Source organism: Mauremys mutica, chromosome 2, assembly GCF_020497125.1.
Source record: "Mauremys mutica isolate MM-2020 ecotype Southern chromosome 2, ASM2049712v1, whole genome shotgun sequence".
NCBI lineage: Eukaryota > Metazoa > Chordata > Testudines > Geoemydidae > Mauremys > Mauremys mutica.
Window position 1 is genome coordinate 282,684,993 of NC_059073.1, and position 144,179 is coordinate 282,829,171.

At 43.1% G+C, this 144,179-nt stretch overlaps 1 protein-coding gene across 2 annotated transcripts; it reads right to left on the reverse strand.

The window, feature by feature from the left end:
• Window positions 1-720: 720 nt before the first annotated feature.
• LOC123363539 (sodium channel protein type 5 subunit alpha-like) lies at window positions 721-95,401 on the reverse strand. Of its 2 annotated transcripts, XM_045004640.1 has the most exons (27): window positions 95,159-95,401; window positions 92,986-93,104; window positions 90,551-90,667; window positions 88,550-88,678; window positions 85,564-85,655; window positions 84,406-84,627; window positions 81,278-81,341; window positions 79,742-79,883; window positions 68,533-68,730; window positions 67,402-67,581; window positions 66,399-66,800; window positions 64,777-64,906; window positions 60,948-61,186; window positions 60,396-60,587; window positions 58,857-59,210; window positions 50,224-50,664; window positions 47,822-47,959; window positions 45,248-45,371; window positions 32,593-32,747; window positions 29,740-29,913; window positions 29,091-29,213; window positions 12,274-12,552; window positions 11,472-11,529; window positions 8,509-8,646; window positions 7,745-7,845; window positions 5,075-5,345; window positions 721-2,559 (listed from the first exon to the last, which is right to left on the reverse strand). In XM_045004640.1, the coding sequence occupies exons 1-27, from the start codon at window positions 95,399-95,401 to the stop codon at window positions 1,343-1,345; spliced, it is 6,042 nt and encodes a 2,013-aa protein (XP_044860575.1). In that variant the 3' UTR covers window positions 721-1,342. The 2 variants fall into 2 exon arrangements, with proteins under 2 accessions (XP_044860575.1, XP_044860576.1); XM_045004641.1 differs by lacking the exon at window positions 11,472-11,529 and having other exon boundaries at window positions 8,509-8,650; window positions 47,822-47,962.
• Between the last annotated feature and the right edge of the window lie 48,778 nt (window positions 95,402-144,179).

Genomic DNA, 144,179 nt, shown 5'->3' on the forward strand with positions numbered 1-144,179 from the left:
AAAGAGAGAGTAAGGGTATGTCTACACTGCAATCAGAGGTGACTTGCATGTGGTCACATGGGAAGTCTGTAGCCAAGCAAGAAACTGAACCCAGATCAGAGTCCTAGTCTAGTGCTTCAGCCATAAGGCCAAGCTTCCTCTCAGTCTGAAATAACTGTGGTGAAGAAAGAAAAGCTGTGTCTCCCGTGGACCAGCCACCCTTGATAATCGCATAAATCTTGCAACTTTTAAAAAACCTTATCTTGAAAACTGACCTGCATATAAAAATGAGTGATATTTAAACAAATGGAGGGGAAATAAGGGGCTTGGCAATGTTGTGGCTATGACTACCTGAAAATATGACCCAAAGGAAGACAAATCAGCCACTGAAAAATGAAATGGTTCATACTGAGAGTTTGAACACACACACATATATATATATATCCAACAAGTATTTACATGCATGGGAAAAAAGACTGAACCCAGGTCCAGGAGTAAAGGCCTTTGTGGGATTTTTGTGAGAGCATGATGCCACAAGAGTAGTAAAGACCTTAAGAAAGAAAACATGGTGAACATAACAAGGCCAATGCCATAACTACAAAGGGAAAAGATTCAGGTTTGTTTAAAAACAAAAGAAAGTTCTTACTCAGTTCATTACTGTTTCTGGAATGTTAAATGTTACATTTATTATTTCATTATACTGCAGTAACATGACTACAATAGTATATACACCATGGCTATTCTGTTTAAATTCATCGTATTGGAGGAGTTCCAGTACACTATGTCATATCAATGAGTCATGCAATGATTATGCTTGTGATATGTGAAACACAGGACTGAACAGATTGTGAGCCATAAATCTACCGGGTTTATAATCAAAATGTTAATTAGGAATGAAGTAAGGCTACATTTCAACCCCCTCCCTACTTCCAAAAAACCCAAACTTAAACTGATATTTATTTCTAGACACCACTAAACTTATCTTCCTTGAACTTGCTCCCCAACAAAGCAAACCAATCTAAAGAAGTAAATGTCTGATTAGCAGAAGTAAGTGGAATACAGCTCTATCAACACTATGTCTGGGCCACAGTAACCACATACTAAGGATTCTGCCTTAACTTGGTACTGCCACTGATATAACAGCTGTAACCATACACAGATTCTTCCTGTTCATATATAAATATAAACATTAAGCAAAGTTGAATGTAGCAGGGTCAAAATACCTTACCAACTTTTGCAGTTAAGGGTAAAACCACCACTGTTTCTTTTGCAACTAATGTTTAATAAGAAGGCTGCTTCAATTGCTGTATATTTACATCATTACATGCTGGGAACAATATTTTAAAGCATTCTTAACAAAAATTTAAACAATTGATTCCTTTTCTCTCTCTGCAGATAGTGGACAATTGGTAGGTTCAACACTTTGCGGAGAGTCTGCCATCTTCACCTCAAGGTGCTCATTAGCGGTGCCAGTGACACTGTCATAGGATGGAGGGAAAGATGTTGAGGACACAGTTTCTGACTTGTCTAAATTTCTACCATAATTTTCATTCACCATGAATGCAATGAGGCCTTCTCTCTCTGGAGCATCTTCAAGGATATCACCATCACAGGTTCTATGACGGTATAAAAAAGAGGCCTGCTTCATGGAACGTTGCATCAAATGACTCCTGTAAACCCTCTGGATAATAATGGCAGAAACTTCCTCTTGTTTGTGTCTGATTGTGGTTGCGATTGGTTCATAAGAAAGCTTGGATGGATTGGCAGCCATAAACTTTTCCTCCATATGTACTTTTAGAGTATCCATGTCCCCAGATTCTCCTAGCACCCGTTTAGTGAAAGCAAACAAAATATCCAAACAGTGGATCCTATCTCCACTGACCAAGGGAAGATCCATTGCCATGAGCTCAATTTTGTTTGGTTTGGCTACACGTAAAGGTTCTGCCAGAGCATCTGCAAAGTCTGAAAGTGCCGAATACCTAATAAACTGAGTTGCCTCAGGATCAAATTTCTCCCAGACTTCATAAAACATATCAAAGTCATCTTCACCTAGAGGATCTGTACTTTCCTCAGTGGCAACATTGAAGTTCTCTAAAATAACAGCTATATACATGTTTACAACAATGAGAAATGATATAATGATGTAACTTACAAAGAAAATAATACCCACAGCAGGTTTACCACATTCTCCCATGTTTGGCTCACAAAACGGAGGTCCAGTGTTTAAAATAGGATTGAGAAGACCATCCCAGCCAGCAGATGTTGTGATTTGGAAGAGACAGAGCATGCTGTTAGCAAAGGTTTGGAAGTTGAACATGTCATCAATCCCACTCTCCCACTTAACATAAGCAAAGTTAGCCATGCCAAAAATGGCGTAAATAAACATGACCAGAAAAAGTAAGAGGCCAATGTTGAACAGAGCAGGAAGGGACATCATTAAGGCAAAAAGGAGAGTTCTAATTCCTTTGGCAGCTCGGACAAGTCTTAGTATTCGTCCAATTCGAGCCAAGCGAATGACTCTGAAGAGTGTAGGTGAGAAAAAATTTTCAAATACGTTAACAATGCCAGAGAGCATAGTGCCTAAAAACAGAAATGAATAATCAGTTAGAATTCCTAATTTTTGTTAATTATTAACTGAAAGACATAATAGTATCAGTAAAAATGTACTAGCACTGATGGATCTTGATTCTGAAAGGAAAAGGTACACATTTTTAAAAAGTTAAATGGCTTATCTGTAAAAGTTTTGAGATTAAAACAATAACAGACCCTGATGGACAATATTTTTCAAACACTGGAGTACTATGTATGTTGTACCCCTAAAATCTGTATATGAACTATTGTACATGGAAAACATACAAGTAGGTGTTTTATGTGCAGCATTTTGCAAAACCACTGGTACATGTATATTTTTTGTAGGGGCAGGTTATGTAAGTGTATTTTAACATTTGGCTCTAAATGTTGAAAAAACAAAGCTCATAAAAAAACCAAAACATGACACCAGAGTCATAGGCATTCAGTGCTTAGATACTGTGGTGATGAGGGCCAAAGAAACCAGACAGAGAAAAAGAGATAAACAACAGTGTAATCCATGCTAACAATGAGGCTTTTGGTCCCTTTCTAGTGGCATGACCACACATAGAGGTTTATTAGTCTGTTACTCTAAGCTAATGGACAAGGGTTATTTGCATTAAAAGTAGAGTCTATCCGTTTAGATCCAGGGGCCCAAGTTTCAGTCACTGCAGATGACCAGTCCAGAGGTGGTGTTACACAAGGAAAGACTAAATTCATTCAGGGCTTCCTAAAGTGTCCCATTGTAGCTTCAACTAGACTCATATGACAAAAGAAAAAATGGTAATTGACCAGCTGATGTCTGGAAAAGGCTTGATGTAAACATCTATACTCTCCCCCCCCACCCCGCCATAATGCAAAAGGGTTTTCTTTCTCTTGCTCTCCCTTTAGGTCTATTTATTTTTGCTATTTTCTTGGAATTCCTGGTGGAAAGGTGCACTATAGAGAAATACTTCTCTTTTAAGGGAGATTTTTTCTTAAATCTCTAATCTCTAATCACTTCTTTACTCCCCATTTTTCACCACTGTCACCAAAGTGGAATCAGGAAGAGGTTTGGATACATTTCTCTCAATACTCGTACTGCCACATTAAATGGGGCTAATTATGTGGAGAGCAGATATTTTCCTTCCCCATATACCTTCTGCTATCACTTTTGCCTGTATTTGCTTTACAAATAGTTAAATTAGCAGAACAGAAATTTTATTCCAGCTCTTCACTCAATTTCTGCATTAAACTCCCTTCAAACTAAACTCAACATATTTGGGCCTGATTCTCCTCTCTGTTACTCTAGTACAGTGATGGGCAACCTGTGGCCCGCGGAGTGCATGCAGCCCGTCAGGGTAAGCCACTGGCAGGCCACCAGACCATTTGTTTACACTTGCACAGCTGCCCGCAGATCCCATTGGCCAGGAACGGCGAACCACAGCCACTGGGAGCTGCAGACGGCCCTGCAAGTGTAAACAAATGGTCTGGCGGCTCGCCAGCGGCTTACCCTGATGGGCCATGTGCACTCCGCGGGCCGCAGGCTGCCCACCACTGCTCTAGTATGAATCCATTGACTTCAGTTGAATGACTCCTGATTTCGACCAGTGTGAGAGGAGAATCAAGATAATTTTAGTCTAAATTAGACTGTCAAATAAAATGATACACTTATAACAATATACTATAGGCATGAAGACAAAAATCAATGAGTTTGATGATGACATGAGGATTTTTCCATATAGAAAGATTGCTCTAAAAAGAGAAATTGTCAAAGATAATGTGCTTGTCCACAAGAACTGTTGGAAAATTGTATGACATCTACAAATATTTGGATTTTGAATATTCCCATATGGTTATTCAGGATTTATCAATTAAAGTTGCTATATTTTAATTTCAATTTTTGAAGCTGAGTCTCCTTTACAATGCGAATGTATTGTATATGCTTTAAAAATTGGCAAAATATTTCTTCATGAACCAAAATTATTACAGCTCATGATATCATATAATAAAAGATTATATAATCACTGAAGTCTGAAAAACAATAATCTGAATTTTAGTAAAAGTTAAAATGTTTCACATATAAAATAACCCCTAATTAACACAGAAAATTATTAACTTTATCATCTGAACTCTTTTATCGGTGTTATGAGACCAAAGTATAATACTTATTATAACCTGGTGCATTACATTTACAACTTTTCAAACAGTAAGAGAAAGAACACTATCAGAGATTGTATACAATATATCCTTCCACTATAAAAAGTAGTTCCTTTTAAAAGATAAGATAAAACAACAGGAAAAGTTTATAAATTCCTGTTCTGTGCTACTTTGAATATATTTGTTGGTATTTATTCTTCTGACCTTTCTTTCTTTCTCTTTTTAAAAAAAACAATCTATTTTGACTACTTTCCCCAACACTTTGTTTCTAACATCCTGGGTCCCATTTCGGCAACAGTTTGTGGCCAAGTAGTCAATTGCAACTCACTTTCTTTTGTGAAAACTAAATTTGGGATAGTGAAGAAAATGTCTGTGTATTTTTACCTACCAACAATGGACACGATGACAACACTTAAATCAAAAATGTTCCAGCCATTGGTGAAGTAGTAGTGTCTTAGGGCCAATAATTTCATGATGCATTCTACAGTAAAGATGGCAACAAAGAGTAGGTTGATTTTGTTAAGAATGTCAGTCTTCTCTGAACTTTGACCATCAGTTTCTATCATCATAGTGATCATGTTAAGGCAGATGAGAATCATGATGATAATATCAAAGGCTTGGTTTGTTACGATGTCAAATAAAAACCCTTGGTATTTGTTCTGTAGGATTAAAAAAAGAGTATTTAGTATTCATTATGAGAATGTAGGCATGCATAGAATAATAGAAATGTAGGGCCGGAAGAGACCTCAAGAAGTCATCTAGTCCATCCCCCTGCATTGAGGCAGGACCAAGTATACCTAGACCATCCCTGACAGGTGTTTGTCTAACCTGTTATTAAAAATCTCCAATGACGGGGAGTCCACAACCTCCCTTGGTAACATATTCCAAAACTTAACTAGACTGATAGTTAGAAAGTTTTTTCTAATATTGCACCTAAATCTCCCTTGCTTCATATTAAGTTGTTTATTTCTTGTCTGCCTACTATGGACATTGAGAACATTTGATCACAGTCCTGTTTATAACAACCCTTAACATATTTGAAAACTGTTATCAGGTCCCACCTCACTCTTCTTTTCTCAAGACTAAACATGCCCAGTTTTTTTAACCTTTCCCCATAGGTCAGTTATCGAAACCTTTAATCATTTTTGTTGCTCTCCTCCAGACACCAGTTTGTCCACATCTTTCTTAAAGTATGGCATCCAAACTTGGACACAACACTTCAGCTGAGGTCTCACGAGTGCCAAGCAAAGCAAAACAATATAACCCAAATATTATCCTTTTTCACAAACAGCATTGCACGATTGGTTCAGGTTCAATTTGTGATCCATTGTCATCCCCAGACCCTTTTCTGCACTTCTACTGCCTAGCCAGTTATTCCCCATTTTGTATTTGTGCATTTCATTTTTCTTTCCTAAGTGTAGTACTTTGCACTTTTACTTACTGAATTTCACTGTGTTGATTTCAGAACAATTGTCTAATTTATTAAGGTACAGTGAAACCTCGCTATAACGCAATGCTTAGGGTCCAAAAACTTCCATCGCGCTAAATGTGGGGTCGCGGTATAGCAGGGTTTCAACCCAGTCAGTTTGTCAGTGGTCCCCAATGTGGTGCATTGATGTGCACCGCCTAGTGCCCCTACTGCTTAGTGCCCAGCAGGGGAGAGGAGCCACGGCCCTGCGCCTGCCGGGGGCAGAGAACTCCGGGGCTGCGGGCGCCGGCGCTCTCTGTCTCCAGCAGGTGCAGGGCCACAGCTTCTCTCCGGCTTCAAGAGGAGCCGCGGCTCCCCGCCTGCCGGGGCAGAGAACTCCGGGGCTGCGGGCGCTGGTGCTCTCTGTCCCCAGCAGGCGAGGGGCCGTGGCTTCTCTCCAGCTTCTCCGGGGCTGCAAGCGCCGGTGCTCTCTGTCTCTGGCAGGCCAGAGAGAAGCTGCGGCCCCTCGCCTGCCAGGGACAGAGAGCACCAGCACCCGCAGCCCCGGATTTCTCTGTCCCTGGCAGGCAGGGAGCCGCGGATCCTCTTGAAGCCGGAGAGAAGCTGTGGCCCCGTGCCTGCTGGGGACAGAGAGCACCGGCACCCGCAGCCCCAGAGTTCTCTGTCCCTGGCAGGCACGGGGCTGCAGCTTCTCTCCCCTGCCATGGTGTTGGGGACCACTGGTACAGTACTGTATTATGCCTTAAAGGGGAGCCAACCTATGATTGCATGCTTGCAAAGTACTTGCAATCCTACCCAGATTGTTATCATCTGCAAATTTTATAAGTGCTCTCCACTCCATTATCCAAGTCATTAATGAAAATGTTGAATAGTGCCAGACACAGGACAGGTCCTTCTGAGATCCCACCAGATACGTCCATCCAATTTGACAGTGAACCATTGATAAGCACTCCTAGGGCATAGTTTTTCAACCAGTTTTGCACCCACTTTATAGTAATTCCATCTAGACCACATTTAGGGTGACCACACAGCAAATATGAAAAATTGGGACAGAGGGTTGGGGGGGTAATAGGAGCCTTTATAAGAAAAAGACCCAAAAATCGGGACTGTCCTTATAAAATAGGACATCTGGTCACCCTAACCACATTTCCCAAGTTTGCTTATTAGAACGTCATGTGGGACTGTATCAAAAGCCTTACTAAAATCAAGAAATTAAATCTACTATTTCCCCGGGCTCCCCAATCATCCCTAGCAACCATGTAAAATAAATATATATACTCACTAGTGGACAGCTCGAATCTTTATATATTACAATGTTATTTAATTTCATAATAGGTAGATTATATATTTATATATCAGAGTATACAAATCCTGAAGGATAATCAATTTGACGATAAATATACAAAACAATATTTCTGCATTGACCTTCATAAACATTTAGTCTGCATAATCTTTATAATCAATGACAATTTCTTGGTGCAGAGTTAAGACTATGAACACTGTACACTAATGGAAATAAACAGGTATATTTTTTATATATAGTCATTTTTTTCAGTGGATTAAGTGAATTTTACTATGGATTTTCACTGATTAGAGATATTTTAGTTGGAAGAACTCAGGTGGTCTCACCAATGGCCTTGGGATAGGTTTTTGGGGTTTCTTGGATCCCAGTTTTTTCATTGCATTATAATATTTTCTCTGTTCTTCTGTCATAAAGATGTCTTGTCCACCTAAGTATATGGAGAGAATGCTACTGTTATTTTTAATGAGAAAGAAACATTACTGTCGTGCAAGCATCTAAATTATTGGAATCCAACATTTCTTTCTTTTTCTATCCTTTCATCTCATGCTAACCCTTCTCCTAATACCTTATTAGGCCCAAGACAGTGCAGCAAGTTAACAAGATCTCCCAGAGCAGCAGTTCTGTGGTGACAATCTAGTGGCTCAAAAAGCAGGAAAATGATTAGGTTGCTAAGAGCTCAGGCATCTGAGGGAAGGAGCATCTTTCTCCCTGCCCCTCCAACTCATCTTGCTGCTTCCTCCATCTAAGGCCCACTGCCCAATCCAAGAGCTGCTTTCAGACCCTGTCCCACAGTGCACAGCTCCAGGGCAGGGGAAGTAGCATTCATGGAACCATGTAGCTGGCTTCATAGACTCTTATGAACAGCGCAGGCCCAAGAGCCAAGAGTTACATGGCTAGGATATAGGAGAATGGTATGGAGAAAGGGAAGCACTTCACTTGTAATGCTGTCTCAATTAAATTCAGTAATGATGCTGCTCCATGTAATAAATGTATATAGATATTTCAGAGCTTCAGTGTACTGCTGGCATGCTCTAGTTTGAAGATAACACATAAGGAATATATCAGGGGCCTGGGAACATATCCAATGTACTTATCTTTTTCTTTTGTTGGTTAAAATTGTCAATAATAACACCGACAAAGAGATTCAGTGTGAAGAAAGATCCAAAGATGATGAAAACCACAAAATAGAGGTACATGTATAGACAATGTTCCTTCTTTGGCTGTTTGTCTTTCTGCAAAAATGATAACCAAGATGAAAAATGACTGAAAACAATATGCCTCTGTTCCTAGAATGAGTTCCAAATTGGTGCTTCGATCCCCCTGTGCAGAGTTCATTGCAGGATATCAAATTTACTATATCACTACAAATCATGAAAAAAGTTTTCTAGTTAAAAACTTCTAGTTGTCAACAATAAGTACTCCTGACAGAATTCTGCGCCCTTGCAGGAGAACAGAATTCATATGGCCTGCATATTTCTGTGCAGAAAAATGCAAAAGAAAGAAAGAAAAATGAAAACCATAAAATAGAGGTACATTTTTATATTATCATCCTTTTGTGGCTGCAATTCTTTCTGCAAAAATGAAAAGCAAGATGAAAATTGACTGAGAATAGTATGGCCCTGGTCCTGGTCCTGGAATGAGTTCTGTATAGGTGCAGGGGTCCTCCCACACAGAGATCCTTGCAGGATATCAAACTTGCTTTATCACTAGCAATGTAGAAAAAAACTGTCTGTAATGCAAAAGAATAAGGGATTATCTACCCAGTGAGTTAGTACTCAGCAAGCCAGGGTGGGAATCTACAGTGCACCTGCTTGCTGTAGCTAAACCACCCACTGGGACTTTCACTCTGCTGTAGCAGTGAACACATGGTGAACTTTACGCAGTAAGCTGCTGCACTCTAGTTTCACACCCTGGCTTGCTGTGCACTAACTCACTATAGACAAGCCATAGGTCTTGCATTTCTGTGGTGGTGGGGGAGAAAGGGAAACGGAGACTAAATTTGTAGTGTGATTAAAGTTAAATCCAAGGACACCACAGACAATGTGGATGACAATTTAACAAGGAATAATGTTTTGCCTAGAATTTGATTATCCTTCCTGATAAGCTGAAAATACCTTCTGAAAATAATATGCCAAATTCTCTGTTGGTATGTTTCCATTGAAGTAAATGGGTAGAGAATTTGGCCCAAGGTCTAGTATAACTATTTGTTGTTTTGATTTCCTTTGCAAGCTTTTTTAAGATTGTTCTGTGCAGAACAGATTCCTGTAATTGGCATTGATATTGATTAAATTTATGCTCAGAAACCAATAGGGCAAAATCTCCCATTCCACTAATTGAAGACTAAGAAATTAAAAGATTGAATTTAGGTTTTTTCGCACTTCAGTATTCACACAAGGACACAAGATAATGTTTCTCTTTTTATGCATTTGTTTAATATATTATTCATCATAACTAAATATATGCCTGAATCAACTTTCACTGAGGTCAATGGAGTCATTACTGAGTACAGTGAGAGTTGAATTAGACTTTCTCAGCATGATTTTCAAAGGTGTCAAACAATCAACAGTTATCACAGAGGTCAGTGAGATCTGTTGAGTACTCAATACGTGAAAATCAGGCCATTTAATGAGGAGCCTAACTTCAGGTTCCCCTGCTTTTGAAAATCTTGGCCTAGATGTTTTCGTACACACAAATGACACAATGTGGAATAAGCAAAAGAGTATTTCTCATTAACCGCCTGTGTCAATATGATGAAAATCTTGATGTGTACTATCTGGCCAATTGATATGTATTCTATAATCCATTTTGAAAGTATATTAAGTTAACTGCAAATTGACTTAGAGAGGACTAATGTTTGCGTACATGTATCCCACACCTAAACTCCCTCCCGCATCCCCACCCCCTGATCTAGCCCGGAGCCCCCTCTCATACCCTGAACACGTCATTTCTGACCCTACCCCATAGCCTGCACCCCCCAGCCCATAGCCTATACCCCTCCCACACATCAACCCCCTGCCCCAGCCCAGAGCCCCCTCCCACACTCTAAGCCCCTTGCCCCCCCCAAGCCCAGAGCCCCCTCCTGCACCCTAAACCCCTCATACCTGGCTTAATCTCAGAGCCTGCACCCCAGCCAGAGCCTGCACCTCAACCACCTACCCCAGCCCAGTGAAAATGAGTGATTAAGGGAGGGTGGGGGAGAGCAAGCGACAGAGGGAGGGGGGATAGAGTGAGTGGGAGGCATGGCAGGTGCGTGACCTTGGGGGAAGGGTGGGCAAAGATGTTTGCTTTTCTGCAAATAGAAATTTGGCAACCCTACCCCAAGTACCAGAATTCCAGTCACTTCTGACTGACTTCTGCTATGTATCTCAAAATGTGCAGCAAGAGAAGGCCCAGAATGTATAGAGCCCAGCAGTAAAGCAAAGCACCATTGGATACCCACTCAGAATGCTGATCACTTACTCCACAGAAAGTCCCAGCTGTTTACACACACAGATACATATTGAATCAGAAAGCAGTTTACAAGCTGTATGCCATCAATGTGTACTATCTAATATGCACCACTTATTGCCCAAAAATTCATTGTGCATGAACTGCCCTCCCACTCTCTGTGTACATGAGACTTCTGTGTTCAGATAGCATCTAACACAAAATAGAGCCTTGATTCTGATTCAGGCTCTGGATGTTACAGAAATATAAATATTAAATAAAATAATATTTGACAATTTATTTTAAATGGTTGTCATCCACTTTAGTTCAACTCTGAATTGCTCCTAGTTATTTTGTAGGCTTTGAATTTGACAGAAAGCAGCTTCCCTCTAAAACATTCACTGTAGCAATTAACTGTAATTATGGTATTGCAAGTCATTTGCATGTAAAATGTGCATATCAGGTGCTGGAAATAAAGATCAGGGAGTCTTATAAGTGGACAATACCAAGAAAGCAATGAACAGAAAAGACTTATAACATTGTATCACTTAAAACAAACAAGTATGAAAATTATCAAACACAAAACTGGAGAGATGGTCACCAGGGAGAATATTTAATTTTTGTGACCTACCCCTCGTGCATCTACTGCTGCATACATAATGTCCATCCAACCTTTAAATGTCGCCTAGAATAAAAGACAAATCATTAAAATCATATTCAACTTTCAGGGACAGATGTTTTAGCCTGTTTACAACATCTTTGTGCCACTGAGTTGGTGCAAAGGGGCTGCAGTCTGTCCATAAATGCCCAGTAGATTTACTTCTGGTTTGGGGAGATCTCCCTGATGACATGTCTGTGACACAGATGGGCCCTAGGCCTCTGCACCCCACCATCTTCTTGCATAGAGGGTAAGTCAGGAGAGGGAGGATGCAGATTGCAGGTATTTTCTGCCATAGCAGTCCTCCACTTGTGTATGCCCCATTAAGGACCTTAATTCAGTGGCAGACTAAAGCTGCCTGACAACAGGTTTAAATTGTGTTGGGGCAGGTGTTGATCCCAAGATTCAGGGAATTGGAACTAACCCACTAATGCTGTCTTCCCCATTCCCATTTCTGGCAGAGAGAGAGTTTTGCCTTGAGTTTCATGAAATTAAAACAAACATACCATATTCCCAGGAGCTGCAAATCAGAGTAACATATGTTCAAATGGTTACATCATCAGTTTGTAGATCACTCCAAGGCCCTACATATCTGTACACTAGAGTAAGAGGCCCCACATGGCCTAACCGTATTGCCAGTCTGAACAAGGGCTGGAGGGGGAGAGAAGACCCTGCCGGGCCTCTATTACCCATCTTGCACAAAGGTGGGTGAGAAATCAGCACCATGACACCACCCCATCGTGCCAACCAGCAAAAGAAAACAGAACTTACCACCTGAAGAAGAGCCAGATAACCAGAACCAACGTTATCAAAGTTGACTTTAACATTTGTCCAATATATTTTTTGTGTGTCATTATAGTCTGTGCAATTCTGTTTGTTCTTTATATTTGCATTTAATTTTGAATTTTCTTCAGTGAAATTAACGCATTTTCCAAATTTTCCTGCAAATAAGTTCACTCCCATGATACTAAAAATGAGCCAGAAAATGAGGCAGACAAGCAGAACGTTCATGATGGAAGGGATGGCACCTATCAATGCATTTACAACCACCTTAAAAGTGAAATGAAAGAAAAGCGTACAGTTATTATAGGCATTATAATAGGTATTATAGACACGAGCATGGCCCTAAATAGCTATTCACTACATTCAACTGTTTTGAAAAACTAAGTAGTCCCTTGTATGCAATGTTTTATTCATTACGGTCCCAGGATATTGAAGAGACAAGGTAATATGTGTTATTGGACAAGATAATATAAAGTAATATATTTTATTGAACCAACTTCTGTTGGTGAGAGAGACAAGCTTTTGGGCCAATACAGAGCTCTTCTTCAGGTCTGGGAAACCTACTCAGAATGTCACAGCTAAATACAAGGTGTAACAGAGTGTTTAGCATAAGTAATTAACATATATTTCAATGGACCATTCAAGGTGAAGTGATCCATTAACATCCCTCCAGCAACAGGTGACAAAGGAAGGTGGGGGGAAGCAGCTAGGGTGGGAGTTCTTAGTGGGTTATAGATTGTTGTAATAAGCGTAAATCCAGTGTCTCTAGTCAGTCCATGATTATAAATGTCTAAAAAAGTTATGAATTTAAGCTCCCAGGTCTCTCTTTTTAAAGTGTTGTGCAGATTTCCTTTGAGGATGAGGACTGATAGATCAGAAATAAAGTGATCACTTTGTGAGAAGTGTTCACCCACAGGTGATGCAGTGTTTTTGTCTTTTATCATTTTCCTGTATGAGTTCATTCGAGAGTGTAGTAATTGTCTGGTATTACCCACACAGTGGCACTCCCACTGCCCAGGTCTTGGCCATCGGTTTGGGGGGGCTCTGCATTTTAATTTAATTTTAAATTAAGCTTCTTAAACATTTTAAAAACCTTATTTACTTTGCATACAACAATAGTTTAGTTATATATTATAGACTTATAGAAAGAGACCTTCTAAAAATGTTAAAATGTATTACTGGCATGCGAAACCTTAAATTAGAGTGAATAAATGAAGACTTGGCACACCACTCCTGAAAGGTTGCCTACTTCTGGGCTAGGTGCTTCCAGGCATAATCTCTACTAATGATCTCAAGAGTCAATAAATGCAAAACCGTCACGTCCTGATTAGGACATGGAACTTCTGCTCATTGCTGGTCCCAATTTTAATCTCCAGTAAAGGGCAGCCATGGACTTCAGAGTGGAATCCTGTACCCCAAACAAGAAAGATATGGGTGATATTTACCTTCACACAGGTCACAGCCAACAGGGTGAGCTGGCTTCCCATAGGTGACATTTTGCAAGAGAGGGGTCATGCAGGCCACTGGGTGTTACACCCAAGAAATATCTAAAGATAAAATGGGAGGCTGGACTTCTTTGGGAGGAGTCGGGGGAGCATCAAACTGACTACAGGTGTAGTATGAAACTTACGCTATATTCAGGTGAGCAACATTTAAGATTCATAATAAATTCTAAACCCAGGCAAGTTTTTCTTATATTTGTTTCTTTACAGGTTTCAGACACCTTTCATCACATCAGGAAAAATGGAAAGAAACCGCAAATATTGTACTATTCAAGTTTGCACTTTCTGGGGTTAAATGCTCCAATTACATGGGGAGGAAGAATTTTTAAGTTCTATACAGCTTCTGTAGAAACTATGGAATTTCCCAGACAAAATCTTTAAGATTGTGTTAAAGTTGTAAATAAATATTTTAATTCAAAACAACATTTTTAGAACAGGGTGATTATAAAAACAGGGATAAAATATATAGTTAAGATTCTACAATCTTAATTCTACCCTTATATCCCCACCCAGAAACCTTCTTACATCTACTTGTCCTACTTCATATAATTTCCAGTATGGGCTACAAAGCACCATAAACCAACCAACCGTTAACCACAAGTAGCTACAGTCTAATTGTCGATCACTTTTCAATTCACTTCCTCTTTATACATCAGGGAAATATAACCTAGATGGAGTTATTATAAGATGGGGGCATAACTGGTTGGAACACTGTTCCCAGAGAGAAGTTATCAGAGGTTTGCAGTCAAGCTGGAAGGACATATCAAGTGAGGTCCCTCAGGGATCAGTTCTGGATCCGGTTCAGTTCAATATTTTAATGAATTATTTAGATAATGTCATAGAGAGTACACAAAGTTTGCAGACAAAACCAAGCTGGGAGGGGTTGCAAATGCTTTGGAGGATAGGATTAAAATTCAAAATGATCTGGACAACCTGGAAAAATGATCTGAAGTAAATAGGATGAAATTCGATAAGGACAAATGTGAAGTACTCCACATAGGGAAAAAAAACCAATCAGTTGCACATATACAAAATGGGAAAAGACTGCCTAGGGAGGAGTAATGCAAAAAGAGATCTGGGAGTCATAATGGGTTACGATTGTAATACTGTTGCAAAAAAAAGCAAACATCATTCTGGGATGTATTAGCAAGAGTATTGTAAACAAGACACAAGAAGTAATTCTTCCACTCTACTCTGCACAGATTAGGCCTCAATTCTGGTTACCACATTTCAGGAAAGATGTGGACAAATTGGAGAAATTCCAGACAAGAGCAACAAAAATGATTAAAGGTCTAGAAAACATGACCTATGAGGGAAGATTGAAACACTGGGTTTGTTTAGTCTAGAGAAGTCGTCTAAGGGGGGACATAATAGTTTTCAAGAGGGAAAAAAATTGTTCTCCGTAATCTCTGAGGATAGGACAAGAAGGCTATAGGCTTAAATTGCAGCAAGGTGGCATAGGTTGGACATTAGGAAAAGCTTCCTAACTGTCAGAGTGGTTAAGCACTGGAATAAATTGCCTAGGGAGGCTGTGGAATCTCCATCATTGGAGATTTTTAAGAGCAAGTCAGACACCTGTCAGGGATAGTCTAGGTAATGCTTGGTCCTGCCTTGAGTGCAGGGGACTGGACTAGAAGACCTCTTGAGGTCTCTTCCAGACCTATGATTTTATGATCAAAGACAGCAACATCTTACTTCATATTCTCCATAGATAGTTCAGATAGAGAAAAATTGATATGAGGGATGGTCAACTATCATCAATAGAGTACAAGGATATTACATCTGATTTGTAATATACAGAGAGTACAGCTTACTATATAGACCTTACTTGCCATATAGAGGCACAAGACCCCCTTGTGGACAGATACTATCTTTATTGCAGGCCTGCACAACTTGTAAAACGGTGAGGGCCATATTACTCCAAAGAAAACAGCTGAGGGCCGAATCCCACCCCCCCAGCGCCACTGAAACACCCCCCCCCCAGGCCCCTGAAACACAACCCGCCCCAGCGCTGCCCGCACCGCGGAAACAAACCCTCCTTCCCCAGCACCACCCTGCCGAAACAGCTGTGGGCCGAAAAGGAAGGTTTGGGGTGGGGGTGGAGGTGGAGTGATACTTTATTAAGAATTTTTCAATTAAAGCAAATTATTTTAATTTTTTTTATGAATCATGGAAAAATGAAAAACACCTGTTCCGTTGAAAGAAAACATTTGTCCTTTTCATAATTACCTTGCAAATTTAATGAGAGATATTACTTCTCTTTTTGGTAACAAGCTTGTCGTATTCAGGGGTCATATTTGAAGTGGATATTTTCATAATGTCTTCCAAATGGTCGTCAGTCAGAGAAGAACGTTGCTTGTTTTTATTCATGGTCATGATGGAAAATGTTTGTTCACATATGTAAGTGCTTCCAAAAATGCTGAACGTTTTCAGTGCATCTTCGATAAGATTCTTGTATTTTTCATCATCCAGACTTTTGTAAAAATGCCACAGGCTGCTTCCTCTGTGCTTATTTCGGTAAACTGCTGAACACTGAAGTTCACTAACCTCCAACTGCAAATCAAGTGGCACTTCCTCTGGATCCACAGAAAAGGGATTTTCAGTCAGCTTCAACTGGATGTCTTCTTCTCAGGGCCGGCTCCAGGCACCAGCATTCCAAGAAGGTGCTTGGGGCAGCAATCTACAAGAGGCGGCAGTCCCAGTGTTTTTGCCCCCAAGCAGCGCACTGAATTGCTGCCGCAGACAGCGGGGGCAGTCCATGTGCCGCTAGGGCGGCACGCACATCTCCGCAGCAGTGGCAATTCGGCAGCAGCTTCTATGTTTAGCTTTCAGCAGTGGCACAGCTTCTATCTTCCGGCTGAAGACAGAAACTGCTGCCGAATTGCTGCCACCATGGAAACGCGCGTGCCACCCTAACGGCATGTGGACTGCGACCGCCATCCATGGCGGCAATTCGGCGCTGCTTGGGGCATGGTAGATGAACTGTTTTCAGGGACACCTAATATTGTATACACCATTCCCAAAGAAGTTGCACTTCTTGACATAAGAGTTTTTACCTTGTTTCCCTTGTCCATTTATGTTTCTTTGACAGGGTAATAAGGAATGAATTACCAATGAATGAGGAGAGAAGCTGTACAACAGAATGAGAAATGTATTACCTCATAACTTTCTGTTAGCAGCTTCTCCCCAAATTCAACCTAAATTCTGTTAAATAACCAGAATATAAATTGAAATGATAGGGGGAAGCAGTAGATGTTGTATATCTTGACTTCAGTAAGGCTTTTGATACAATCTCACATGACCTTCTCATAAACAAACTAGGGAAATACAACCTAGATAGAGCTATTATAAGGTGGGTGCATGACTGGTTGGAAAACCATTCCCAGAGAGTAATCATCAGTAGTTCACAGTCAAGCTGGAAGCGCATATTGAAGACGTGCCACCGGAATCAGTTCTGGGTCTAGTTCTGTTCAATATCTTCATCAATTATTTAGATAAAGGCATAGAGAGTACACTTATAAAGTTTGTGGACATTGCTAAGTTGGGAGGGGTTGCAAGAATTTTGGAGGATAGGATTAAAATTCAAAATGATCTGGACAACCTGGAGAAATGGAATGAAGAAAATAGAATGAAATTCAATAAGGATAAATGGAAAGTACTCCACTTAGGGAGGAACAATCAGTTGAACACAGACAAAATGGGAAATGACTGCTTAGGAAGGAGTACTGCAGAAAGTGATCTAGGAGTCACAGTGGATCATAAGCCAAATATGAGTCAACTATGTAATACTGTTGCAAGAAAAGCAAACAGTCTGGGATATATTAGTAGGAGTGTTGTAAGCAAGGCACAAAAAAGTATTTCTTCTACTATACTCCATGCTGATTAGGCCTCTACTGGAGTATTGTATCCAATTCTGGTGGCAACATTTCAGGAAAGATGTGGACAAATTGGAGAAAGTCCACAGAAGAGCAACAAAAATGATTGAAGGGCTAGAAAACATGACCTACAAGGGAAGATTGAAAACACTGGGTTTGTTTAGTCTGGAGAAGAGAAGATTGAGGGGGTACATAATAATAGTTTTCACATATACAAAAGGTTTTTACAAGGAGGGAGAAAGATAGTTCTCACTGACCTCTGAGGATACGACAAGAGGCAATGAGCTTAAATTGCAGCAAGGGTGGTTTAGGTTGAATATGAGGAAAAACTTCCTGTCAGCTTGTTTAAGCACTAGAATAAATTGCCCATGGAGGCTATGGAATCACCATCATTGGAGATTTTTAAGAGCAGGTTAGACAAACACCTGTCAGGGATGGTCTAGATAATACTTAGTCATGCTATGAATGCAGGGGACTGGACTAGATGACCTCTCTAGGTCCTGTCCAGTCCTATGATTCTATTCAATGAAAAAAAATGGTGGCGGTATTGTTGATGACTTAAACAACCTTGTCCTGGTCAGATCAAGACAAGACAAGAGGAATTTCTCACAGTTCTAACATGTTTATATGTAGAAGAGACTCTTTCTGAGACCATAATGCTTGAGTCTGATGATGTAGGAAGGTCACACCTCAACCTAGTTTGGCGGCATCCATTATCCTCATTAAAGTTGGTTGAAGAGATACAAATGGAAGGCCCTTGCAAACCTCAGAAGGGTTTAACCATTAACAAAGGGACATCAGAACTCAATGGGGAACTCTGACTATCATATCTATGGTTTGTGTAAAAATCCACAAGTCTAGAAGGAAAGGTTACTCACCCAGTGCAGCAACTGTAGTTCTTCAAGATGTGTGTTCCTATGGGTTCTCCACTTCAGGTGTGCAAGAGTCCCATACACCTTCAACTGGAGATTTTCATTAGCAGTTTCGATTGAACCTACTCTTATGCGCTACACATCTTTGTGGCCCATGCCAAGGTTATACAGAGCTGCACAGATGTTCCTTCTCTACCACAAAGTCCCACCAAGAAAACTTCAAAGCAGAGGGGAAGGAGGGCAGATAGTGGGGCACCAAGTAGGGATACACTTCTTGAAGAACTACAGTTACTGCACAGGGAGGGTTCCTTCTTCTTCGAGTAATATCTCTATGTGTGCTCTGCTTCAGGTAATTTCTGAGCAGTATCCCCAGGAAGAGGCAGTTTTGGAATAAAGTCTAGTACAGATGAAAGAATTGGGCTGCCCACTACCACATCGGATCTAGAGGCATGATATAGTGTTTGGAGAAAGTATGTACTGAAGATCACATAGTGGCCTTGCAAATTTCAAGTGCTAGAACATTCTTAAGTAAGGCCCTAGATGTTGATTGTGACCTAGTAGTGTGGACCAGAACCCAAGCAGTAGACTAGGCACTGGCAACCTCATAGCAAGTGACGATATATCCCCAAATCCACTTTGATAGTATTTGAGTAGAAACAGTGAAACCCTTAGATCTGTCTTCAGAGGAGACAAATAGTCTAGGACAGTGACTCGACTTTCCAGACTACTGTATCCCTTCCAGGAGTCTGATTTGTCTTGTACCCCCAAGTTTCACCTCAGTTAAAAACTACTTGCGTACATACTCAGACATAAAATACAAAAGTGACACAGCACACTATTACTGAAAAATTGCTTACGTTCTAATTTTTACAATATAATTACAAAATAAATCAGCATATAAATATTGTATTTACATTTCAGTGTATAGTATATAGAGTAATACAAACAAGTCATTGTTTGTATGAAATTTTAGTTTGTACTGACTTTGCTAGTGCTTTTTATGTAGCCTATTGTAAAACTTGGCAAATATCTAGATGAATAGATCTCTGGAAGACCTCTGAGTATCCCAGGGGCACTTGCACCTTTGGTTAAAAACTACTGGTCTAGGAGAATTCTGAAATAATTTGGTACTATGAAGATAGAAAGCCAGTGCTCTTCTGACATCTAAAGTATGAAAAGAAGCTTCCTGACCTGAGTTATGTGGTTTTTGGGGGAAAATGGTAAATGTATGGTCTAGTTCAGGGGTTTTCAAACTGGGGGTTGGGACCCCTCAGGGGGTCACAAGGTTATTACATGGGGGGTCATGAGCTGTCAATCTCCACCTCAAACCCCGCTTTGCCTCCAGCATTTATAATGGTGTTAAATGTATTAAAAAATGTTTTTAATTTATAAGGGGGGGGTCACACACAGAGGCTTGCTATGTGAAAGGGGTCACCAGAAAAAAGTTTGAGAGCCACTGGTGTAGTTCATATTAAACTCAGATAAGAACATAAGAGCAGCCATACTGGGTCAGACCAAAGTTCCACCTATCCCAATATCCTGTCTTCTGACATGGCTAATGCCAGGTGCTTCAGAGGGAATGAACAGAACAGGTAATCAAATGATCCATCCCCTGTTGTTCATTCCCAGATGGTACTTTAGGAAAGAATTTGGGATGTGGACATAGAGAAATGTTATCCTTGAAGAATATTATAAAGAGAGCATCTGCCATTAAGACCCCATTTTCCCCAATTCTTCATGACAATGGCTATTTAAAAGGCCATCTTCATAGATAGGTATAGGAATTAACAGGTCACCATAGGTTCAAAAGGAGGCCCTGTGAGACCTCTGAGAACTAGTTTAAGACCCAGACTGGAGCAGGGGTTTTGAGGGAAGAGATTCCTCAGTCCTTTAATGAACCTTACACTTGTGGTGTGAGAGAATACCGAGAACCCTTCCACTAGAGAATGGAAGACTGACATTGCAGCTAGATGAATCTTAAGCAAATTACTTGTTAAGCCTGTTTTCTTTCTTCAGTTGTAGCAGGCAATCCAGGATAAGTGAAAGTGAGGAAGATTCAGGTGCAATTTGCTATATTCACACCATCAGCTATATCTGTTCCACTTCTGAAGTACTATGGGTAGGTTCTTTCCTGCTGTACCTCTACTGAGGTGGTAGACTCTATACCCATGAACCACTGAGGAACCATGGCCCGAGATGGAGAATCTTTAGGTTGAGATGAAGCACTTATCCCACATCTTGAGAGAGAAGATGAGAGAAGCATGGTGATTGATCACTGGACAAGGAAACAGTCAAACCAGGTAAGGCTACCATGCTTGTCTCAGTCACGTAGGGATTATCCTGATTACCTTATCCTTGTCCTGCCTTATTTTTTTCATCACTTTTAGAATCAGACATGTTGGGGGAAAATGTGTAACACAGGCCCTTTGTCCAAGGAAGGAGAAAGTCATTTCCCAAAGACTGAAGGCCTAGGCCCTTCCTCGAGCAGAACAGACAACACTTCCTGTTTGTGGCTGAGATGAAGAGATCCACCTCCAGATGTCCCCACATTCAAAATATGTCATCTAGGATCCAAGGGTGCAACTCCTATTCGTGGTCCTGGGAGAAGTGTCTGTTAAGAACATCAGCTGTGGAGTTTTGTATTCCAGAAATGTACATTGCCGAAATGTGAATATGATTAAGTTATGGAATTGGTGCATAGCCTAATTGCTTCAACACACAGACAGGGGATCTCATGCCACCCTGTCAATTGATATAAAACATGCAGGCTACTTTATTTGTCAAGATCTTGATTGATTTCCCTCTGATAAGAGGAAGAAAGAAGAGACAGATATTTCTGACTGCCCTTAGTTCCAGCAGGTGGTTGTGGAGACTGGTCTCCTGAGGTGATCATCTGCCCTGGACTGTATGAACATTGAGATGTTTCCCTCCTGGATTTGAGTTGCAATGCATCTGTCATTATGGTGACCATCAGCATTGACCGAAGAAAGGCAATGCCAACCCCAACATTGTGGTGATCCTTCCACTGGTCTAGGGCGTCTTTTATCTGGCATGGAAAAAAAACTTGTTTGGCTAAGTTGTGTCTGTGTGGTGAATACACTGTCCTGAGCCACCCCTTAAAGCAGGAAAGGTCTAATCTTGCATGATATGTGATGAAAATGCAAGCCACCATATGACCCAGGGAGCTGCAAACAGAACCTCACTGAGGACTGAAGGCTCACTTGAATAGTCTTGATGAGGTTTCTTAAGGTTATGGGAAGATAGGTCCTGGCAGTCAGGGAATCCAAAGATGCCCCAACTAAGTGTATTTTCTGAATAAGAGTCAACACAGACTACCTGACATTGGGCTGGAAGCCTAACTTCAGGAACAGTGAGAAAGCCCTCTGGGAGGCCAATAGCTCTTCCCCAAACAGCCTTGAACAGCCAGTTGCTGAGGTATGGCAGAACCACAATTGCCTCTTGATGAGGGTGAGCAGCCACCATCTCCAGAACCTTTGAGAACACTCTGGTAGCTGAGGAGAGACCAAAAGGAAGTATATGATATTGGAAGTGATCCTGACATATCACAAAATGCAAGTATTGTCTGTGAGCTGGGTGTATGGAAACGTGTCTTGTAAGTCAAGGACTGAAAATCAATCCCCTCGGTCTAATGAAGGAATTATTGCTGCCAGAGCCACTGTCCTGAATTTTTGGCACTGCACAAGTTTGTTTAGGAGTCTTAGATCCAAAATCAGTATCGACCCTCCATTTTTATTTGGTCAGGGGAAGAAACTTGAGTAGAAACCCTTCCCTCTGTGTACAGCTGGGACAGGCTCTATTACTCCTAAGCAAAGGAGGTAGTTTATGTCCAGTCTTAGTATGAGCTCATGAGAAGGGTTCCTAAAGAGGGAGGGAGAAAATGATGGAAAGGAGGGGGGTATGTGACAATCTCCAAAACTCATTTGCGATAATTCACTCACATGTGTTTCAGAATGGGGAGATGGGAAAATGGTTGTAGCTGGCAGGCTAAAGAATGGGGAGGCTTCAAACCCTCTGATGAGAGATAGGCAGGTGAGGAAGAAGGAGATCCAACCAAACTTGCCTCAGAAGCTGAAGAAAACTTTGAGGAGTCTTCATTAAGTGAATTTCAGAACCTAAAGTTAGAAGTTCAATAGACAGTATTTATGATTCACCCATATACAGTACCAATAATGGATTTTCAGTGTAAGCTACTAGAGGTGATTTTGGATGATCAGATACAACTAAATCTGATGGTATGGTGATGGTATGGCTGAAATAACTGGTACCGAAGCTGGAGCTGTAGAACCTATCAGCACCAGTATGTGCAATATTAAAGAGAAAAGAGACCTGGAGGCAGCATCCTTGACCTTAAATGGCACCTGGGCACTTGGTACTGAATCCATGAGCCCTGATGGAGCACATACAGTAGATGGTAGCATAACATTCAGAGGTGGTACTGAAGCCCAAAACGATCAGAAGATTCTCTTTAACAGTTCTGAGCTCTTAGTCATATGATTCAGGGCTTCTAAGCGCACTTTTCTATGCTTTGAAGTCCCTTTTGAAGCTTAAAGTGATCTTGCCTCCTTTTTCCTTGAAGGACCAGGAGAATGAAAAAGACGGTTACTCACCTTTGTAACTGTTGTTCTTCGAGATGTGTTGCTCATATCCATTCCAATTAGGTGTGCGCGCGCCGCGTGCATGTTCGTTGGAAGATTTTTACCATAGCAACACTCAGTGGGTCGGCTGGGCACTCCCTGGAGTGGTGCCGCTATGGTGCCGGATATATACCCCTGCCGACCCATCCGCCCCTCAGTTCCTTCTTGCCGGCTACTCCGACAGTGGGGAAGGAGGGCGGGTTTGGAATCGATATGAGCAACACATCTTGAAGAACAGTTACAAAGGTGAGTAACCGTCTTTTCTTCTTCGAGTGCTTGCTCATATCGATTCCAATTAGGTGATTCCCAAGCCTTACCTAGGCGGTGGGGTCGGAGTGAGACATCGCGGAATGTAAGACCGCTGAGCCAAAGACGGCATCGTCTCTAGACTGTTGGACCAATGTGTAATGTGATGCAAAGGTGTGGATGGAAGACCAAGTAGCCGCACGACAAATTTCCTGGATGGGAACATGGGCCAGGAAGGCGGCAGAGGAGGCTTGAGCCCGAGTAGAATGGGCGGTGAGATGTCCAGCCGGAACATGCGCCAAGTCATAGCATGCCCGGATACAGGATGTCACCCAAGAAGAAATTCATTGGGAGGAGACAGGCATGCCCTTCATTCGGTCTGCGACCGCTACAAACAGCTGAGGTGAACGCCGGAAGGGTTTGGTTCTCTCAATATAAAAGGTGAGAGTCCAAGATAGTGGGGATAGATACATGACCCGGGAGGAATCCACGCTGAGTGCACCAATAGGAGAAGCGCTTCCACTTGGCAAGATATGTCGTTCGTGTGGAAGGTTTCCTACTTCCCAATAGCACTTGTTGTACAGCATCGGAACAACGCAACTCCGATTGGCTTAACCAGAGAGCAGCCATGCTGTCAGATGAAGGGACTGCAGGTCCGGGTGGTGAAGCCTGCTGAAGTCCTGAGATATGAGGTCTGGGTAGAGTGGCAAGGGGATGGGATCCGTCATGGAGAGGTCGAGCAACAGGGTGTACCAATGCTGCCTTGGCCACACTGGAGCGATCAGGATTAGGTGGGTTCTGTCCGTGCGGAGCTTGAGAAGGACTCTGTGGACGAGTGGAAACGGAGGGAAGGCATAAAATAGGTGCCCGTTCCACGGAATTAGGAATGCGTCTGAGAGGGAGCCCGGAGAGCGACCCCACAGGAAGCAGAACACCTGGCATTTCCTGTTCTCTCGGGAGGCGAAGAGGTCTATGTGGGGAAACCCCCACTTCCAGAAGACAGAATGGAGAACATCCGGACGGATGGACCACTCGTGAGACAGGAAGGATCTGCTCAGTTGATCTGCCAGAGTGTTCCGGACTCCTGGGAGAAAGGACGCTACCAGGTCCATTGAGTGGGCTATGCAAAAGTTCCATAGTTGAATCGCCTCCTGACACAGTGGGGAGGATTGTGTCCCTCCCTGCTTGTTTATATAATACATGGCCGTTGTGTTGTCTGTGAAGACTGAGATACAACGACCCTGCAGCTGGCTCTGGAACGCCTGACACGCCAGGCGGACTGCTCTCAGTTCTCGGACATTTATGTGCAACGCCAACTCTCGAGATGACCAGAGGCCTTGAGTGCGAAGGTGCCCCAGATGAGCACCCCATCCGAGGGATGACGCATCCGTTGTCAGGGATGCGGAGGGCTGTGGTGGATGGAACGGCAGGCATGCACACACCAGGGACTGTGTCCGCCACCAGTCGAGGGAGGCTAGGATGTTCGATGGGATGGTGAGTATCATGTCCCTGGCATCCCTGCCTGGGCAGTAGGTCGAGGCGAGCCAAGTTTGAAGGGGACGCATGCGCAGTCTGGCGTGCCTTGTCACGAATGTGCATGCTGCCAAATGGCCGAGGAGGCGGAGGCAAGTGCGGACCGAGGTTGTCGGGAAGCTTTGAAGCATTTCTATGAGTGATACGATTGCCTGAAAACGAGGCAAAGGCAAACTGGCTGTTGCAAGAGTGGAGTCTAGCGTGGCCCCGATGAACTCTATTCTTTGCGTAGGCACTAGAGTGGATTTCTCCAGATTGATCATCAGGCCTAGACGCATGAATAGGTCCTTGATGATGTGCACGTGTCTGGTGACTTGTGCCTCGGAGGTCCCTCGAATAAGCCAGTCGTCGAGGTATGGGAAAACATGTATTCGACGACGATGGAGGGAGGCTGCGACTACAGCCATGCACTTCATGAAAACCCGCGGGGCCGTGGAGAGGCCAAAGGGGAGGACTGTGAACTGAAAGTCTGTGTGGAGGGTAAACTGCAATGTGGAAATACGCGTCCTTCATATCGAGAGCGGCGTACCAATCTCCTGGATCCAGGGAAGGGATGATAGTCCCCAGGGATACCATGTGGAACTTGAACTTTTTCATGAACTTGTTCAGTCCTCGCAGGTCCAGGATAGGCCAAAGGCCACCTTTTGCCTTGGGGATTAGGAAATATCGGGAATAAAACCCCTTGCCCCTTGATTGCTCCGGTACCTCCTCTATAGCTCCAATCGCACGGAGCCTGAGTACCTCTTGTAAGAGGAGTTGCTCGTGAGAGGGGTCCCTGAAGAGGGACGAGGAGGGGGGTTGGGAGGGAGGGGTTGAAATAAACTGCAGGTGGTATCCAGACTCCACCGTGTGAAGGACCCAACGATCTGAGGTTAGTTGGGGCCACGCAGGGAGGAAGGAGGAAAGGCGGTTGTAGAAATGAAAGGGATCCGGGGAGGCAATTGGTACACTGCTCTCGGGCGCACCCTCAAAAGTTTGATTTGGGTCCCGAAGATGGCTTGGTGGAACCAGTATTGTTACCCCCTTGAGGTCCAGACTGGCGTCTGCGGTTAGTATGACCTCGTCGTCTGGCAAAGTCCTGCCTTGGCCTAGGCAGGGGGTAAGGGCACTGAGGTTGGGAGCGGAAGGACCTTCTTTGAGTCTGTGGCATATGCATTCCCAAGCGAACACATGATTACGCGATTGTCTTTCAGACTGTAGCCTGGGGTCTGTCTTTTGTGAAAATAGGCCCTGGCCATCAAATGGTAGGTCTTGGATCGTGTACTGAAGTTCAGGTGGCAGGCCTAACACCTGAAGCCACGAAATACGTCGCATGGCGATGCCAGAGGCAACTGTCCTAGCTGCCAAATCGGTGGCGTCTAGCGAGGCCTGCAGCGAGGTTCGCGCTACCTTCTTGCCTTCCTCCAACAATGCTGAAAATTCTTGTCGGGAGTCCTGTGGAAGCAGTTCTGAAAACTTCCCTACTGACTCCCAGGTATTGTAATTATACCTGCTCAGCAGGGCCTGCTGGTTCGCTACCCTGAGTTGGAGGCCTCCCATGGAATAGATCTTTCATCCCAACAGATCCATTCGTCTGGCCTCCTTTGATTTTGGGGCAGCGGCCTGTTGGCTGTGGCGTTCCCGTTCATTAACGGACTGTACAACTAATGAACAGGGAGGGGGGTGTACATATAAGTACTCATACCCCTTGGAGGGCACCATGTACTTGCGTTCGACCCCTCTGGCTGTCGGCGGGATGGACGCCGGAGATTGCCAGATAGTATCTGCCCTAGCCTAGATCGAACGAATGAAGGGTAGGGCCACTCGGGTGGGTGTCTCCGACGATAATATATCTATCACCGGGTCCTCCACCTCTGGGACCTCCTCTACTGGCAAGTTGATATTCTGGGCGACCCGCCGGAGGAGGTCCTGATGTGACCTGACGTCAAAGGGAGGTGGTCCCGATGATGATGTCCCCGCTACCGCCTCGTCTGGGGAAGAGGAGGAAGAAAATCCTGGGACGAGTGGGTCCTGAAGAGGCTCCTGGTCCTGGGGGACATCGGGAGCTGGGGGAGCCTGGATGTCTGGTGCAGGGGCTGTAGCTTCCTCCGTACCAGCTGGGGGAGGCCTGCTGACTGTTGCTTCTGGCACGCGGTGTTCTGAAGCAACGGAACGCGATGTCACAACAGGTTCACCTTCGGCCTGGTGATATGCCCAAGGCATCCAAAAGGGCCACTGTTGTGGTCCATGGTCCAGGCTGTGGGCTCTTTGGGTGGCTCTGCTGTGATTATCAGATAACAGGGCACGATAAGCTCAACCGCGGCGCGTGCCGGGGAGCTGATGGGCACCGGACTCGATGGCTCTTGCGAGACCAGAATCAACGGTGCAGCAGGTGTCAGTGCCGCAGCAGTTGACGGTGCCGGGCGGTCCGACTTCGATGCACGCTCCGACTGCATCGCAGGTGTGGGGGCCGCAGGAGCCTTGCGCTTCTTGACACGTGGGGAGAGTGAATGGTGCCGGGCAGGAGTTTGGGCTGGTGATGGCTGATGTCGAGGAGCCTTCACGGTGCCAGTGCGCTCCGGTGCGGAAGAGGCACTCGTCCCCGGTGCCGTGGCCGGTGCTGAAGATGGAGGAGTGAGAGCTGCCTCCATCAGGAGCTGCTTGAGGCGAATGTCTCGCTCCTTTTTCATCCGGGGTTTGAACGCCTTGCAAATGCGGCACTTGTCTGCGAGGTGGGATTCGCCCAAGCACCTGAGACAGGAGTTGTGAGGATCTCCTGTGGGCATCGGCCTATGACAGGTCGAGCACGGTTTAAAGCCCAGCGAACTGGGCATGGGCCCTGGTACCGGGTGAGGGGAAGGGGCTAAGCCCCGATCCCTCTTAACTATGTACACTAACTACTACTAAAACTAATAAAACTCAACTAGAAATATAAAATATTGAACTATATACACAATAACTATGAAAAAACGAGCGAATAGCTAGGGAGGTGGAGGTCAGCGAAGCCGCACTCCACTGTTCCAATGACTGACACGGGCGGTAAGAAGGAACTGAGGGGCGGATGGGTCGGCAGGGGTATATATCCGGCGCCATAGCTGCGCCACTCCAGGGGGCGCCCAGCCGACCCACCGAGTGTAACTATGGTAAAAATCTTCCGATGAACGTGCACGCGGCGCGTGCACACCTAATTGGAATCAATATGAGCAAGCACTCGAAGAAGAATCTGTGGCTCTTTTCAGCCAAAGATCTAACAAACACAGGAGCACAGCCAAAGATCTTCTAACAACCACAGGAGCACTTCTTGTTGAGGGAATACTAGAGACAAACCGGTCTGAATGACCAGGATCAGAATCAGGACTCCTGGATCTGCCCAGGAGATACATCCTGAGTTTAATATCCCAGGTAATTTGAAACCACTGGCTGAAAGAACAGCAGATTGCACATTTACTAGGAATATACCACTTATCTAGACAGTAAAAACACTTTTCATGTGGCTGGTAGAGTATGAATGGCATGTTTTGAAACTGGGAGATTTAGGAGCCAACATAGCTGCTTATCACCCAGTACCAATACCTAACTAAATGTTAAAACTAAAACAGTAACAAAAGACCTACTTTAAAGCTAACTGACAAAAAAAATCTTTACAAAAGACTGAGCTACCCAAGTTTAAAACATAGATAAGTGTGCTTAAATTTTCCAATATGGTTAAAAAGTTATAAAATGCTCTATTGACAAACATTTCTAATGTACAACTGGTATTTTAATGATCAGCACATGAGGAACAACGATGTAGGCAAAAGAAAAGTCCCAGATTGTAGTAGAGTTCCTGTTAAAAGGAGTACAAAAAGTGAGAGAATAGAGTGAAAAATTGTCAAAAGGGATGATTTTAAAACTTTTATTATTCTCTGTATCAACCCATTTTTCACCAATCCACCACAAAAAATTTAAATTGTACTCATTTCATTTGGTGCCATTTCAATAAGACTTTTACAAAATAGGTAGTTAAAGCTCCTGTTAAAACTGAATTCTTAAATGTAACCTTAACTATGGTGCTGTGCAACATAATGAAAACAAAACCATATAAAATATTGTCACTTTACATCCTTGATATTCACACTAGATGGTTGCTTTATTTACTCTTACCCTCATCCCTTCAAACCGTGACAATGCTCTTAATGGTCTCAAAGCTCGGAGAGTCCTAAGGGATTTCATGGCTTCCATTTCGGAACTTCCAAGTGAGTTAGCTATGAGGGTTACTAAAGAGACCTGAATGAAGACACAAAGTAAAAGTCCAAAATATTAGTGAAATCTTACTATATATTCCTCCTCCTCTTCTTTTGTTTTAACTCTTGCTTAAAACAAAAAAATCTTACCAATGGAAGTGTGAATAAATACCCTGTATAGCACAAGTAGAAATGCATCTTAAATGGACACTGACAATTAAAAAATAATGGGTGAAATCTTGGTCCCATTGAAGTTAATAGTAAAATACCCATTCTCTTTCATGGTACCAAGATTTCACCCAATACATTTTAACAAAACAAATGTATTTATCTGAGTTATTAATGCAACCTGAGATTATTAAATATGGAGGAATTTTGGGTCCAAAATTTTAAACAGACTAATGATTTTCATTGCCCAAATTCAGACAACTTGAAGAGTCCTGATTTTCAGATGATAGGTACTCAGCACTTTCTGAAAATCAGTTCCCCTTCAAGGTACATCCAAAAAAGAAGAGTGAACATTTTGTTGCTGTATCCAGTTCACAGAATTGTTCAAATGCAATACTTACATTTACAATTAGGAAATCAAGCCAACACCAGGCATTGGTGAAGTACTTCCTGAAGCCATAAGCCAGCCATTTCAGAAACATTTCGAAGACAAAGATATAAGTGAAGACTTTATCAAGAAATTCCAGCATGGTTTTAATGTTTTTTCTTTTTTGAAGATTAATATCTTCAAATGCCTGGAATAATAAACATTAAAATATTCCACTGAATCTCTGTAGAGTGGGATTATATTGAATGTGCTGAGATGAGAGAGGTATGCACTTTTCATTATGAAACCCCAAACCACATGAAACTTGGAGGCTCATCCTGCAAACAGTTACAAATCAGCTTAACTTTACACATTTGAATAGTCCCAATGAAGGTGATCATTACAGCTGGCTGAAAATACAGAATTTGTTTTCCATGGTTTTGGAAAAGTTTTCTTGTTTCACAGAATGGAATCCAGAAAAAGTCTGATTTGAGAAAATGCCAAAATGCTTTGTTTAGACATTTTTTGCTCCAGAACAGCAAATGTCCTATTGTTCATGTTTATTCATATTTTCACTGCATCATTCAGGGATGGAGGTGAGAAGCATAAGATGGGGAGGGTGAATGGAGGAGAGAAGGGATCCCCTCAGCATTCTCAAATTATGCCAGTTAAGTTATGTAAGAAATGTAATTTGAATCAACATAGCTTAGATCAATTTACAGTATTGTGTACACCGCGCTATATCGATGGGAGATGCTCTCCCATCAATATAGCTTCAGCCTTTTGGGGAGGTGTAGTACTGAAATCGACAGGAGAGTGCTCCTGCATCAATTTATCACGTCTTCATCAGACCAGCAAAATTGATGGCCGCTGCATCAGTCACAGCAACACTGATGTAACTCATAGTGAAGACAACCCTATAGACTCAGTCAACTACAGACCTAGATGACTATCACAGAGTTTCATTACAAGCCTAGAAATTTCCTGGATACAATCTGTGAAACAAAGAGTCAAATTCCAAGGTGACTCTAAGAAAATGTAATCCTAGAGGGAAACTAAGTTAGTTAAACCTACTTAAGGCCCCTCAATATGTAAGTTACACAAACTTCGACTCACACTAAACTCATTCAGACTTGCACCAATTTACCAACTTGTAGATTACACTTGCCCACACACATATGCACATCACTTCTGTCCCAAGGAATTTTATTTTTGGTGGATTCTAGGGAAAGAATATATTTCCAGATAAGCACAAAATTCTGCAGTGTTGTTGTAGCCATGTTGGCCTCAGGATATTAGAGACATAAGATGAATGAGGTAATATCTTTTATTGGACCAACTTATGTTGGTGATAGAGACTGTCACAGAGTCAGGTCTATCCCCCGCTCCCCCCCCACAGCCTGTCACCAGTTTCCTGGGAGTGCCTTTTGTGTGCCAGGCCCCAAGAACCTACACAGTTCCACAGAGACAGGCCCATGGTCTCTAAGACTGGGTCTTTGGCACCAGCATCCCGTGTTTCTCTCCATTGATCCCGGCAGTGAATCCAGCCAAACCAGAGTCCTGTGGGAGGCTTGTACTGTGCCCCTTCAGGACACAATGCTTTCAGTGAGTATTTACAGTGACACAGGTAGCCTTTTCAAAACAAGGTAACCATTTATTAGTCACCTGGCTACAGAATCTGAAAATCCTTATCTGAACACAGAGAGGTAGAAAGAAGTTAAGCCATAGTCCATCCTGGCCAAGCCTTGATGAGCCAGCCAGGTTGTGATGGACTCCATCTCTGGCTCTCTCCCCTCTGTCCTGCAGATCTGAGCTCCTGAGTCCCTCCAAAAAGCCCCCTTCTACCAGTCACCTGACACATCATTCTCCAGCTCAGCTCACAAGTCCAGCCTCCTGGGGTTTCCTTCTGTTAGATATGATTGTTCAGTCACTGGGGCATCTTTGTGTCTTGCTGGATCCTCTGTTGATTTGGGTCAGTTTGGGCCAGTTTTTTTAATGACTGTATTCATTCCTCCACAGACAGCAAGGGGACACACACACACACATCCTGCATTGTTCCAGGAGCAGTGTTAACCCTTTTGGACCCACTTGGAACATAAGAATGGCCATACTGGGTCAGACCTAAGTTTCAAATAGCCCAGTATCCTGTCTTCCCACAGTGGCCAATGCCAGGTGCCCCGAGGGAATGAACAGAACAGGTAATCATCAAGTGATTCATCCCCCGTTCGTATTTCTTCACACAATGCACAGTCAACCTGTGGAACTCCTTGCCAGAGGATGTTGTGAAGGCCAAGACAATAACAGGGTTAAAAAAAGAACTAGATAAGTTCATGGAGGATAGATCCATCAACAGCTATTAGCTAAGATGGACAGGGATGGTGTCCCTAGCCTTCATTTGCCAGAAGCTGAGAATGGGCGACAGGGGATGGATCACTTGTTGATTACCTGTTCTGTTCATTCCCTCTGGGGCACCTGGCATTGGCCACTGTCAGAAGACAGGATACTGGGCTAGATGGACCTTTAGTCTGACCCACTATGGCTGCTCTTATGCTCTTATGTTTGATTTTAATGAAGCACCTAAAAATGATAATCTATGCATTTGAAATAGCTGCCACAGAAAAGCCACAGCAAAACCAATAGACAAGCTGAATGGAAATCATCTGTCGTATGACTTACAGTACTTTACAGTCATTATAAAAAAGAAGTTACCCCTATGCTAAATATTTTTTCCATCTCCCAACCAGTCTGAAACTTCTATCAACCAGTCTGAAAATACACCTTTCTGCCCTAAGCAAAAAAGTCATATCTTGGATATTAAATTAAAGCTATGTAACACCTCTGCATACAATTATAATTCAACCTGAGATGAGATTAAGTAAACATTTACCAGGGCACCGCTGCTCAGCAGGATCATGAATATGATAAAGCTTTCAAACCAGCTATGTTCAACAACTTTGTAGCAGGTTTTCCTCAGGTTCCACCATGTTTTGCCTGGAAACTTTGTGTTATTCACCACACAGCAAGGGAAATGTCGAACACAGCCTGAAAGAGGGACACATGTTACATGAGTACCCAGGGCAGCCATGGAAATTTCTGGGTTCAGGGGAAAGTCTTTAGTCCCTCAAAAACTTGTCTGTCTCCTGTTTCCTCTTTCTCAGTTCTTTATTATTTGAAAGCAAACTACAAAATTATTTTTAAGTGATTAGGAATATCTTGCACCCATTAGTGAGCTATCTTCCAGCTCACTGGAAATTGGTAAGAACACTGGGGGTGCGCTCGGAATGCTGATGGCTGGGTTTACAGAACAAAGGCAAAACAACAGGATGGACCTCATGGCATTGGAGATTTACCAGCTCTCTCAATGCCATGGCTAGCATTGAGAGATGGAAGAGCAGCACAACAAGCACAAGGAGTCATTGTATCTTAGAAATTAGAGATGAAGATAATCTGTAGAGTCATCTAGTCCATCCCCCTTGGGACTGCAGGATTGTTCTCCACCTTGTCATTTCTAGTCATTTATCCATTCTATGTTCAAATGTACAAACTGACTGGGTTTCTACTACATAATGTGTATGAATAGTCAAGTGTCTAGTTGATCTTACAATTTAGGAAAATGTAGGTTGAATATCAGGAAAAGTTTCCTTTCAATCTCAGCACATCACTCTGTAGCGGCAAGGACTCACCAGTGCGGCACCTCCTTTGGGTCATCCTGGGAATTAGCTCTTGTCCAGCCCAGAGCACTCTCTAAAGACTGGGCCCCACCCATGTCCCTCCCAGACCCCGGTGCCCCTTTCCTCAGGATTCTGCCCCAGAAGTACCCCCACTCTGGGTCTCCCCTCCCTGGGTAACCCCCAACCCTCTAAACCCACCTTGCCTCAGTGGCTACTGCCAGTCATCATCCAACCCCCTTTCCCTGGGGCAGACTACAGTCTGTAATGGCCACTCATCATCAGCAAGGGGGTAGGACCTGCTGCCTTTGTCTATCATCAGGCTGCCCCTCTGCAGCCCCAGTACTTTCATAGGCCTTCAACAAGGCCTGAAGCCTGGGGGTTTACCAGGCTAGAGCTCCCCAGCACCCTATGCCCTTCCCCAGCACTGCTCCGCCTCAGGTATCTTACTCCCAGGTAGCCAGCCCTTCCCACTCCCGGGCTAGAGTGAGATGCCCCTGTCTCCTGGTCCCACAGCCAGGGCTGGCTCCAGGCACCAGAAGAGCAAGCTAGTGCTTGGGGCAGCAGATTCTAAGGGGCAGCATTCCATCCAATCCTAGGGCGGCACGGCCACCTTTTTTTTTGTTGTTGTTCACTGCTCTGGCCACCCTGTAGGGGGCGGTGGTGCGGAGGAGGGGAGCGCCCTGCTGGGAGCTGGCTGAGCGCTCCGTCTGCCCCAGCCAGTGCCAGGTCCGAGCAAGCCCGGCAGCCCGTGTCCTTCCCTCCCCGCCGACCGGAGCGGCGCAGAGCCCTCCCAGCAGGCAGCACAGCGGGAGGGGCTGACTGGTAAGCACTCTGCCTGAAGGAAGCCCTGGCTGCTCCCCTTCTCTCTCTCCCCCGCGCTCCCTCCCTCCTCCCCTCCCCCCCCCCGCTTGCAGGGGCGCGCACTCCACTGCCTGGGATACCTCTGCTGCTCTAGCCACCCTGCAGGTTTTGGGTTTTTTTTTTCACCGCTCCAGCCACCCTGCAGGTTTGGTTTTTTCTTGGTTTTTTTTTTTTTTTTTTTTGCTTGGGGCGGCAAAATGCCAGAGCCTGCCCTGCCCACAGCCCTTTCATCCAGGTCAGCTGTGGCCTGATTGAGCTAGCCAAATCTGTGGCTGCTTCCCCAATCAGCCTAGCTTGGCTGCTTTTAACCCCTATTCTGCAGGAGTGGGGCAGCTGCCCCACTACACACTCATAAACTTTTTAGTACTTATTTAATTATAGCTGGGGCAGGTAGAACTGCCTATGACTAAGGTTGCCTGACACTTCCCATTATAAAACCGCATTTTCAGTTCCCTTATAACTTTGCCAAACTTTAACCATTTGGGTGGAAATTTTCCTTGCTGGGTGTCTGTCACAAGCCTGTGTAACCTTAATTTGGCCCTTTGTGCATATGGACTATGATACAGTCATTAATTACACGATCACATACTTTTTTTTCCCCACTGGACCCCGGTCTCATTCTGTGCATAAGGATGGACCTGCTCTGGGAATGAATAAGGGTTGTGGTAATGAAGAAAAGTGTAATCTATAGGATCCTTGCCTCATTTATTCCAAAAGCCAAATGTTGTATAATGCATGAGGCAGTGGACTGCAAGAAGAGAAAGGATGGCCTCATGGTTAAGGCAGATGAACCATGCCTTGGGAATTCGACTATACCTCTGTCTCTGCCACTGACTTCTTATGTGGTGCTAGTCAAGCCACTTAAACTTTTCACAGGAGGTCACTAAATATATGCTCCTCATTCTCTGGGTGCCTAATTAAAGACCTTGAGGGGGTCTCATGAGCAGAAGTGCTGAGCACACACAGTCAGTAACTGAAATTAATGTGATCTGTGCTTTGATCATAGGAAGTGCTATATAATGTGAAATACTCTGAAAAATCAGGTCTTAGGTGTTTCAAATTGGGCACCCAAAATTCGTGGATATTTTTTAACTTAATCTCCCTGAGTCTCAGTTTCCCATCTGTAAAATGGGGAAAATACCATCCCCTCACCATAGAGAGGTGTTGTGGGGACACATTAACTACTGTTTGTGAAGCACTCATGTACTATAGTGATAAGCAACAGAGAAACGCCCATGAGGAATTTAATAATGCTGTCTTCATTTTGTACACTAATGCGAGGAGCCTAGGTAACAAAATGGAGGAACTAGAGATACTGGTGCAGGAAGTGAAACCAGATATTATAGGGATAACAGAAACATGGTGAAATAGTAGTCATGACTGGAGTACAGGTATTGAAGGCTATGTGTTGTTTAGAAAAGACAGAAATAAAGGCAAAGGTGGTGGAGTAGCATTGTATATCAATGATGAGGTTAACTGTAAAGAAATAAGAAGTGATGGAATGGATGAGAGAGCCTATCTGGGCAAAAATCACATTGGGAAAGAAAGCTACTAGAGCCTCCCCTGAGATAGTGCTTGGGGTGTGCTATAGACCACCAGGATCTGATTTGGATATGGATAGAGACTTCTTTAATGTTTTTAATGAAGTAAACACTAATGGGAATTGTGTGATCATGGGAGACTTTAAAACTTCCCAGATATAGACTGGAGGACAAATGTTAGTAATAATAATAGGGCTCAGATTTTTCTGGATGTGATAGCTGATGGATTTCTTCACCAAGTAGTTGAAGAACTAACAAGAGGGGATGCCATTTTAGATTTGGTTTTGGTGAGTAGTGAGGACCTCATAGAAGAAATAGTTGTAGGGGATAACCTTGGTTCGAGTGATCATGAGCTAATTCAGTTCAAACTAGATGGAAGGATAAACAAAAATAGATCTGGGACTAGGGTCTTGATTTCAAAAGGGCTAACTTTAAAGAATTAAGGAAATTATTTAGGGAAGTGAATTGGACTGAAGAACTTGTGGATCTAAAGGTGGAGGAGGCCTGGAAATACTTCAAGCCAAAGTTGCAGAAACTATCAGAAGCCTTCATCCCAAGAAAGGGGAAAAAATCATAGGCAGGAGTTGTAGACCAAGCTGGATAGCAAGCATCTCAGAGAGGTGATTAAGAAAAAGCAGAAAGCCTACAAGGAGTGGAAGATGGGAGGGATTAGCAAGGAAAGCTACCTTATTGAGGTCAGGATATGTAGGGATAAAGTGAGAAAGGCCAAAAGCCATGTAGAGTTGGACCTTGCAAAGGGAATTAAAACTAATAGTAAAAGGTTCTATAGCCATATAAATAAGAAGAAAACAAAGAAAGAAGTGGGACGGCTAAACACTGAGGATGGAGTAGAGGTTAAGGATAATCTAGGCATGGCCCAATATCTAAACAAATACTTTGCCTCAGTTTTTAATAAGGCTAATGAGGAGCTTAGAGATAATGGTAGGGTGACAAATGGGAATGAGGATATGGAGGTACATATTACTACATCCAAGGTAGAAGCCAAACTCGAACAGCTTAATGGGACAAAATCGGAGGGTCAAGATAATCTTCATCCAAGAATATTAAAGGAACTGGTACGTGAAATTGCAAGCCCATTAGCAAGAATTTTTAATGAATCAGTAAACTCAGGGGTTGTACCCTATGACTGGAGAATTGCTACTATAGTTCCTATTTTTAAGAAAGGGAAAAAAGGTGATCCGAGTAACTATAGACCTGTAAGTTTGACATCTGTAGTATGCAAGGTCTTGGAAAAATTTTTGAAGGAGAAAGTAGTTAAGGACATTGAGGTCAATGATAATTGGGACAAAATACAACATGGCTTTACAAAAGATAGATTGTGCCAAACCAACCTGATCTCCTTCTTTGAGACAGTAACAGATTTTTTTAGACAAAGGAAATGCAGTGGATCTAATTTACCTCGATTTCAGTAAGGCATTTGATACAGTTCCACGTGGGGACTTATTAGTGAAATTGGAAAAGATGGGGATCAATATGAAAACTGAAAGGTGGATAAGGAACTGGTTAAAGGGGAGACTACAATGGGTCATACTGAAAGGTGAAATGTCAGGCTGGAAGGAGGTTACTAGCGGAATTCCTCAGGGATCGGTTTTGGGACCAATCTTATTTAATCTTTTTATTACTGACCTTGGCACAAAAAGTGGGAATGTGTTAATAAAGTTTGCGGATGACACAAAGCTGGGAGGTATTGCTCACACAGAGAAGGACCGGGATATCATACAGGAAGATCTGGATGACCTTGTAAACTGGAGTAAATTTCTAAATTTAATAGTGAAAAGTGCAAGGTCATGCATTTAGGGATTAATAACAAGAATTTTGGTTATAAATTGGGGACGCATCAGTTGGAAGTAACAGAGGAGGAGAAGGACCTCGGAGTATTGGTTGATCACAGAATGACTATGAGTCGCCAATGTGATATGGCCATTAAAAAAGCTAATGCGGTTTTAGGATGCATCAGGCGAGGTATTTCCAGTAAAGATAAGGAGGTGTTAGTACCATTATACAAGGCACTGGTGACACCTCATCTGGAATATTGTGTGCAGTTCTGGTCTCCCATGTTTAAGAAGGATGAATTCAAACTGGAACAAGTACAGAGAAGGGCTACTAGGATGATTTGAGGAATGGAAAAACCTGTCTTATGAAAGGATACTCAAAGAGCTTGGCTTGTTTAGCCTAATTAAAAGAAGGCTGAGGGGAGATATGATTGCTCTTTATAAATATATCAGAGGGATAAATATCAGGGAGGGAGAGGAATTATTTAAGCTTAGTACCAATGTGGACACAAGAACAAACGGATATAAACTGGACGCTAGGAAGTTTAGACTTGAAATTAGACAAAGGTTTCTAACCATTAGAGGAGTGAAGTTCTGCAACAGCCTTCCAAGGGGAGTAGTGGGGACAAAAGACATATCTGGCTTCAGAATTAAGCTTGATAAATTTATGGAGGGGATACTATGATGGGATAACCTAATTTTGGCAATTAATTTGTCAATTGATCTTTGATTATTAGCAGGTAAATATGCCCAATGATCTGTGATGTGATGTTAGATGGGGTCAGATCTGAGTTACTACAGAGAATTCTTTCCTAGGTGCTGGCTGGTGAGTCTTGCCCACATGCTCAGGGTTTAACTGATCGCCATATTTGGGGTCAGGAAGGAATTTTCCTCCAGGGCAGATTGGCAGAGGCCCTGGAGGTTTTTCATCTTCCTCTGCAACATGGGGCACGGGTCACTTGCTGAAGGATTCTCTGCACTGTGAAGTCTTTAAACCACGATTTGAGGACTTCAGTAACTCAGATATAGGTTAGGGGTTTGTTACATGAGTGGGTGGATGAGATTCTGTGGCCTGCATTGTGCAGGAGGTCAGACTAGATGATCATAATGGTCCCTTCTGACCTTAAAGTCTATGAGTCTATGAGATTTTGAATAGTGTACAATATATAAGGCATGGGACCACATATTGATCAACAAAGAGAAAACAAAATATTGAATAGCTGCTTATCAAGCGAGAATCATCCATTCTGTGCACTGAAGGAGGCAGGGGAGTTATAGAAAAAATAGTATGTGATCATGCAATTAAAGAATGTATCATAATGCATATACAGAAAGAGGCCAAGTTAAGGTTGCACAGATAACTTTAGCTCTGGCATGTCCTAACTTTTGAGTGCTTCACTTTGAAACTTTAATATTGTTATTTTAACATAGTTTTGTGTTTATATATGCATGTTATATAATAATTACAAAGTCCTTGGTGTGCATGTCATGGATATCTGTGTATAGCCTTAAGGAAGTCCTTTGCTTCCTTATTGTTTACAAACTTCAAATACTTTCAGATGATTACCACATATCTACATCTAGTGCATAGGAAGAGGGTAGTATACTTTTAAATAGTTTGAGAGTCCTGTAGTGGTATTCACTGTGTTTTATGTTTTGAGGAGCCACCAGGACTAAGCAGAGCAGGGATATGTGTAGCTAGATCTTACACATTTATAAATATTTAATAAATGTGGTTATTTGGGACTGAACTGCCAGTGCAGTTTCTTCTTATTATTTTTGTTGTGTAAATAGCAAAATACATACCACCACGTTATTTCAATGTATTAATAAACATTCTTTAAAATCTTGTCTCATAAACTCATCCCTACAGACCTTTAACCATGTTTGGTTTTCTCCTCTGAATTCTGTCCAGTTTGTCAACAACAAATGAAAGCAGTGTTCTAAGAATAGTCTCATCATAAAGAAAGGGACCATTACTTTCCCTGATCTATAACAAGTTACAGCTCATATATAGTCCAGAAGTGCATTACACACTGTGCTTGATACAGGGTCTTAGACAAAGCCCACTGAAAACAATTGGAGTCTTTCTACTGGCTTTAAAGGTTTTGGATCACACTCACATTGCATTACAAGTTATATGCAATTTTTTGTCCAATACCTTACTTTATTCTCTTTTGAAATGACTGCTTCCAAAGTTATCTTTATTTTGGATTATTTTTGCCCAAATATCTCAGCTTGTATTTTCTAAGATGAATTTCATTGTATTACTTGCCCCTGTGTTTTAAATCTCCTTTTTATTATTTCTTTGTCAGCACTGGTGTTTGCAACACTTCCCAGTTTAGTGACACATACAAATTTAATTAACATGGTGTTTTTCCTCATTTCAAAATCTTTAGTGAAGGTGTTAAATAGCACCAGACCCAAAGCTGATCTCTTCAATATCCCCCATTTATGAATTGTCCACAAGCAGCTTCCAGTTTTCGTAAATGTATTTGCTATTCAAAACTACTAGCTGAATCACTTAAGAGCAATAATTATTGGTCTACAGATTGTTTGTGATCAGGCTGTTGTGAGTATTCATTATTCAAAATTCAAACTGTATTGGCTTCATAAGGCCCTGGTTAAATGAATGCAAGTATTTCAAGTATCAGAGGGGTAGCCGTGTTAGTCTGGTTCTGTAGACGTAGCAAAGAATCCTGTGGCACCTTATAGACTAACAGACTTTTGCAGCATGAGCTTGCGTGGGTGAATACCCACTTCTTCGGATGCAAGCAGTGGAAATTTCCAGGGGCAGGTGTATATATAAGCAAGCAAGAAGCAAGCTAGAGATAACGAGGTTAGATCAATCAGGGAGGATGAGGCCCTGTTCCAGCAGTTGAGGTGTGAAAACCAAGGGAGGAGAAACTGGTTCTGTAATTGGCAAGCCATTCACAATCTTTGTTTAGTCCTGAGCTGATGGTGTTAAATTTGCAGATGAACTGGAGCTCAGCAGTTTCTCTTTGAAGTCTGGTCCTAAAGTTTTTTTGCTGTAGGATGGCCACCTTAAGATCTGCTATTGTGTGGCCAGGGAGGTTGAAGTGTTCTCCTACAGGTTTTTGTATATTGCCATTCCTAATGTCTGATTTGTGTCCATTTATCCTTTTCCTTAGAGACTGTCCAGTTTGGCCGATGTACATAGCAGAGGGGCATTGCTGGCATATGATGGCGTATATTACATTGGTGGACGTGCAGGTGAATGAACCGGTGATGGTGTGGCTGATCTGGTTAGGTCCTGTGATGGTGTTGCTGGTGTAATTATGTGGGCAGAGTTGGCATCGAGGTTTGTTGCATGGGTTGGTTCCTGAGCTAGAGTTACTATGGTGCGGTGTGCAGTTGCTGGTGAGAATATGCTTCAGGTTGGCAGGTTGTCTGTGGGCGAGGACTGGCCTGCCACCCAAGGCCTGTGAAAGTGTGGGATCATTGTCCAGGATGGGTTGTAGATCCCTGATGATGCGTTGGAGGGGTTTGAGCTGGGGACTGTATGTGATGGCCCGTGGAGTCCTGTTGGTTTTTTTCTTGGGTTTGTCTTGCAGTAGGAGGCTGCAAGTATTTCAAACATTCGCTGTATCTGGTATAATTACTTACATTTATGAGTTCAATGTTTTATTTCTGCCAACATTTTCTAATATTCACTTAAAGGTCATTATTTCAACAAACATTCCTGTCATTAAACTGATCTTCTACAGGCCAGCCAGCCTCACCTCAGTCCCTGGAAAAATCATGGAGCAGGTTCACAAGGAATCAATTCTGAAGCACTTAGAGGAGAGGAAAGTGATCAGGAACAGTCACCATGGATTCACCAAGGGCAAGTCATGCCTGACTAATCTAATTGCCTTCTATGAGGAGATAACTGGCTCTGTGGATGAGGGGAAACAGTGGACATGTTATCCCTTGACTTTAGCAAAGCTTTTGCTATGGTCTCCCACAGTATTCTTGCCAGCAAGTTAAAGTAGTATGGGCTGGATGAATGGACTATAAGGTGGATAGAAAGCTGTCTAGATCATCGAGCTCAATGTGTAGTGATCAATGGCTCCATGTCTAATTGGCAGCCAGTATCAAGTGGGGTGCCAAGGGTCGGTCCTGGGGCTGGTTTTGTTAAATATCTTCATTATTGATCTGGAGGATGGCGTACACTCTCAGCAAGTTTGCAGATGATACTAAACTGGGAGGAGTGGTAGATATGCTGGAGGGTAGGGGATAGGATGTAGAGGGACCTAGACAAATTAAAGGATTGGGCCAAAAGAAATCTGATGAGGTTCAACAAGGATGAGTGCAGAGTCCTGCAATTAGGACAGAAGAATCCTATGCACTGCTACAGACTAGGGACCGAGTAGCTAGGCAGCAATTCTGCAGAAAAGGATCTAGAGGTTATAGTGGATGAGAAGCTGGACATAAGTCAACAGTGTGCCCTTGTTGCCAAGAAGGCTAACAGAATTTTGGGCTGTATAAGTAGGAACATTGCCAGAAGATTGAGGGATGTAATCATTCCCCTCTATTCAGCACTGGTGAGGCCTCTTCTGGAGTATTGTGTCCAGTTTTGGGCCCCACACTATAAGAAGGATGTGGAAAAATTGGAAAGAGTCCAGCAGAGGACAACAAAAATGATTAGAGGGCTTGAGCACATGATTTATGAGGAGAGGCTGAGGGAACGGGCGAAATTAGTGTGCAGAAGAGAAGAATGAGGGGGGATTTGATAGCTGCTTTCAACTATCTGAAAGGGGGTTCTAAAGAGGTTGGATCTAGACTATTCTCAGTGGTAGCAGATGACAGAACAAGGAGTAATGGTCTCAAGTTGCAGTGGGGGAGATTTAGGTTGGATATTAGGAAAAACTTTTTCACTAGTAGGGTGGCGAAGCACTGGAATGGGTTACCTAGGGAGGTGGTGGAATCTCCTTCCTTAGAGGTTTTTAAGGTCAGGCTTGACAAAGCCCTGGTTGGGACGATTTAGTTGGGGATTGGTCCTGCTTTGAGCAGGGGGTTGGACTAGATGACGTCCTGAGGTCCCTTCCAACCCTGATATTCTGTGGTTTGATGATTCTATGATGATTCTAGGATAATTGCTACAAAATGAAACAATAGCGTGTATAAAATAGATAAGTAAAACAGTTCTTAGTTTGACTCTAGCCCTCTTCCTGACAACCTTGTTGTGCTGCTTTGGCCCCAATCCTGCAAACACCTTCATACATGCTTAACTGTAAGAAGGTAAGCAGGTTTCAAGAGAGCTACTACCCTGCATCAAATTAAACTCATTCATAAGTGCTTAGGGTCTTAGATGGTAACCTTTGCAATGCAAGATCTACATCTGCCTTGCATGTCCATAGTATCTAGCATATTGTTGGCATGACCAGAATACAAATCAATAATGAATAATCAAAATATTCATTGGATTTTTGTGTGTGGAATTTACTAGCTATTAAGTTGATCAGTTAACTGCTTATGATCCTTCAACAAGTTTTTAATCCATGTGATCTCATATCCTGTGGCATTGAAATTAATATTCCAAGTAAGATTTCATGTCTACTATATCAATTCCTTAGGAATTCCTTGTAATAACATTATTGATGATGGATTGCTGTGGATTTATGTAATTCCACTGGAATTTAGCAATGATATTTATAGCATGAACTAATTCAACAGAAGCTGTATCCCCTGTATCTAATCAATTTCAGCTTGAAAACCAGATCCTTAGGTCCAGCCAAGTTACTCTCAGCACAGGACCGGAGATGAACAAAAAAAGGTAGCTATCCTGGTGGTAGTCAGGGCCAGTTCTACCTTGATGTAAATTAGAGAGCTTTCTAATTTGTTCTAATCTGCAGGTTGCTTTAATCTATGCCACCAGCAATGTCCTCCAAGGAGCTGTTCTGCTGGCTGGAGATTACTGGAGTGCAGAGCATTCCTCCTACCCCTGATACTTATGCCAGGTGATGGGGGCAGCATGAGGTGGTGCAGAGCTGGCTATGTCACTGCTGCAGGAGACAGGGTTCCTCTAATCTGGAGAAATCCCCAGCTTCTCTGTTAGAGATCGACATAAAGGGACCTGACCAGGTCAAAGATCTGTACATACATTTGCAATTCATAGCCAAACAGGACACATCAATTCCCATTTAAAGCAGCATTGGGGAGTAGGAACATTTCCACATATATCAGACTAACACATCAAACTATTGACTTTGTCTAAATATTGTATTCTCTTTCTTGTTTTCAGTTATTCCAGTGTAAAATTTTCCCTTCAACAGTTTCTTCAACCCTCATATATCATGGATCTTTCACACACAACCTCATCTCCCTTGCACATTCTGCAGCCAGTGTCTCCATTACAGCTATTTCAACTATATTACAATTAATATATTAATTTAAAGACTAAAATACAAGCATGACACCATAATGGTTATCTGCTTCACTTGTATCTACTTCAGGGCTAGTTTATGGAGTCTTTGTTAAAAGCCACAGTAATTTAGTACTAGCAGATACAATGAACCTGCCTCATTCTGAATTTTTGGTCAAAACTCAGAAATGGAAGAGTCGGGTAATCAGAAGTAACTGGTAAAGAAATATAGATGGGTTGCAGGGGGAGAGGCTGGGTGGAATGATAGAAAGGGCCCTGAACAGTGAAGGTAAGGAAAAGTGTGGAGAAGTAGATGGCAGGAGAGATTATGGTAAGGAGGGGCTGTGGGAATCTAGAGGGTTGTTATAATGAGAGAGGTAGCAGGAATGGGGAGCAGGACAGAATCAGGAGAGAGATAGCTGGGGCAGTGAGGAACAGAGAGGAAGAGGCAGTCAGGCAGGGTTTGTAAGTGAAGGAAGAAGCTGGATGGCAGATGCAGAGCTGCCACAGATAACTGACCTCACAAGGTGGATGGGTACAAGAGAGAAAGGGAAAACGTATAAGAAGTGTGGCCGGTTGAACACTAGACTCAAACTGAAACAGCTAACGGCTGGTGGAGGGGCAGAAAGGAGGACCCTTTGTGTCTTGTGAGCCAGCTGGTAGGAGGAAAGAGCATGTCAGCTGATGGGAGTAGCATTGTGGGAAAGGAATCTGAATACTGTCCAGCTTTCTAAAATCAGTTCGTTCTCCAGGAACATTGGTCTTTTATAATCATAAGGAATCATAACCCAGGTGGAAATTAATCTAACTGTGAATTGACCCTGATGACATGTTTTACCCTGTTACTTCTATTACAGACAGTTCAGGGAGACTACTGTTTGCTCTGAGAAATAACTGATATGAAGTAGGCGTTTGGATGACATGTTAATGAATTTAATTTTTTCTCTGGTGAAAACCACAGTATTCTTAGTTTTGACTAGAAGGAGACAGCTGTGAAAATTAAAATAAGCATTGAGTACAAAAATTGGCATGAAGTAAACTTGTAAAGCTGTGCAGCAATTTAAATTGCATTTCTGGACTTACCATCCTACAGAAATTCAGCTGAATACTAACAAGTTCTCTCCACCTGTTTCATGTGTGTTTGACTATTACAGAGATCTATGGATGAAAAGTTCTATGCAACTACTCAGTAATTATGTTATTACTAAATACTCGCACGTAGACAAAGTGCCAACATTAACTAGGAGAACAGGCTACTTTGGATTGTTTGTCTCACTTCCTAGTCATAGTGAAATTAGCAGATCCTTACCTTCTGGAAAACAGTTATCAGGTTCTTTTAAGTCTTCAGCCAGTTCAGGGATCTGTTTCAGAAGCTCCTCAGGATTTGTCAGATCCACTGTGCTGCCTTCAGAACAGCTGATGTCATCCAGGTGCTATGCAAGAGAAGACAATGTATCATTTTTTGTTTAAAGTAGTCACTGTGCTTTAAAATAAACTGAATGCTCTTCTTTCTACATTCTGTTGCATACCAGAAGCAACTACAACAGTACACTGTCATCATCAGGAGGGTGCTCTCTGCTGGTTGGGAAGGAAACTGCAGCCCTCGGCTCATTGGGAAGGGTGCTCTGTACACTGCAGCCCAGGCTGGCTTGAGTTGGTTAATTTCAGCTGAGCTTTGCCTTTCTTGCCAGCCTGGATTTGAGCCAACAGGTTAGTGAAAGGGAGAGCCCCGAACCATGGGGAAGAGGGTATTCACCTGACCTGAGCTTGGCACTGCAGGGAGCCAAGAAAGTAGATTTAAAAACAAAAATCTGCTAGCCGGACCCCTTCCCCGTTTCCAGGGTTTAATTTCTGAAAACAGCTGGACAGGTAACCCCAGGCCAAGCCAGGGGAAGAAGTAAAGCGGAAACAAAGTCAAGCTAGCTCCATCTTTGATCCTGTAGTAAGGGCTTCATCCCTGGAGGCACAGTGCCCCCCTCCCCGCCCCATTGGGGCACGCGGCCCTGTCTCATCCCACCCCACCTGGCATCCATGCGGCTCCCTTCACTGGCTAACCTGCCTCGCCTGCCCAGCCCACTTCGTTAGCCATCTTCCGCTGCATCACAGCGTGTGCTACCTACTATGGAATGGTGAGAAAGAACACATTTGGGTAAAAACAAGCCCTGGCTAATGTGCTGCTCTCTCCAAAGTGTGCCAGGCTTTAGCAAAATATTTAATTAGCCTCCACAAACTTCTTTTCCTCACCTGCAGATTATAGTGATCTCACCCCATGAAGCCCTGGAATGTGATTCCTTCTGAGGACATGATCAGTTGAGATGTAATGACATTGACTTGGTATACAACAGAATGGAGTAAGAAGAGCATAGAATGGATTTTATTAACACTATTGAGCTGCTTGTGAATGATTTTGTAACTATACATATTGGTGACTTCTTTCTCTGAATATCACTGTAATTGGCAGAGAAAGTCACTAGAGTTGTCACTGGCCACTTTGACACTTATTTTCTTGCTAGGAAAACCAAAAAGTCACTAAATCTAGTGACAAAATAGCTAAGTTGGCAACATTCCAGTGGAATGGACTTTCTCTCCTGAAATATCTCCACATCAATTTAAAGCCAAAGCTAGATTTAAAGATACTAGATTAATCACTGTAATAAAACTTGCATATGAGAATGATTCCAACTTTTCTTGAATTAAGTGCATATAGTTCTCAAACGCAGACAGGCTTTAAAACATTTCACTAGTTAGAGCTGAAAACAATTAAAACCAGAGTGCCTCACCTGGGGAAAAAGTGAGCGAGAGAGAGAGACAGACAGGGAAATGAAAATATAGTTTATTCAGAGTCCTATTTGGTAGAACTCTACAAATTTCGGTTCAGAATGAAAGTACCATAAAATGCCCTTGATAATTTACACGAATTAGAACATGTAATCACATGAAACATAATGTATTCTCCACCGGCATAGACTTCCTTGTATTCCAGCATATTTCATGCTTCACACCACTAGAGATGTGTGAATAATTCATAACAAATTATTTATTCAGTGAATTCTGCCACTTTTTCTGTTTCCAAATTGCTGATGAACAATTTGTGATTTTCTTGAATATGTTCCTTATTCAAAATTATTCTCCAAAGACTTGTGTAAATAATCATGGGATTTTATTTTTTACTTTTTGTGAGCAATTCATTTAAAATATTCTGTATTTGAAATCTGAGCTGTTTTGATTGGACATATAGACAAAATTGTATGTGTCCACTCCCTGACTAGAGGAGTATAACCCTTAGATATTCAGCTTGGAAAATTGTTTTTAAGATTACATATACAAAATTCATTTAATGTGTTTTGAAATTATACAGAAAAAAGACTGGACACACCAGAATGGTCCCTGAAACCATTTTCTGGGACAAAACATTTTTGGTAATTCAGATGTCAAATAGACAATGTTAATTTTATAGGTAATGTTTCTGAATCAAAGGCAACTCAGAACCCAGCTTCTCTTCCTAATAAAGTTTTTAATTAATATTTATAAATACAGCATTTTGCCACTTCCATTCATAGAGATCCAACTATTCCACCCTTAACCAATGAGACAGAATACTTCAAGCTAAATATAACTGAGCCGCGTACATTTATCAGTCATGTTATAATGCAAGTATTAATCAAAAATGGAACTATGATGAACACCTACATGGCTAAGATATCTGAGGGCATCCCAATACTTAAAGAAAGAGTTCTTGTTCTTTAAACACAAAATAGAATAATAAAGATAAAATTTATTGTACAACATTATTTTAGAGTCATTATCTTTATTAGATTCCAAAAAACTGAAACAGAACATACAGAGATTGGTGATCTCATGTTAGGTAAGAACATGGTGTTACCTCCTCTTGTCCTTGTGATGATTCATCCCTTTGTTTACATACGTTAAACTCACTTAAGTCTTCAGAAAAAACCTCAGATCCTTTACTCCAAACTCCTGGGCTTTTACATTGCTCTCCCCTCTGTCTCAGGTGGTTTTCCTGCTGAAGAAAGAACAGGAGTACTTGTGGCACCTTAGAGACTAACAAATTTATTTGAGCATAAGCTTTCATGGGCTACAGCCCACTTCTTCGGATGCTGAAGATAAACTAAGATGGGTTTATTTTATTTTCTCTTTTATTTTTTGTGGCAGAGGGATGGCACACTTAATTTTAAAGTAGAACACTGCAAATGGAACAGAAAGCACCCTGAACTGCTCACTTATAATCTTGATCTTTACAGAGAGATACAAAGTGGGAAAAAGCGATAAAGAGTCCTGTGGCATCTTGTAGACTAACAGATAAGACTAACAGCATAAGCTTTCATGGGTGAATATGAAGTGGGTATTCACCTACGAAATCTCATGCTCCAATACATCTGTTAGTCTACAAGGTGCCACAGGACTCTTTGCCACTTTTTACAGATCCAGACTAACACAGCTACCGCTCTGAAAGTGGGAAAAGTTTGCCTTGGTTACCTAAAATAAATTAAGGCCTGATCCAAAGCCCACTGAAATCAATGGGAATCTTTGCATCAGAGCCAAGTGAAGAACTCAGGACCTGAAGGGGAGATTTTAGATTCATAGTCAGTCATGACTTCTGTGACGTTCTCATAGGAACCCAGGATTCTGAGGCACTTCACTACCACATGCCCTTAGCAAGAGAAAGCCTTGTCAGTCCCTGCTGTGGGTCAGCTCACCAACTCCACTGCCCACGGGCAACCCAAGCACTGCCCTCTACACCTATGCAAGCCCCACACTCTCTCTCTGGTTTAGCAATAGGCACCCTCCAACTCCCAAACCCTTCCAGTATCTCCCTGGAGTGTCCAGCCCTGCTCCACTGTACACTTGCTGTATTCACAGATTTACAGCTCCCAAAGATGCATTACACAGAAGATTCACCAGTTATACCTCAGATCACAACTCCGTTTAACACTCAGCACTTAGATACATTCATAGTGAAAACAAGTAAAAGTTTATTCAACAAAGTATAGAGCTTGAAGTGATAGCAAGCTGAAGTATTAGAAACACATGGTTACATATAAAAGAAAATCATTACACGTGTTCTAGAACCTAGACTTACTGAACTAGTTACTTTCATACCGTATAGAACAATGCCTACCCACAATCCTTCCAGCATTTTACCACCAGAAATGGCTGTGATCTGTTCATGAGACCAGTCTTGCTGTCAGATTGCCTCCGAGGGGAAAGATGCAGGGTATACCTCTGCACCTCCAATTGCATCCCACCATCCATTGTTTTTTACTCCTGAACAGGATTCCCCGCTACTGTTTATTTTTCCCTGTACATTTTCTCTTTTGAAGATTTTGCAATCTCTTCATTAGCATTTGACTCAGTATACAAACAGGTACCCATTGTGAGACATACAATGCCCAATACACACATGATCAGACAGAGAGATAAATGTCATTACTTGCTGTATGAAAGAAACATTCCTGAGATATACCACCACTGGGTTACCTGCCTTGAGAACTTAATTTTAAGTATAGACACATAACTTCTTAAATATTATCAGTGCACACTTTTTCCAGTGATTATGATGTCTAGAAACATCACATGCCACCATTTAGTGAATCATTACGCATATAACTGACCCAAGGGATCCCTGTAAAAACTCTATGAGCCACCTATGCCCTCTGCCAGTTGGCATCCAGACATCCCTATGGATCACAACTCCATAGTTAAAGGGGAACTGCAAAAATTCAGACAAACTTAAAAATGTGTTTTATGCACTATAATATAATAAATATAACTTTGAAAGAGCCATTCCATTCTTAACCCATCCATCTTTTTGCTGAGATGGCAGAAGAGAAAGAGAGGTCTCCTTGTTACAAGTTCACAGCTTGAGCCCTTGACACTATTTCCTCTCTGCCTGATTACTGATACCAAACATAGATTTCAAGGTCAGAATGAACCAATGTGATCAGCTTGTATAAATTCATCTATAACTCAGGCCGTAGAATTTCACCCAGTACTTCCTGCATCAAGCCCAACACCTTGTGATCTGTATTTCACAAAGACATCCAATCTTGATTTAAAGACTCCAAGTGATGGAGAATTTACCCAATCTTTGGTAAATTCTTCTAATGGTTGATCACCCTAACTTTAAAAAATCTAAACCTCATTTCCAGTTGGAAATAAACTTAAATAAATAAACTTCCTGCAGCTGGATCATGCTTTACCTTTGTCTGCTAAATTAAAAACCCCATTAGTATCAAACATATTCTCCCTGTATATGCGTCTTACCTGTCTACTGTACTCAGTTTCTGAGAATGTGGTTGGCTTATCATCTTCTTCATAATCCCCACTATCAGAATCTGCCTCAGCAATAGGGACACAGACAAACATGTTGGGGTTGGTGATAAAATTTTCAAGAATGCTAACTGAGCATTTGTCCCCATTTTTCTCCGTCCCATTGTTACTGTGATTTTCTTTACAAATTTTCCCTTTTCCAGCCTCCACACATGCGTTGTTGGCAGCCAATGTTTTTTTCTTTTTGGCAGCTTTCTTTGGATGTTGGCACTGTTCACAACAGTAATTCCACGTTGTGTGTTTCACCAGCTGAAGTCCCCTGTGGATCCGAGCAAATGCAATCTTAAGATTGTTCATCTCTCCATCATCTTCGGGTGCTTGGAGGTTATCAGCACTGAATGAGTTCAGAAGTAGTGCAATGAACAGGTTGAGAACCTGAAATAAAAAGAAATTCATGGCAATATAATTTTGAAATGTAAATAATGGCTTGAAGATTAGCCAGTTTCAAAACAATTTGTTCTTAATGCACCAATCTTAAAAAGACAAAATGAAATGATTGTTTAGCAAATTATTTTTCATGCAGCATATTTGTCTCTCACAAATGTATATGTTTCCATGATCCTCAAATGAAAATAAAGTAGATTTTGTGTAGCATATTGCCCATACAGGGATATGTATAAAAATCACACAATTTAACTGAAACACAAAAAAGATTAAATAAAAAAATTGGTGTATCACAGTACACCATCAATCCCACAAGGAGGAGACAATTACATAAAATTACAGATACACTAATTACGGGGGTGCTGTTCCTTTAATAGGACAAGATTGTTAAAACAGTGTTGGAGAGATTTGTGCAATAGAGCTATCAGCCTGGATTTTAGGGTAAGGGAACAGTCTGGGCCTACTACAGGATAATGAAGGTCTGATACTAGTCTCATAACAGTTTTACCTAGGTGTAATTACACCGGACCTGAGTGGAGCTGCTTCTGATTTGCATGGATATGAGATCAGAATCAGGCTCAGTGTGTCTATCAACTTTGTAGCATTGTAATGAAGAATATTCTAGCACTTACTCCCCTTAGGCAGAGTCAATTTGATTGCAGGTGGCACTATAAAATGTATATCCAGTTAGATGTTGAATATATTGCTCCAAATATAGTGCTGGAGGAGGTTGAATCAGCAGTTATAGAATCATGTTTTTTTCTCCAGGGTTTTCCAGAGGAGGGGGACAGAATATTGGGAGGAAAACCTATTTCTATATTCATTTTAAGATAAAAAAGGGATGAAATGGATACTTACCTTAAAGTAACTGTGGTTCTTTGAGATGAGCTGTCTATATACATTCCACGGATGGTGTGCACATGCCCTTTGCACTCAAGGCATAAAGTGTGGGGCGACCCCAACTGCCCCGCAATTCCTTCGCCAATACAGAATTCTAATGTTATAAGACTGTTGTAGCAGGGAAGGTGGGAGAGGAAAAAATGGAAACACTATTCTGATCTTGTCATAAATAAACAGATCAGGGTTAAGGTCCCTTTTTACCTGTAAAGGGTTAACATGTAGTACCTGGTGACCACCTGACCAGAGGACCAATCAGAGACGAGATAATTTCAAATCTCTGTGGAGGGAAGCTTTTGTCTGTGTTTTCTTTGTTTGTCTCAGGAGCTCTTTTTGGATCTAAGAGAGGACAGTCATGTCTCCAAGTTCTCCTGGAGTAGTTTCTACTAATTAATAGTGAGTATTAATTAGAAAGGCGAATTAGTCTTTTAAGTTGTTTTCTACATTTGCAATTGTGTGTTTGCTAAAGGAAATGCTTTATTCCTGTTTGCTGATATTGCTTTTACTGAGAAAGGGGGAGGGGGAATTCTCTCCAGAGATTGATAAGGTTAGACCCTATGAGTGTCCAGCTTGGGCTCATAGAGATTCTGTATTTTCTTTTTGTTCTCTTAATAAATTCTTTTCTTTTCTTTGGACTTGGTTAATTCCTTCTTCTGTGGAAATTCAGGGGAAGGGGAGGGGGGAAGAGACAGTCCTCCTGGGTTTAATTCAAGCAGTTTGAATCAGGTATCTCTTTCCAGGACTAGGGAAGGGGAGGGGGGAAGTGAGTCCCTCTTTGTGTTGAGTCAAGGATTTGACTCGGTGTATATCTCTCCAAAGTGGCTAGGAGAGAGAGAGGGGGGAAGTGGGCTGCTTCCCTGTGTGTAGAGATTCAAGGGGTTTGAATCTGGGTTCCCCAGGGGAAGCTTGGGGGACAGGCAGTGTGTCAGACACTTTAACCTGACTGGTGGCAGCGAAGGAAACCTACCCTAAGGGTTAGGGTGGGGGAAGAATACATGCGGGTCCCCATCTTTGAACCCAAAAGCTCAAAGTGGGGGTGAGACCCTAGGACAGATCTCATCTCTAATCATTAAGGTAATGTCTAACTATTTACAAAGAATGATACGGCCACACAGTGAGTGAAAAGACTCAGATATTGCAGGGTTCTGACTCTGAGTCAGGGGTGGTGAGAAGGAACTGAGTGGCGCTTGGGGTCATCCTGCCCTTTATGCCCTTCGCTTGGAAGCACAAAGACACTCAGGATGAAGGCATGGTCCCCAACAGACACTGAGGGCCAAAAGAATCTGAACTTGACTGCACGGGGCACAGGCACACCATCAATGGAATGTATATGGACATGCCCTGGAAGTTGTAGTATGGGTTTGAAGGGAGATTTTTTTAAATGGGATTCTTGAAAAAAGGTGTTGAAACAAAAGGGAATTTCATTTATGAAGGTCTGACTAAAAGATCACTGAATTCAACAGATGTCTTTCCATCGATTTCAGGTTTGGGTCAGGTTTTAGAGAAGTCTGAGTAAATTGAGAGAACAGAGAAGTAAAATTCCTTTAAAGTCATTGGTAAGCCTTGAATTACAGCTCTGGCAGAATGTTTTGCATTAAAATCCTGGTGCAGATCTGGTGCTGCCGGTATTTTAAGAAGAAGCTCCCACAAATATTTTCCTCTTTGGTGTCATGTCCCAGGAATATGTGTGTTGGGCTCAGAGTGGAGGGGTAATGGACTGGTGAATCTTACATTTGTCATCCCATTTAGACAAATATGGATTTTTTCATAACCAGGCACTCATCCTGTGGGCCAAAGGAACGTTGTTATCCTCATTTTACTGATGGGGAAACTCTGTTTGGGTTTGTTTACAGATGGAGAGGCACAGAGATGGAGTGACTTTGTTAAGTCCACACAATGAGATAGCGGGAGAGCAAAATATAGAATCCAAAAATCTAACAACATGCTCCTGTGAAACATCACTTGTAAAACAGTAAGAAGGCAGGAACAAAATAGAGGATCAGGAGACATTCAACATGTGGAAGTGGGGGAGGGCAACCACCTTTCCACTGTTAGATCTAGTGGTTACCTAGTGAAACTGTATGAGATTTTGACCTCAAAGGGAACTGCCCCCAACAGTGCATCCCCAGCAAATGTCTTCAGCAAAGGGAGGATGGGGACTCTAGAAGACCAGACTGAGAAATTTCCCCAAGGTCAGGACAGACACTCAAAGGACTAGAAGAGACTTCCTTAGGGAACTGTGTCTACCTGATTCTGACATCTCTGCGGGGAACCTTCTCTGCAAAGGTAAGAAGTTGTGGAAGGTGAGATGCTATTGACTAGGAAGGGACAAAGAGCGATTAGTTTATGATGTTAGTGAATTCCCAGCTGAGCTTTCATAAGCTAAATGTGATATGTATATAGGGCCTGATTTTTAAAAAAATGTGCAGACTGAAAACCATGCCAACTTAAAATTTCACAGCAACTCCAGTGATATAATTCAGATCCTCTTACTCTACAATGACAGATGCCACTGAAGTTAAAACTGAATCTTTGTAACCTGTAAGGGACCAAAGACACACAGATGATGAGTTCTTGATTTAATTCAGTAAATACACACCAGCCTGTTCATTATAGTAGTGCCCTTCTATAGCACCTTTCATCTCAGGCTCTCAAAGCTCTTGAGAAACATTAATTCATCTTCCAACATCCCAGTGAGCTATAGGGACAGTAAATATCATTCCCATTTTACAGTTAGGGAAACCAAGGGAGATAGAGATTAGGTGACATTGGGCAAGATACAGTGTGAATCAATGATTCACCTAGAAATAGAATCCAAATCTCTTGTCTCCTTGCCTTCATTCACCACTAAATCACAATCATAAGATGTGTTGAGCAGGGTGGTGGCAGTGGGATAGGGATTTGGAGTAGCAGGATATGCTGGGGGACAGGCCTGGGACACAATGGAAGCGTTCTGTGTTTTGTGCAGTGAGAAGGGAACACTCATAATTGGAACATCAGGGAATGCTGCAAGACTAGTTTGATTTAGTATCACTGGACGTGTATACATGAACAGTTAGTTCACATCAAGCTGGGGTGTAAATCTACCCCACATTAGGTTGCTGCTCTTTAAATGTCCGTGTGGACCATGTAACTGCATACTAAAAGGTCCATAGTGAGCTTTGATCTAACCTGCTTTGAAACAGAATAAATGTTCTTGTAGACAAGTCCATTGACTCTACTTCTGTGACTTTCTCCAAACTCTCCCCTGATAAAGTGCCAGTTCTGGATGAAACTTTGATTCAGGAAACCCAACAGCAGAGGAAGAGCAACAGGATTCAGGTATAAACCCTCTCTCAAAGAGGTTGGCAGGTTCAGGCCAGCTACTGGCAGCTAGTCTGCTAGGGAGGTTGTCCCAGTGTCCAACTACCTCACTGTATGTGGACTGTTCGGTTCTTTTGTCATAAGATCAAGGTTGTAGGAGTCCATGATCATTTATGATGCTTCGTATTGGACAAGACAGTTATGCTCAGATGGCTACCCCTTCTCCTGCCACATAAAGTTTTTAACAGCTTTAAATTGTTTTGTTTTATTGCACTAAGCTTCTTACTATAAGAGATGACTGCCAGCTCCAACTTACAATTTTGAAATAACACATATAATGAGAATCTTTGGTCCTGAGACTCTTATCATTTGCACCAGTGGAACTCTGTTAACTCAGATTGAGGTACTCCGGATTTATACTGGTGTAAGCAAGAGAAGAATTGGATCTTGTACTCCATGAGTTTTTCACTGTATATATTTAATTTTGCATTGTGTTTTGAAATATGAGACTGTAGGGGGGGTGCCATGTAAACACCACAAGCTGATGTTTTTGAATAACTCTGAATGTCCTGGGTTTGTAATGTTTGTTTTAGGAGTAATTACAAACATCCCTGTAATGTTTGGTACCCTTAAGCTACTCTTATGTGCTTTCAACCTTAACTCCAAATGAACTTAATTTTTGTGTGGGAATAATAAAAATATTCAAATCTTAACTTTAATAAAAAAAAAGATTCCACTGATACGCAGAAAGCAAGTTGGCAATGAAAATGTCATCTCAGAGTTAATGGGCCAGCATTCCCTTTTATGTATGCTACTTATACAATAGTGTAATTACACTGATTTCCATAAAAGCAGCAAAGAATCCTTTGGCACCTTATAGACTAACAGACGTTTTGCAGCATGAGCTTTCGTGGGTGAATACCCACTTCGTCGGATGCACGAGTGGACATTTCCAGGGGCAGGTAAATATAAGCAAGCAAGAAGCAAGCTAGAGATAACGAGGTTAGGTCAATCAGGGAGGATGAGGCCCTGTTCTAGCAGTTGAGGTGTGAAAACCACGGGAGGAGAAACTGGTTCTGTAGTTGGCAAGCCATTCACAGTCTTTGTTTAATCCTAAACTGATGGAGTCAAATTTGCAAATGAACTGAAGCTCAGCAGTTTCTCTTTGAAGTCTGGTCCTAAAGTTTTTTTGCTGGAGGATGGCCACCTTAAGATCTGCTATTGTGTGGCCAGGGAGGTTGAAGTGTTCTCCTACAGGTTTTTGTATATTGCCATTCCTAATATCTGATTTGTGTCCATTTATCCTTTTCCTTAGAGACTGTCCAGTTTGGCCGATGTACATAGCAGAAGGGCATTGCTGGCATATGATGGCATATATTACATTGGTGTATGTGCAGGTGAATGAACCGGTGATGGTGTGGCTGATCTGGTTAGGTCCTGTGATGGTGTTGCTGGTGTAGATATGTGGGCAGAGTTGGCATCGAGGTTTGTTGCATGGATTGGTTCCTGAGCTAGAGTTACTATGGTGAGGTGTGCAGTTACTGGTGAGAATATGCTTCAGGTTGGCAGGTTGTCTGTGGGCGAGGACTGGCCTGCCACCCAAGGCCTGTGAAAGTGTGGGATCATTGTCCAGGATGGGTTGTAGATCCCTGATGATGCGTTGGAGGGGCTTTAGCTGGGGACTGTATGTGATGGCCAGTGGAGTCCTGTTGGTTTCTTTCTTGGGTTTGTCTTGCAGTAGGAGGCTTCTGAGTACACGTCTGGATCTGTTTCCTTATTTCCTCATGCGGGTACTGTAGTTTTGAGAATGCTTGGTGGAGATTTTCTAGGTATTGGTCTCTGTCTGCAGGGTTAGAGCAGATACGGTTGTACCTCAGTGCTTGGCTGTAGACAATGGATCTTGTGGTGTGTCCGGGATGGAAGCTGGAGGCATGAAGGTAGGCATAGCGGTCGGTAGGTTTTCGGTATAGGGTGGTGTTAATGTGACCATCACTTATTTGCACTGTGGTGTCTAGGAAGTGGACCTCCCGTGTAGATTGGTCCAGGCTGAGGTTGATGGAGGGGTGGAAGCTGTTGAAATCGTGGTGGAATTTTTCCAGAGTCTCCTTCCCATGGGTCCAGATGATGAAGATGTCATCAATGTAGCGTAGGTATAGAAGGGGTGTGAGTGGACGGGAGCTGAGGAAGCGTTGTTCCAGGTCGGCCATAAAAATATTGGCATATTGTGGGGCCATGCGGGTGCCCACAGCGGTGCCACTGATCTGGAGATATATATTGTCATCAAATTTGAAATAGTTGTGTGTGAGGATAAAGGCACAGAGCTCAGCAACCAGTTGTGCTGTGGCATCATCAGGGATACTGTTCCTGACAGCTTGTATTCCATCAGTGTGTGGGATGTTTGTGTAGAGAGCCTCTACATCCATGGTGGCTAGGATGGTGTTTTCTGGAAGGTCACCATTGCATTGTAGTTTCCTCAGGAAATCAGTAGTGTCACAGAGATAGCTGGGAGTGCTGGTAGCATACGGTCTGAGCAGAGAGTCTACATATCCAGACAGTCCTTCAGTGAGAGTTCCAATGCCCGAGATGATGGGGCGTCCAGGATTTCCGGGTTTGTGGATCTTGGGTAGTAGATAGAATAACCCTGGTCGGGGCTCTAAGGGTATGTTGATTTGTTCCAGTGTTAGTGTAGGGAGTGTCCTGAGTAGATGGTGCAGTTTCTTAGTGTATTCCTCAGTGGGATCTGAGGGAAGTAGCCTGTAAAATTTGGTATTGGAGAGTTGTCTGGCGGCCTCCTTTTGGTAGTCAGAACTGTTCATGATGACAACAGCACCTCCTTTATCAGCCTCTTTGATTATAATGTCAGGATGGTTTCTGAGGCTGTGGATGGCATTGCGTTCTGCACGACTTAGGTTGTGAGGCAAGCGATGTTGTTTTTCCACAATTTCTGCCTGTGCACGTCGGCGGAAGCATTCAATGTATAGGTCCAGACTGTCATTTCGACCCTCAGGAGGAGTCCATGTGGAGTTCTTCTTCTTCTGCTGTTGGTGGGAGGGTAACTGTGTATCCATGCGCTGTTCAGTGTTGTCCTGAAAGTATTCTTTGAGTCGGAGACGGCGAAAGTAGGCTTCCAGATCGCCGCAGAACTGTATCATGTTGGTGGGGGTGGCAGGGCAGAAAGAGAGTCCCCGAGATAGGACAGACTGTTCTTCTGGGCTGAGTGTGTGGTTGGATAGATTGACGATATTGCTGGGTGGGTTGGGGGTACCACGGTTGTGGCCCCATGTGGCAGGTAGGAGTTTAGACAGCTTACAGTCCTTTTTCCTTTGTAGAGAGGTGAAGTGAGTAATGTAGATCTCCTGTCTTATTTTAGTGAAGTCCATTTGTATGGAAGTTTGGTTATAGATGAGAGTCTCCAGGTTGGAAAGCTCTTTTTTGATGTTTTCCTGTTTGCTGTATAGGATGCTGATTTCCATGTAGTCACTCCTGATTTAGCCTAGTGTAAAAGAGAGGAGAAGTAGAGCCAATGTCTGGCATCTAAAGAGACCTGAATTATGAGCCTGCATTGAGCTATGTACCGGCAGAATTCTGATTTCAGTGTGGCTACATATGGGTCCAGGGGCTGATTGCAAAGAACGCGGTGCAGACACAAGTTTTGATAATTATACGCTTAGTGGTAATTTACACCAAACTCCTGATAAGAAAATTAATTCTTGCCAGTATTTTTTTTTCCTGTTAGAAAACTATTCCTCCCTGGAATGATCACTGTCATGTGAAAGAGTTCATTGCTACACTACTGGAAGTGTCTTACTTAAATATTAACAGGAGTTCTAAAGGTGAAAGACAAATGGGATTTTCTAGAGCACAACATAGCGTGACCTCTTTACCAACATCCCTGGGGGACTTATCATTGAGTGATAAAAAGACAAGTCAGTATATCGTATACTATATATGCAAGAAGAATAGAAAAATAGCTGGAAACTCACCACTAGGTTTCCTATCACCATGACGAGCAAGAAGACTAGAAGGCATAGTGGTTTATCAGCTACCACCATACAACTCCACATGGTCTCAATCCATTCTCCACACAGAATTCGGAATATAATAAGGAATGAGTGGAAAAAATCCATAAAATGCCAACGTGGCTTGCAATCGTCACTTATTTTACAGCATTTTTCAGCATATTTTTCCCCAAAAAGTTGCATTCCTACCACGGCGAAAATAAAGACTACGATCGCCAGAACCAGGGTAAGGTTACCCAGGGCACCCACTGAGTTACCAATGATTTTAATGAGGGTATTTAAAGTTGGCCAGGATTTTGCCAGCTTGAAGACTCTCAGCTGTGTAAAAAATAAAGCATAGCATGAGATAACAGAAGATTAGATATTCCTCACATTGCATTGTTTAAAAATGGTTAAAAACATTATATATACATTTTAAATTATTCAAACACTGTGAAATGTAGGGTATTTTAAAGTCTATATATGATCAATGCAATATAGACATACTGATTTGCATATGTGTTATATCACTATCCCCTGCTCTTTAATCTGTTTGTGTCTTTTTGCTCCAGGGTAATGACTGTTTCTTATCTATCTTTATAGAGTCCACCCCAATAAGGCCCCAATCCTGGTTGTTGTCTTTGCATACTTCCATAACATAAATGATTATTATTACCCCTACTAGTAATTTATTACCAACTTGTAATTTGAATGTCTCAGGAAATAATCTTGGGGGACAGCATATTGGCAGATTTCATTCTTCCAATATTTCCATGTCTCCTGGAAACAAAACTTTAATAACCTTCCTGATTAATCTAATTTGTACTTGATTTTCATTTACAAAAATCAAATTTTTATATGCAAATGGCCTAAATTTTAGACCCACAACTCCAGGTTACTAGGAGTTATGGATGTTCAGCACCTCTAGAAACCAGGCCAAGTACCTATCTTGAGTTTTTTATCTCATCCATCACCATAATATACAAGGCACATAACCAGAAAAACCCCTTAAGCATATGCATAATTTTGAACATGTGAATAGTCCTATTGATGCCAAAGTTTCTAGCTAAAAAAAAATACTGATATATATTATATGGATAGATAAACCAGCCACCTCTCTAAAACTCAGGCTAGTAGATGTGCCTAGCCATTATATAATATAAATAATGCCTATTATATTACAATTTTTCTCCATCTCCTGCTCTGCTTCTTCTTTCTCAGGGTCTCTGCTTTTGCTTTTCATTCTGTTCATTTTCTGCTCCAGCTTTCACTATATATTAATGTTGGGGTTTTCTTCTACCTCATTCACTACATATGTTTTTAACCATCTCCGAGTAAAATACAAATGCCTTATTAGTTTCAGTCAAATCCAAATGGGTTTGAAATCTGGCAAAATGTCTTTCCCATTTATAGTACTGAGGGTTTACAAATTAATTTTCCTTGCACTGAATGGGGGGCACTGACATCCTCTCTATTATATTCATGCAAAAGGTTTTATGAGATTGAATCAGTATGAGACATTACCAGTCTGAAAGAACGTAAAACTGATAGGGTTCCTCCTCCTTTTCTGCCTTGACCTCTAGGTATACCCAGTTCAATTAAGCTTATGGTGACAATTATGCTGTCAAAAATATTCCAGCGTTGCTGAAAATAGTAATAGGGATCTAGAGCAATGATTTTCAAGACCATTTCTGCAGTAAAAATGCCAGTAAAGACCTGTGACAAAGAAACAGTAAGTAATGTCAGCCAAAAGGGTACCATAAGTACATCTTCTCTTTAGACCACCTTCCTTTAAATATAGTAGCTTAGCTATAGATAGGTCAATGAAATCTGAACAGCAGATCCTACTTTTATCATGTAATCATATAACGCATTGTCATAAAAATTCTAAGCTTTTCTGCTGCATTCTAAAGGATGTTTAGAATGTCTGAAAACAAAAAGTAACATCTGGGAACCCCATATCCCTGAACAAACAAACAAACAAACAAACAAAAAGCTTTCTTTCCTATAACCATTCTTTGTTGGTAGAAATATCTATAAATTCATTCTTCATATAGAATGTGAGAATTCACTTACCATGTTGCCTACGCAAAGCATGTATTTAAATTTGCGTGTCATGTTATAGTGCTCTAGTGCCATGAAGATAGTATTCATCACAATGCAAAGAGTGATAGCGAGGTCAGTAAATGGATCCATTACTAAAATTGTTATTTTGTTCTTGATTCTCAACCATAGTGGACAACAGTCCCATACAAGATACTTTAGGGCAAAATCTTTCAAGCACGGAGGGCATTTCTGTTGTGATTCTTCAAGTTCTTAATGACAAACAAACAAACAAACAAAAGCAATAACCTGGTAATCAGTGCTGAGCCAAGTGGCAAAAGAAGAACTGCAACTAATGAAAGCTCAGAAAAAACCCCAAACTCCATCACTTCACAAGTGATCAGGGAACTCTTCTTGATACTTTCTGAAATCATATCACTCATTTTCTATAGAAGGCACTCCCTCACTCTGCAATCATTTTAAAGATCTTTCCTAGACCAGCAAATTAGTATTTAAACTCATTCTCTTCCGATAAGGTCTGATTCAAAACCCACTGAACTTCAGCAGGCTTTGGATAAGGCCTTTGTTCGTCAGACATACACTTCTACTGTCAACACCATTAGAAAATATGACTGGGGTAAAACCTTGCTCCAGATGCACCAAGGAATATAAAACTACTTAAAAACTACTTTTGTGCTTTCTCCCCCACTTACATGTCATAAATCTTGTTTACAACATCACCAATGATCATGCTGCATGCAATAAATAGCTCTGGGATTGATTAATGCTGAAGTGAAATGCCTGTACTACCAGGGCTGGCTCTGGGCACCAGCAAAGCAAGCAGGTGCTTGGGGCGGCACATTTGCAGGGGTGGCAAGGATCCAGCATGGGAGCTGAGAAGCAACAGGGGGCCCTGGGAATTGTAGTTCCTTGGTTAGCTCCCTGCCTATAGAGCCAGACCTGGAGCAGGGAAAGAACTACATTTCCCAGCATTCCCTTGGCAGCAATCAAAGGAAAGAGAGTGGGAGGGAGTGAGGTAGCTGGGACCTCATGCTGCAGCTTGCTGTGAATGGAGAGCTCATTGCTAGAGCAGGGTGGCACTGTGAACAGGGGAACAAGTATGCCCAAGGAGTAGAAGGCTTTGGCCCAGATATCCCCTTGAGAAGACATCCCCAGACTGGATTAGGGATACTGGTGTGACCTCACCTTGCAGCCCCCAAAGAAAGAATTAGGTGGACTAAATGGACAGTGCACCTCTCTATCTGAAGCCTAGCAAGGGAGGTATGTGGATCCCACTAGAATTTAAAATGAAAAGTAAGGGAAGGGAGGCTCTACTAGAGGACCTGGGCAGCTTTAGATACAGTACCAGGCACATAGGAGGATTTCCACTTCTGAGCCATGGAAGCAGAAATTAACATTTCCTTTCCAGATTTATCTAATATTCAGAAAAGAAATCTAGCATCTGCCTTCCAGATTTGAACACCCTCCAAATTCAGGAGTGCTCAAACTCAATTTGGGCAGCTGTTACTTCATTTCTCCCAAATCAAATATACTGATCCACTGTAACTTGCTGTAGAAAAAGTAGGATAAAATTGAGCAAGAAATGCTTCCCAGTGGTTTTTAGGACTGGAATTGCTATTTTCAACAGCCATTGCCTTTTTGTTAGTTTTATTTGTTTAAAAGGAAGACAGTGATATTGCATTGGCAAACTCCCCATAGAAACAAAGAGTGGAACAAAAGAATAATAAAGGCACCTCAACTTTTCCTCATTTATGTAGGACAGTCTTATAATATGCATCCAGATATCATCCAATCACACAAAACTGAAAATTGTTCCACTGTACTGCAGTTCTGTAACCATATGGGAACCAATCCTGTCTGTGTTCTGTGCACATCCAAAATTCCTGCTGAATGACCCGCACTGGGAGCGAGTTACCAGTGACCCAGGGCTGGGGTGGCAGGGAGTGCGGGTGGGAGGGGGGAGAGCCCAGGGCTGGGGCAGCAGGAGGGTGCAAGGGGGGGAGCCCAGGGCTGGAGTGGGGGGCAGCCAAAATTTTTTTTTGCTTGGAGCAGCAAAAGACCTAGAGCCGGCCATGTGTACTACACTTAAATTTTGATTAGATCCACTTCACCTGATATCACACCTGAATCTTAGGAAAGTTTTAGATTCACTTAAAGCCAAATCTCACTAGAGGCAAAACTAAGTACATACACATAGGTAACATTTATTAGGCTCCAAATTGTCAGTGGATCTGGACAATGCTGGATGAAACTGTACGTAAGGTTAACAGCTATTTTCAAAGATCTGAGGGTGATGAAAAAAGTGGTGTGATTCTTCCATCTGGTGTATAGCATTCATTTGACTAAAGCAATGTAATTTACATTGTTTTGGGGAAGACTAGGCATCAAGTGTATTACCTCTGCAGCAAATGATCATTCTGGATATTCATGTACTATTTATAGTAGTAGCTGACAGCCTGTGCTGTTGCATAGGTGTAATTCGTAAAATCGTGTATGTAAAAAAAGATGAAAATGGCTGAGAACTTAAAAACTAGACAGTGACAGACAGATTAGAAGGATAAAACCATAGGTGCGGGAACTAGAGTTTACAGTTTGGTTGAATGGCTCTCAGCATGCCCACTATACAAATTGTTCCAGCACCCCTGGGTGAAAGGCCGTACAAGCAACCTATAGACGCTGCTGTTGAACAAAGTATGCCAGGGAAGGGACAGGTCGTGACTGTTGCTTTGCAGGTACTGCTTCAAATTTTCACCTCTCCCAATGCTTTTGTTAATGTTATTTATTTACTATTTCCGATAACCCTATCAAAAAGTGATTTAAAAGACTGGCAGAACAATGGAGGGAATATAATGCCTCATGTAGTGGGGGAGAGACACTATATTTCAAGTTCTTGCTAATGCTACAGTATGACAGCTAACAAAGAATGGGTACAAAATTGTTACAGATACACTCAGCCCAGTCAGTTGGAAATTACTCCTAAAATCCAGGCTACCTCTCTTATCTCCACACCTGTTTTTTTCATATAGCCTACATAGCCCTTACCACATTTCAAATCTCTGTTCAAAGAATGGGGGGCATTAAATAAAAGGTCACCAGAATTTTTTAACATGAGCAAAACAAAAGGTTTTTTTCCCCAACCTTTCTTTTTTTTCAGAAATGGCTAAACTGTTACAGCTGAAATTTTCCAAAATTGATCAGTCTGAGGTAGACACCCAGCATATAAGATTTAAGCCCAAAAGATTAATGTTTGGCAAAGTTATAAGCAGCTGGAACAGAACCTTATAATGAGACGTGTCAGGTAACCTTAATAATAGGTGACACTAGCAGACCCATCTATAATTATGTATAAAAACTAAATTAAAAGAATTTTAAGATGGCAAAGTCAAGCACTGAAAAGTCTGGAAACGACAGTATTAATTTTGCCTGGGCAAACTTTATTTGGCTCCCTTGAGCATGTGCCTATGATAATCTTTCCCAATATCCCAGCCTATGGCAAAGTCAAGACTAGAACTCAGCTCCAGGGCCTTAAACATGAAAGAACATCATTTCTCCTTCTGCGACCCCTATCTCATTCACTGTCCATCCTGTGCACTGAATGAGGTGAGAGTCCTTTAGATTAAAAGTCTGATCATGTAATTAGACTGTTTTATAACACATATTCACAAGGGAGCCAAATTAAGGCTGCATAGGCAACATTAATTCTGGAATTTCCTAACTATAGCATCTACAAAGGCTCCATTAACAACTTTAAATTTTTTACTGTTGACATTTTTATGACATTCTGATCTTTCACATCAACACATGATTAGGTTTGAATTAAAAATGATGAGAAATGACTTACCCTCCAGGACACTGGTAATGATACTGATTGCACTTGCTGCCCTTTGTCTTTGAAGTGGCTCATTAAAATAATCCACTGACAGACGATGGCCCAAATACATCTTGCTCGCCTCATCACATAAAGGGCTCTGCTTAAAGAAGTAAACATGGTTAGTAAAATACCATAAAACAACGTGAAGTAACAGGCAGATGGGGTAGCTGAGGAGGTTAATATGAATGAAGACATGCAGTGAAATAAATGGGTCTCTTCTGCAGGAAATAGCCATTTAGAATGAGATGTAAAATGAAGGCTCTAATCCCTTGTGGCCATTCAAGTTCCCAGGGTATTTCCATTCCAGTCTTCTGCACAAATTTCAATTTGGTTAAAGAGATTCTGCCTATCTACAATTCCTCTTTTATTGAGCCTTCTGAATTTCCTATCCTGAATTTATCTGTAGTGTTTCTGCACATCATGAAACACCTGGCATGTTACACACATGCCCAAGTAGATAGTCTATGCTATAATATTCTATTAATTTTGTTATCCTGACCTCCCTCTCCTCCCCTCTCTTCATGGATTTGGGTTGGAATCATATACAAATTTAATGGGTTTGTATGCTTTCAACCAGGGCTAAATAAATGCAATGATCACCCATAAGTCCTAACATTTTGCACATTTTTCCCACTCCCTATCTTCTAAACTCTTTTATCCTAGAGAAGGATCAACAGGTTGCAGATCTCCCATTGTGCATATATGATTTTCTTTTTAAAGCACCAGCTCTTCTCAGCCCTTTTTATTGCTTCTCCCTACGTCCTGCCTATTCGTCTCATCCCCACTGGGAAAATTTTCACGCACTCTCCAAACTGTCTGAAATCCCACATAAAATTTTTTTAAAAGATCCAAAATCTAACACACATCCATGTACAGTGCCACTTTTTGCTTTAGTATACTAAGAGATTATATAAAATGGTTATATAACAGGCAGAGTACAATTTTCAAACCATCATAAATTCTCCAAACAAAAGTGGATTTTCATCGGAATACCAAGGATCACTTATTTTCACTAAGGAGCATTTTCATGCCAAATTATATCTTTCTATTGCAAACCATTTCAGCACAAGAGCTGCTCAAAAAAGATCACAAGAATTATTTTTCATATTCAAAAATGGCTGAACTCATATTGCTCAAATTTTTCACCACTTAGCAGAGACGAGACCTAGAAACTTTCAGGTGCCTGAAAAGTAAGTTTGCAAAAGTTCTGAACAGGTGAAAAAGGCAGTTTAGAATGGAAATACTTCAACCACTTTAACAACACTTGTCAGTAGCATGAGAGCTATGTTAAACTCATGTGGCCACTTTCAATGCAGATCCATTTAAATCAGTGAAGTTGTATCTTCTTATTCAAGTGATGAATTTGGTCGATGATGCTCGCACTGGTTCAGATTCTGTTCTCAACTTCACTGGAGTTACTCCAGATTTAAAATAGTGTAGTAGAGAGCAGATTTTCTTCAACAGGTCCTCTCCTACTGTGTTTTTGTAGATGTTCAATATGTTAAAGTACATAAAGAAACCACAGAAAACCTTATGCTTCTGGAGGAAAACATAATATGAAGTACATGTTTTTAAAATAGCACTTTTCTTACCAAATCACCTATTCTAGGGTTTTCCATAACTGTGGGGAGCAATAACCCTTCAGGAGCAGGTGGTTCTAGACTGTATGCCCTGGTGCTTCCTCCTCCCATTAATGAAACCACGCCATTGTAACCATCTGTGCTGTTGGACTTGCCATTTTGCATGCAGTTTGGAGTAGCAGGGTAAGAACTATGGCTCATTTGACTTTGCACACTCGATAGTCTTCCAGTCCGTGCAACCAACAGTGACCCACGCTGGATTTCATTTTCCCCAGCACTGCTGATCTCATCAGAACCAAAATCAGCTTTGGAGCCAACGTCTCTGCCAGATATCTGGAAATTGAATATGCTTCCATGGCTGAGCCTGCGCTTCATTTGATTTGCACTGGCATCATAAGACAGACCAAGAAGAGCCTAAAAGTCCCAAAATAGGAAAAAGGGGAAAATGGCACATCAAGCAATACATTTCTTGGGAATGATAAAGATTTTGAGTTCTCCCATCAACCATGGACAATCCATAAGTCCCACTATATTTCAAGTTACTCAAAAAGGATTTTGAATAACAGTTATTGAAATCCTATCAGCTGAAGCAGGAATCTCTGCTAATCCTTGTAACTTCATTTCACTAAATATTGATTTTAGTTTTGCAAAAGACTTCTTATGGAATGTTAATTGAATTCTAGTTCCAGTGCAGTCTTGTTTCATTTCCTAATACTACAGGAAATGGTTTTTTTATTTATATTTTTAAATGTTCATGAAACTACTTCTCTTACAGAAAATTCTGCAATGAAGGCTGACACTTCACTTTCATTATACCTTCTCTTTCACATATAACTTTCTCAAAAGTTTAACTTTTGCACTGTAACATTATATGCTTCCTTCCCACCCCAAAAGAGATTTTTTTTAAAGACTGAAGAAGTGGATGTTAGCTTATATCTATAAATACATCCTACTGTTTCTTAATGGGGTTTTATTTGTGCTTTTGAGCAATTCTTGAATTTACACAATGAATTACCGACTTTCGTTGATCATCACTGGACTGTGATTTGGGAATTTTTTGATCTTCCCTATAATCTTCTATCCCTAAGGACTTATTTTTCTTTCTTCTGTTGCTTCTATCTTTGACTTCTTTTGAGGGTAAAGGAGAGATTTCAAAAGAGCAAAGTGACATATCATTTCCTTTATCAGCCAATGCCTAAAATTAAACAAACAAAACCATAGCTGATATTATAGTTGCACAATTAGCATATCAGTAAGGGAAAAGATTGCTGTGCTCTGTAATTCTTTCTTGTTAACAATTATCATTTCATATAGATGGTTAAAATACCAACATTCCTTGCTTTTGGTGCAAGCAGGAATTAGGAAGGATTTACCCCTCCACATAGAGCACTGAACGAGTAGTTACATGCTGCGTGTTTATGTGCAAACAGGTAATAGTCCCTATCAGAGACATAATATAACAGTCTGGACTATTCACGTGGTTCAACTTTCATTGTTGTATACTTAGTACATATTTGCTTACTTTAAAAATACTCAATTTTTAACCTGATTCTGCATAATCTATCCACTTCCCAATATGAGGGCTTAAACACTGAAAAATCACAATTTGTAAGTTTTCAGTGATATTTTTCTATACAAGAATTCTGCTCTCTAGGTGCTTGATCCATTGAAGTCAACTAGAGTCTTTTCATTTACATCAGTGGCCTTTGGATCTAACTCTAAAGCAGTCAAAGAACAAAATTATTGTATATTTCAATACCCAGCCTACTCACAAGCATAGAACAGCACAGCAGAGGAATACAAAAATGTTCATGTGTTTCATGTGTCTCATGTGGAAACTATAGATTGGTGGAATTTTAGACATACTTTATAATATCAATTTGCTTACAGTACCATGGACTAATGTTATGTTCTGCTGTTCACTCCTCACAGCTACAATTTACCAACAAATAAATCATTCCTATTAGTCTAGGCAGCAGTCTGATTACTTTGAATAAGATAGTAGTTGGCACCTCTTCTCATCAGTGACCATGGAGTCATTGTTTATACACACTCAAAGATAAGGAGTGACTGATAAATTTCACTATCAATATTGTATACTGTAGGTGGAGAGTGCCAAACATTAACAAGGGAACAGTTCATGGACCTCTTGCTCTTTTTTTAACCGTTCCATGGCTTCCAGAAACTTCCTTTCTTTTGCCTCAGTTTCAGCAATAGTAGCTTTGTTCTGCTCTTCGTATGACATTGCTACTACAGCCAGGATCAAGTTGACCAGATAAAATGAGCCCAGAAAGATGACCACCATAAAAAAGAGCATGTAGATCTTCCCAGAAGCTCTGAGAGTCTGTAAGCACAAAGTACACACTACAGTAAGAAGTCTGAAATGACATTTCATGTCTAATTAGATTAATTAATATTGAAAAGCACATTGAAGATGTAAAGCACTATATGAAAGTAGTAAATATTATTCTAAAATATTTTTAAAAGCTTGGTCACATATCCATATTCCTGAATAAAATGCTTGGAAAGAACCTTAATTGAACCCTGCCCTCTGCTCCCTCTCCTACTTCCTGTACCACTTCAAATAAGCCCTAATGACCTTCCTGATGGTGGCCAGTAGAGCTCAGTTTGGGTGAACAGAAAGGGAGCTGCACATCTGAGGGCAAGGCTCTGTTGTGCTACTGGAGCAGTGCACGGTGACATCTCAGTCCCCTTCTGCTGCACTACGCTCCCTGGGACTGCAGCGCATTAGGGTTAGTTTAAAGGGCTGTGGAAGCATTCTGTTGTCCCCTTGCAGGAAGTCTGGCAAACACGACAGTACAAAGAGACTATGCTCTTACCAAACAGCAAATAGGAAGAGGTGCGAGTCAGACTCGGAGATGCAAGGCTCTGTATTATGTTGCCAGTCCCTCTTGTGCTCCCCCTTTTTATGGATATGGATGTCGCATATTTTGAATTTTTCCTCTGGGCTAGTAAAGTTTTCTGCTTTGTAGTTATTAACCCATCAGACATCAATCTATGAAGTGTTTTTTGTGAGCTGTTTAATTTCCCTGTCAAAATTCTTAACTGAAAGCTCAGTATGGTGACTTAGCTGTAGTTTTCCCAACGTACTGATGTGCACAACAGTCACTTATTCTGTGACTTGCATCCATCATTTCATAAAAACAAAAACAGTTACTAACCTGTACAATAACTTTTGGTTGTTGTGCACATACACATTCCACTAGATTCTACTAAAGTCAGAGACATACTCATTTCACCTAGTGCGCCAGAGCCGGAGACTTCTGCCAGCAATACCACTAGGTGGTGCGTGCACCCCTCTCTCCTCATGCTATCAGGCAAGGGCATAAAAAGGGAAGACTGCTACCTCCCTCTCTGTTCCTTCCTACTGCCGTAAGTTAAGTCCGAAGTCACAAGGAAAGTGGAAGGTTCGTGGAATGTGTGTGTGTCAAACACATCTCAAAGAACAACTACTACTGTAATGGTAAGTAATCATTTTTTCTTCTTTGAGTGACTGTGTACATATACATTCCACTATGGGCGACTCATCACTAGTTCTCTCACATGTAGAGGGACTTTGGATCATTTGAAGAGCAACTATGGCACCGTCTTCATGTGGCATCATCACAAGAGGCTTGAGTGATGGCGTAATGAGTAGAGAAGGCATGCACAAGCATGTTGCTGCCTTGCATACATCAGCTATTGCAGAATTGCTCATAAAAGGGGAGTGAGTCATTATTCTCACGGAAGAGGGACTTCAGAGTTTGATACAATCAGAAAACTAATGGGGGATTGTAAGCATGTGGACCCATCCCTGCGGTGCCTCCTGCTGGTGTCTCAGGGAATTAGCTCGATTTCCAGCTCCGGAGCTCCCTCTGCAGGCCGGTGATCCACTACTGTTTGGCCCCCATATCCCTCCCTGGACCCCGGTGCCCCTTTCCATTGGTGTGCTGCCCCCTGGCAGTAACCCCTTTCTCTCAGTCTTAGGGTCTCCTCTCCCCAGGGAACCCCCACCCACTATCCCCACCTCGCCTCAGTATAAGGCTACTGCCAGTCATCATCTAGCCCCCATGCCCTGGGGCAGACGGCAGTATCAGCCTACTCATCACTGGCAAGGTTGGGTTTGGACCTGCTGCCTTTGCCTACCCCTGGGCTGCCCTCTGCAACCCTCAGTACCTCTTGGTCTTATGCTAGGCCGCAGCCTGGGGCTTTCCGGGCTGGAGCTCCCCAGCTCCTCTGCCTTTCCCCATCCCTGCTCCACTCAGGTACCCTGTCTCTAGTTCCCTGCAGCCAAGTCCTTCTCCCTCTACAGGCAGAGGGAGACTGTTTGGGCTCCTGGCTCACAGCCTTTTTATACAGGCCAACTGTGGCCTGATTGGGGCATAGCCCAGCTGCAGCTGCTTCCTCAATCAGCTCAGCTTTTAGAGCTGCAGCCCTCTCCAGGGCTGCTTTTTAAACCCCTCAGGGCAGGAGCGGGTAACCACCCCGCTACAGGGATTTACTGAGATGACACTGATTGACCCTAAGTTCTTTCAGCATAGGCCACAAAGAGTCTGGGGGAAGATCTGAAGGGTCTAGTGTGGTACAAGTAAAATGCCAGGACTCTACAAACCTCCAAGATATGGAGTGCTTCTTCAGCCACAGACAAATGAGGTTTTGAGAAAAACCCAGAATGGTTTGGTTCAGATGGATGGCTGACAATACATTAGGCATAAACTTAGGATGTGGCCTAAAGGACACCTTCCTTATGAAAGACTGTGAAAGGCGGTTCAGCTAGGAGAGCTTGATGTTCCAAAACCCTCCTTGAGAAAGTGATTACAACCAAAAATGCCATCTTCATAGACAACATAGGTTGTCATTCTTATAGGCTCAAAAGTGGCTCCCATGAGTTTAAATCCCATACAGATACAGAAGGTGGTACAGGAGTGTACATGTTGGTTAGGCCTTTCAAAACCAAGATGCAAGAGGGTAGGAAAAGTTGGAAAATTAGTTGAAACAATAGTAAAGAATAAAATTGTCAGACACATAGATAAACATAAACTCTTGAGCAATAGTCAACATGGTTTCTGTAAAGGGAAATCGTGTCTTACTAATCTATTAGAATTCTTTGAAGGGGTCAACAAACATGTGGAGAAGGGAGATCCGGTGGACATAGTGTACTTGGATTTCCAGAAAGCCTTTGACAAGGTCCCTCACCAAAGGCTCTTAGGTAAATTAAGCTGTCATGGGATAAAAGGGAAGGTCCTTTCATGGATTGAGAACTGGTTAAAGGACAGGGAACAAAGGGTAGGAATTAATGGTAAATTCTCAGAATGGAGAGGTGTAACTAGTGGTGTTCCCCAAGGGTCAGTCCTCGGACCAATCCTATTCAATTTATTCATAAATGATCTGGAGAAAGGGGTAAACAGTGAGGTGGCCAAGTTTGCAGATGATACTAAACTTCTCAAGATAGTTTAGACCAAAGCAGATTGTGAAGAACTCCAAAAAGATCTCACAAAACTAAGTGATTGGGCAACAAAATGGCAAATGAAATTTAATGTGGATAAATGTAAAGTAATGCACACTGGAAAAAATAACCCCAACTATACATACAATATGATGGGGGCTAACTTAGCTACAACGAGTCAGGAAAAAGATCTTGGCGTCATCGTGGATAGTTCTCTGAAGATGTCCACGCAGTGTGCAGAGGCGGTCAAAAAAGCAAATAGGATGTTAGGAATCATTAAAAAGGGGATAGAGAATAAGACTGAGAATATATTATTGCCCTTATATAAATCCATGGTACGCCCACATCTCGAATACTGTGTACAGATGTGGTCTCCTCACCTCAAAAAAGATATTCTAGCACTAGAAAAGGTTCAGAAAAGGGCAACTAAAATGATTAGGGGTTTAGAGGGGGTCCCATACGAGGAAAGATTAAAGAGGCTAGGACTCTTCAGCTTGGAAAAGAGAAGACTAAGGGGGGACATGATAGAGGTATATAAAATCATGAGTGATGTTGAGAAAGTGGATAAGGAAAAGTTATTTACTTATTCCCATAATACAAGAACTAGGGGTCACCAAATGAAATTAATAGGCAGCAGGTTTAAAACAAATAAAAGGAAGTTCTTCTTCACGCAGCGCACAGTCAACTTGTGGAACTCCTTACCTGAGGAGGTTGTGAAGGCTAGGACTATAACAATGTTTAAAAGGGGACTGGATAAATTCATGGTGGCTAAGTTCATAAATGGCTCTTAGCCAGAATGGGTAAGAATTGTGTCCCTAGCCTCTGTTCGTCAGAGGATGGAGATGGATGGCAGGAGAGAGATCACTTGATCATTGCCTGTTAGATTCACTCCCTCTGGGGCACCTGGCATTGGCCACTGTCGGTAGACAGATACTGGGCTAGATGGACCTTTGGTCTGACCCGGTACGGCCTCTCTTATGTTCTTATGTTCTAAAAAAAACATGTACTGTCAGAGGTAATGCCAAAATAGAGGCCAGGTGATCTCTCACAGATCAATTTAAGAGGCCTGATGATTTCAGGTGCAGAACATAGTCCACTACATGTGTACCTTATGTGTGATGGGGTGATAAACTGCGAGAATGAGCCCAAATGAAAACCTCTTCCAGTTTGATGCATATGTGGCGCTCGTGGACTCCTTTGTGCCACTCACCAAGATGGCCTCTCTTGGGAGCACAATTTCTAATGAGTGTTCAACCAGAGATCATCCACACAGTAAGATGGAGAAATTCAAGGTTTGAATTTAGGGACTTCCCCTAGTTCTGGGACAGAAGATCCTTCAGTAGTGATAAGTTATTGGCAATCAGATGAACAGTCAATGTAGATCAGTGAACTAATATTGACTTGGCCACACCGGTGCAATACAGATTAATAATGCTTTGTCTTATTTCAGCTTCCTCTCAGAGAGATAGGAACTGGGGGAGAATGAATATATTAGGTGACTGGATTAGGAAAGGAGACAAGCGTTTTTGATGGAACCTGGGCTGTGGCCCACGCTGGAACAAAATCGTATGCCTTTGTTATTCAGATTTTCAAAAGAACATAAGAATGGACATACTGGGTCAGACCAATGGTCCATCTAGCCCAGTATCCTGTCTTCTGACAGTGGCTGGTGTCAGATTCTTCAGAGAGAATGAACAGGACAATTTATCGAGTGATACCATCCCCTGTCATCCAGGCCCAGCTTCTGACAGTCAAAGGTTTAAGAACACCCAGAGCATGGGGCTGCATCCCTGACCATCCTGGCTAATAGCCTTTGATGAACCTATTCTCCATGAATTTATCTAATTCTATTTTTAACCCAGTTATACTTTTGGCCTTCACAAAATCCAATGGCAGCAAGTTCCACAGGCTGAGTGTGCATTGTCTGAAGAAGTACTTCCTTCTGTTTATTTTAAACATGCTGCCTATTAATTTCATTGGATGGACCCTGGTTCTTGTGTTATGTGAAGGGGTAAATAACACTTCCTTATTCACTTTCTCCAAACCATTCATGATTTTTTTAGACCTCCATCATATCACCCTTAGTTATCTTTCTAACAGTCCTAGTCTTTTTAATCTCTCTTCTTGTGTTATGTGAAAGGGTAAATAATACTTACATTATGGTTGCTATTTCTGAGTGTTTCAGCTATATTCACTTCTTGGACCAGATCCTTTGCATGACTTAAGACTAAATCAAGAATTGCCTCTCCCTTTCTGAGTTCCAGGACTAGCTGCTCCAAGAAGTGGTCATTAGTGATGTCTAGACATTTTATATCTGCACTCTGTCTTGAGGTGACATGTTCTCAGTTGCAAACCCTTCTAAGGGAATCTCCCAGCATGTTTCTCATAGCGGGAAGGTGAAAGGCTTTCGGGAAAACATTGTGACGAACATACAAATTCCATAGAAGGATAGCCTTCTGGCACCGTTGAGATTATCTTGCACCTGGCCAGCTTGTTCAGGTAAAACATGGCAGTGAAGTTGTCTGTGAGGATCTGTACCATCTGGATCTGAATGGTAGGCATAAATATCTGGCAGGCCCACCAACTAGCTCTGAGCTCCAGCACATTTATGTGGAGGGAAACTTCCTGAGGTGACCAAAGACCTTGTGCCTGAAGTTGACTAAGATGCCTCCCCCATCTGTTACCAGGTTCTGGGGCCAGAAACAGAATTGCTTTGCACTAATTTTGTGGATCCAACCATCAGTCCAGAAACTAGAACATTCAAGCAGGTATGGAAATCTGCATGTCCAGAGGATGCCTGGAAGGGTGATATACTGAATGAAGCCAGGCCTGCAAACAGTAAAGATGACGTCTGGCATGTAGAGGTACGTACATACACAAGGCCACGTGACCCAGGAGCTGAAGGCAGGCACACGCTGCTGTTGCTGGATTGAATTTGAGGTTTTGGGAAAGGAAGGCTATAGTGTGGTGCTTCTCCTTTAGGAGTTAAGCCATGGCAGTGAGGCAAACTCACAGCTGGACCAGGGCTGGTCACTCAGCTATGACTCACCCCTACAGAATAACCTGAAGTGACATATCTCTCAGGCATGCTTCAGCAGCTTATCCTTGGGCAGGGTCCAAGTCAGATGAGCCCAGGCACTCCAACTGCCAAAGCCGTAAGTTCATCTGTCCAAAAGCACCACTCAGCTAGGGACCCTCCTGCTGCCTTGCTGTATGTCAGATTTCCCAGGCTTTCAGACTACCCTGGATCTTGTCCCTATTCCAGCCCCAGCTTTGCCCAGGTCTTGTTCCAGCCTACTCCCACCTTGTCTGTTCCCTATTCTGACCCTGCTCCAGCCCTGTTCCTAACCTGCTTCAGCCATGCACCCACCTCCTGACCCCCAGACCCTTGGACTGATTCTAGCCTTTAGCCTGTTTTCAAACTCTGATTATGATCCTGATTTGGCTTTTCTATGGACTCTGGTCCTGGTTCTGACCCCAAGCCTTTCCCCGGACCCCAGTTTCAGCACTGCCCTCAGCCTGGTCCTGGCTGTCCATCCAACTTTGATCCCTAGTACTTCTTCTTGGGCACCACTCCAACCACGAGGCCTGACCACCTAGAAACCACAATCTGATAATGGCTGGTCTGGCATTGAAAGTCAGTCATTGAGTCAGTTTTAATTAAGATTTGTCCAAATTTAATTTCAGGCCCAGATGAGAGAATGTTTGATGACTAGGGTGTCATTTTGGACCTGAGCACTTGATGCTGCCCAGACTAGACAGGAATCCATTTAGGGGAATATTAAATGCCTGTATGATGGAGATGGGCTGCTATCACTGACATGCATTTGGGAAAGATCCTTGGGGCTGATGAGAAACTGAAGAGAAATACTGCATACTGGTAGTGGTTGGTGCTTACCACAAATTGAAGATACATCCTTGTCACAGGAAGAATCACCATATGAAAGTATGTGTCTTGTAAATCAAGGGTAGCACACCAATCTCCAAGGAAAGGATAATAGAAGTGAGGGTAACCATCCTGAATCTGATCTTTTGGATGACATAGTTAAGGTTTCTTAGGTCTAGAATGGAACGGAGACCCCCAGATTTCTTGAGGATCAGGAAGTACTGGAAATAGAAGCCTTTTCCTCTGTGCTGGTAATGAATTTCCTCTCTCTCTCCCAATTCTAGAAGAGACCACAGCTCTTGAAGTAACATGGTCTTATGAGAGGAGTCCTCAAAAATGGATGGGGATGGTGGGTAGGGGAAAGGAAGATGTAAATTGGATGACAGATTCTTCCTTTACTGTGCTGAGTGCCCATTTGTCAAAGGTAATCAAGCACAGTAAAAGAGGGATAGGCATTATCTGAAAGGAGACGATATTGTCAGTGCACTCTCTTCAAGGGAAGAATCAAAATGATTGCTTCAAGGATGCTGTCATCTGGTGAGAAGGACCTACCACAGTTGAAGATGGCTTGTGTCTTCGAGAAAAATCTTGAGCTTCTCTTAGAGGCATATGGAGGCCTCTGATGGAAAGAAGTCCTAGAACAGGGTTGTGGTTTAAATTGTTTCCTTTTAGTAACCAGAATGTAGACTCCCAATGATCAAAGTGTTGCATGAGAGTCTTTCAATGTGCTCATAGCAGCATTTGTTTTGGTGGAAAACAATTTAGAGTCCTCAAAATGTAAATTGTCAGTTGTAGTTTGAATCTCTTTTGGAATACTGGCAGCCTACAGCCAGGAAGAATATCTCATAGAGACAGCAGTGGCCACAGAACACAGGGTGATGTCAGCAGCATCTACTGCTGCATGAAGAGATGTCTGAGATGTATATTGACCATTGGAAACTAAGGCTAGAAATTGTTCCCTATATTCCTCCAGAAATTTATCAGCATACTTAGAGATGGCCAAGAAGTTAACCAAATTATATTTAGATAAAAGAGCGAGATAATTGGCAACTCTCATTTGAAGCATGGCAGTGGAATATGTCTTACAGCCATATAGCTCAAGTCTCTTTAATTCCTTATCCATGGGAGTGGCCTTAGATTGTGATTGGTGAGATCATTTATTAACAATTGCGCCCATCAAGGAATAAGGAGATGTGTGGATGAAGAAAAAATCAAAATCTTGTTGAGCGAATTGATTTCTTCTGTCTACTCTCTTAGCCAAAGGAGGTATATAGACTGGAGTCTGCCAAAGAGTCTTCTCTGGGTTTAGCAGACTTTGCTGATAGGAAGAGTAACCCTTCCTACAACACGAATCTATAAATTGTCCAGGAGAATGTGAAGGTTCTCCTGCACAATCTCCACCTGGACCTCTACAGAGGTAGCCATGCTCCTCATGAGGTCCTGAAAAACACTGAAATCTTCTGGATTATGTGGAGGGAGAAGTTGACTCCAGAGTTACGCTTCATCTGGAAAACATGAAGAAATGTGACCCCTCCAATTATTCCCCCTCCTCCACAGAAGAAGACTCCTGCACTACAGAAGGAGGAAATTTTCTCCTAGAAAGTGCATGAGACAGAGGTATAGAATCCTTTGGGGTATCCAAAGGCCAAGGAGGAAAAGGCATGGCCTGAGACATCTATGGTGAGGGACCCCAAGCTGAAACTCCTCTGTAGGGAATCCAACCTTAGTTTTTGGTCTGGTATTTGAAGACCTGTAGGGTAATCTAAAAGATCTGGAGGAAGAAACAGAGTCCTCTCAGAGTCCAAAAAAGAAACATAAACATCCTCAGGATAGGGAGGAGCAGTTCCTGTCAGACTTCTAGGAGGTCTGAGTAGTGGAGACAGATGAGGTTCAAAAGCAGACAATGGTTGGGGTGGTCAAGAGGCAGATAAACTTGTCAGTGCTGGTGATGCCAGTAAATCCACAGAGTGCAACAGTGCCATGTGCATCATCATTGTCAGTGGAGCCAGCACAGCTGCAGAATGCATCAGCTGTGCTGGATGCATGGCTGGTGCTGGCATAATCAGTGAGCACATAAACAGAGCTGGCATGACTACGGAGGGCATCAAGGGAGTTGGCAGAGATGAGATAGCCAGAGAGTGCACTGATGGCACCTGTTGCATTGATGGTGCAAGCTGAGGAATCAACTGCAATGGGGTGTCAGGTAAGGAAAAACCAAGGATGGTGCTGAAACAGACTAAACCAGTGAAGGCGAGGAAGAAGGATCCGGCATGGTGAAGACACCAGTTTTGGCAGCCATAACAGAGCCAGAGTCAATGGTGCCTCCTCAGTCAGTATTGGGGAACGCTTAGATTTGTATGGTCAAGAAAAAGTATCAGAGGACAGAGTCAGAGTCTGGAATGCTTCCAATCTGATAAAGGAGACAAAGCATGACATTTCTCATCCAACTTGTGCTTAGGTGAGAAATGGCTGGAGGGGTACTGCAGGTTTAATCAAAATCCACTGTTTCATGGTCAGGGCCAAGTTCAGATGCACGCTGCATTACCTCCTTCATGAGGTGACTCTTCAAACTACTGTTTGTTTTTTAGTCCTGGTGGGGAAGGAGTTGCAAATGGAGCCATTTGTCATTGGATTAGACAACTGGCATGCCTATCCACGACAGGAAAAACAGCCCTACACCTTGCACACTGTTTAAATTCTGGGGAATTTTTATAATAAATCTCCCAGGAACTTGTAAAACTACAATGACTGACTAAACTATTAAGACACTAACTAACTATATAGACAAAGACTCAGAAAGATGGTTAACTGAAGCAGAGCAATGGGGAGCTCCGACTGTCACCATGGGCAGTTAAAAGGAATTGAGAGAGGAGCAGCAGTCATGCCCTTTATGCCCTACCTGACAGCATGAGTGGAGCAGGGGTTCATGTGCTACCTAATGGTAGTACTGGCAAAAGTCTCTGACTTGAGGGCACTGGGTGCACACACACCTACAGTGGCATGTATATGTGCACAATCATTTGAAGGAGAACTTCTTTTTCTCTCTTTAAATTTTAAATACTTTATACATTTAGTCAGTTAGGTTACTGCTTTACTTAGTACAGTAACTCCTCGCTTAACATTGTAGTTATGTTCCTGAAAAATGCTACTTTAAGCTAAACAACATTAAGTGAATCCAATTTCCCCATAAGAATTAATGTAAAAGGAGGGTTAGGTTCCATGGAATTTTTTTCTGCCAGACAAAAGACTATATAGTATACATTTTAAATAAACAATTTAATAATTTAATATTGTACGCAGCAATGATGATTGTGAAGCTTAGTTGAGGTGGTGGAGTAAGAGGGTGGGATATTTCCCAGGGACTGCCTTACTACTATATGATGAGCAGTTCAGCTCCCCGCCCGTGGTGTGCAGTTCCTGCCCTCTGCCTTGGAGCCTCCTGCTCTATGGAGCTAAGGTACAGAAGCGGGGAGTGGGAGGGGGACACCCTGACATTAGCACCCCTCTTCCCCCCACCTCTGCACAGCAAGCAAGAGGCTCCCAAGAGCAGCTCCAAAGGAGAGGGCAGGAGCAGCACACAGCAGTAGGGGGCAGGGCAGCTGAATTACCCACACAGGGAACTTAGGGAGCTAAGGTAATAATTGGAGATATACCAATCTCCTAGAACTGGAAGGGACGTTGAAAGGTCATTGAGTCCAGCCCCCTGCCTTCACTAGCAGGACCAATTTTTGCCCCAGATCCCTAAGTGGCCTCCTCAAGGATTGAACTCACAACCCTGGGTTTAGCAGGCCAATGCTCAAACCACTGAGCTATCCCTCCACCCTGGTTCCAAGCCCCCACCAGCTCCAACAGGCTGCTCTGTCTGCAAGCAGTGGACAAAGCAGGCGGCTGCCAAACAATGTTATAAGGGAGCATTACTCAACTTTAAATGAGCATGCTCATTGATCAGCAATGTAGCAATGACACAATGTTAACCAGGATGACTTTAAGTGTTCCTGTATTTGAAATAAGTAAATTTGATACCTGTTGATAGAGACGCTCCCAGTAATCCTGTGTCATCAGGCGGAACAAGGAAAGAAAGGCCCAGCCAAATGTATCAAAACTTGTGTATCCATAATCAGGATTTTCCCCGACTTTGAGACATCTATAGTTAATTGGACAGGCGCTATTGGATGAGAACAGAAAAGTGATGAAAGCTTCGAAATGTGCAAATTTAAAGGGAAGCAGCTTCAATTCATGTGTAAGTTTAGAATATATTCAACTATATTTAAACTAAAATATAGGGACTCACATCTTCTGTGAGACCTGCAAACAGTATCCTATGCTATGCAAATGTCCTCCACACCTCTGCGATAGTTTGGTGGGGAAGAGGGACATAGAGTGGAAGGGCAGAGACAGTAATACAAAAATAGATGCACACAAGTGCATTTTTAATGGTATATATGTATCTGTGTATTTTATATAATATTTCCTATTCTAAGTTAACACGTCCTCTGAGTCTTCCAGTGTATCTTGTCTTAGCACATAGTTTGACTGAAATCAAAGGGAATATGGGTGTAGGAATAACTGTTTAGAGGATCAATCTCTACATCTAGGGAGGTGGTGGAATCTCCTTCTTAGAGGTTTTTAAGGTCAGGCTTGACAAAGCCCTGGCTGGGATGATTTAGTTGGGAATTGGTCCTGCTTTGAGCAGGGGGTTGGACTAGATGACCTCCTGAGGTCCCTTCCAACCCTGATATTCTATGATTCTATGATCTATTTTTGGCACTGTGAGCTAATGATTTTTAGATTGTGAATTATAAGACCTTCAAGGCAGAGGCTGACTTTTCTGTGTCTTGCGCAGAGCAGAACACTTGCCAGACTGTGGCCCAGGCTTACTCAGCCACACAAAAACATAAGGGGAATTAAGACCCTCCCTCCCGAAACTCTCCCGCACAGCCTTCCTGTATCACAACTGCAGGGACAGGGCACTGGGTAGGAAAGGAAGCTGGGGTTACATGCTTGGTACTTTCCCCCTGCCACACTCAGGCCTTGAAAGCAGGCAGAGAGTAGGCAGAGCTTTGGCTCCACAAGCCCACCTCCATCCAAAACTCCCCAGCCTTTTTCTCAATCTTCTCTTCCTATATCACTGGGGAGGGGGAAAGTTTGGATTAGATTTTTTTTTCTCTCTGAAATGATGCACCCATTCTTATTAGAAACACTGAAGTTTATCCTACTTCCTTCTCCACATCTCATTCTTTTAAAATATAATTCACTAAATGGAAATGTGTATTAAATGCACTCCTGAGAAGAAAGTTAAAGTAATTGCAAGAACATCTGCCAGGAGGCCTGGAAATAATTTAGACCTTAGTATGGAAACCACAGGTTTGAGCTTTATCCCCTATACTTCATTAAATTGTCTTATTATTTGTATATATTTTCATTATCCTTGTTCCCATTGCTGTTGTTGTTAGGAACTTGAAATCTGTTTTTCACATTAGTCACTGGTGGACTGAGTTAAGCTAAAGACTATGAAGCAAAGAAAGAAAAGAATCAAGAAAGATTGTAGATTGCACTTACCCAGCATCTGAGCTATTGCCGCACAACAAGCTATCATTGGTGCCATTCTTCTTGAGAACATTTTCTACAATAAAAATGAAAGCACAGTAAATCAAAAATGCTTTTTAACATCAACCCGCTAGATTAATATGAATTGTAATACACACACACAGGTAAAATTGGCATTTGATGATTAAAAAAGGTTACTCATGTGTAGAGTAGCTGGAGTTCTTTCAGATGTGCTGGTCATTCCACTCGTTGCATCCCATGCACTAGAGATTAGAGTCTTTTGGTGAGCAGCGTCCATTGTGTCCCTGCATGTACCTTAAATGTCCTTATGCTTCCATACTAAGGGCATAAAAACATGGTGCATGCTCAACTGCCACTCAATTCCCTTGCCACTGCAGAATCCATACATAATAGGACTCTGTAGTAGTGGGGAACAAGGGCAGGTCCTGGAATACATATATATGGGCAACACATCTTGAAGAATTCCAGTTACTGTGTAGGTAAGTAATTTTTCTGTCTTTGAGTTGTTCTCTCTCTCTCTCTCTCTCTCTCTCTCTCTCTCGATAACTCCCAAACGCTCTCTCTGATTTCATGAGAGAGATTCCTGAAAAGAGATGGGGAAAGGGGGTGAGGGGTAAGTGTACAATGAAATCGTATGGAGTAATATACTGAAACAATCTGTTGTTACAGAGACCCATGGCTCCTGGAAGAAGTGTAGATGGTTTCCAAATGGAGGGGGGAAAGGGTCTAGATCTATCAAAATGGTGGTAGTGCAAATCCTGAGCAACCTGTCAAAATGATTGCTTGCTCAGAGATACAGAGTAGGCTGTAGGGTGATTATCAGGTGTTTGCCAAATATTTTTACATGGTCCAATAAACCATCATTAATGGGGAGTGTCACACACTGTGGCATTATGGTATGGAGAATGTCTAGCAGTTTCTGTGGGGACTCCTGCATCTCCACTAATGGACTCTGGAGGAACTCAGCTATCTGCTTTAGCAGTTCTTGGAAGCTCTTACAATCATCTGGATGAGACAATGTAGAGGAAATCACTGCCTCATCTGAAGATGAGGATTAAATAGCTATAGGCACTTGTAAATCTTCAGTCTGTGGATGTTTCTCCCCCTCATAAATTTCCTCTATTGGCTGAGGATCATGTGACACCATCTGAGGCATTGCCCTGAGCCCCTTCCTGCACACCGCACCCCCTCCCACACCCCAACCCCCTCTCCCAGCCCTATATTCATGGCCCTGCATGCACTTTCCCCACCCAGATATGGCCCTCGGGCCACAAAGTTTGCCCAACCCTGTGCTAGACATTAATATCTCATTGGATTGTATGTGCTATCATCGTATGTGAAGTTATGAAGTTTGGCTACGTATGTGTTACTGAAACATGATGTGAGGTTGAAAACACCCACAAGCCGCCTTTCAGGTACAACAGTAAAAAGGAGAAACAATGTTAATGGCTCATTGAGGAAAAGCACACAAGCACAAGGCTTACCCCAGGAACTGTGTACAATAGAAACCTGTCCAAGATAGCACTACATAATGGGAACCGTTTGATCCAGGTCACAGCAAAAGAGCTTACCAGCAAGTGGGAAGAAGGTATAAAAGAGGGAAACGACTTCATGATGGTACCTCACTCTCCCTAAAACAACACACCTGGAAACACCCGAGGAACAAAGACTGAACTGGGGGAAGTGATGGTCCCAGGCTAAAGGTATTTCTAGCCTGTGTATGAAAACCTGGGAAACCCATTGCAAAGCAAAGACAGCTTGTACATTAAGAATCTGCCAGCCTGTTTATCACTCAGGATGAGAATTTTCTAATTCATATCCTATGTATCCTGTATGTTAAGCTCAGTTTGTGGTTTTGTTTATTTACTAGGTCATCTGCTTTGATCTGTTTGCTATCACTTATAATCACTTAAAATCTATCCTTTTGAAGTTCATAAACTTATTTTATGTTTTAATCCAAACCAGTGTGTGTTTGACTAAAGTCAGGGGAAAATCTCAGCTTGGTTACCACAGTGTGTATGGTATTCTTCACATTGACGGGGAGGTGGACCAGGTATTAAACTCATATACTAGCCAGATTTGACCAGAGCAGGATGATACTGCTCTGGGGTCCTAGTCTGGGAGGCTGGTGGTTAGAGAGCCTGCATGTAACTGCAGCTTGGTGTGTCCCTACCTGTGTGAATACTGATGAAAGTGCAAGTTGGGAGGGCTCTGCAGCTTGTCACAGCAGCACAGTGTGAGAGGGAGCCCAGGCTGGTGGGTCAGAGGGCTCAGTGGTACCTCAGCTCCAGGTGGTACCCCGGGGGGAACCCATCACACATGTAAACAGTTTTTGTGGTGTGGTTCTTCTGGTGTATTTTGAGATATTTCTTCTGCATAAAGCTCTTTCTTCCTTTGGTGCATCTAACTAGTGCCTGTCCTCTGAGAATGCTTTGGTGTGTTTCCACATACCTCTGTTCTCATCCATACGTTCAGCAGTAACTGTGGTCATGATATACATATGGAATAAAGAGATATAGAATGTATTTCAAGGAAAAAAGCAAGCAATTTAGCTGAATCTTTAATAAAACTGTTCACAGTCCACATCAAAACACATAAATGTGTAGCCTACTTAAACATACCATTTTCTGAGTAGCAATTGGGTTAGTCTGTATCCACAAAAAGAACAGGAGTACTTGTGGCACCTTATGCTCAAATAAATGTGTTAGTCTCTAAGATGCCACAAGTACTCCTGTTCTTTTTATACAGTTTTCTGTGCAGTTATAACTGTTCAGCACACTGCACAGGGCAGAACTTCTGGGAATTACATCAGAGAATGAGCTAGTGTGCATTTCAGTTACTATGGTATCATACTGGGAAACATAGATGAATATTATCGGAAACTTTGGGAACACTATTTCCAATACTTTTGACACGGGGGAGAGGGGAGAGAGAGAGAGCCAGAATTGTATCACCAAGAGCAGAAATTATCCTAGGACATTTGCAAACCACTCTGGCATTTTGATGACTAACGTGTTGTGGTAGCAGTTCACTGGTATTTTCAATATCACTTGCAGTGCAGGAGTCTATATATATATACGTAAACTACCATTTTAAAAAGAAATCAGAGGGCAGTTTACCTGAATCATTAGTAAACAAGTCAAAGGAGCGCCACGTCTTATCATCTGAAGTAATAGTCCCGTTGGTGTAGTTAAAATTCCTGACACACTTATGTCTCAAATTGCCCTTAAAGAGCTGGAGGCTTACGAGGGCAAAGACACTCAAGCAGAAAAGGGTCAGGATCATCACATCAGTAAGTTTCTTAACAGACTGGATCAGTGCACCTACGATGACCTTCAGTCCTAGAGAGAGAAAATTCAACAGTGTATGGACTGAGAAACTGATACACATACGGCATACCATTCTTTCGGAGATTTAAAACAAGATAGAGCAGCCACCGTTTCATATTTACTGGGCCAGTGTTACGTGCATCTTTGCAATACGAGCATAGCCCAGATGAGCTAGAAGTGATCGACATGAGAAATGTAGAGTTTTCCCTTACACACATTTATCCCTAGTACTTTTGCGGGGAAAGCAGGCTGTATGGAGGGCAGAAGACTTCTTATGTTCTTCCCCCATGAATTGCACCCTCCTCCATACAAGGATCAGGATAGTCTGTCTTATCTAGAAAGGGGAATAAGCATCATGCTAATAAAATTTACAGGGATGCTACCTAGGGAGGACCTGTGAACACTAGAGACATACAGAAAATAATACAGACAGAACAGAAAGAAACCAATGGACCAGATCCATCGACCTTATTCAAGTTTTATACAGCCCTTCCTTAATCAGGCAATACCTAATTGACTATCCTGATTAAGAAATAAGCAAAAACTGAATAGGATCTGACCCAATAATAAAAAATATTAATTATAAAGCACAAGTCTGTTGAGGTATTGACATTGCACAGTCAAAACAATGATAAACAAGAACAATTAGAAGGGCTTTCTGGGTAATAGACGTTATAAAGATCAAACAAAATCCTCAAAGACATAAATAAACAAAATAAATTAGATGGCAAATTGTTTCCAGTGCTTAAATCATTCTGACTGGGCCAACAATCCTGAGACACCACCCTGATCCACAAATTCAGCAGTATCTGTAACAGCTGAAAGTTATACAGATAAAAAAAGACAGAAGACTTGAAAAAACAAACAAACAAAAAACAATAATAAAGTAGTTGGAGGAGAAAATCACTTGTAGTTGACAGAAAATACTCAAAGATCTGGGCTTCTTACCTGGGACTATTGAAATGGTTTTTAAAGCTCTCAGAACCCTGAATGTGCGAAGGACTGAAACACTGCCTAGATCACTAAATATCGCTGCATATCTGTAAAATCAAGACATGACACAATATGCTATTGAATTGAATGAACAAAGCAACTATTTTATATGCCTTTTCCTAACTGCTAACCCTTCTGAGTATATAATATTTTGTGCATTAACAAACCACATGTCAAGGGCTCATCCTAAGTATTATAAATCTATTTCTTGGTTACTACAAATAGAATCTATTTACATGGCAGTGCTTGATTATGCATGTTGCCAACTTCCTACAATACACTTTTAAATTTAAACTAAAATAACACAGACATTATTCAAAATCATGTATTTAAAGCAGAGGAAGAAAAGAATAATTTCTTTTTGAACAGATCCTCAAGTAAAACTTCAAAATATGCTTCCTCCCTGCACCCACAATAAACCTATCAATTCCCCTGCATCACAGGCCTACCTCCTAAAAAAAAATCCATCTATTTTCCTCCCTAAAACAAAATGAATTGAATCTCTCCTTTAGAACTGTGTCCCATATTCCCATAATGCAAAGTAATCAGTTCTCCCCCGAAATAGCCCCATTCCACAAAAGACGCCTAATATCCTCCCATAACACAGAGTCCCCAATAGCTATCAGCTACAGCCTTTGCTCTTCTCTGCTTCTCAGCTCTATCTGATATTATTCCTTCCTCCACGTGCGCGCACACACACACACACACACACACACACACACAGAGTTCTTTTGGCGAAGCAGGAGGTCAAGCTTGAGACTTTGAGTGAGTCACAACTTCACGGGGAGAGATATTAATGAGGTGACTCGGAATGTTTCTCCTAGTTTATTTTATACACAATCTGGTTTGTTTGGAGCAAAGATGGGAAAGACCACAGCAAAGCTTCATTTACACACACTAACAGAGGCACGTGTAATTCCACATTTCTGTTTTCCTTTAATGGTATCATTTTGATATTCTTTCCCTTAGAACAATAGCAATAGTGCCAATAGTAACAAAAAAGGACCTATGGATATAATGCAGTGGTTCCCAAACTGGGGTTTGTGAACCCCTGGGGGTTTGCGAAATGTTACAGGGGTTCTCGGAAAAAAAATCTCTAATGGTGGACAGAGCTGTCCCTTGGACTTCCAATAGCTATGCAGATCAAAGCAAGCATATATGTCATACTGAGGAGATTAAAATTTCAAGACTCCTTATATGAAATGGAAAGGGAGGTGGATATTTTTTGCTGTTTTTAAAATTAAATGGGCACCTAGCACTGTTTTTAAAATTATTATGAAGAACAAGTTTAAGCTTCGTAACATGTGTTGTTTGGCTGGACTACTCAAGACCTGAATGCCTGTGTAGGAGGAACTTTGAGTTGGCTTCTTAAATACCTTCCTGCTGTTTCACATCTGATACTCCTTGATAAAACAGGCTTATTCAAAGTGATACAAGCTATGAAAGTGAGATCTTGGAAGAGTGTTGCCATTTTCATAATGTAATAAAAATACTGTAATAATAAATAATAATAGTGTGAATAAACATCATAAAAACAAATTTTATATTTCCAAGATCACTGCTTTTATAATTTATTCTCAGGTAAAAGAGAAAATCCCTGGAAATATTCATTTTTAGGAGGGGTTTGCGAGACTAGACATTTTAGTGAAAGGGGTTCACAGGTTGTTAAAGTTTGGGAACCACTGATATAATGGAACTCTAAAGTCCGTGGCTGTATTTGTATGTGTGGTAGGAAGTTCCTTGTCTCCTCTTCATTGACTGGGCTTCAGTCAGGGCCAGCTCCAGGCACCAGCGCAGCAAGCAGGTGCTTGGGGCAGCCAGCGGCAGGCAGCATGTCCGGCTCTTCAGCAGCAATTCGGCAGGGAATGAAGCGGTGGCGGTAGAGCTGCTGTCGATCGTGGCTTTTTTTTCCCCCATTGCTTGGGGCAGCAAAAACGCTGGAGCCGGCCCTGGCTGCAGTCAGTGTGCTGTCACTGGGAGACATAGTGAGTTAGAAGCTGTCTGTGCAGACAGCTCAGAGGAACTCTGTAGGGAGTAGCTTCAGCCACTGTTGTTATGGAGTGTATCCCATACAATCTACTACAATGAAAACATTGGAAATGCTATGGATGATAGTATTGCCTATTTATTGCCTTACTGTGATAAAAAGAAACCAAGACAGAAGGAACTAAAAGACCCAGTGTCCTTGGAACTCACACCACTCTGGAATGTTTGGAGTAATCAAATAAAACCTGGACTAATAGGTTCTGCCTCCTATTGGTACTTATATTTGAAAGGAAACTAACATAAAAATGGACATCCCCTATGAGTCTTGAGCTGCAGATTGCAAATATTCTTGACCTGCTTGTGTAATAATAGGAAGAGTCTATAATACAGTGGCTTAATGGGTTTGATTTTATTTCCCTCCTGTGGCTGTCACTGTAATAGCTTTCTAACTTCAGTAGTTCAAGCTCAGATTGTATTTCTGGTGACGAAATCCCAGATTTGATTCACTGACTACAATGGTGTCTATGTACGTGGTCAAAGTGCCTTCACACACATGCATTCACACACATGCATGCACGCATACACACTTCATGATATTAAATCTCACTGCCTGTCAGGTCAGATCCTTTCCCTATTTCAAATAAAGGGGCTGCTGGTTTCGATGTGATGGAAAACAGTGTCTCTTATTGCTGTCTTTGCTCTCTGTGCAGTCCCTTTATCCTCTTTTGAGGGATTGGCATACTGTTGCTATCCTCTGCACCTTACAATGAAGGGGATACAGGAGCACTCAATAGCTTTTCCAGATACAGTTATTGCTCCTTAAAATGATTTTGTATCTTGGGTGCAAAGTACAACAATTTAGACACTTCAGTGAAAAGTTAGAGAAAAAATCAAAACAAGCAAAACTACTTTAACTGCATGATATCCCTTAATATACATATACACCCTTACTTACGCCAGAACAATGACACTGAAATCCAACCAATTCCATAGATCTCGAAGGAAAGTGAATTCATTCAGACAGAATCCTCTTGCCAATATTTTTATCAATACTTCAAAAGTGTAAATGCCAGTGAAAGTGTATCTGGGGAGTAAAGTGTCCAAGAAATGCGAGAACATTAGCAATTAATGGAGGAGGCACATTCAGCATACTCGTTCTGTGAGCTCCCTCAGAGCCTCCGGGAGCAGGTCCAGTGGCTCCGTTGAAGATAATGGAAAGGCTCCATCAATTTCTATGAGTGTTGGATCAGGACCTAACTCACAGGCAATTTGAGATATTAGCTGACAGCAGTCTGGATGCAGTTATCAACCTCTGTGTCTGCAGCATATTCACTTGCCTTTGACAATTTTCTTTGCTAAAATGTTAAGGTGTCTCAGATTGGGCACTCCAAATTTGAGGTATCCAAAATCACAGGCCACTTTTAAAATTTTTGAAGATAATTCATATCATCACTTGTCAATGTGCCGAAATAGCTGTATGTTGGTCAGTTTGTGAATCTGGTAGCCATTTCTTTAAAGAACATTGAAAAACTTACAGAATACAAACTTACAGGATCTTCATTTTAAAGGCAACATTGTTTTAAATGGAAATTGTCAGTAAATGCTCTGCTGGCTTTTCTGAGGGCACTTGTCACTTCAGCAAGACCGAGGTCTCCTGCGGGAATTCTAAAAGCATCTGATACTCAGAAAATATGTTCAGAAATTATTTAACAGCAATTTAGCCCTTTTCACTGAGAAAAAAATATTCTGAAAATACTGTCTGAATTCATTCAAACAGCATTTTCAATTCTCACAGCATATAATATTCTGTCTAAATTCTGACTCCCTTACATAGAAACTTAGGGCAGCACACCATTACAAATGGAGACGTATATTAAAATCATGCCACAGTTTTATTCAGATATTACAGTTAGCAAGGTGGATGAGCTGATAGACTGAAAGTTGTTAATTCAGATGCTGATCCTGCAATGTACTCCAAAAGAGGAGGAGCTGCAGTGATGTTAATGGAATTTGTGCAGGTGCAGGGATCCAGCTACATAGAGTTCACTACAGGATTGCCAGCAGCAAGTGTTCAAAACTCATAAGTGAGGCCTGAAAAAGTCACACGATTGCCCTAAAAATAATGACATTTAGAAATAATACATTTGGGGTTCTTTTTCTTTGCCTTCTGTTGTTGAGGCTATTAGGGGTCACATTTTTAAGTTTTCCTCTACAACTAGGAGGGCTAGAATTGTACCTTTTTTTCTGAAATCTGAGATTTTCAGGTTTGAACATGACTCTAAGAGCTGGGGCTTTAAGACAAAATACTAAATATTGTGATATATAGTGAAAGTGATAACATTGCGAGAACTGGCAATGCTGAAGACAGAGTTCCACTAGCAAAAAGCATCTGACAGAATATTTTACTAGAGCAAATAGTGCACAGATCAACATTACTGAAAGAAGTTTAAAAAGACAAAGGATCACATCTTGAAATCCTTATTCAATATTGACATTGGTGGGAGACTTGTCTGGGAAAGCAATGAGTAAAAACCGAGGAAGGACTTCAGGGATTAGAGCAATGAAAGGTGGAGGAAAGATAAACAATAAAAGAAATTTAGCACTTTTTTTTCCTTCATGGCTCAGATTCTGCTCTCCAATGAGTTATTCTGGGTTTACAGTGGAGCAAATGAAAATAGATGATGGCCCTATTTCCACAAAGCAATAATAAACTTTTTTTTCCTTCATGGCTCAGATTCTGCTCTCCAATGAGTTATTCTGGGTTTACAGTGGAGCAAATGAAAATAGATGATGGCCCTATTTCCACAAAGCAATGATCCTGAAGTTCTAACAGAAGCAAAATTCCTACTGACTCCAATATGACATTACCTTGTGAGAGGACTACAAGATTAGGCCAATTAATTAATTAATTAGAACTAGAGAATTAGGAAAAATAAATTCCTACAGAAATACTTACTCAACATACTTGCTCCAGCCAGGAGAGTCAAGTGCCTTAGACTTCCCAGCAGTGTCTGACTTAGCCATGAAGACACAATTGGTTAAAATAGTGCACATAATAAACATAGTGAACAATGTAAGTAACAGGAGTTAAGGTAAAGAACATTATTGTATAATCAGAAAATGTCACTAATACACTAAGGGTACGTCCATACTACCCGCCGGATCGGCGGGTAGCAATCGAACTCCGAACGTGCTCCCGTCGACTCCAGAACTCCACCACCGCAAATGGCGGTGGCGGAGTCGACGGGGGAGCCGCGGACTTCGATCCCACGCCGTGAGGACGGGTAAGTAACTCGAACTAAGGTAGTTCGACTTCAGCTACGCTATTCGCGTAGCTGAAGTTGCGTACCTTAGTTCGACCCCCCCCCCCCCCCAGTGTAGACCAGGCCAAAGTGTTTTAACAGTTGTGGATTTAATATTTGACTTCAAATTCTCTGACATGCTTAACAGTTTTATTTTGATGTTATTCATTTTAATTAATGTCACCGCATAATACACTATTATTAACATGATTTATAATACAGTAGCATCTAAGCAACTAAGATTGAGACTTCATTGCACAAGGCATCACATGTAAAACTTAATAAAAAACAGTTCCTACCTCAAAGGGCTCAGGGTCTAAATAGGAAAGAATGACAATGAGGGGGGGAAAGGATGTATTTTTATCCTCATTTTACAAATGCGAAACTGAAGTGCAAAGAGATAAAGGCCCCAGATCCACAAAGGTATTTAGATTTCAATGGAAGTTAGGAGCCTAAGTAGCTTTGTGGAACTGGGCCGAAGTGACTCGCCCAGGGTGACACAGATAGTTGTGACAGGTGAGAATTGAATCCAGATGTCAATGTCTCAGGTCAGTTCCTTAGCCACAAGACCATCCTGCCTCACACAAAAAACGTTTGTTCAAAAAGATATGTGTGGAAAATATATCACTGCTTGGCACTACTCTCCTTCTACCCTTCCTCTTTCCACATATAATTTGTTACACTCATTTGTGGAGTCTCCATCTTAAATTGTATTATAAGCTCTCTAGGGCAGGAACCATGACTTTGTATGTGTCTGTATTGCATCTGACTGGTGCCCTTGGGCACTAAATGCAATAAAAGTAAAGGTAATAACAGTGAATTCCTCATGAAACTCTGAGGCATGTATTGTATTATGCCCTTTTTACAGATAAAGAAACCAAGTGGTTAAGTCACTCATCCAAGATCACAAAGAAAGAGCCAGGAACACAATCCAGGGAACTGATCCTGATATCACTGACACTGATTTTATAGTATAGTAACAATGGGTGTGAGCCTGAAAGCGGTGCCAGGGGTTTGCACTCCCCCACACACGGGATCTACAAAAGCACTGAGCACAGCTCAGTAGCATCACTGGTGCAGATCCCCACTCGCAACTGGTGCAGACAGCTAAGCAGATACAGTCACCACATCACAGATATGATCCATGTGCAGCTAGCTCTGGAGGAGTGTGCAGAGGGCAGAAGGGGTGGGACACCACACTCCCTGTAGACATGCAATCCAGGAAGCAGGATTCCCCTATGCCTACCAGCCGCAAGTTTAGGAGCCATCCTTTCAGACAGGGACCTCCAGAGACCCAACAGCTGCACCAAAAGCACCATGGACCTGAACACAGGCAGCCCTGCTGGAGAAGGGGCATGTCTGAAGTAGGCTGGCCAGCCCATGCGATCACACTTCAGCATGCTGGAGAGGTGACCCTGGACAAAAATCACCCTCCTTGTACTGTTGCAGAGCCATATGCAACACCTCTCCATCGGAGCCTGTCCGCTGCTGCTAGGAAGGGCTCTGGATTACAGAACATCCTTTTCCTCAGGGTTCTCATAACACCTTTGCAGGGCTCCATGTGATTGGTGGCACTCTGAGATCCGTACAGTGGCAGGATCATGCCCTCTCTTGGGTCTAAGTATCACTGTGGTACTCCAGTGTAACTTCACAGTGTAAAACTGGTGAAACACTCTAGTGAACCAAGCACATTGACTTTGCATCCGACGAAGTGGGTATTCACCCACGAAAGCTCATGCTCCAATACGTCTGTTAGTCCATAAGGTGCCACAGGACTCTTTGCTGCATTGACTTTAATGACATTACTCCCAACTTACACAGGTATAGTGAGATCAGAATTGGGCCCTCTGTTACCTGATTTCCAAGGCCATCCTTCCTCTGTGCAGATCTATCCCTGTACTTTCCAGCTTCATATGCTAATAATAGTCATTTCTAAAATCATTCAAAATTATCCGTGAGCTATCTGGAGCACATGTATTATTGCTTTTAGAAAAAGGCTAGAGCTAGCATATAACAAGCACAGCATAACACCCATTATCTTGTATTATTATTAAAAAAATAGAATGAGTAAAGCCAACTGAAAGGATATTTGTGAACCAAAATTTTAATCGCTGCTCTTCTGATTGAATGGAAAGGGCTAAGTATACACAAGGCACGTGTGGCAGTAAATCGGAAGATTGTTTTTCCTTTGTTCAGTACCATAAATGTCTTTAAAGAAAACAAAAACATGAGATAATATTAAATAAATCAAACTTTTACAGAAATTTAATTGAGGATGTTAATGGTTTGTATCTGTGGCCAGCACTGCAGATTATCGGTAAAAGTTTGATGTCTGGACTTGCACTTTGTTTGTTTAAACTGAAAGACTTTTTTTGTAATTCTTGTCATTCCTTTTGATTTGTTATATATTTATACCACACAATTTTCAACAAATCAGTAAGAAATATTGTTTACTATGGAGAACACATTACATATCCTTTTTTTCCTCAAGGAAAATTTAGGCTATTAATTAATCAGTTGGAAGTTCTCAGTAGGAAACTTCCTTCTTTAGCCCTGATCTTAAAAAGAATTTGCAAAGTCATCATTTAACTCATGTCAGTATTCCCATTAACGTAAATGGGACAACTCATGTGAGAGTCAATTTCCATTCGTCTGTAAGCATTTGCAGGATCAGGGCCTTTATTTACTGAACCACTTTCTCAGAATTCAGTAATATTGACATTAGAACTCGTCCAGAATTTTTCAATAACAGTTTTTCATCAAAAAATACTGATTTGTCAGACCTGAAACTTTTCCTACAAAAGAGGTGGTTTAGCTGATCTTTTAATTGGGAAGGTTTCTCGGGTTCAGGGTGGAATTTCTGAAAAACCAGGGACCCTGGAATTTCCGCTAAAAACTGGAAAAGGGGAGTGTCCTAACAACTGGGATATACAGTCAGTTGCTCTTCTTCCCTTTCTCAATTTCTCCAGTTGGAGCTCTTCCACTTTGAATAAATAACTAAATATTCTTTGGACCAGAGAGAGACCGACTTTATTGCTCAGGTGTTTTGGAACTCACCTGGGCATATGGGAGACCTGGGCTCATGTCCCTGTGCCAATGAATAGTGAATTATTTATACAAGATGTAACAACTGCAACAGGAAATCCTTGGAAAAACCCATCCCATTAGCTTGGGGGATAGGGCTCGAACCAGAGTGTGGGAGATGTGGGTTCAAGTCTCAGAATTTCACGTATATTTTAAAGGCTAAAATATATTCTATAGAAAACATTGTCGAAGAACTGGTGGTTCTGTAAATATATATATATTTATTTTCTGTATTTCCTTGTTAAAATTTATAACATAGGAAATAGACTGTATTAAGTGATTCTGACTATCAGCAGGCTTTAGAGAGAGGCTACATGTAATGTAGTGTCTTTGATCAGCCTACACATAGGTCTGGTAGGATGGAAGATACTTTAGATAAACCAATAACTCAATTTTCTGTCATCATGTAGTAACAGATTTTTATATTGTATCCAATGTTATATTCAGTGTGGGTGAAATTCATTTTTGTGGAGAGGGCTAACATACACCACCAAAGTCCCACTTGAGCCCTATTTGGATAGCTTAAGCCAGGGGTAGGCAACCTATGGCACGGGTGCTGAAGGCGGCACGCGAGCTGATTTTCAGTGGCACTCACACTGCCTGGGTCCTGGCCACCGGTCCGAAGGGCTCTGCATTTTAATTTAGTTTTAAATGAAGGTTCTTAAACATTTTAAAGACCTTATTTACTTTACATACAACAATAGTTTAGTTATATATTATAGACTTATAGAAAGAGACCTTCTAAAAACATTAAAATGTATTACAGGCATGTGAAACCTTAAATTAGAGTGAATAAATGAAGACTCGGCACAGCACTTCTGAAAGGTTGCCGACCCCAGCTAAAGCAGAAAGTAAGTGGTGCATATGCCTCGTGCTGATTAATTTCATTCTGTTTGATTAGTAGATTATAAAGTTAAGGTTTTATTACATTATCGCTTAGTACTCCAAGTATGTTAGGTACCTGTTTTATTATAACCTGATTTAATACAGCTGTCTTAATATAATCATTCAAAGGAAGCACTGCCAAATTTAGCTTTCTGACCCATAAACCAGAAAAGGCTCTCTACTAACAACTGGTCAAGGAGGCATAAAAGTCATATCCCTCAGCATAAGCATTTCTTCTCTGCACTTCTTAATAAAGCAAAGTTAAAACAACAAACTTTTTGGATGGGTCTAACCTTGTGATCACTGTAGTAAGGGTCAAGATCCTCCAGTGGTTCCCCAATGAGCTCCTGAGGGGGATTTCCATAGAGAGCAGGCAGCTTCTGGAAAGTCTTCAAGTCAAGCTGAGGCCGAGGTTTCTCTTCAGGCTTCTGACCTACGCATTCCTTCTTGGCAGCGATTCGCTTCTCAATAGCAACCAAGGATTCACATGTGAACTTGCAGAAATTGTTAGAACATGGTAGAGAGAAGTCAGCCATCTTTTCATCCTTTTCCTCCTGTTATAGATTGTATACCTAGTAGTGGAAACAGCTAACAAGAGGTATCAACGTAAGTGACTACCAAAAACCTGTCAAATACAACCAACCACAGTTGGCTTATAACTATACCTGATTTTGTAGCTTTCAGTCTCCTAGGCAAACAAAACAAAACAAAACCAAACCAAACCACCACCAACCAAAACTTGCATTACCTATTAAATGAGATGTCTTATGTGACAAAGTCAGGCTGGACAGCTGTAAGAGAGTGGTGCATGTCAGATATTTTAGCCTTTTTCCATGTAAACTGACAAGAGTTTATCTTGGGTTAATCAGGGGTTTCTGGAGACCAATTAAGGGCTGCCCAAGACCTTTACACACTCCTCTTCTGGTGAAAGAGGAGACACAAGTTGCTGCAGGGTTAGTGGCAGCAGAGAGATAGGCTTCTCCAGAGTGAGAGGCTGCTTTCCTCCCTGTTTAGGGGAAGGACTGGCACACCAGTGCCCCCCTCCCATTGCAAGAGGAGGAAGCGCTAAGCCCAGCAAGATGGAGGAGGTGCCCTGCCACATTTGTTTCTTTCTCTTCATTAATTCCATCAAAGAGTAGCCAATTTGCTTTCTTGAAAAAGGAGTTAACAGATTCCTTCCTTGAAGCCTGGAAGTTCCCCTTTGCTGTCACCTTCCTCAAATCAATAAGATTCCACTTGCCCCCAAATGGATGGACAGCAGGGGTCCACCATTCTATGAACTAAGTGTTGGAGCCCAACTGCCAAACTCCAACTGCCATGGAACCAGTTGATACCAGTGTTCTATCTCCATCTCCTGTAAAAGGAGCATACAAAGCAAAAATGTAAAAGCATCTTAAGCTGCTTGCTAAGAATAGGAGCCCTGCTGGATGACTGCTTCTTGGAGCAGCTAGTCCTGGAACCCTCAAGGGGAGAGGCAAATCTTGATTTAGTCCTAAGTGGTGCACAGAATCAGGTCCAAGAGGTGAATGTAGCTGAACCTTTTGATCACCACAACCATAATGTAATGTAATTTAACATCCTTGTAGGGAGAAAAATACCAAAGAACCCCATCACAGCAGCATTTAACTTCAAAAAGGGGAATGTGACGGGGTGTTCACACCACATTAGACTGGAAAGTGTTAATGAGCGTGAGAAGGGCCAATTAAGTTGATGTGCTACATCTGAGGGGAATTAGGTGGCCTAAGTAACCCCTGATTGACAATGGAGCCCAGCTGAAAAGGAACAGGAGGGGCTAGTATAAAGCCAGGAAGATGACAGCAAAAAAGGGCTACAGTAAGCAAGCCTGCAGTCACTCTCTAGGCATTAGACAGAGAAAGGAGGAAACCTACTGGAGGAGAGTAGAAACCGCAGGGATCCAAGCCCTGAAGGAAGAGTTTACCCAGAAGGTGGTGGGGTGGAAGCCTGAGAGAAGGTGTAGGAAACAGCAAACAGCAGCAAAGTGGGACATTGAAGACCTTGGCCACTGATTAGAGGATCCCTGGGCTGGAAACCAGAGTAAGAAGGTAGGCCTAGGTTACCCTCCCAGCGACTGGGAAAGTGGCACAGTTAGGGCAGTCGATATGAAGACTGCCTGGGATGGTTTATCCTGTGGGATTTTGTCACCACAGGAAGGGGAATACATAATGATCTGGCCAGAGGGCCAAGACATGAAGAAGGAACAGCTGAATCACAAAAAGGGAACACTGAATGTCCAGAGAATGAGAGGGGATGCAGTGTGAGCAGTGGGAAAAAGGGGGCGTATCGTACATGAGGGCAGCTAATCACCAGACATGGCTGTAATGTTGCACCCCATAATGCTTTATAGAAATATGCTTATGAGTGTAAATATGACATAACCGGAATATGTTTTATGCTAGATATGCCATGTAACATATCTCTGCAAAGGTTATGATCTACTGGATATAATCATCCTATTTGTATGCATGTATCATTTTTGTATTTGAAGTTATGAATATTGGCTATGTACTTGTTTGATTTTAAGTAGCCTCAGTGAAGCATTTGGTCAGCTTCTTGAGAAAAGACTACTCTCAGTAAGTGCCCAATCAAGAAACACTTAAGCTGACAATGAACTTCGGGAGATGCCAATCCACATCTCTGCTTTCCTGGGAACGAGGCATCAGCCTGTAAGGAACTGAGTCATGCATGGACATGTGACTTGCCCATGGGACTCCAAAACTCCATCTTGGAGCTGGATCCTCCATAGGAGAGGGGAAGGGGTTTCTACCCACAAGAGAGCGAGTATATAAGCCCCTGGGGAAGCCCCTCCATGTTGTCTCCAGCAGGCTCAAGAGAGCCTCTCCGCCCCAAAAGATGCCTGAAAGAAACTGGAACAAAGGATAGCAACTACAGGTGTGTGAATGATTGCTAGACCCAGACTAAAAGGAGGCTAGTCCATCAAAGAACAAATGGAACATCTCTGAGGGTGATTTATACCTGCATTTAGTTTTCTTACTGTATTAGGCTTAGACTTGGGTGTTTTATTTTATTTTGTTTGTTAATTTACTTTGTTCTGTCTGTTATTACTTGGAGCCACTTAAATCCTACTTTTTGTATTTAATAAAATCACTTTTTACTTATTAATTAACCCAGAGTAAGTATTAATACCTGGGGGAGGGGCAAACGGCTGTGCATATCTCTCTATCAGTGTTACATAGGGCAAACAATTTATGAGTTTATGAGTTTAACTCAGCATTAATCTGGGAAAACACCACAACCAGGGTTCATAAACACAAACCATGAGAAAAAGACCCATCCCCACGTAAGTTGGGGTGGCCTTTTCCCCTCAGGGTCTTAAGTCAAGCAACCCAAGTCCCTTTAACATGCCCATCCCTTCTCTGTATCTCACTCACAGTTGCTGTCCTTGGCCAGTGCAGCCCCAGACTGCAGAGGTTCATCCTCAGAATTCACCTCCCACCCTGTATGGAAGGCAGGGGCGGTAAGGAGGCACCTTACACGCTGCACTGCTTGGGCATGCCGCTGTGGGGCTCTGCTCTGGCCCTCTCCATCAGCCACCCTGCTAGCCGCTTGCCACACCTTTCCACAAGCTGCCCTGCTGGCCGCACCTCTCCACCAGCTGCTTGCCATGCCTTTCTGCCAGCCACCCTGCTAGCCCCTTGCTGCCCCTCTCCACCAGCTGCCCGCTTACCAAAATGTCATCACACACACACCCGCCACACATACACACATTTAACTCAGCTTAAACAGGGTCCACCACCAAGTACAAGTACCTGTCTCTACTCTCTCTCAACTCATTAGGCTTTGGAACCCATGTCCCCTGCCCAGCAAGTGCTGTTAAGTTGAGGGTGAGTCCCTCCATTGGGGTATGCCAGGTACAGTTCTGCTGCCCTTGGGTCATACAACAACGATAACAACCCTTTATTACAAGGAGACTGGGGATCCAACACCAGCCACAAGTGATCATTTGGGCAAGCAGTCCCATCGTGTTGAGCACCTAGGCAGGGTGGGTGTGTCCATGCAAACGAGATCAGCTTCTGAAGTCTTTTTCCACAGCTCACCACTAGACATCAGGGGAGAGCTCATCCAGATTCTGCTTATATACATATTTTATGGCTTTTTGCTTAATTAGGTTATGTGAGCAAAGAATCAATCAATCTACTAACACAGAAGGCAAAAATTTTGACAGTACCTAAGTGATTTAGGAGCCTAATTCCCAGGTTTTTTCAAAAGGGACTTAGGTACCTAGGAACATAATTGCCATTGACTTTAAATGATTCTTGGCTCCTAAATATCTAAATAACATCTGAAAATGGGACTTAGGTGCTTTCAAAATTTTTACCCACAGTGACTGTATATATTTTAAGCTCAGAGAAGTATAGAAATATTTGGAGGAATGTGATTCAAGACATAGGAAATGTATGAAATGGACAGAAGTGAGTTTTGTACTCAGGGGTGAAAGTAAGTCTAGTGACTTACCGGTACGCTGGGGCCAGCTCTGGCCCCCGGAAAGGGAGAGGCCTAGGGCAGAAGGGGCGTGGCTGAGAGAGTCAGAGCCAGCCCCAGCCCACCCTGTAAGGTAAGTGCCCCCTCACTGGGGTAGCAGCAGCAGCCCGGGGCTCCGGGGCCTATTGAAAGGGCCTGGGGTTCCCCTGCTTCTACTGCCCCGGCCCTGTAAATAGCCGCGGGAGCCCTGGGGAAGCAGCGGGGCTCCCACAGCTATTTAAAGGACCTGGGCAGCAGAGGCAGCTGGAGCCCCAAGCCCTTTAAATAGCCCCTGGAGCCCCCCACTAACCCTGGGCTCCGGGGCTATTTAAAGGGCCGGGACGGTAGAAGCAGCGGGAGCCCCGGACTTTTTAAATATCCCCCAGAACCCTGCAGCCCTACCCCAGGGCTCCAGCACTGGGTCTCTGGTGGCAATTTAAAGGGTCTGGGGCTCCAGCCCCTGCTGGGATCCCCAGGTCCTTTAAATTGCCCCCTTGGGAAGCCGGGCCGCCCCGGTACAGCAAAGCAGCTCTTGCTGGTATGCCATACCGGGCGTGCCGGCTTACTTTCACCTCTCTTTGTACTCTTACAGTTTATTGTATCTCCAGACTGGTCAACACGTTAATGAGGGAGAAAGGTAGTCTTCTTACCTGCTTATTACTTTTCTTAACCCTTGCTGTAGGCTTGCATTCTCCTCACAGGAATATGGGAACAATTAAAAAGAGCTTTTACTCAGAAGACATGACAAAACATATTGTAGCAAAATGAGAAGTAGTCAAGGCTTGCCACTTGCCTTACTGTTATTAAGTGTAAGGTGGCAATATTCACCAAGACACGCCTCATGATGTTGCCAGATTGCTTTGGTGAAGAAACTTCAGAGGCCAGGAAGGCGGAATGCAGAATAGTGCTCATGGTCATTCTTAACTTCCCATTTCTTCTTTTCAATGTCTCTGAATTTTGACTGAGTTATGTTCTAAAACTGGAGCCTGTAACACCAGGCTAGGAAGAGGAGACTGCTCAGAGTGAGTCACAATACCAAAAGAGAGAGAAAATAATGAATTCTGGGAAGAAAAATTTGTTTGGTAGTTGATATAGCTTTTTACTAGTAGAAAGGGATGCGTTTTGTGCTTTTGACCCCAGTTTAAGAAAACACTTGAGTACATCCCTCAATACATCCCTATTCTGGAAAGCATGTCCTTCAGTGCGTTCCTGAATCAGGGCCACTATATCTCTGCAATATTTCATTCTTTGCAACTTTATATTACATATATGTGATTTTGAAATCAGTGCAACTCATAATATTGTAGTGAAATTAAAATGAAACCTGCTCTAATGTATTAAAGTCCAAACGAATATTTGTTTTTTGTCGTTTGGGATAATTCAGATGTTATGGTATTGATAATGAGAGCTGTGAATTATGGATGAAATTATACCATTTCTGTGCAGTGCACAGAGGGAATACAATAATTGCTCTACTGCGCTATCTGCCAAATGTTACACGGGTGCTCATCAGCAAAAATGCTTCCGTAAAAGTCTACCAGGCTCAAAAACTCAAGATATTCAAATAATCATTTAAAACACTTCCTCCCCTGACCTCACCATTCATGTTGTTTTGTTGAAGACTTTGTTACAGATTTCTCTCTTTTCCTTCATCAAAAAAACCCTTCAAAATATAAAATTTCTTCAAATTTAAATGAAATGTTCCTTGTTTATTCAAAACTCTTCTGTTTTGAATAACAGAATAACTTTTGAATAACTCACTCTAATGTCCCATAAAGTCATTTATGTTTACCAAGCACTCCTTGGCCAGAGCTGGGATTCAGAGCCAGAGTGTGTTTTCTGGTCCAAATATTTGTGCAAATGTCTTGACCTGGGGACAATAGCTAGGTGTTACACAGGAAATAAAGGCTTGATCCTGCTGTCACAGATGTCAATGGCAAAATTCCCATTGACTTAAATGGGAACAGAAGTATTTCCAAAATACACTTTTCAACCACAGAGAGTTGTGAGGTACCTAAACTTTTGCTAATTAAAGTTTATCATTATATAACATACAGGATTAAAAAAAATGTCCCTTGTTTATTCAGAAATCTTCAATAGTATCCCATGATACTATTTATGTTACCTAAAAAGTGCACTTGTGGTTATTTTTGAATTTGTATTGGACCAAGGCTAGATTTAGCAATTTGACCATCAGTAGATTAAATTGTTAATCCAAAGCCATTAAGAGATTTCCCCCCTCTACCTCCCACCCCCAATGTTATGGAGGCAACAACAGCACATAGACAATATTATGGCCTTTCATGGAATACTTTGGGGGTGTTTAAAATGAAGAGTTTTCTTGTTGGAGACAGTTTCAAGTCCTGAACGCTCAAGCTGAGATCAAGAGTCAAAAAAATGAGCAACCAACCAAATATATGATTGATGAGATGAGATTTTAGCTTTTTGATATATGTTTTGTAAATTATCAAATGATTACCCACATGTGTACTTAAACTATTACAGTAAAGGTGTTTTCCTCCCAATTTTTCTTTTTCAGGGATGTTACTTCTGATGTATAAACTAAATTAGTGTAGAAGAGATTTTCTCTCTCTTTTTCTTGTAGTGACTATGGTCTGAATTCTGTCTGCCATTGAATCAGTGGAAGTACATCCATTTAACAGAGGTCAGAACTGTGGTTTGAGACCCATTAGGCTGATACCAGGGTGAGGGAGAGGGACAGGGTAGATAATTAGTGTTAGTGACCAATTATGTCAGTAGTGAATTACATTTCTTAATTCTTGGGTAATTTTCTCTCTACTCTTTTCAACTTTTCTTCTGATCAGTTAAGGACTTTTGTATAATATGTTCATGTGTTATATTGTAAGTAACTGGAATTAAGTGTTGTTTAAAGATTTGAAGTGAAAATCCTAGCCCCACTGAAGTCAATTTTAGTTTTATCACTGACTTCAATGGAACTAGGATTTCACTCTTGTTTTCTCCTAGACATATTGATTTTATCCAGCCCATGGAGAAAACCAGCTGCAAAGATGGCTGCTCTAAAGTTGCATTGGTTGCCTAGGCCTCAAGGGGCCATTCTAGCAGCCAGGATAGCTTGGAATCACCCTAGACATGCCCTTTGATCTAGCTTCAGGGGAGTCACTGAAGCCATCTGACAGGAATTTTTTGGGAGCTGGGTAAGACAGCACTGGGGCTGGTAGAACAGTTCAAAGCTGCTGAAGATCAGGCCCTTTGTTTTATCAAATGTGTTGTTATATTCCATGAAACTCTGAGAATTTTAAATGAACATATCAAACAGATATTATGATATTGGTGAATTTTAAAAATATATTTTAAGGAAAACAGTGAAATGTATAAAAACATATTTTCTACTCCCGTTTCTTAAAAAATGACAGCTTAATGCAAAAACGTTTTATAAAAATCTGAAAAGTATAAAGTAAGAGGAACAAACAAAAAACTAAGAGTTGAAAATATCATACTCACCTCATTTTGCCTACCTATTTGAAGCAGTTTACAAGGAGCTTGCTTCTGATCTTATTTGCACTAAAGTATAAATCCAGTATAACTCTATTGTATTCTCTATGGAGTTACTCTGGATTTACACTAGTGTGTTTTTATATGAGTGAAAGATTTCTCACTGTCCTTAGCCGTGATGCTACTCTGTGCAAAGGCAGATACCCATTGCATATTCGCTTAATATCAGGAAAGTGAAAAGGTGGTTTAAAGCCACCTTTGCATCACCATCCCATCACCATCATGATAATTAGAGGATTGGGCCAAAAGAAATCTGATGAGGTTCAACAAGGACAAGTGCAGAGTCCTGCACTTAGGACGGAAGAATCCCATGCACTGCTACAGACTAGGGACCGAATGGCTAGGCAGCAATTCTGCAGAAAAGGACCTAGGGGTTACAGTGGATGAGAAGCTGGATATGAGTCAACAGTGTGCCCTTGTTGCCAAGAAGGCTAACAGCATTTTGGGCTGTATAAGTAGGGGCATTGCCAGCAGATCGAGGGACGTGATCATTTCCCTCTATTCAGCATTGGTGAGGCCTCTTCTGGAGTACTGTGTCCAGTTTTGGGCCCCACACTACAACAAGGATGTGGAATAATTGGGAAGAGTCCACCGGAGGGCAACAAAAATGATTAGGGGGCTGGAGCACATGGCTTATGATGAGAGGCTGAAGGAACTGGGGTTATTTAGTGTGCAGAAGAGAAGAATGAGGGGGGATTTGATAGCTGCTTTCAGCTATCTGAAACGGGGTTCCAAAGAGGTTGGATCTAGACTGTTCTCAGTGGTGGCAGATGACAGAACAAGGAGTAATGGTCACAAGTTGCAGAGGGGGAGGTTTAGGTTGGATATTAGGAAAAACTTTTTCACTAGGAGGGTGGTGAAGCACTGGAATGGGTTACCTAGGGAGGTGGTGGAATCTCCTTCCTTAGAGGTTTTTAAGGACAGGTTTGGCAAAGCCCTGGCTGGGATGATTTAGTTGGGGATTAGTCCCCACCCAGAGGGGTGGACTAGATGACCTTCTGAGGTCCCTTCCAACCCTGATATTCTAGGATTCTATGATCCCCCTTCTGCCCTGAACTGTGCCAAGCACTACTTGGATGTTCAGAATCTTTCAGATGTAACCACTTGAAGTGACACCACAGTGGTTCAAAGAATATTCCATTGAAGGCACTGGATGAGTAAGAGGGTTGGTAATAGTATTTGGGACATTTTGGATCTAGCAAAGCAGTTTTAATACAGTCCTGGTTAGTAGTGACTAAAAGTTATTACCACCTGATGGTTGCTTAGTGCCTTATTTGAAATTCATTGGTGGTCTGAGTCCAATTCCAAGTGGACTGCTTTCTAAATCACAAAGATACCATCACAATTGGGACCACTGTTGATGGTCTTAGTAGAGAGACTAAGGACTAAATGTGTATGGAAGCAAATTACACACTTGCTACTAGCTGTGCTCCTCTTGAGACAGGTTTGAAGAACTGGCAGGTTGGTATGAGGATGCTTAAACCTCCAACGCCTCAGTGCCTATGCTGTAATTTTAATGAGTACAGGACTTCAGTCTCTGGCACTCTCAATTATTTATCATGCAATTATTGTTTTTCATTGTTTAAGGCTACACAAATCCTTTGGACTAGACAAAGTGGTTAAAATCATAAACTGTAAAAGACAGTGAGGAGCAATCTTTGCAATATTAAAGGCCACACTGGCAAATAACCAGAAACCTTAGGGATGCAGTAAATTTGCATATGCATTTATTGACTTTAATTTTGTTTCAGTCTGAACAAAATAGGATAAATATTATAAAGCTAAAATGTAACCATCTTTCTAGGTTAATTAGAAAATCACAAACTGCTCCTAAGATTTTTCCTAAAACTTCTGATTCAATTTATAAGCAGTATATTTAGACAGAATGATGTATTGAAAATTATAATTAAGATCAATATGAATTTATGTATGTTTCTAGCCCAAAAATTAGCAACATTTTAAATTAGAAACTGGTTATATTTCTACTGTCTATTTAGAAGTTTTGGTTAAAACTAGATAAAAATCCCACTGAAACAAAAATTTAAGATGAGGGATTTTTTAATAACATACACACCAAAAATACCACAAATTTGTCACTTTTGAAGTGCTGAAAATTGTTTGCAGATGGTATCTTTCAACATAGAAAAGGAGTTCACACCTAGAGTACAATGTTTAAGAGTAACAAACTTTATGTATAATTTAAAGGAAAACATTTTTCTCACTGCCAACAAAATTTTAATTGTTACTTCTAAAAATGATTCATACATTTCTTAGAATAAATGCAAAAAGTAAAAACCTCAATAAAACATGAGAAAATTTTAAGCATATAGGAGTTCGATGCCTTGGTCTCAAATAAATAATCTTAGCATTAACTTTGGACACTTATAAAACGATTATTAAAAATCATCCAAAGACTGAAAATTTTGACATCCAAATCTAAAAAAAAATCACAGCTTGTATCAAATTCTAGCCTACAAGCATTTAGTCACAGAAAGAAGCTGAAACTCGTATGCGCAGAATGCAGCTCTGAAGGTTCCATTTTGCATTAAAGTAATCTGAAAAGGCTATCTAGACAATAAAAGTTTCCAGTTTGCCATAATCTGCATCTTCACCTAGCAAGAAGCCAAGATTAAAAAAATAAGCATTTTAACTCATAAAATAGTTTCTGTTCAAATCCTACAATTTCAAAAGAAAATTCAACAGTACTAAACACTTAAACCTATGAAACAAGCTACTGGAATGCGTACCAGGACCATGGACTGAGCTCCAAAAATGCTCAGACTTGGGTACATCTACAGATTTACTTGTGACGATTGACAAAGTGTATGTATGGCTTCTATTTCATTTTATATCATCTTTCCAGAGATTTACCCCAAATGCAATCTTTAGGACCTTTCCCCGTCCTAACTGGTCAAAACAAACAGACCTCTGACTGACATTTAGGTGTCTTTAAAAACTTTATCTTCATTTCCTCAGCCAAATGCCCATCAAATATTTAATCTCAGACACTTTCCCATTGGCTACATCATTCTTTAATTTATTTTCTCACCAACTCTCTCTCATTGGAGTCATTGCCCTGGTCTTGATAAAATCATAATCACCAAATATCATCTTCCAAGTTTCCTACTGAATTATTTTGGTTTCAAATACAAAACAGAGACCTGATTAAGTCTCTAATTTAAAAAAAAATCCACTTTAAAATAATATCTATTCTTTTCTTGTTTTCAGAATATAAAGGTTAGTCACCGTCAGCATGTGGTGTTCTTAAATAAAATAAACATTTTCACTTTCTGATAAAATAATGAGGTATTAAACTTTAATTTATTGAAATAATGCCAGATTCTAGGGGACCCTTTGGTTTTGAAGAAAAAAATTATAACTAAACAATCTTTATTTTTAACAGTCTTATCTTTGGCATCTCAACATCAAAGCAGATCAAATTTTACTGAACCATATACTCTGCCTTTTAAATATTATTTTGACCCTATCTGAAATCATAGAGATAAAATATACTAAAATTGGAGTGAGATAAACTCCATTTCACTTCTCAGAGAAATAAACATTCACATTTTCTTTAACTCCTGCCCAATTTTAATGTTCTGTTCAAACCACTCATCTAGACAAAAGGGTTTGCTTAGCTTCTTGAATGTCTTTTAAGCAGGTAATACATCACTGAAGCAAGTAAAAGTTCCCAACATTAATATTCCTATTCCCAAGAAGAAAAAGAATGCATTAAGTACATAAAACTTACATTTTTTTCCAGTCCTTCTAAAGAAAGGCTCCAGAATTCATTTCATTAATTCAAAGAGAAACAAGTTTCAGGCCAGTTACCTCCCAAGGGTTAGACCATTATCTTCCCTGTATCACATCTGTATCTCCCCCTTAAGCAATTCCTCTCCACCCTGGCTAAGCTCTTAGTCCTCCAGAGACAGTGTTATTTGTATGTGGGGTGTGTATATGGAGAGAAGGGAGGGAATGAAGGAGGAGTGTGTGTTTGTTTAGATGTGAAAGTAACTAATGTGATTTTACAAGATCTCATGGGAAAGGTTGTAACTGGAGTAAGCAAAGAATGGGGGAGGCTGGTAGCTGAGTATTTCTTTACAATTTTATTCTATCGCTGCAGAAAGAAGAGTTTCTTTGACAAAAAACATTGTTTGCACTGAATCTGAACAAAGCAGATAGGAAATACAAAGGCAAAATCTGTTTTACAGCCTCTTCTCTTCATGTAGTGGACTCTCCTCCCTGTCTGTATTGCAAAAACTTTCACCATAAATACTTTCATATTATTTGAATATTTTTCCATCTCCTTCCACTAGCAAAATATATATGGTGTTGAGTCTGAGAACTATATTGAAAGGATACGGTCAAAATTAGAGTGGAAGAAAAGAAAAAAGGATGTTAATGGAAAAATATGTATAGCTTTTGCAGTCGTGAAAGATTGCAATCCACCTTCACTAATATGTTTTTGATATTCAGTTACTAGCCCAAAAATCATTAACAAATTCTAATTTTGAGGGCAAAACTTTGTAGCAAATTCAGAATGAATGTTAGAAAGCACAGATTAATCAGATGAAACCATAAAGTGTGTATGGCAGTTGTCAGGGGCGGCTCAAGGCCCCAGCACGCCAAGCGTGTGCTTGGGGCGGCATGCCGCGGGGGGTGCTCTGCCGGTCGCCGGGAGGGTGGCAGGCGGCTTCGGTGGACCTCCCGCAGGCGTCCATGCGGGAGGTCCACTGGAGCCATAGGACCAGCGGACCCTCCGCAGGCACGTCTGCGGGAGGTCCACCAGAGCCGCGGGACCGGCGACCGGCAGAGCACCCCCCGCGGCATGTCGCCGTGTTTGGGGCGGCAAAATGGCTACAGCCGCCCCTGGCAGTCGTGGAGGGCTTCTCCTGCTCATGAAGTCTCGCCAGTTCTCCAGTGAGTGAATACAGCTGTTGAATAAGACTGGAGAAAGAATTGATCTTGAGGGGCTCTACAAATAAGGGAGTCTGGTGTGGGAGATATTGTTTCCTATAACTACCCTATGGAAATGTCCTTCCAGGAAGTATTTAAGCTATTTTAGTGCATTCCTTTGGGCTCCAGCACTCCCCTCTTCTGTAATCAGCCATGTTGAATGCTGTGTAGAAGTTCAAGATTATGAGACTGGAGATCTGACCTCTATCCATCATCATCAAAGGTCTGTCCAGCAGTCTATTACTGTTTTTGCTGTGTCTTCTTGGCCTGAATTTGGTTTGTGCAAGGTTTAGGATATTGGCTTTAGCTAAATAAGCTTGTTGCTACTTTTGGCCAGTTTCTCAATAAACTTGATCATCAATGGAAGGTTTGATAGTGGACAATAGTTAGCCAGGTCCAGTGTATCCAAAATAGCTTATTTCAGCATTGGTTACTCTGTGACATGTTTTAAGGGGGAAGGAAGATTCCTTCTCCAAATGAAGCATTTTCTGTCTAAGTCAGAAGAGGCCCCAGTTGCTCATGACTCTCTTGTACCAAAATGACAGGAAAGGGTGGCTGATTCACAGGTTTTGGGTTGTGTCTCCTCCAGGGTGTCTGATGATTTTTCCTCTGGTTAGGAAAGGCTGACCTCAAGGGATGAAAGCAATCTGGTAATTGGATATCATCAGAAGGGATTGTATCTGCAGATCCCTAGAAGCTTTTCAAATGTGAGTAATACTTTTAACTACAGAGGATGATAGCTCTTTGCAATGCTTGCTGCTAAGTTCTGCTGTGGACTACAGGCAGTCAGGGCTAATGACACAATTTACCAGAATTTATAGTTCCTTAGAGAGTATTTTGGCAGCTTCTGTGGAAGTGGAGAAGAAAGCTCTCAGGGCTTCTAATATAGTTTTGCAATAGGCTTGGAGAAACTCTGTTTCAATTCCTATTTAAGCCTTAGTTTTCTGTCATTCATGCTCTGTCCTTCTTTCTTAGCCCAGGTCTACACTACGAGTTTAGGTCGAATTTAGCAGCATTAGATCCATTTAACCCTGCACCTGTCCACATGACGAAGCCATTTTTGTTGACTTAAAGGCCTCTTAAAATTGATTTCTGTACTCCTCCCCAATGAGGGGATTAGCGCTGAAATCGACCCTGCTGGGTCGAATTTGCGGTAGTGTCGGGGCGGCTCCAGGCCCCAGCACACCAAGCGCGTGCTTGGGGCAGCATGCCGTGGGGGGCGCTCTGCCAGTCGCCGGGAGGGCGGCAGGCAGCTCCGGTGGATCTCCCGCAGGTGTGCCTGCGGAGGGTCTGCTGGTCCCATGGCTTCGGTGGAGCCGTGGGACCAGTGGACCCTCTGCAGACACGCCTGCGGGAGGTCCACCGAAGCCGCGGGACCGGCGACCAGCAGAGCGCCCCCCGCGGCATGCCACCGTGCTTGGGGTGGCAAAATGTCTAGAGCCACCCCTGGGTAGTGTGGACACAATTCCACTGTCACCGCTCTGGACAGCACTCTCAACTCAGATGCACTGGCCAGGTAGACAGGAAAAGCCCCGTGAACTTTTGAATTTCATTTCCTATTTGGCCAGCGTGGTGAGCTGATCAGCACAGGTGACCATGCAGTGCTCATCAGCACAGGTGACCATGGAGTCCCAGAATCGCAAGAGCTCCAGCATGGACTGAACAGGAGGCACTGGAATTGATCACTGTATGGGGAGATGAATCCGTGCTATCCGAACTCTGTTCCAAAAGACAAAATGCCAAAACATTTGAAAAAGTCTCCAAGGGCATGAAGGACAGAGGCTATAATAGGGACCCGCAGCAGAGCCATGTGAAACTTAAGGAGCTCAGGCAAGCCTACCAAAGAGCCAGAGAGGCAAATGGCCGCTCTGGGTCAGAGCCCCAGACATGCCGCTTCTATGAAGAGCTGCATGCAATTCTAGGAGGTGCCCCTACAACTACCCCAGCCCTGTGCTTGGACTCCGTCAATGGATTCGCACGCAACAGGGATACAGATTTTGGGGACAAGGAAGATAAGGAGGAGGAGGAGGTTGAAGATAGCGCACAGCAAGCAAGCGGAGAAACTGTTTTCCCCGACAACCAGAAACTGTTTTTCACCCTGGATCTAGTACCCTCCCAACTCACCGAAGGTGGGCTCCTGGACCTAGAAGGCGGAGAAGGGATCTCTGGTGAGTGTGCCTTTGTAAATATAATCCATGGTTTAAAAGCAAGCGTGTTTAATGATTAATTTGCCCTGAAGACTTGGGCTACATTCGCGGCCAGTACAGCTACTGGAAAAGTCTGTTAATGTGTATGGGGATGGAGCGGAAAATCCTCCAGGGACATCTCAGTGAAGCTCTCCTGTATGTACTCTCAAAGGCTGTTAGCCATGCGGTGCGGGGAGGGGTGAAGTGATCATCCCAGAGAATTGGGGGTGGGGTTAGTTGGGTTTGTGCTGCACATTAACCCAAAAACTGCAGCCCCTCCGTTTTAAATGGCCAACCCAATGGGTGCTTGGTATGTGAAATGAGGGCGCTGCTGCTTGAAACCATTCCCACATGTTATGAAGGTTAACGAAGCCAAAAGACTGTGGCTTACCATGGATGCCTGCAAGCCGAATTCTGTTGCCCGCCGGCCCCGTGTGTGTGATCTCTCACACCAAACTGGTAGGCCCTCAATATAAGAGGCAAAATGCAATCTTGTAAAGAAAGCACACATGCTATGTAATGTTAACAGCTTGGTTCACCGTGAAAGAGTCTACCCATTGTTCTCTAAAATGTGTCTTTTTAAAGACCACTCTCCCTTTTTTTCCTCCTGCAGCTGCAAATGTTTCAACGCTCCCCATATCATCTCCATCCCAGAGGCTAATGAAGATTAGAAGGTGAAAAAAATGCACTCGCGATGAAATGTTCTCTGAGCTCATGCAGTCCTCCCTCACCGAAAGAGCCCAGCAGAATGCATGGAGGCAGACACTGTCAGAGTGCAGGAAAGCACAAAATGAACGCGAGGACATGTGGCGGGATCAAGGTGATAGGTGGCGTCAGCGTGACGAGAGGAGGCAGGATGCAATGCTGAGGCTACTAGATCAAACTAATATTCTCTGGCGTATTGTTGAGGTGCAGGAAAGGCAGCAGGAGCACAGACCACCACTGCAGCCCCTGTGTAACCAACTGCCCTCCTCCCCAAGTTCCATAGCCTCCTCACCCAGACGCCCAAGAACACGGTGGGAGGGCCTCTGGGCACCCTACCACTCCACCCCAGAGGACTGCCCAAGTAACAGAAAGCTGGCATTCAATAAATAAGTGTGGCTTTGTCCTTCCCTTCTCCCCTCCTCCACCACCCCACCTGGTGCTTCCCTCCTCCCCCACCCCTCCCGGGCTACCTTTGCAATTATCCTCCCATTTGTGTGATGAAAAAATAAAGAATGCATGAATTTGAAACAACAATGACTTTATTGCTTCTGCAAGCGGTGATTGGGCGCGGGGGAGGAGGGCAGTTGGCTTACAGGGAAGTAGAGTGAACCAAGGGGGCGGGTTTTCATCAAGGAGAAACAAACAGAACTTTCACACTGTAGCCTGGCCAGTCATGAAACTGGTTTTCAAAGTTTCTCTGATGCGCACCGCGCCCTGCTGTGTTCTTCTAACCACCCTGGTGTCTGGCTGTGTGTAATCAGTGGCCAGGCGATTTGCCTCAACCTCCCACCCCACCATAAACGTTTCCCCCTTACTCTCACAGATATTGTGGAGCACACAGCAAGCAGTAATAACAATGGGAATATTGATTTCGCTGAGGTCTAACCGAGTCAGTAAACTGTGCCAGCGTGCTTTGAAACATCCAAATGCACATTCTACCACCATGCTGCACATGCTCAGCCTATAGTTGAACAGCTCCTGACTAATGTCCAGGCTGCCTGTGTATGGCTTCATGAGCCATAGTATTAAGGGGTAGGCTGGGTCCCCAAGGATAACTATAGGCATTTCAACATCCCCAACGGTTATTTTCTGGTCTGGAAAGTAAGTCCCTTTCTACAGCTGTTCAAACAAACCAGAGTTCCTGAAGATGCGAGCGTCATGTACCTTTCCCGGCCATCCCACGTTGACAGGGCCAGTGCAACCATTTAGGCGACCTAGGCGGTTGCCTAGGGCGCTAACACTTGGGGGGTGCCATTTTCTTCGGCAGTGACCGTGGTGGCCGGATCTTCGACTGCCCCGGTCGCTATCGGCATTTAGGGGGAGGGAGCTGGGGCATGTGAGCGCGGGGAGGGCCGCTTGCAGCAAGTAACGGGGGTGGGCTCAGCACGCAGGGGAACTCCCCGCCCCAGCTCACCCCTGCCTTGCCTCCACCCCAAGCACGCCGTCGTTGCTTCACTTCTCCCACCTCCCAGGCTTGCGGCACCTAAGCTGATTAGCGATGCAAGCCTGGGAGGCGGGAGAAGTGAAGCAGCCACAGCGTGCTCGGGGAAGAGGCTGGAGAAGTGAAGCGGCCACAGCATGCTCGGGGAGGAGGCAGGGCAGGGGTGAGCTGATTTACTTCTCCTGCCTCCCAGGCTTGTGACGCCAATCAGCTTAGGCACCGCAAGCCTGGGAAGCGGAAGAAGTGAAGCAGCGATGGCTTGCTCAGGGTGCTTGTGCTCGTGCGCGGAGCAGGGGTGAGCTGGGGTGCGGGGGTGCCTCAGGGCAGAGAGTGGGGAGCTGCCACAAGGGGGCGCCTCAGGGCGAGGGTGCGGGGGGGCGCAAGGTGGAAGTTTCGCCTAGGGCGCAAAACATCCTTGCACCGGCCCTGCACGTTGATGTTGGTGAAACGTCCCTTGTGATCCACCAGTGCTTGCAGCACCATTGAAAAGTACCCCTTGCAGTTTATGTACTGGCTGCCTTGGTGCTCCGGTCCCAAGATAGAGATATGCGTTCCGTCTATCGCCCCACCACAGTTAGGGAATCCCATTGCAGCAAAGCCATCCACTATGACCTGCACATTTCCCAGAGTCACTACCCTTGATAGCAGCAGCTCAGTGATCGCGTTGGCTACTTGGATCACAGCAGCCCCCACAGTAGATTTGCCCACTCCAAATTGATTCCCAACTGACCGGCAGCAGTCTGGCGTTCCACAGGGCTATTGCCACTCGCTTGTGAACTATGAGGGCTGCTCTCATCTTGGTATTCTTGTGCTTCATGGCAAGGGAAAGCAAGTCACAAAGTTCCATGGAAGTGCCCTTATGCATGCGAAAGTTTTGCAGCCACTGGGAATTATCCCATACCTGCAACACTATGCGATCCCAGCAATCTATGCTTGTTTCCCGGGCCCAGAAATCGGCATTACACGGCATGAACCTGCCCCACTACCACCATGATGTCCAAATTGCCAGGGTCTGTGCTTTGAGATAAGTCTGTGTCCATGTCCTCATTACTTTCGTCACCATGCTGCCGTCGCCTCCTCACCTGCTTTTGCATGTTCTGGTGATGCATATACTGCAGGATAATGTGTGTGGTGTTTTCAGTGCTCATAACTGCCGTGGTGATCTGAGCAGGCTCCATGCTTGCCATGCTATGGCGTCTGAGTGGAAAAAAGGCGCGAAACGATTGTCTGCCATTGCTCTCACCAGGGCCGGCTCTAGCAATTTCGCTGCCCCAAGCACGGCGGCATGCCGCGGGGGGCGCTCTGCAGCTTGCCGGTCCCGCGGCTCTGGTGGACCTCCCGCAGGCGTCCCTGCGGAGGGTCCGCTGGTCCCGCGGCTCCAGTGGACCTGCCGCAGGCGTCCCTGCGGATGCTCCACCAAAGCCGCGGGACCAGCGGACCCTCCACAGGCACGCCTGCGGGAGGTCCACCGGAGCCACCTGCCGCCCTCCTGGCAACCAGCAGAGCGTGCCGCCCCAAGCACACGCTTGGCGTGCTGGTGCCTGGAGCCAGCCCTGGTTCTCATGGAGGGACGGGTGACTGACGACATGGCAGAGTTGTCTTACAGGGAATTAAAATCAACAAAGGGGGCGGGTTTGCCAAGGAGAAACACATACAACTGTCACACCGAAGCCTGGCCAGTCATGAAACTAGTTTTCAAAGCCTCTGTGATGTGCAGCGTGCCCTGCTGTGCTCTTTTAATTGCAAACAGCCTAGTCAGCAAACAGCGCCAGCGAGATTTTAAACATCCAAAAGCACATTCGACCACCATTCTGCACTTGCTCAGCCTATAGTTGAACTGCTCCTTACTCCTGTCCAGATTCATGAGCCATGGGAGCAAGGGGTAGGCTGGAGTAGGTGCAACCACACAGTGCTGCCAGCTGGGTGAGCAGCCTGAGGCAAAAGCCTCCAGCTCACATGATATTCCAGGCAGGACTGAATCTCCATTAGATGAAACCTAAAGAAGAGAATGACCTGGAATCACTCACATTTATGTCCAGGCGCCCCTGACAGACCTCACCAAGGCCGGCCAGGAGCACCCATGTCTGCCCAGGTACCCCGACCGACCTCACTGAGGCCAGCCAGGAGCCACCAGGAGACAGTAGCAGACAGTACAATATGGCTGCTAACCGTCTTTGCTAACTTGCAAAGGCAAGGAACTGCTGCTGTATACCACTGCAGTATCGCGTCTGTCAGCAGCACCCAGAAGACGTACGGTGACAGTGAGCTGAGCGGGCTCCATGTTTGCCGTGGTAGGTCGTCTGCACGGGTAACCCAGGAAAAAAGGCGAGGAATGATTTTTTTGCCATTGCTTTCACAGAGAGAGGGTGGCCTGACAACGTGCCTAGAACCACCCGCAACAATATTTTTGCCCCATCAGGCATTGGGAGCTAACCCAGAATTCCAATGGGTGGCAGAGACTGCGGAAACTGTGGGATAGCTACCACCGTGCAATGCTCTAAAAGTTGACGCTAGCCTCGGTACTGTGGACGCAATTCGCCGATTTAATGTGCTTAGTGGGGACACACACAATCGACTGTATCAAATCGATTTCTAAAAAATCGACTTCTATTAAATCAACCTAATTTTGTAGTGTAGAGATACCCTTAGTCTAGCACATTGTGTCACAAAACCAGTGAGATATGTATGAGAGAGGAGGATGAATGGGCCATTTGGGGGCCAGTGTCAACAGTTAAAGCTAGCGTATGATTCACCACATTCACAACTTTTATGCAGTGCTAGTGCCCTGCTGGCCTTTGGTAAGTAGTGTTTTTTGTTGTTGTATATTTAAAATTTGTTGAGAATCCAGTATTTTCACAAGAAGATGAATTAAGTCCTGGGTGTGACAGGTTGGGTCACAGTGACCCCCTTGGGACTGTCACCTGATGTGCTGAGACTACCTATAAGCCTGTTTTCTCTGCCCATTTGGGCCTCCAGAACCCTGGCTTGTTGAGCCAAACACGCCAGTCTGCTCCAGCACAGATCCAGGGTATGAACCACGTGCCCCAAAGCTGCAGACTTAACTGAAAACAGCTTAAGAAGTGCTCCTGTCTCTAGCACTCAGACACCCAACTCCCAATTGGATCCAAACCCCAATAAATCTGTTTTACTCTGTAAACAGGGTAAACTCATAAATTGTCCACCCTCTATAGCACTGATAGAGAGATATGCACAGCTATTTGCTCTCCCAGATACTAATTAGTTACTCTGGGTTCAATAATAAACAAAAGTGATTCTATTAAGTATAAAAAGTAGGATTTAAGTGGTTCCAAGTAATAACAGACAGAAAAAAGTAAGTTACCAAGCAAAATAAAACAGAACACACAAGTCTAAGCCTAATACATTAAGAAACTGATTACAGATAAAAATCTCACCCCCCAGAGATATTCCAAAAAGCTTATTTCACAGACTGGACTCCTTCCTCGTCTGGGTCCAGCAATCACTCACACCCCCATAGTTACTGTCCTTTGTTCCAGTTTCTTTCAGGCATCTCTTTGGGGTGGAGAGGCCATCTCTTGAGCCAGCTGAAGACAAAATGGAGAGGTTTCCAGGGCCTTTTATATTCTCTCTCTTGTGAGTGGAAACCCCTTTGTTATCCCGTGCAAAGTCACAGCAACAAGATGGAGTCTGTAGTCACCTGGGCAAGTCACATGTCCATGAATGAGTCAGCTTTTTGCAGGCTGATGCCATTGTTTACATGTTAGTTTGAACGTTCCCAGGAAAGCTCAGGTGTGGATTGGCATCTCCCAAAGTCCATTGTCAGTTAAGTGGCTCTTGATTGGGCACTTACTGAGAATTGTCCCTTCTCAAGAAGCTGACCAAATGCTTCACCGCGTCTACTTAGCATCAAACACATTGAGATACAAGCACATAGCCAATATTCATAACTTCAAATACAAAAATGATACACACATACAGACAGCATAATCATAACCAGCAAACTATAACCTTTCCATAGACACCCCACTTGACCTCCTCTGTATAAGACCTGATGCAACCATAGGACCCTGGTTGCAATAATGATCTATAGGTTCACAGTTCATGTCAATAACATCACGCTGGTTTTGGTTGGCTAGAACTCAAAGAAAAGGATGTTATATTAGCTATTTAATTCCATGGGCAAAACATATACTTCTAAAATAGGTCAGTGTGGAAATCCAGGAACAGTTAAAGGAAGTCTCATGGTGCTGCTGAACTAGCCACACACATTGCATTTAGAGAGAAACAGCCAAAAGATTTATCCATCCATTTGGTTTCACTTCCTTCACTATTATTTTCAATTAACAGCATAAAATAGGAGCAGATTGCACAGATCAATCAAACAAATCTCAGACTTCATAATATAAACTCAAATGATATTTGTTCCTTTCAATGTTTTATGCTATCAATTTACCTTTGTCCTTACATGGCCCTCATCATCATAGTATCTGGCACATCTATTTACTGAATGGTGATTTTGTTCTCTTAGGGCTAGATTGTAACTTGGATTAGATGCCCATGTAGGAGAGTAAAAACCACCTTTTCCTCCCTGCATAGGCCAGCTGGACCTTGGGTCCAGACACACAGGAGTAAAAAAGCATTGAAGGACAGATTTTAAAGGTATTTAGTTTTCTAATCATGCAGATAGGTGCCCAGTGTGATTTCAAAAGTGCACAATTCCCACTGAAATAAACAGCATTTAGGCCATGCGCTGGGGTATTTACCCCACACTTGCCCTGAAAGGGTTAATGAAGACAAAGAAGACCCAACAGGCCACAGCTGAGAGGAATCAGATGACTAAGTAATCCCTTTATTGAGTAAGGGAGCCCAGCTGAAGAGGAATGAAAAGCAGGAAATTGGCAGCAGAAATGTCTAGGAAATTCTGCAGTCACCCCTGGGAGAAGTTAGGTGCCTGTGGGTTGGCAAACGCAGGGAAGGGGGAAGCAAGGAAGGTAGGACAAGGCTCAGGGAAAGGCAGTAAAGGCTAGAAGGGAACAGACCTTGACTGCTGGCTAGAGTGTTCCTGAGCTGGAACCCAGAATAGAGGGCAGGCCCAGGTTCCCCTGCCAGCCACTGAGGAAGTGCCACCATGGGGCAGTGAATGGGAAGACTGCTCAGGATTGCTGAAGGAAGACTTTGATACCCCAAAGGGGGATAATGCAGATACAGTAGTGACCTGGCCAGAGGGTTGAGTCACAAAGTGGTGGCAACAGCAGCTTTTGGTGCTAGAGAGGGGCTGCAGGCCCAGAGAGAGAGGCAGAGAGATGGCATGCAATCATGGGACAGAGTGTTGATCTAATAAGCTATTCCCTGGAGTGACCAGGAGGAAGCACCATCCTAATGGCGAGTGGAGCACCCCGTCCCAGGCCCCTAGAAACCTTTGAAAATCCCCCTAAGCATCTTTCTGTATCTTTAGTTGCCTATATACCTTTAAACACCTGTCCCTCTGTGCCTACTCCCATCCCCTCTAGCTTATGGGTGAGGATTGGACTGGAGAATAAGAAGTTACTTCCTGTGTGCAGTAACTGAAGTTCTTCAAGATCTGTTGTCCATGTACACATTCCATTAATGGGTGTGCATGCAACTCATGTGCCAGAAATTGGAGTCTTTTTGGCCAACTGTACCCATAGGGAACACATGCATTTGTCTGTCCTCGTGCTCCATGCTGAGAGCACATATGGGTGAAGTGTGCCAGCTGCCATTTGGTTCCTTCTCACTGCAGAATCCGGTGCTAAGGTAAAGAAGATGGAAACACAAGTTGTGGATGTGCATATGAAAAACACATCACAAAGAACTCCAGTACTGTACACTGTGAGTAACTTCTCATTCTCCAGTCCACACCACTGGAGCCTTCAAAGGCAAAGAACCGTCCCCTATGCTTTTGGACTCTGAATGTCCCCATACAGCAGGATCTAGCAAGCCCCATCTGAAGCAGGTCTCATGATGTGGTCATCAGAAAGACCCAAAGCCAGGCCTCCCTGTCCTTCCTCTTGTGAGAGCTGAAAGACTTACAAATTGCACTATTGCTGGGAATGTGTGAGTCTCCCAGACAATTGAGGCACTTTGAGTGCAAATCTGAGGCTGGGAAAGCTCCCTCGCATGAGGGGCAGAGTTTGAATCTGGGGCCTTGTCTACACTACAAGACTATTTCGAATCAACTTAGTTCGAATTTGTGGATTCGACCTTATGAAGTCGAATTTGTGTATCCATACTAAATACACTAATTCGAATTTCTGAGTCCACATTCACGGGGCCAGCGTCAACTTTGGAAGCGGTGCACTGTGGGAAGCTATCCCACAGTTCCCGCAGTCCCCGCTGCCCATTGGAATGCTGGGTAGAGCTCACAATGCCTGCTGGGGGAAAAATGTGTCGAGGGTGGTTTTGGGTAACTGTCATCATTCAACCGTCACTCACAAACGCCCTCCCTCCCTGAAAGCGCCGGCGGGAAATCTGTTCGCGCACTTTTCTGGTCAGTGACAGCGCGGACGCCACAGCACTGCGAGCATGGAGCCCGCTGCGATCATCGCTGCACTTATGGCCGTTGTCAACTCCTCGCACCTTATCGTCCACCTCTGCAACAGTCAGCTGCTGAGAAATCGGGCGAGGAGGCTCCGGCAGCGCGGTGAGGAGAGTGGCGCAGACCTCTCAGAAAGCAGGGTACGCCGGGCAGTGGAGATCATGGTGGCAATGGGTCACGTTCATGGTGTGGAACGGAGATTCTGGGCCCGGGAAACAAGCACGGACTGGTGGGACCGCATAGTGCTGCAGGTCTGGGATGACACAGAGTGGCTGCGAAACTTCAGGATGCGTAAGGGCACTTTCCTTGAACTGTGTGACTTGCTGTCCCCTGCCCTGAAGCGCCAGGACACCTGGATGCGAGCAGCCCTGAGTGTGCAGAAGCGAGTGGCCATAGCCCTCTGGAAACTTGCCACGCCAGACAGCTACCGGTCAGTAGCGAACCACTTTGGCGTGGGCAAATCTACCGTGGGGGTTGCTGTGATGCAAGTAGCCCACGCAATCGTTGAGCAACTGCTCTCAAAGGTGGTGACCCTGGGAAACGTCCAGGTTGTCATAGACGGCTTCGCCGCGATGGGATTCCCAAACTGCGGTGGGGCTATAGATGGGACTCACATCCCTATCCTGGCACCGGCCCACCAGGCCAGCGATTACATTAACCGAAAGGGCTACTTTTCCATGGTGCTGCAAGGACTGGTGGACCATAGGGGACGTTTTACCAACATCAACGTCGGGTGGGCGGGCAAGGTTCATGACGCGCGTGTGTTCAGGAGCTCTGGTCTCTTTAGACTCCTCCAGGCAGGTACTTTCTTCCCGGACCACAAAATAACGGTTGGGGATGTGCAGATGCCTACAGTGATCCTCGGGGACCCAGCCTACCCGCTAATGGCCTGGCTAATGAAGCCCTATACAGGCGCCCTGGACAGAGAGAAGGAACTCTTCAACTACCGGCTGAGCAAGTGCAGAATGGTGGTGGAGTGTGCTTTCGGACGTCTCAAGGGGAGATGGCGGAGCTTACTCACTCGCTCGGACATCAGCGAAAAGAATATCCCCGTAGTTATTGCTGCATGCTGTGTGCTGCACAATCTGTGTGAGAGCAAGGGCGAGGCCTTTTTGTCCGGATGGGAGGTTGAGGCAAATCGCCTGGCTGCAGTTTATGCTCAGCCAGACACCCGTGCCGAGAGAATATCCCAGCGGGAAGCGCTCTGTATCCGGGAGGCTTTGAAAGCAAGTTTCCTCGGAGATCAGGGTAACCTATGACTCTCCACTTGCTTTCAAGAGAAACTGACCCTGGGCCTGTGTCAGTTTGTGTCGATTTGGATCTGCGGCTACATGCCGCGTTCTCCAAGTTTCCCCCACTTCCAAAGCACGTTTTTAAGCAAATTAATTGTTACACTCATTATTAATAAATCTTTCTTTTACTTTGCATTTCTGTTCTGGTGTTGAGACATGGACGCATACTGTGCTGGGCACGGTGTGCACTGACGTACAGACCGCTTCCTCCATAGAGGACTGACATCCTCCTGCTCCTACATAGGTCCCTGGGGTGGGGGACGGATGACAGTGGTTCTGCATGAAGGGGAGGGTTTGCAGGAAGGGGCGAGTGGTGCCTTCTTTGCATAGGGGTTTGGATGACGGCAGTGGGCTGCGGGTTTCTGCGTGGGAAGGGGTGATGGGTGTGGGAGAAGGGTGACTATCTGTCCGTGGATGAGGGCTCTTGTTGGGGCTCAGGGCAGCGGATAGGCTCGTGGATCCGTTGCAAGTGCATCGTAAGGGCAGCCTGCCTTCACATTAATGGCGTGGCAGGCGCTAGGACCCTGGACAAGCATACACATTACGAAATGATCAGGGGCAGCATACACAACACAGAATGACCCTGGTGCCTACTGACTGCAGTGTGTGTGTGCCCCGCAGTTGATCCTTTCCCCAAGTCTGTACCCTGGTACTGTAGGCTATACCGTGCAAGTATGAAACCCCTGTCCACCCCATACACCGAAAAATCCTCTGACAGGAAAGACATGACGGAAACAGTGATTAACAGCAAACATCTTTTATTAATCTAATAAACAGTGGGGGGATGAACCTTGGATTTGGGACTGGCTGAGCCTATATGGGAAGCACTTCTACAAATTTCTAACGTGAGAAGTGCGGGGTACACGGCCGCTCTGCTCTGGTTCAGTGACAGTTCTCACGGCCTCTACCACCCCTCCGTCTTGTACTTTTGGGTGAGGGGGGGCCAGGACTTCTTGGCTGGGGAGGGCGATTGCAGAGACACTGCAGGGGGGCCCTGTCCTCCAGCCTGCGGTCCTGCAGGACATCAACAAGGCGACGAAGCGTGTCCGTTTGTTCCTTCATGAGACCAAGCAGCGTTTGGGTGGTCTGCTGGTCTTCCTGCCGCCACCTATCCTCACGTTCCATGAGTGTGCGATGCTGCTCACATAGGGTCTCCCTCCAGTGTTTCTGCTCTGCAGCCTCTGCTCGGGAGCAGGCCATCAGTTCAGCGAACATGTCGTCCCTAGTCTTCTTCTTTCGCCGTCTAATCATTGCCAGTCTCTGCGAGGGGGATGCCGGGGCAGTCCGGGAAGGAGCCGAAGCTGTGTGATGGGGAAAGTTAGTGATTTCCTTGTACAGATACATTTTGGCGAACAGTGAACACCGTCTAGTCAATTTCTATGAAGAAGACCGTACCGGACAACAAGTGTCACGTGGTCTCCAGAGAAGCACAACATTTTGGCCTACGCTCTGATTGGCTGCGCCATTGAACAGGAGAGCGGAGAAGTCGGGAGAGATAGCAGAATCCCTCTAGCAGAGAGTCCTGGTAAGCCTTACAGTACATTATGCTTATCAGTTAACGGATAGCTGTGCCGTCGTGCTAAAGGCAATCTGGAAATCAGATACTATGACCCTTTTGCAGCCACTCCCGACACTGCAGGGGAAAGATCAATGTATGCTTTTCCTGTGTGGCCTACAGCACGTGGCTGCTAAGCGCGGGGCTTTGTTATGCAAAGTATAAGTAAACCATTAAGAACAGTAACTATTCGCTAATTGCCCTAATTAGATGCAGCACTTCAGTAACGAGATTACCCTGAGGCGTGTCTCTCGAGTGCAGAAAGAAAGGATGTTAAGGGAAGCACTTCACCAACTGGGACCCTACGCGGCCATGCTGGTAGAGGCGATGGTTCCCCTGTATCTGAGGATGTCGTGGCGTGGAAGAGTGAGCTTCACCGGAGGACCAAATAAGGCACCTCTTCCTCGAAACCTCCTGCGGAGGGTATTTGAGGAACTGTTTGAAGCATTTGTGGAATTGTCCATGGAGGACTATTGTTCCATCCCAATCTGTGTAGACCTACTGTTCGTTTAGTTTCCCTTTAAAAACTTTTAGATATAGTATTTATAGATAGAATTTATATTTTTGGTGTACATGTTTTCGAGCAAATAAATATTTTCTTGTTTATACGACTTACCGCCTGATCCTTCCCCTGACTCTGAGTCCGGGTTCACGGCCGGTGAGGGTTGGTAGGGGATCTCTGTGAGGGTGATGAAGAGATCCTGGCTGTCAGGGAAAGCGGCATTGTGTTCGCTGTCGCCTGCGCCTTCCTCCACGGACCCTTCGTCGTCTTGCCCATCGGCGAACATCAAGTAGGAACTGTCCTGGCTCACTATGCCATCCACTGAGTCCACGGTCACTGGTGGGACAGTCGTGGCAGACCCACCGAGAATGGCATGCAGTGCCTCGTAGAAGCGGCATGTCTGGGGCTGTGCTCCGGAGCGTCCGTTTGCCGCTCTGACTTTTTGATACCCTTGCCTCAGGTCCTTGACTTTCACGTGGCACTGCATCGCATCCCGGCTGTATCCTTTCTGTGTCATGGCTTGGGAGACCTTCTCGAAGGTCTTTGCATTACGCTTGTTGGAGCGCAGCTCCGACAGCACAGACTCCTCGCCCCACACAGCGATCAGATCCTGGACTTCCCGGTCTGTCCATGCTGGGGATCTCTTTCTATTCTTGCATTGGGCTGACTCCTCTGCTGGAGAGCTCTGCATCGTTGCAGGTGCCGCGGAGCTCGCCCCGATGTCAAAGCAAGAAATGAGATTCTAACTGTCCAGACAGGAAAAGGATTTCAAATTTTCCCGGGTCATTTCCTGTGTGGCTGCTCAGAACATCCAAGCTCGGACTGCTGTCCAGAGCGTCAACAGAGTGGTGCAGTGTGGGATAGCTCCCGGAGCTACTAAGTTCGATTTGCATCCACACCTAGCCTAATTCGAGCTAGCAAGTGCGAATTTAGCGTTACTCCACCTGTCGGGGTGGAGTACCAAATTCGAACTAAGGAGCCCCCTAGTTCGAATTAAATGGCTTCCTGGTGTGGACGGTTGAGCGATTAGTTCGAATTAACGCTGCTAAATTCGATTTAAGATCCTAGTGTAGACCAGAACCAGACAAAGCCATTCTGAAGGTGAGTCCGAAACTCTCTGAAGAACCAAGGGTTGCAACAGGCAACCAAATAACTATAACTGCTAACTAAATTATCAATAAAAGCTAACAACTACATAGTAAAGAAAGGGCTGGCAGTCTCTAGGACAGTCAGAGCTATGTCCCTAAGCCAGGAGGCAATGAGTGGAACTGGGTGGCAGCTGGTGCGCTTTGCCATTATATGGCCTTGCTATGGAGCATGAGGACTGAAGACTGCATGCATGCTGCATGGATACTGCCGGCTCAAAAAGGCTCCAGTCTCTGCCACATGAGCCAGATATGTATCCATTAGCGGAATGTGCCTATGGAGTAGCACTCAAAAGGCTTGGCTCCATCCCATGGCCCCTCACAGGTCAGTGCTGGTGAAGGGGTGTTGGGATTTGTTGCTGGTAGAGACAGCAGATATTTACCACCACTTCAGTGCAAGCTGGGGAGGACTAGCAAATTGAAGGTGCACGTCTGAATCACACTGCCTCCCTGAGCTACTCTTGGGGTGGTGCAAATTACTCAACACCTCTTGCTCAGGGCTGTGCCTAAAGACAACCTAACTCTTGATAATTAAAAGAGTTTTAAAAAAATGTAAAAGAACATATTCTTTATCATGTTCCACTCAATCTGTATTTCATTACTCGTATATATTTTGAAGGAAATAAATAGGTGCTGAAAAATCCATCCCTAGATACTTTTCCCTTTCTCATGGATAGTTAACTACTTCAAGATCTCTGTCAGTTTCACCTCAAAGAATAAGAGCCATATGATCATCTCAAAGAGGAAAATGTTTAAAGTCTTGTGGAAAGAACAGGACCTGTGGGCCACAATCTCCCACTGAACCTCTGGATCAGTGTGAAAAGCAGAGCAGTGAGCTGAACAATCCTGGTCCATCTCAAGGCAAACTTTTCTCTTCTGCAATATTCCTTGGCCTTTCCCTAACACTTGGTAGCATTGCTCCCTCAAGAACTAAATAAATAAATAATTGGAGATATACCAATCTCTTAGAACTGGAAGGGACCTTGAAAGGTCATCAAGTCCAGCCCCCTGCCTTCACTAGCAGGACCAATTTTTGCCCCAGATCCCTAAGTAGCCCCCTCAAGGATTGAACTCATAACCCTGGGTTTAGCAGGCCAATGCTCAAACCACTGAGCTATCCCTCCCCCTATAATGCCATTTGCTCTCCCCGCTGCACCTGTGCCCTATCTCCCTCTGTCTCACCCATCTCCGAGGGGGTTAGAAGTGTGGAGGAAGAGTTAATGCTACTTGGTGCAGAATTAATTCCAGTGCAGTTCCCTGTTGAAAATCCACCATGTTTAGAGGAGGACATAATTTAGACAGCAACTGCTACTTGACTCAACCCTTTCCCATCTCCCCTTGTTTCACCCAACCTCTCCTTTTGAATCCCCAACCATGGTGTGAGAGGCATATTTCTATGCTCCCCACTCTACTTCCACCTTGTTTTTCTCCACTCCAGTGTAAAGAAGAGAAGAACTTCAAATAAATAAGGTAATTGTGATAGTAAATGAAGGGAAGAAGTGTGGACCACTGAAGCAAAACTGGAGGAAATTTATGCTTGCTTGGGTTAAAGATATCTGGAAAGGGGGAAGTGTAAATGCTGCTTTCATAAACTGTAGTCTTTGCAAAAACAAGAAGTGGCAAACAAAATTCCACAATGGCAAGAAACCATTTGGATATGTTTTGCAAAATAATGAATGCAGAGTGCAAATGCATACAGGTGATCCAGAGGCGCTAAAAGGCTAAGCAATACACCTGAGAATGGATATAGTGTTGAAAATGGCTTAATCTAAATGGACAAACTAAATATTGGATGGATCTTAATGGATATTTGAATCTAAGATAAATTAATACTTAAAGGCAAGAGAAACATTTCAGTATATATATTTACTATCTGAAAAGAACAGCACTCATGAAATGTCAAGTAACATGATTTACAAGAAAGTTACGTTTGGTTGAAATTACTGGATTCAACAGCCTCCTAATTATTGCCCTCCCCAGTGTAGCGAGAACCTTGGAATACTAAAATGAGATTTAAAAAAGCATTTATTCTAGTATCAGGAAATGTCAGTTCCTAGTTTTCTTTAAACTGCCAGCTTAATTACTTGTGTTTGCTGATGACTTGTATCTATGGTTTATCTGTTGTATTATATTATTTTACAGAAATGTAGACACTTTGCAGTATGGATAGAAAGCCACAGTCCCTGCTATGAAGAATTTACAATTTAATTAAGAAGTAACAAGGAGTAGAAATAACAAGACAAGAGGAATTACACATATATTGCAGCTCCACGCACTATCTATATAGGTTCTTATATGGCTGTCATCACTGTAGTAGCCATGTCTAACTGGTCGTTTGCTCATGCAATTACCACATTTGTGAATACAATTGTGCTAATTGTGAGAGCAAATTAAATATCTCACTGAACATCTGTGCATGCAGTTCTGAAAAGCTAAAGATAAACATTTGGTCCTTCCGCATAGTCTAGACCAGCGGTTCTCAAACTGTGGGTCAGGACTCCAAAGTGGGTCGGGACCCCATTTTAATGGGGTCTCCAGGGCTGGCACAGACTTGCTGGAGCCCAGGACCAAAGCTGAAGCCTGAGCCCCACCACCCAGAGCTGAAGCCAAAGCCCAAGGGCTTCAGTACTGGGTCGTCAAGCTCAGGTTACAGGCCTCCTGCCTGGGGCTGACTTGTATCGATGGTTTATGGGCTTGGGCTTTGGTTTTGCACACACACCCCCACACACCCGGGATGGTGGGGCTTGGGTTTTGGCCCTGCCACCTGGGGCAGCTGGGCTCAGGCTTCAGACCCTCTTCTGGGGTCATGTAATAATTTTTATTGTCAGAAAGGGGTTGCGGTGCAATGAAGTTTGAGAACCCCTGGTCTAGACATTAGTCGGAAACATCATAGTAAGTTCCATTCCCATTTCAATACAATCTGTTTTTAATTATATACAGTGGGGTTGGTAGCACAAACTATCTGGAAAGATGTGAACTTTCTGATCATGAAATAAAAATACCAAACCACAATTATGTCATGTTCTTTGTCTCACAAAAATGCAACGGTCATAATTAGCGAAATTAGAAATTGTGAGGGAGGGGATCTTGTAACGTTTGAGAAATGAGATATAGATAGAAAGTTTTAGTAATATGAAAGGTAGGGTTGAATTTCTATAGTAACATGCACTCAGAAATAGGAGATTTTCAGTACGATGTTCTTTCGCTTCCACTGTTAAGACAAACTTTTCAACTTACAATTCTCTGACAGATTTCAGGCTTTCAATGTTGAACTGTATAATCCTTAATCAAAAAAACCCTTGCGTGCTGTAATGGGTTAAACTTAAAATAAAAATGAAGAGCTTGTTAACTGCAAACAATAGAATTTCTAATTATAAAGTATAACCTTCAAAAATAGGATTTTGCAACTTCTGTAGACATATATGGGACAGTAATTAAAATGAACTAGAAAGTACTTCAAACAGTGTTTAATTCATATTTAAAGCAAAACAAATAAAGAACCAAACTTTCCTCCATGTGGGTTATTCCTTTATAGGAAAAAGAGAACTCAGTGAGTTTAGTATCAGAGAGGTTCCACCTTATTGTTCTATGCAGTGGTTCTCAAACTTTTGTACTGGCGACCCCTTTCACATAGCAAGCCCCTGAGTACGACCCCCCCGCATATCAATTAAAAACACATTTTTATATATTTAATACCATTATAAATACTGGAGGCAAAGTGGGATTTAAGGTGGAGGCTGACAGCTCATGACCCCCCCTCCATGTATTAACCTTGCAATCCCCTGAGGGGTCCCGACTCCCACTTTGAGAACCCCTGTTCTATTGGATGTTGTTGCAGGATTTGCTTTCATTCCCATAGAAACAGATGGGGGTTGCCCCAAAAACACAGTTCTCACATTGAAGGGTGGGGTCTATCCATTCATAGATCCAACTTCTAGCTTCTTCAATGGCCTCTGCTGACAAGCCAACCCCATGGGGAGAGAGGGCTGCTGTACAGTGAGGAAACTCATAAATCAAAGCGGATGCAGTGAACATTAACTTACATGGAGATTCCTCACCCAGTGTAAAGGCCGGGGAATGATCTGAAGTAGTATTTAGTGATTTGCAGTGCTTTGTAATAACATAGAGATTAGAATAGCTCTTACGTTCTATTATATTCAGCTTTCCTTTAAGAGGAAAACCTAAGCCATTTTCTAGTCTACATAATAGTGGAGTCTAATTGTACAAAGTAGTTAATTGGCATCTTTGTCAAAATAAAGAGCTCATATAAAGGATTCCCATTTCCTTTTATCAGAGAATGAAATAAGAAATCCAAACTCTTTTAAATGGATAATTGGTATTACAGAATAAGAGGAAATGACTTTCATTTTAAGAACGTACTGAAACCATTCTGTGGCATACAGAAATTTTCAGCTTTCTAAATGGTCTAATGCACATTTCAAACAGCAGGAAAATGTATTTAAGTGCTTAAGTAGAGTACTCTGAATTGCTCCATTCTTCTCCTCTGGATGGTCTAACTACACAATATTAAGAGTTACAGTATTGAGTCAAAGTCAAGTTAAAAAGTGAGCATCACTAGTACTACTTATACAAACCAAGATTAGGTATATCTAGGGGTTTGCCCTGAAAATACCAAGCACTTTACCACACAAAAACACATACAGAAACAAGAAAAAACATGTTTCAGAGTAGCAGCCGTGTTAGTCTATCCGCAAAAAGAACAGGAATACTTGTGGCACCTTAGAGACTAACAAATTTATTTGAGCATAAGCTTTTGTGGGCTACAGCCCACTTCATCAGATGCATAGAATGGAACCATATCACCAAAAAAAATAACATATAACCAAACAGTAGAAACCTTTTATTATTACTCTCCTTGAAGAAGCAAAAAGCAGAAACCTGATTTTTTTTCTCACATGCATGGAAATCAGGAGTAACTTAAATTAAGTCAAGGGTCTTATATGCCTCTATGATCTTTGTGAGAAGAGAACTGGCTCACAGTATATAATATATGACTTTCATAAAAATGTGTGTGGACTTTGATCTTTCTATGAAGTGAGGAGAAGGTGAGAAGAGAAAATGCTGTTTGAACTTCACAGCCTGTGGAACTGTTTCACTACTCCCATTATTCAAGAACTAGGGATCACCAAATGAAATTAATAGGCAGCAGGTTTAAAACAAATAAAAGGAAGTTCTTCTTCACACAGCACACAATCAACTTGTGGAACTCCTTACCTGAGGAGGTTGTGAAGGCTAGGACTATAACAGCATTTAAAAGAGAACTGGATAAATTCATGGAGGTTAAGTCCATTAATGGCTATTAGCCAGGATGGGTAAGGAATGGTGTCCGTAGACTCTGTTTGTCAGAGGGTGGAGATGGATGGCAGGAGAGAGATCACTTGATCATTACCTGTTAGGTTCACTCCCTCTAGGGCACCTGGCATTGGCCACTGTTGGTAGACAGAATACTGGGCTAGATGGACCTTTGGTCTGACCCAGTACGGCCGTTCTTATGTTCTTATGTACTGTGTTACTACAGTTTTCCACCAATGTAATTTAGATAAAATTGACATAAACCTGAAGTAAATAAGTGATGATGTAAGCGCTGTATATTTAAATTATATGATTTATTCATTCTCTATTGCATACATGAGGGAAGAATGGGTCCTCCACTTAACAAAATAATGGACTTGATTTGCTTCTCAATTTCACTAGTTTTACAAGGGTGTAACTCCATTACTTAAACTGAGTTAATCTTGATGTACAATGAGAGGAATATAAAGCCAAATAACTCTGAATTCCAAAGGATTTTAATCAAGACTGTGGAACCTGGTACAGAAAGTACCTGATTCATGTCTCAAAGATAGGGAGGTCAAATCTTCTAGTCCTGTTTATGCTGTAAATTGTATTAACATTTCTGAAAAGACATCTAACTCAGGTAAGGAGGAGGGGGAATTTATAGATAATGTGACAGGGTCAGGCCAGATGGCTACAGGAGAGTGTTCCTATTGGGAACCAGGAATACAGGAGAGTGTTAGAAGGTAGATATATTAGTCCCAGATTAAGTAGATCCCTTTTCCCTGGGTAAGGTAACAGGGGCAGTTCCAGAACAAGCAGGGACTTGCTGGAACCAATTAAGGCAGGCAGGCTAATTAGGATACCTGGAGCTAATTAAGAAGAAACTGCTAGAATCAATTAGGACAGGCTGGCTAATCAGGGCACCTCAGTTAAAAAGGATCTCACTTCAGTTTGTAGTGTGCATGTGAGGAGCTGGGAGCAAGGGGCATTAGGAGCTGAGAGTGAGAAGGCATATTGCTGGAGGATTGAGGAGTACAAGCATTATCAGACACCTGGAGAAAGGTCCTGTGGTGAGGATAAAGAAGGTGTTGGGAGGAGGCTATCATTCTAGACAGCTGCAGTCCACAGGGCTCTGGGCTGGAACCCAGAGTAGAGGGTGGGCCTGGGTTTTGCCCCAAACCTCCCAACTTCTGATCAGACACACGAGGAATTGACCTGGACTGTGGCTTCTACCAGAGGGGAAGGTCTCTGGGCTGTTTCCTGACCCACAAGGTGAATCTCTGAGGTGAGCAAATCCGCCAATAAGCGCAGGACCCACCAAGCTAGAGGAGGAACTTTGTCACAAGAGGAAAAGCACATTTAAGAAGATGCCTTCATGATCTTATCTAATGGAAAAAGGAATACTGCTTATGTTAAATAAGGGTGATAAATTACTTTTCACTTATGTTAACCAGTCATGAAAGTAGCTCTCCTCCCTCCTTGAAATACTTTAATTTGTACTAGTGTTTTGCTGTCATGCACACTTTAGGTTTGATTTAGAACTAAATGAAGACATATTCTGTATGCCCTCCTCCCATTCAAGTTGGAAGGACAATGCTAACATGAGAGAATTGGATGGGATTCAGTATGCTTCTATACCTCTGCATTGCTTGGGTTTTTGCTCACTTTGAGTAAAATCTGTCAACTTCTCACCTGTGCACTTTGGACGTTTTTAAAGCTGACCATATAATAAAGTCAAATAATTATACTACAGCTGCACCCATGCATTCTAAGATAAATGTATTTTGGGAACCACAGTAAGTTCCAACAGAATAGGTAATTAGCTGCTCTCAAACATCCAGCCATAATCTTTTCAGTTCATGTCATAAATATAAAGGGAACGGTAACAACCTTTACATATGCAGTAATATAAAGTCCCTCTTGGCCAGAGGTACAGAATCACTTACCTGTAAGGGGTTAATCAGTTCAATTAACCTGGTTGTCACCTGACCAGAAGGACCAATGGGGAAAGAAGATACTTTCAAATCGGGGGAGGGAGGGAGGTTGTTTTGTTTGTGCTCCCTTGAGAGACAAAGGGAGAGACCAAGCAGGTAATCCATCTCCTACTGAATCATACATCTAAAATTACTGAAATTGTAAGTAATAGCAAGGAAATGAATTAGATTATCTTTTGTTTTAGCTTGTGAATTTTCCCTATGCCAAGAGGGAGGTTTATTCCTGTTTTGTAACTTTGACATTGAGCCTAGAGGGGAATCCTCTGTGTTTTAAATATTTTTATTACCTTGTAAAATTACCTTCCATCCTGATTTTACAGAGGTGCTTCTTTATTTTTTTTTATAATAAAGTTCTTCTTTTAAGAATCTGATTGGTTTTAGTGTCCTAAAAACTCAATAGTCTGCCTGTGCTTACCTTGTTAACCTATTTGGTTGGTATATTATTCTCAAGCCTCCCCAAGAAAGGGGGTGAAGGGACTTGGACCCCTATCCCCCCCAAAAAATATCCCCCAAGTGGCCCTTTCCTGAATGTTTGTTCAAATCACTTGTTGGTGGCAGCAATACTGTCCAAGGACAAGGAAAGGAATTTGTGCCTTAGGGAAGTTTTTAACCTAAGATGGTGGAATATAAGCTTAGGGGGTCTTTCATGTGGGTCCCCACATCTGTACACCAGAGTTCAGAGTGGAGAGGGAACCCTGACAGTTCAAGTATCTCTCTGTCTCATATATACATGGACCAGATCCTGCTACCATTGAAATCAATGGCAAATCTCCCATGGATTTCACTTTTGCCAGGAGTACTACTAGGCAGAGCATGTGCCCCTGCTGTCCTCATGCACCCAGGTGAGGGCATAAAAAGGGGGTGTCCACTGCTTCCCTTTCAGTTCCTTCTCCTTGCTTATGAAACATTGCCAAAGTATCAGGGAAGGTGGGAGGGTTGTGGAATGTATATGTACACAACACATCTCGAAGAACAACAGTTGCTGCAGGTGAATAACCACTTTTTCTCCTTCAAGTGATTATGCATGTTAGATTCCATTTTCAGTGACTCTGTAGCAGTTCCCAAAGACTTGGTGGGACTTTGAGGCATGTGATGAGAGGCTGCAGTACTGACTTGCTGAGGTTGCAAGAGGCTTGAGTGATGGCATAATGTCTTGAAAAAGTATGAACAGATGACCATATTGCTACTTTGCAAATGTCCATAATGTCTATGTTACTCAGAAAGGCTGAAGAAACAGACTGAGCCCTGGTAGAGTGAGCCTTTATTCTCTGTGGAAGAAGGGCTTTCACAAGATCATAATGTTTGACAGATCCAGTGTGAGATACACTAAGCTGACACTGGGTGGCTCTGGATTCTTTTGGTATAAGATAAAAAGACCTCTGGTAGAGGCTCTGAATGACTTAGTGTGGCCGATACAGAATGCCAAAGCTCTATGCATGTCTAAGATCTGAAATTTTTCTTGGCTTTAGACATGTGGTTTTAGCAAGAGGACTGGAAGCTGAATAAATAGGTTCATGTGGAAAGCTGACACCACTTTTGGCATGAACTTACGATGTGGCCGAAGAAAAACCTTGTCCTTATAAAAGACTGTATTGGAAAGGTCCACTAGCAGAACTTGTAGCACCAAAACTCTTATGGCAGAAGTAATTGCTACCAAAAATGTAATTTTCAAAGATGACAGAAACAGTGGCATAGTCACCAGGAGCTCAAATAGGGACCCTACCAATTGGGAAAGGACTAGGTTAAGATCTCATACTCATACTGGAAGTTAGTCATTGACTAAGCCTTTAAAACATCGAGACACCAGAGGGTAAGAAAAAACAGAAACTCTCTAACAGGGGCTGTACTGTAGATATGGATGCTAGATGAACTCTTACAGAGCTAATCAAAAGGCCAGATGACTTCAAATGCAATAAGTGACATTCCATTCTAGATGACTAATCTCCATGCAATGAGGTGACAAATGTTGAGATCATGCTTAACAGAAAATCTCTTCCACTTTATGGCATAAGTGTTCCTAGAAGAACCTTTCCTGATGCTTAGTAGGATAACCTGGGCATCTCTAGAGCACAGTTTATCATGATCATTTAGCCAGAGATCACCCATGCAGTAAAGTGGTGAGATTGAAGATTAGGATGCAGCAACTGTCCCTAGTTCTGATATAGGAGATCCTTGATCAAGGGAATGGTATCAGAGGGCTGATGGAGGGTTGATGCAGGTCTGTGAACCAGCAGTGTCCTGCCCATGTTGGACCTACTAAAATGAATGTTGCTTTGTCTTTTATCAGCTTCCTGATTACCCTGGGGTAAGAGGAACTGGAAAGAATGCATATAGTAGCCAACCAGACCACAAGAGGAAAAAGGTGTCCAGCATTGAACCTGGACTATGGCCTGCCCAGGAGCAGGACTTCTTCTATTTGTTGTTGAGGTTGGTCACAAACAAATCTATGATTGGGCATTCCCACTGTTAAAAGATCGAAGGAGGATGTCCTTTCCCACTCATGATAGTCCACAAAAACCTGTCGAGGGAGTCTGCAATGGTGTTTTTCACTCCCGGAATTGAACGACTTTTAAGGAAACACTGTTCCTGATGCACAGGATCCAAAGGTGAAGAGCTTCCTGACATAACTGATTGGCTCTTGCACGCCTTCTCTGTTGTGGTAAAACATGGCCAGTGTTGTTGCATGTAAGCATTTGCACTACCTGATTCTTGAGGGTGGGTGTGATAAGAACATAAGAACGGCCATACTGGGTCAGACCAAAGGTCCATCTAGCCTAGTATGCTGTCTTCCGGCAGTGGCTAGCGCCAGGTGCCCCAGAGGGAATGAACAGAACAGGTAATCATCAAGTGACCCATCCCCTGTCACCCATTCTCAGCTTCTGGCAAAAGTGATGCTGTCTAACAGATTGCTCTAGCCTAGTTTGGCAGTGAGGCAATTCAGTTGTGTGTGACTACCAAAGAAATGCTAAAAGGTCATAGTGGTTAGAATAGAAAAAAGGAGGATGCTATCACAGTACTTTTACATGGTATATGCCCCAGCAATTACATTTGCTCTAAATTATGAAAACTAGTGAAATGCTAAAGTGACTGTTTTCACTTATCTATAGCCTGTTGAATGCTGTTGCATTACATTATGTATATCCATGTACTTAATTAACCCTAGCTCACTGTGCATCTATTCAGGTGTTAGAACTTCATGAATACTAATAAATGATACTTGTATTATTTCACTTATCTATCCTTATTATAATGTAATGTCAGGCAATTGCATTATGTATATTACTGTAAATAAATTACTTGTGAATGCCAGGAAATAGAATGCTAACTTCAAAGCAAGGGTTTTTGAGTCTGTGAATTTCCATTGTTGAACACAATCTGCAATTGCTACTCATCAAAACCCACATGGGTGAACACACTATTCAGATTGTGTTCTGTGAACAGGACCTATAAATACTGGCTTAAGGGAATGATCCTGCATCTCTAACCTGATGGATTCTGACAGGGTGGAATATTGAGCAATTGGACAGAGATTGCCAAAATTATTTTGGGGAACCCTGAGAGACCTATGGAAAACTAGTCGATCACTACATATCTCCTATCATATTGGACTTACAAACTTTGACTCACCTGTTAATACATTTTACCTGCTTTAACCTCTCCATAACTCTCATTTCTTTTTCTTAGCTAATAAACCCTTACTTAGTTTACTAGAGAAATTGGCTGTCAGTGTTGTCCAGAGTACCAATTTGACCTGGGGTAAGTGACTGGCCCTTTGGGGTTAGGAGTAATCTAATATGATGTGGCATTTGGCATGGTGACCAATATCATATAATCTAGTTTGTCTGGATGGCAAGTTAGGCTGGAGAGTCTAAGGGGACTGTCTGTGACTCCATGGTAATACTGGTATAGTGATCCAGGAGTGCACATTTGTTACTGGCTTAGTGAAATCTAATTATAGAATATATCACCAGTTTGGGGTGTCTGCCCATTTTCTGACAGTCTGATCTGAGATTAGCACTCACAATTGTAAGACATACCAGACAGCGTGACAGTGGGCATAAACATTTCACATACTTAGTGAATCACCTGCAGCTCCAGCACATTAATGTGCAGAGAAACTTCTTGGGGTGACTAAAGAACTTGTGCCCACAGTGTGCCAAGGTGGGCATCCCAACCTGTCATGGATACATCTGTTACTGGAAGCATGGTTGATTCTGGGGGTAGAAAGGGAGCCCCTTTGCAAACATTGTGTGGTTGTACCCACCTGCCCAAGCACTGAAGCATTTATGCAGGTATGCAAATGCACACGTCCAGAGAGTGTCTTGAGGGATGATAAACAAAATGGAGCCAGAGCTGAAAATAACTGAGGTGAAATTTGACATGAGAATCATGTATATTCATGAGGCCATGTGCCTGAGAAGCTGAAGACAGGAATATACTCTTTGGACTGGACTGGACTTTATAGTTTCAGCCAGAGGTAGTACAGCTTGAAACCTGTCCATTGGTAGATAGGCTGTGGCAACAAGGACTGCTCCTATTAATGTTCTGTGTGGTGTCAGCTGTAACTTTGACTTGCCCAAATTCAGTTTCAGGCTAAGACAAGTGAACAGCTGTTTGATAACGAGGATGTTGTGCTGTACTTGGGGCTTGTCTACATTACCCGCAGGATCGACAGGCAGCGATCGTTTCTAGTCTAGATGCGATAAATCGACCGCCAAGTGCTCTCCCGTCAATTCTGGTACTCCACCGGAGTGAGAGGTGCAAGCAGAGTCAATGGGGGAGCGTCAGCTGTCGACTCACCGCAGTGAGTAGCTCTAAGGATGTCGACTTCAGCTACATGATTCACATAGCTGAAGTTGCGTAACTTAGATTGATCCCCCCACCCCAGTGTAGACCAGGCCTTGGACACATGAGGCCCTGCATGCCAGCCAATCATCCAGGTAAGGGAAAATTTGGATGCTGAAGTGGCACAAATGAGCCATTGCTAGCACCATGCACTTTGTGAAGACCGTTGGGGCCAATGACAGGTCAAAGAGAAGCACTGTATATTGGTAATGGGTGCCTCCTGCTATGAAGTGAAGAAATTTCCTGTGGGACGGATGTATTGCTACTTGAAAGCATGTGTCCTGCCAGGCGAGGGCAGCATACCAAAGATCTTGTAACTCTCTGGGGGAGGAGAGGCAGACTCAGGCAGACTGCCTCATCTGGAAACAATGATGATATGTGGAAGGACATCTATGGGTTCCTCCACTATTTCTCCTTCTTCGACAGGGACCAAACCTGTTGGAGGAAAGACTGGTTGAGGAACTGGTTCAAGAGCTTCTCAGGATGAAAGGGCTTAAAGTGCTTAAATGAGATGAGGGAGAAGATGACAAATGATGTTTCTCGTCCAACTGATGCTTAGACTTCTGTGTAAAAGAAATGGCACTCCTGATAGATTCTGGATTTGTCAGTTCACGGCAGGGTCCAGTGCTTACAACATATGCACAGGTCTCATGGCCTCCTTCATCAGATGAACTTTTAAATTACAGTCTCTCTGCTTTTAGGGAGGTACAAATTGTGCATTTGTCTCTCAGATGCCCTGTGCAGATTGTCTTTCCTGTCTATCTATGACAGGGAATACAACCGTGCAGGTGCCATGTTTTTGGAAAGGAAGGGACTTCCTCATAATAACCCCCCAAAATTTAGTTTACCTAGTTTAGTTTTAGACTAACACTAAGATCTAACTAAATTAACAATAGTCTAAAGAATTGCATATAAAAAGAAATTCTTAGAAAGTTGGCTGAACTGTTAGCAAAGCTACGGGGAGCTCCAACTCTCACCATGAGTGATGAGAAGGAATAGAGAGGGCAGCAAATATGCTCCTTTTATGCCCTTGGCTGAGCACACAATGGGAGTTGGGGCATGTGTGCTGCCTAGTGGTAGTGCTGACTTGAGTGCATTGGGCACACACATACCTAAATGAGAGAGATGACCAAGACTACTTAGATCAGTGATACTCAGATTGAGGCTTGTAACCCACAGGTGGCTCTTTACTCCTGGGGGAATTCTGTGCCCTGTGGGGAGTGCAGAATTCAGACCTGCTGCAGATTTCTTGGCTCCCCTGCAGAAAAATGGGGGAGCCAAGGAATCTGTGGGGAAACACACACCCCTTTCACGGCAGCCCGGCCCCGGACACATCTGCTGGGGACAGCAGACAGCAGAGTAGAGGGCGGCTGAGCCTGCATGCTTGCATCCATGGAGAGACGTTAAAGGGGTGGGGCCGGGTGCCTGCCTGCATGAGACTGAATCCCTCTCTTCACTGTTGCTACATCCTGCTTGGAGGTGTAGGGCTGTGTGAAACAAGCTCTGTCCCTGAGGCAGAGCAGAAATGTAACAACTGAACAGACAGGCTGCTAATGTTCCCACTGTTAGTTAATTGATGCCATTCTTAGTCAATTAAGGCTCCTTTACCTAGCCAGAGTGGTGTAAAGGAGCCTTATTGTAAATGACAGTAACAGAATCATCAACTAGGAAGGTCTATGTGCTTTCTTGCTTATTTTCCTGTGCCAGAGAGGCACAATGGGGTTAGATTACACCTCAGGATCTATTTTACTTATCCATTTAAAAAAAAAATGCAGGACAATGATTAGCAAAATAGTATGACTTTCTTGTGTGAAACGCTGAGCTATTTAAAGTGACATTCTACTTTACAGAACACCCAACATCAAAATAAAAGTAATGTAATTTAAATGAAAATCCAGGATTATAACTGGAATGCCGGGTCTTGATTACTAGCATTTGTAACTTAATTTTTGTGTGTTTAGGAAATGCTGAACAGTTATAGTGATTTTTTTTTGTATGGAAGTTTAAATAAATTACCAAAATAAGTGAAACTGATGTGATTATATTGCATATTTTATTTGTCAAAAGAATGCAGAATTTTTGGATTTTTTTTTGGGTGCAGAATTCCTTCAGGAATAGCTCTTTAATGTGTCTCCTACAGCTCTTTGCAGCATATGATATTAACGTTATTAAACAACCAGGATGCTTTTACTATGTTATTAACCAAGTAAGTTATCAACTTTCACTAAGGCCTGGTCTACACTAGGACTTTAAATCAAATTTAGCAGCGTTAATTCGAATTAACCGCTCAACCGTCCACACCAGGAAGCCGTTTAATTCGACCTAGAGGGCTCTTTAGTTCGAATTCGGTACTCCACCCCGACGAGGGGAGTAGCGCTAAATTCGACATGGCTATCTCGAATTAGGCTAGGTGTGGATGCAAATCGAACTTAGTAGCTCCGTGAGCTATCCCACAGTGCACCACTCTGACGCTCTGGACAGCAGTCCAAGCTTGGATTCTCTGACCAGCCACACAGGAAACGACCCGGGAAAATTTGAATTCCTTTTCCTGTCTGGGCACTTTGAATCTGATGTCCTGGTTGGACATCGGGGCGAGCTCAGCAGCACCTGCAACGATGCAGAGCTCTCCAGCAGAGGAGTCCATGCAATCCCAGAATAGAAAGAGGTCCCCAGCATGGACAGACCGGGAAGTCCTGGATCTGATCGCTGTGTGGGGCGATGAGTCTGTGCTTTCGGAGCTGCGCTCCAACAAACGGAATGCAAAGACCTACGAGAAGGTCTCCAAAGCCATGGCACTCAGAGGATACAGCTGGGATACAACGCAGTGCCGCGTGAAAATCAAGGACCTGAGACAAGGCTACCAATAAGTCAGAGCGGCAAACGGATGCTCCGGAGCCCAGCCCCAGACATGCCGCTTCTACGAGGCACTGCATGCCATTCTAGGTGGGTCTGCCACCACTGCCCCACCAGTGACCGTGGACTCTGAGGATGGGATAGTGTCGACGGGCAGTTCCTCGGCGATGTTCGCCGATGGGGAAGATGAGGAAGGGTTTGTGGAGAACGACGCAGGCGACAGCGCTTACAATACCGCTTTCCCCGACAGCCAGGATCTCTTCATCACCCTCACAGAGATCCCCTACCAACCCTCCCCAGCCATTAACACGGACTCAGAATCAGGGAAAGGATCAGTCGGTAAGTGCTATAAACATGGAAACATTTATTTTTTTAAAAACAGGAATAAAAACTATATAAAAACTATATAAAAAGTTTTCCATATAAAACTATATAAAAAGAAGGTCCACACATATAGGGATGGAACAGAAATCCTCTTGGGACACTTCCACGAAGCTCTCGTAGAGGTGCTCGAAAAGCCTCCGCAGGAGGTTCCTGGGGAGAGGTGCCTTATTTGGTGCTCCGTGGAAGCACACTCTTCCGCGCCAGGCCATCCTAACGTACAGCGGAATCATTGCCTCGACCAGCATGGCAGCATACGGTCCTGGTCTGTGCAGGGATTCTCGCAGCATCCTCTCTCTCTCTCTCTCCGAGTGACCCGCCTCAGGGTAATCTCGTTCGGCGACTGCTGCATCTAATTAGGGCAATTAGTGTACTGTTACTATTGTGAATGCTTGACTTTTACTTTGCATAGCAATGACCTTCGTTTAACAGCCACGTGTTGGAGGCCGCAGAGGAAAAGCATACAGTGATCTTTCCCGGGCACAGCCGCGAGGGGCTGGAACAGGGTCAGACTTTATGCTTTCCAGATTGCCTTCAGCGGGAGGGCACAGCTATCCATTAACTGTTAAGCAGCCTATAGTGTAGGGCTTACCAGGCCTGGCTGCTACACGGATTCAGCTGTACCGCCCCGCTTGTCCGATCTCCTGTGCAAGACCGCAGCCAATGAAAGCGTATTCCGAAATCTCGAACTTGTCCTGAGAGCTCGTGAGACTAGGTGCCCTGTATGGTCTTGTTCACAGAAACTGAGTAGACTGTGTTCAGTGTTCGCAAACATGTATCTTTTCAAGGAAATCACTTCCTTTTTCCCATCACACAGCTGCGGCTCTTTCACGAACTGCCCCGGCATCCCCCTCACAGAGGCTGGCGCAGATTAGGCGGCGAAAGAAAAAGACTAGGGACGACATGTTCTCGGAACTGATGGCCTGCTCCAGAGCCGAGGCGGCCGAGCAGAGACAGTGGAGGGAGACCCTATGTCAGCACCAGCGCTCACACAGCGAACGGGAGGACAGGTGGCGGCAGAAAGACCAGCAGGCGACTCAAACGCTGCTTGGGCTAATGAGGGAGCAAACGGACATGCTCCGGCGCCTTGTAGATGTTCTGCAGGACCGCAGGCAGGAGGAGAGAGCCCCCCTGCACTGTATCTGCAACCGCCATCCCCCGCCACAAAGTCCTGTCCCCCCCTCACCCAAAATAACAAGAAGGAGGGGCGCTAGGGGCCGTGAAAACTGTCACTGCACCCCAGCAGAGCGCTCATGTACCACACAACTCTCATGCCATAAGTTTTGAGAAGTGCTTCCCTTCCTGGATCACCCAATCCCAAATCCAAGTTTCATCCCCCCACTGTGTAGTTGAGTATTAAAAGTAGTTTGTTGTTATTCACTGTTTCCGTCACGTTTTTCTTGTCAGAAGACTTTGTGTGAAGGGGGGGGAGGGGTTTTTTAATTGCATAGGACAGCCTCCATTACCAGGGTACAGACTTGGGGGCAGGATCAACAGCAGGACACACACAGACTGCAGTCACTAGGCACCAGGGTCAGTCTGTGAGGTGTATGTTGCCCCGGGTCAGTCTGTGAGGTGTATGCTGCCCCAGGGTCCTAGCGCCTGCCATCCACAAATGGCAAGGCAGGCTGCCCTTACCATGCCCTTCCACCCTAGCCACGAGCCTCTCCGATGCCCTGAGCCCCAGCAAGAGCCCTCATCCATGGACACATACTCACCCTTCCCACACACCCCTCACCCCTTCCTACGCCCCAGCCCAGAGCCTGCATCCAAACTCCGTCCCAAAGACGGCACCCCTCACCCCTTCCTGCAAACCCACCCCTTCCTGCACACCCACCTGCAACCGTCCTCCCCCCAGAGACCGCTGTAGGAGCAGGAGCCTGTCATTCCTCTAGTGTAGAAGCGGTCTGTACATCAGTGCACACCGTACCCACCACAGTCAGCGTTCTTGTTTCAACCCTAGAACAGGAATTCATAATTAAAGAAAACTTTGTTAATAATCAGTGTTCCATTAAATTTATTTTAAAACGTGTGTTGGAAGGGGGGAAACCTGGAGAACGGGGTATGTAACCGCAGATCGAAGTCAACAGTCACTGAAACAGGCTCAGGTTCAGCTTCTCTGTAAATCAAGTGGACAGTCATAGGTTACCCTGCTCTCCGAGGAACCTATCTTTCAAAGCCTCCCGGATGCACAGCGCTTCCCGCTGGGATCTTCTATCGGCACGGCTGTCTGGCTGAGCGTAATCAGCAGCCAGGCGATTTGCCTCAACCTCCCATCCCGCCATAAAGGTCTCCCCCTTGCTCTCACAGAGATTGTGGAGCACACAGCAAGCAGCAATAACGGGGATATTTTTTTTGCTGAGGTCCGAGCGAGTCAGTAAGCTCCGCCATCTCCCCTTGAGACGTCCGAAAGCATACTCCACCACCATTCTGCACTTGCTCAGCCGGTAGTTGAAGAGTTCCTTCTCACTGTCCAAGGCGCCTGTATAGGGCTTCATGAGCCAGGGCATTAGCGGGTAGGCTGGGTCCCCGAGGATCACTGTAGGCATCTGCACATCCCCAACCGTTATTTTGTGGTCCGGGAAGAAACTACCTGCCTGGAGGCGTTTAAACAGACCAGAGTTCCTGAACACACGCGCTTCATGAACCTTGCCCGGCCACCCGACGTAGATGTTGGTAAAACGTCCCCTATGGTCCACCAGTGCTTGCAGCACCATAGAAAAGTAGCCCTTTCGGTTAATGTACTGGCTGGCCTGGTGGGCTGGTCCCAGGATAGGGATGTGAGTCCCATCTATAGCCCCACCGCAGTTTGGGAATCCCATCGTGGCGAAGCCATCTCTGATGACCTGGACGTTTCCCAGGTTCACTACCTTTGAGAGCAGTTGCTCAACGATTGTGTGGGCTACTTGAATCACAACAAGCCCTACGGTAGATTTGCCCACGCCAAAGTGGTTCGCTACTGACCGGTAGCTGTCTGGCGTTGCAAGTTTCCAGAGGGCTATGGCCACTCGCTTCTGCACAGTCAGGGCTGCTCGCATCCGGGTGTCCTGGCGCTTCAGGGCAGGGGACAGCAAGTCACAGAGTTCAAGGAAAGTGCCCTTACGCATCCTGAAGTTTCGCTGCCACTGTGATTCATCCCAGACCTGCAGCACTATGTGGTCCCACCAGTCCGTGCTTGTTTCCCGGGCCCAGAATCGCCGTTCCACACCATGAACATGACCCATTGCCACCATGATCTCCACTGCGCGGCGTACCCTGCTTTGTGAGAGGTCTGCGCCACTCTGACTTCCTGTCCTCACCGCGCTGACGGAGCCTCCTCGCCCGATTTCTCAGCAGCTGACTGTGGAAGAGGTGGACAATAAGGTGCGAGGAGTTGACAACGGCCGTAAGTGCAGCGATGATCGCAGCGGGCTCCATGCTCGCAGTGCTGTGGCGTCCGTGCTGTAACCGACCAGAGAAGGGCGCGAACGGATTTCCTGCCGGCGTGATTGACGGTTCAATGACGACAGTTACCCAAAACCACCCTCGACACATTTTTTCCCCCAGCAGGCATTGGGGGCTCTACCCAGCATTCCAATTGGCAGCGGGGACTGCAGGATAGCTTCCCACAGTGCACCGCTTCCAAAGTCGATGCTGGCCCCGTTACTGTGGACTCAGACAGTCGAATTAGTGTATTTAGTGTGGATACACAAATTCGACTTCATAAGGTTGATTCCACAAATTCGAGTTAAGTAGATTCAAAATAGTCTTGTAGTGTAGACGTACCCTAAGTTATTAACTTAGTTGCTATGAGAAAGTGTGTATATATATATATATATATATACACACATATACACACACACACACACACACACTAAATATTTTCCCTGTCATACTGTTTAAATATGAATAGTACTGTAGTAAACGAAACAATGAATTCACACTACTGTGGCTTTTTTGGGTAATGTTGATTGCTAATTTGGCTCCTGAACCACTGAGGTCTGCATATCACTGCCTTAGAAGTCATATGCATCCTGTCCTTTTCTCGAAGCAGGATTGTTCTAACATTAAAATAAAGAAAGATGTTTTTATTTTTTTTTGTAAATAAGGAACTAAATCCATTATGAGAAAACATTCTGGGTAGCTAACAAATTAAGAGAAAAACAAAGTCCTTCAAATCACTGTGTAATTGTATTTAATGTTATTAATTAGGAGTTAATTACTTTGCCAAATATAAGAATGTTTCCTTTATCAAATGATTTTTTACAGTTACGATCCTGTAAAAACTCAGATCTTTTTAATAAAAGGTAATAAGAACTTTATGGAATAACAGGAAATGACTAGTATAAGTACACATTGAAACTATTTGATTACACAAAGGAATTTTCATCTCTTTAATGGACTAATGCATGCCGAAATGTAATGGGATAATTTGCTCAACACATACTTAAGTGGAAAACTCTGTGATGCCTGAATCTTCCCTTCTCTGGGGTCTGACGAAGCAATATATTGCATACATGAAAGCATCTGTGACACTTTGATAGATACTGTTAGGCTGAAGCCAATGCATAATTGGTCTCTGCTAAAAGAAATGTCTCCAACTGCCTCTTGGAAAACATACCTAAATATCTTCTTCTTCTTTTTTTTTAATATAACTACAATTTGTTCATCTTACCCTTGTTTTTTATGATACCCCAGAACTTTACTTTCTTTGACTGGTTGCATACATGTATCCCACTCCTGTGTGTGCGCATGTGCCCAGAATGTTAAAGCTGGAGTATTTTCTGTAGCAATACTTGTTGAGGTGGGCCATCATTGTGGCCCTTGCTGAGGAAATAGAAAGGTGGCGCTGCTCCGATCATTTCCTTCTCATCACGTGTGGCCCAAGTTTGCGCTCCCTGTTCAGTTTACTTCACATACGTTTTCCTCTGTGCAATCTGTGAGTTTAGCTTTCTACTTACCTGTAAATAGTTAGCAGCTAGTACTCATTAGCGAGGATTTTTTTGTATTTTAAGTTATTTTAATAATTAGTTTTTGGTGTAGTCACCAGCGGCATGTAGCGTTCATTGGGCTTTAAGCACTGCCTGTCATGTCTATCCTGAATAGTGACCCCCATGTGCACTGCCTTCGTGCCTCAGCAAGGCACACATGCAGGAGAGGTGTAGTAGCTGCCATTAGGGTGTCCAGACAGCAAGTGTGAAAAATCAGGACAGGGGGTGGGGGGTGGGGGTAATAGGAGCCTATATTTTAAAAAGACCTCAAAATCAGGACTGTCCCTATAAAATCGGGACATCTGGTCACCCTAGCTGCCATTCTTTCAAGAAAAGGATGCAGATTTCCAGAGACTTGTGGCCTCAAACACCACCACAGGGAGCAGGCAAAAAGGCTTTAAGTGAGCACCCTGCCACCACAGACTGTGACTGTACCTGTGATTGTCTTTGACAGACCCCTGGACTTGGATTCTTCTCCATGAAGAAAGAGGGGATGTTCTTCCCCTTCAGGGCCCCCCGAAAGAGGACTCAGAAGACAGACTGGAGACTCTTGAAGTCAAAAGAAGAGCTCCTCTTCTTCCTTGAAAAAAGACTTGAAACATCATTGGGATTCTTCAGGTAC

What these genes read in the sequence shown, in the direction of transcription:
- LOC123363539 (XM_045004640.1), bottom strand. Translation starts at nt 95,401, where the DNA reads ATGGCTGACTTCTCTCTACCATGTTCTAACAATTTCTGCAAGTTCACA. An exon ending in CTTGTTTACTAATGATTCAG is followed by an intron (nt 81,342 to 84,405) that starts GTAAACTGCCCT and finishes TTTTTATTGTAG; the next exon opens with AAAATGTTCTCAAGAAGAAT. An exon ending in TGGTGATAGGAAACCTAGTG is followed by an intron (nt 50,665 to 58,856) that starts GTGAGTTTCCAG and finishes TTTTTATTTCAG; the next exon opens with GTTCTCAACCTGTTCATTGC.